Source organism: Hevea brasiliensis, chromosome 16 (genome assembly GCF_030052815.1).
Source record: "Hevea brasiliensis isolate MT/VB/25A 57/8 chromosome 16, ASM3005281v1, whole genome shotgun sequence".
In the NCBI taxonomy this organism is placed as follows: Eukaryota; Viridiplantae; Streptophyta; class Magnoliopsida; order Malpighiales; family Euphorbiaceae; genus Hevea; species Hevea brasiliensis.
The window spans coordinates 45,199,731-45,332,230 of NC_079508.1; the positions used below are offsets into that span (position 1 = coordinate 45,199,731).

General features: G+C 32.9%; 9 protein-coding genes, 1 long non-coding RNA gene, 1 other non-coding gene and 1 pseudogene across 12 annotated transcripts; 7 read left to right on the plus strand and 5 right to left on the minus strand.

Annotated features, from left to right (window-relative positions):
• The first annotated feature begins 3,365 nt into the window (after nt 1-3,365).
• On the plus strand, nt 3,366-4,743 carry LOC131174517 (uncharacterized). Its single transcript, XR_009144849.1, has 3 exons — nt 3,366-3,443; nt 3,893-3,950; nt 4,522-4,743. It is a non-coding gene; the product is annotated as an uncharacterized LOC131174517 (long non-coding RNA).
• Nucleotides 4,744-25,019: 20,276 nt separating this feature from the next.
• On the plus strand, nt 25,020-28,357 carry LOC131174631 (uncharacterized; annotated as a pseudogene).
• Nucleotides 28,358-30,173: 1,816 nt separating this feature from the next.
• LOC110635278 (ABC transporter G family member 25-like) lies at nt 30,174-37,802 on the plus strand. Its single transcript, XM_021784562.2, has 3 exons — nt 30,174-30,745; nt 30,888-31,737; nt 36,348-37,802. The coding sequence occupies exons 1-3, from the start codon at nt 30,608-30,610 to the stop codon at nt 37,367-37,369; spliced, it is 2,010 nt and encodes a 669-aa protein (XP_021640254.2). The 5' UTR covers nt 30,174-30,607; the 3' UTR covers nt 37,370-37,802.
• Nucleotides 37,803-40,425: 2,623 nt separating this feature from the next.
• Nucleotides 40,426-41,712, minus strand: LOC131174632 (protein FAR1-RELATED SEQUENCE 5-like). Its single transcript, XM_058138386.1, has 3 exons — nt 41,001-41,712; nt 40,728-40,880; nt 40,426-40,643 (listed from the first exon to the last, which is right to left on the minus strand). The coding sequence occupies exons 1-3, from the start codon at nt 41,710-41,712 to the stop codon at nt 40,426-40,428; spliced, it is 1,083 nt and encodes a 360-aa protein (XP_057994369.1).
• A 617-nt stretch (nt 41,713-42,329) lies between these two features.
• On the plus strand, nt 42,330-44,970 carry LOC110635286 (subtilisin-like protease SBT3.4). Its single transcript, XM_021784569.2, has 3 exons — nt 42,330-42,653; nt 43,308-43,405; nt 44,716-44,970. The coding sequence occupies exons 1-3, from the start codon at nt 42,358-42,360 to the stop codon at nt 44,787-44,789; spliced, it is 468 nt and encodes a 155-aa protein (XP_021640261.2). The 5' UTR covers nt 42,330-42,357; the 3' UTR covers nt 44,790-44,970.
• Nucleotides 44,971-48,365: 3,395 nt separating this feature from the next.
• On the plus strand, nt 48,366-53,258 carry LOC110635287 (calcium-dependent protein kinase 11). Its single transcript, XM_021784570.2, has 7 exons — nt 48,366-49,048; nt 50,124-50,267; nt 50,394-50,546; nt 50,675-50,790; nt 51,585-51,752; nt 51,878-52,102; nt 52,582-53,258. Exons 1-7 carry the CDS (start codon nt 48,493-48,495, stop codon nt 52,771-52,773), a joined length of 1,554 nt encoding a protein of 517 aa, XP_021640262.2. The 5' UTR covers nt 48,366-48,492; the 3' UTR covers nt 52,774-53,258.
• A 693-nt stretch (nt 53,259-53,951) lies between these two features.
• Nucleotides 53,952-59,324, plus strand: LOC110635289 (50S ribosomal protein L21, chloroplastic). The gene is made up of 5 exons (XM_021784572.2): nt 53,952-54,357; nt 54,838-54,918; nt 57,024-57,125; nt 57,223-57,297; nt 59,073-59,324. The coding sequence occupies exons 1-5, from the start codon at nt 54,025-54,027 to the stop codon at nt 59,142-59,144; spliced, it is 663 nt and encodes a 220-aa protein (XP_021640264.1). The 5' UTR covers nt 53,952-54,024; the 3' UTR covers nt 59,145-59,324.
• A 595-nt stretch (nt 59,325-59,919) lies between these two features.
• Nucleotides 59,920-63,892, minus strand: LOC110635288 (uncharacterized membrane protein At4g09580). Its single transcript, XM_021784571.2, has 4 exons — nt 63,333-63,892; nt 62,031-62,301; nt 61,742-61,912; nt 59,920-60,481 (listed from the first exon to the last, which is right to left on the minus strand). Exons 1-4 carry the CDS (start codon nt 63,596-63,598, stop codon nt 60,350-60,352), a joined length of 840 nt encoding a protein of 279 aa, XP_021640263.1. The 5' UTR covers nt 63,599-63,892; the 3' UTR covers nt 59,920-60,349.
• A 1,755-nt stretch (nt 63,893-65,647) lies between these two features.
• On the minus strand, nt 65,648-69,497 carry LOC110635279 (NAC domain-containing protein 30). 2 transcript variants are annotated; one of them, XM_021784563.2, is made up of 4 exons: nt 69,356-69,497; nt 68,231-68,416; nt 67,504-67,775; nt 65,648-66,614 (listed from the first exon to the last, which is right to left on the minus strand). In XM_021784563.2, the coding sequence occupies exons 2-4, from the start codon at nt 68,388-68,390 to the stop codon at nt 66,087-66,089; spliced, it is 960 nt and encodes a 319-aa protein (XP_021640255.2). In that variant the 5' UTR covers nt 68,391-68,416; nt 69,356-69,497; the 3' UTR covers nt 65,648-66,086. The 2 variants fall into 2 exon arrangements, with proteins under 2 accessions (XP_021640255.2, XP_057993855.1); XM_058137872.1 differs by having other exon boundaries at nt 68,231-68,561.
• A 19,135-nt stretch (nt 69,498-88,632) lies between these two features.
• On the minus strand, nt 88,633-98,015 carry LOC110635282 (uncharacterized). Its single transcript, XM_021784566.2, has 11 exons — nt 97,523-98,015; nt 97,114-97,430; nt 96,100-96,177; nt 95,802-95,904; nt 94,183-94,271; nt 93,604-93,715; nt 91,391-91,444; nt 91,250-91,298; nt 89,567-89,667; nt 89,261-89,373; nt 88,633-89,152 (listed from the first exon to the last, which is right to left on the minus strand). Exons 1-11 carry the CDS (start codon nt 97,925-97,927, stop codon nt 88,813-88,815), a joined length of 1,761 nt encoding a protein of 586 aa, XP_021640258.2. The 5' UTR covers nt 97,928-98,015; the 3' UTR covers nt 88,633-88,812.
• A 16,381-nt stretch (nt 98,016-114,396) lies between these two features.
• Nucleotides 114,397-114,503, plus strand: LOC131175152 (small nucleolar RNA R71). Its single transcript, XR_009145314.1, has one exon. It is a non-coding gene; the product is annotated as a small nucleolar RNA R71 (small nucleolar RNA).
• Nucleotides 114,504-125,115: 10,612 nt separating this feature from the next.
• LOC131174633 (uncharacterized) lies at nt 125,116-126,032 on the minus strand. The gene is made up of 2 exons (XM_058138387.1): nt 125,565-126,032; nt 125,116-125,409 (listed from the first exon to the last, which is right to left on the minus strand). Exons 1-2 carry the CDS (start codon nt 126,030-126,032, stop codon nt 125,116-125,118), a joined length of 762 nt encoding a protein of 253 aa, XP_057994370.1.
• Between the last annotated feature and the right edge of the window lie 6,468 nt (nt 126,033-132,500).

A 132,500-nucleotide genomic window follows, 5' to 3' on the forward strand; every position in this document is an offset into this window, starting at 1 on the left:
TTCACACATGAATCAGTAATTCAGTGATCAAATTTTGTTCATCAAAACACCTCTTGTAGTACAGAGAGCCAAATCAAATCCGAAGAGCCTTCCATTTCCTTTAAAAATTTTCAATATATAATCATTCACATATAAATAAAATAGGCTTATTGATATATTATTTAACTGAATAAAAATATAACTATATATTTATGCTTAATTTATTTAAGAATAGCTTATAAAAAATTGTAAAATATAAAAAAAATAAATATAAAGATATCGATAAAATTTATATTAATAAATTCTTATAAAATGAAGATTATCTTAATAATATATATACAAACTGTTCATATATATATATTTTTTCTAATTCCTTGGTTGCTAAAACATCATTTAATGGGTTTGACAAAAAATTTTAATCAGGTATTGTATGATTTGTATCTTTTATTTGCGTTATGAGGTAACTAATTTTATTGTTAATGTGTGATATTGGTTTATAAAGTTTATAACTATGACTTTTAATTTTTTAATATTAATTAAATTTGTAACTACTGTAATAATTTTTTTTATTATAAACAATTAAGTACATAATTTTATAATTACAGTGAAAAATGAAAAGATTGTTTTGATTTATATAATTTATAATTATAATCTTTAATTTTTTAATATTAATTAAATTGCAAATATTATAATAATTTTTTTTATTAAATATCTTATAGGTCTATCAATATTTACATTGTGATATATCATCAATTAATTGTTGTAAAATTATTAGATGAATAAGAGTAAAATAAAAAAATCTAATAAAGTGCCATTTATTATTTTTTGATGAAATTCGTTTTAGAACCGACTTTATTTTATTTATTTATACTTCAAAGCAAGGTTTTGGATATAGCAGTTCTTGCCAAATATGGGGAATTGCTATGGAGAGTAAGCGGAGCTTGTGAGTTTTTCCTTGGTTCGCCAGCAATTTGGGGCTCAACTGTAGAGAAGAATCTGTTTCCCCTGTGCAAGGATGGTGATCTTCTTGCCAAATTCAGTCTTTCTCCTCTTAGGACCAAATGGGTTTGGCCCAACAAATTGGCTTATCCCTTATGGTTCATCTTGGAAGACAGGTAATTATTACAAATAATCGCTCAACTTTATAAATAATTTTATAAAAATTATTAAAATTTAATTTTTTTATAAGATTTAGTAAATTTTTAATTAATTTTATAAAATTTATCACAACTAGAAATTAAAGATTTTAAATTGATACGTAGATCTATTAACTATTTTATAAATAAATTTATCTAATTAGTGATTATTAATAGAAAATAAATAAAAAAAAGAGAGAAGTTTGATGGCAAGCGTAATTAAATACGTTTTATATATTTTATTTTATTAATTTTTAAAAAATTAATAAAATAAAATAATTTTATTATAAAATAATTAATAAGTCAACTGATTAACTTAAAAATTTTAATTTCTAAATATGATAACTTTTATGAAATCAAATTAAAATATAAAAATATAATATATTTAAATATTATCTTTATTTCGTAATATTAGTATTGTTTTAAAAAATAATATTAATAATCTAAAAAGTATAAAGATAGTGTGGAAGAAGAAAAACAAAATTATATGTATATATTGTACAAAATTATGGGTTATGAAATAAAAATATATTAATATATTGTAACTTATCTACTAAAAATATTTACTTATTATATCATTAATTAAGAGAATAATCATTAAATAATTTATAACTTATATATAGTTGGGAATTAATAATTCAATTATAATTTAAAGTAATTAAGTAATTAATTAATAAAAAATAAAAAATATTAATGAAATTAAATAAGTTATATTTTATAAATAAATTGTCATTTAACATATATATGATGCAAACAAAATTTTAAATAACAATAAGAGCAATATAACAAGATTAATGTTAACCAAAATAATAATATTAATCATTTATTAATTATACTATAAAAATATTAAAAAATAAAGAAAATTAAATATTAATATAAATTTATATATATATATATATACATACTTCGTATGACTACTTTTTGTGACATAATTTTAAATTATTTTATCATTTTAAAATACACCAGCCTTAAATTTTTATAATGAAATGAAATGTTAAAAATTTAAGAAGTATTAAATAAGAAATTCATAAAAACATAATAATTAAATTAAATAAATATTAATGAAATATATTTAATATTTTTAATTATTTAGTCATAAAAATTAAATAATAATAATTAAAATAAAAAATATAAAATTAAATACTTAATATAATAATAATTATAATTATAAAAGTATGAAAATCTTTATATATTAAGAATCAAATGGCAACACAAAAGAGAGAGGTATAATAAAGGGAGTCGATTATAATAACTATGTGAATATTTAAAAAATTTGTTGACCTCTTGAGTGTAACACCCCAAAATTTTATTATTTATGAGTATTTTTGATATTTTAATTTTATTTGAATTTTAGGAATTTTTTTGAGATTTTTCGGATTTTAAAAAATCGGGTTCGATTTTCCGAAAATATAAACTTTGATGATTTTTAAAAATTAATTTAAAGACCACGTGACAAAACTAAAAATATATTTGGAATCTATGTATTTTTCTGAGTTTTATGGAATTTTTTTAGGAATTTTTGGACCTCGTTTTCGATCTCGAGGCAGAGTAAAAATTTAAAATTTTGTATTTCGAATCGAACCGGCCAAATCGAACCGTACCGGATCGGTCGAATCGGACCGGTCTCTTCTCTTTTTCTTCCTCCCGCGCGCGACGCTCCCTCCCCTCTTCTCTCTCTCGTTTCTCTCTCCTCTCCACCACGGCCACCACCCCGACCGGCCCGCGGCCACCATTGCGGTACTGGCCGTCGAACGGCAACGCTAAAACGCCCCTGCGCGCCACGCGCTGCCAGCCTTCTCGGCCAAATCCGGCCGATCCGGCCACCGATTGGACCGGGTCTTGTGTCCAAAATCATCTACTCGGCGAGAGCTTTCCATAGACACCAAGAACGCCGAAATCCATCGAGCGGATTGTCCGATTTTTGCTCGGGAAGATTTTAGCCCATTTCGACTTTTGGGCTAGATTTCTCGAAAATCGTGAATCCCACGAGAAAACCGAGGCCACCAACACGCTCCATTCGTCGAGAGCTTCGCAACGACATAAATTTCAAATTTTTTCGACACCGTTTTTCGGTGGGTCCCATGGAACTTCGCAGTGTATTTTCGAGCATTAAATGAGCTTAGAAAATTCTGAAAAATTTATGTACTAACCCCCGTGTTATGGGCTTCGTGTAGGTATCCTCGATTCGCAGAAATTCGACAGTTGACCGGGTTTGCAAATTTCGGTCCGCATGCACTCACGGAAAAGTCTCCGAATTGGACCGAGGTTTTGGCTAGCCCCCCATTGTCAGACGTCCCGAGCGCGTTCCCGAAGTCGGAATCGGCAAAGGTAAACCCGAACCTTACTTTTTCGTAATTTTCTAGTGCTTAAATAGGATTAAAAATCCATAAAATATTCGTGGTAGCTTAGAAAATTACGATTCTTTTTGCAATAGCTTAGTAATATTGCTAAGGACCGCGGGGCAAAGTTTTATAATTTTTAGAGCTTGTTTGGGCAGTTTTTGCAAAAATGATCAATAATAAGGACTAAATTGAAATTTTGCGTATTGTGATTGGTGATTGATTTGATGGGCCCAGGAGGGGCTGTGTGATATGATTGAACTGTTGATATATGGATTGTGAACATAGAAGTGCGTTTTTAGCCCTTTTGCAGGTTGGGTAGGTCCTAGGTATAGGGGAGACTCTGCCGGATTTTCGGCACGACTTATGACGTAATTGGTCTTTTTCTTTGTTCGTATTGAGTCAAATTGTATTAAATAAATGTAATATGATTGTCAGGTGATCCGGGACAACCTTCTTCCTCCGCCCAGCCGCCACAGTGATTGTCGTCAAGTCTGTGAGTAAAATATTAATTTTAATTGTAATTTCGATATTATTATATGTTCAGCATGCCCATGCATCACTTATATGCATATATTTATGTAGTTAAACTCTAGGCACGATTTATGTTGCATTGATAACTGTTGAAGTGCCATGAGTGTTGTTGTGGTAATTTGGAGCAGTGTGCGTGCGTTGGCGTGCGTGTGATGTGGTGTGGACTATGGATAGGACGGGGTAGTCACGGCTTGAGTTCTTCAGGGACCCGTTCTTCGAGGGGTAGTCACGCTTGAGTTCTTCACCGACCCTCGATTTGGTTTATTAAGCGAAAGTCCCGCTTGAGTTCTTCACGGCACCAGTTGGATTTAAGAGAGTCAGATAGGGGATCAGCTCCCAATATATTATGATTGATGCTACAGGGTGCGTGAGTGCTCCAAATTACCTTTTTGATGCTATGATGTGAATATGATGTTGATGTTGCATTTCACTCTACAGGGTGCATTAGTTATAGATAGTTATAGAGATTATGGTTAAAATTGATATTTTACTCTCTGAGTCGAACGCTCACTCCTGTTCAAAAATTTTTACAGGCCGCAGGAGGATATTTTATTCTGGGTTAACCTGCTTTTATACTTCGCAGGTTGTTTATCGATATTTGTGTAATTTTATTTACTCCTAGAATTTCCGCATGTGTTAGCAGTAATTATTTGAATTTGGTCTGTAATATTATTATCATGTTGGACCTGTAAACTTAATATTTTAAGTCTGTTTTGATGGATTGGATGAGGGAGCTGAGCTCCCATTTATTATTATGTTGATGAGTATGTGGAGGGTGAGCTGAGCTCCCCAATGGATTGTTTATTGTGTTTACAGGTCGGGTGAGTCAAAAACTCCCCGTTGGTAAGTCCATTTTATGGCCGGACTCTGTCCGTTTGTTTTCTTGAAATTGGGCCCAAATGGGCCTCAGCATTGGGTAAATGAACAGTTAGGCTTACTACGGGCCTCGGGGGCGTTAGGCTGGCCCAGGTCCTAGTGCCGGTCCGGCCCATAGGTTGGGTCGTGACATTGAGGGTGTTTTAATTCAATTTTTTATTACTAGACCAACATATTATTGCCATGTTGGGCATGCTACTGATTAATAAACAAAAATTGACAACTATAATTAACACTATATAATTTAATTACTTCCTTTTTAATCACACCTATATTATTGAGTTTATTTCACATAGTTGTATTGGTTCTGGAATGTTCTTATAATAAAAATATACATGCTTCCTTTTTTTAAATATATATATATATATATATATATATATATATATATATAATTTGAGATATTTGACTTTTAATTGTGAAAATTCTAAGTAATTGTTGGGTTTACTCTTTAATTGATTATTAGGGTATTGCATGCATGTAGTACATGGTTATTAATAATTTTAATTTATATATATATATTTTTTAATTTTAGTATATAAAAATAATATAATATCTTAATTTTTATTAATTATTATATAAGTATTTTATTTTTCAAAATTTTTAATAAAAATTTTATAATAAAAATAATATATATATATAATTAATATATATTAATATTATTTAGATTTAATTTAGGTAATTAATATTTAACAAATTATCTAAACAGTTTCCAAGTAAATATGAAATCATTTCTTGAGACTCATTATAGGGATGACTTTATCAATACTAGAGATTGGTGACCCAAAAAGAGCCCTCCAAATTGCCTTCACCTTCAAACATGGGGTGGATTATTTGGTCCAATGGGAATTGCACAAAATTACATCTCTAATACCTCTTTTCTAATTTTGTCTCCACATCCCACCAAATTTCAGCATTAGAAAGTTGTTTTTGAAATTTTAATTAAATTTTAAAAAATTCATTTTTTTTATTTTCTAATTAAAAAAATTAATACATGTAAACATGAGCTATAGTTTTTCATTTTAGAAAAATTTTCTAAAAAATTAATCAAATTTTTTATAAGTAAACATACCTAAGTATTTTATATGAATTATTAAATTAAAATTCTTATCACTAGTTGCTTAAATTTCTGAATTAATTTTAACAAATAATAAGAGAAATCCAATCCAAGATTATTTAATTAGTAGGAGCTTAACTTCATGGACTTGAAATTTATATTTCTCTATGATGAGTCAAGTCAAGTATATATATCATTATGAATTGAGTTTGAATTTTTTAATAATGGTTTAATCACTTTGACTTTATGCTAGAACTTTTCTTTTAAAAAAAAGTTTTATTATATTTATAAAGGAAAAAAAGGGTTTTATATGATATTCATTGATTTAAAAAAATAAATATGATAGAATATTGAGAGATTTTTTTTTTTATGGGTGCTACAAATAATGGGCAATTTTAAATATATAAATATTATAAAGTATAAGTATAAAAAGGTGATTACGAGTATAAAAATAGTGGAAAGGGATATGGATGAGTTCTCCATACATGTTTATCTTAGTTATAGATAAGTCAATTAGTTATATTTAAAATAATGACTCATGATGTGTGTTATTTATAGATAAATTTATTTTTAGAGGATAAAATTAGTGAACAAATTAATAAAAATTTGAATTTATAAAGTACTCATAATAAGGATTTTTGGCTAAGTAAAGATAATATATATATATATATATATATATATATATATATATATATATATATATATATATATATATATATATAATGCGATAATTGTGTTATGCGATTGGAGGATATTACGAAGTAAATTAATTCTACAAAATTATTATTAAGCCAATTATAGTTTGAATGAGTGAATGTTGAACATTTGGGATATAATATAATTAGAAAACTAATGTGATAAAAATATAAATATTAAGATAAATATTTAATATTATGATAATAGATATAATTAATAATGAATATATTCACTAAATAGTATATATTATACTTATAAAAAGATAAAATGAGAGGATCGGTTAAAATGATATAATCATTTAAATATAAAGTATGACAAGTTAGTGACGAAATAATGATTGAAAAAAATCAGAAATAAGACTTAAAAAATATAATTAATTTAAAATAATTATCATCATCATAAATAATAACTTAAAAAAGGAAAAAGAAAGCATAGAAAGGTATATAACTTAAAAAGGAAAAATAAAGCACAAGGAGCGGGGGGAGGTGGAGAAAATATACATATACATAGTTAGAAAAAGGAGAGTGGGAAGCACGTGCCACTGCACTGTTTGATCGACACGCGTTAGTACTTTAGAGAAGGTGGGACCCAAACCCATTAAGAAAGGAAAAGTCTAACGCGTGGGGACCACTGACCACTACTACTACCTTTGTCCGTGACAGCCCAATGCGAGAAGAGAGAAATGGGGAAACGTCACTGAATAAAAAAGATCGAAGCCGTGAAGTTGACCAATGTAAATCAAGTTAAATGGGACTGTCCTTACGTCACAGTCAATAAAGCGGGCTGTTATTTTAGCAAAAGATCGGGGATGAAGGAAAGTAAATAAAAGAGAAGAAAGTGACGTGTCGTTTCGGAACGTATCACCAAAAGGGCCGAAATTTCAGTTTTTTTTCCCCCCCTATTATTGATTAAAGAAGGGAGAAGTAAATTACTAATTAGTTTCTTCTATCTAGGACAATTATTAATATTTTATTTATTTATTTATTTTGAAAATAGATTAAAATATTATTAAGATTTAATTTTATCTACAAATTATTCATTGGTCCATTTTATTAGCATATTTTATTATATTTCACCGATTAAAGTTAAATGATAAATATTTTTTTTTTATTTGTATAATATCTTTACCCTTGTTACACACTCTCTCTCTCTTTTACTTGGGTGTATTATATAGTTATTTCATTTAAAATAAAATAAATATTATTTTATTATAAAAAATAAGGTAATTTAATAAAATTTTACGATTCACTTTATTTAATTTTTGTAAAATAATATTTTTTTTATAAAATAGTTAATTATAAAAAATTTATTAACTTGAGAGAAAAAAGAACATATATAATTTGTTTTAATAATATTAAAATTATTATAAATAAAATTTATAATAATATTAAAATTATTATAAATAAAATTAAGTAAAATATATTTATTTAGCATTTTCACATTTAACATGTATTATTTTAATTAAAATTTAAGATATTATGAAAAAAATGATAACTTAAGATATTGAAGAAATTTTATTTTTTTTATCAAATAAATTTTTTCACAATTGATTGCTTTTCAGAAAATAGTATCATTTTATAAAAATTTAATGGGATAAATTTTAAAATTTTATTAAATTACTTTATTTTTCGTAACAAAGTAGTTTGACTTTGTTTTAAATCAAGTAAATATAGAATACACTATTCTCTAGTTATACTTGCCTCTCTCTTTCCCTCTCACTCTCTCTCTAATTTTCTTCCCCCCGATCCTCTCTCTCCCATGTTTCTCTCCATATCTTTTCTCTATCTCTTCCTCTAGTTATACTCGCATCTCTCTCTCTCTCTCTCTCTCTCTCTCTCTCTATAGCTCAAATCTCAACACTTGAATAACATCCTCAAATTTTTTAAATTTCAATTGTCTATCTCATAAATGTACAAATAAAAATATAAGGGATACATATGCTTAGGTACCCTCTGATTCTTAAAATTATATTAATGAAAATTTTAAGGAAACAAATTGAGGGAGAATTATATTAATGAAAATGGAAAATATATGTTAAAAATTAAAAGGGAGAAGAAAAAAATAAAATTGAATAAAATAAGAGAAAAAAAATAAGGGAAATGGGAGAAAAGAGAACAAATGATGAGAGAAGAAAAGAAAATGAGAGAAAAAAAGAAGAAATTGATGAGAGAATAGGGAAGAAAATGAGAAAAAAGAGAAGAAAATGAAAGAAAAGGGAAGAAAATGGGAAAAAAAAGGGAGAAAAAAAGGAAATGAGAGAAAAGAATTAAAAAAAAATTGAAATTGGGGCGAAGAAAATTATTAAATAAATAAAATGATAAAAAAATGATATTTTTAGATATAAATATGTGATTTACCATTGAACTTGCAATCCATTACTAAATTAAAAAAAAAAAAAGAAGCTTTTTCTTTTTAAAAAATTACTAGCGAATTTTAAAATCTGTTGGTAATTAAAAAAAGGGAGGCTTTTAAAAAGAAAGGAGAGATTTTTTTTCTCAAAATTACCAATAAATTTCAAAATCTATTGGTAATTTGAACACTTAATTATTTTTTTTATGTCTCACAAATTACTAATGAATTTTGAAATCCATTGACAATTTGCACACTGAATTTTTTGTTTGAGAAATTTCCAACAGATTTCAAAATTCATTGGTAATTTGAGCACTAATTTTTTTTATATCTCACAAATTACTAATGGATTTTAAATCCGTTGATAATTTAGACATGTCTCTCAAATTATTAATGGATTTTAAAATTCATTGGTAAATTATCAATGGATTTTGAATCTATTAGTAATTTGCGCATTATTTTTTTTTTCCTTACAAATTACTAACGGATTTTGAAATCTTTTGATAATTTACCAACAGATTTCTTATGTCTCAATTTACCAATGGATTCAAATTCATTAGTAAAATATGTTGCTGTATCTGTAGATTTTTGTAGTATATAAAATGGTGCTGCAAAATTCTTTAAGCTTGCTTTGTTTCACATTTTTTTTTTTGTTTAGATGTTAAGAAAAAAGTAATAAAAAATGTTGAAGATCCCTTTTAATTAGAATTTTTAACAGATTAATTTGCAAAAGTAGAAATTACCAAAAGGGAATATGAAAAATTAAGAGCAAGTTAATTACATTTGTATTTATTAAGTTAATCAGGGCGAATTGATTGGGCCAGATTGAATTAATATTACACTGTTGGCATTTGATAAAACTGAAATTTTAGTAGTTTTGGGTTATGCTTTTTATTAACAACTGAAATTTTAGTAGTTAAACTTTATGTATTGGATAAAATAAATGTTATAAATTTTAAATTAAAAAATTGGGTAGTATGTACTAAAAATAAAATGACAAATTTAATAAATTAATTATAAATATTTTTAATTTATTTTAAATTAAAAATTTTAACTTACCATTTTATGAGAATTTTAAATTAATTAATAACTTTTAATTGATATCAAAATAAGTAGTCTTAAATAAAAAATATTTAAAATATTAACCTTAAGTACTTAACTATAGGGTAAATTTCACCCATCGAACTTAGGGTTCTATAATATATAGTATCATTCTTAAATTTTAACTTATAACTAAAATTCATTCAACTTTGATTTGATGGACATAAAACTCTCTTCTATCTACTTTTAAATGATTTTCAATTTATCATGTTGAGGTGGTATTTTAATTAATTTTTATAATTAAAAATAAATACGCATAATTTTTTCTTTCTCTTCCTGGTCTCCCTCTCCATGATCCTTCTCTTTTCCCTTGCTCTCCTCCTCTCCATTCGCCCTGTCTCTATCCTCTCCATCTTTTTCCTAATTTCCCATCTTTTCTCACTAAAAAAAAAAAAGAATTTTCAACGATAGATCAAAAATAACATTGATTAGTGATGGATTAGTGATGGATCTGTTGATGATATATTACGGATCATCATTGATACATTACTCATCCAGCGTTGATACTTAACAATGAGATTTTCAGTAATGGACAAAATCTATTGTTGAAACTAAATTTTTTTAATTAACTACAATTATTGACATATTATAGTAACCAAAAATCATGTCGCTAATAGATTTTAATAACGAATCCATCGCTAACCTATATTTTTAGTAATGCATTCATCAATCCGTATTGAAAGTCTTGCTCTTGGAACTCTGGCAAGCCCCAATTAGAATTTCATAGGCAGATTCTCAAATAAGAACATGAAGCTTTATCTATAATTTTAGTAGACCAGGAGGTGTTCATGAAGTAATTGATGTGCGTTACCTGTAAGTGTATAAGCCGTATCGACTAATAAAGTGATAAATAGAGTATTATTCCTATAAGGAATTGTGTTTAAGTACTAAACTATGGTCGTTTTAATTATTTAGACTAATGACAATTTATAAGAGAACTAAACTAATAAAATGCAACAAATTAATGAAATTAAAGGAAATAGGCAAGGGACAAAGTAAATAAAACTCAAACTAAGCAAACTTGACTAAAATAATAACTAGATTATGCTAGAACAAAGAATAATCAATGATAAAGATGATTTTAAGTTTGGCGTTTATGCTTTAAACTAATTGAGATTAGTTTGGTTCATCCATTTTTATAGGTTAGCTAATTCTAATCTCCTTTAATTCATTTCTCAATATAATCAAAGAGTGTTTTAGTTAAACAAACCCTACTCTCGTGGTATTTGAATTAACTATGACCTATTAAGCTCTCTAATTAGATATTTAATCCCTTTAAGCCCTAGTTTATATCTAAATATAGGTGATTAAGTCCAAATCTCTGATTATCTATTAATGATTTTTACCTCTCAATCCTTTAATCAAAGATTAAGAATAATACCCAATAGGATTCAATACTAGGCAAGTCAATAAAGCACACAAAGAAATGAATCTAAACTCATAAATATTATAAATCTAAATAAAATCAGTCCAAATTTATAAATTAATTTAAAACATTACAACCCTCTGAAATCTCAAGAAAACTACTCACTCATAGTCGTATTTGCTAGAAGAATTGACAAAATGAGTAAAAGAAACATTAAATGGAGTTAAGTGTGGAAAAAACTAAGTAAAGAAAGATCCAAAACTCAAAAAATCTGTAACTAAGACGTCATTTGTAGCAGAGAAATTTAGGTTTGGTTCCTTTCCTCTTTTTCCTGTTTCTATTCTATTTCTCATTTTCTCTTTCTTTCTCCTTATTCTTTTTATTCCTCTTTTCATCTTGTGGTTAAAATGAGAAAATGTATTTATATGTGTCCAAAAGTCTATCATATAATAGGCTAAAAAGAGATAAAGAAAAAAGGTATAAAAGTAATAAGGTATAAAAAATTTATCCAAGTTAGCTTGCTATCGCACCATTAAGCATGTCCAATGTTAAATTCAGTGTTTTCTAGCATGCCCCATGCCAATTTCAGTATACAAAAGTGATGAGGTGTAAAAAATTTATCCAAGTTAGTTTGTTATTGGCACCATTCAACATGCTCAATGTTGAATTCAGTATTTTCTAGCATGCCTAGCGCCAATTTCAGTGTATTTTGATATGCCCCGTGTTGGATTCAGAAGTCAGCGCCTGATGTTGCATGACTTGCAGCGTGCCTTATGTCATGTCTTATGCAAATTTCGGTGGGTTTTCTTTCTCAAGAAAAATTTCTTCAACTTTTTCACATCTTTAAGCTTCTAAACCACCTTAAATCATCTTTTATTGCACCCTTGACCTTCGAATCACCTTAAAACCTATTAAAAAAAAAGCAAAGTCCAAAATTCAAATATATAGTAATTAAAATAAACAATTTACTAAAATAACCGCTAAAAGCATAAAATTACTAAATTAAAAAGGTAAAATGAATATAAAAGTACATTAAAATACTTATATGAAATGAGCGTATCAGTAAGGAAGTACATAGTTGGAGCCATAGCAAGTGGAGAAGGTGGTAAGGTGCAAAATTCTCATTAGAATTTGAAAAGAGATAAACTTATTGGATTTCCTGCTTTGAGAATTTCTAGAGATTATGGAAGATTTGGTTGTAAATACATAGTAGGAGTTGAGATGCATTTTGTAATTGCTTATGGAATGTTTAATTTTATCACGACCCAACCTATGGGCCGGACTGACACTAGGACTTGGGCCGACATAAAGCCTCCGAGGCCCGTAGTAAGTTTTACTATTCCCAAACCCATGACCAAGCCCACAATTTAGGCCCAACATGCATATAAAATAATTTAAATTAACTATTATAATTTTATTTCAAGCCAACTTAACCCAATAATTATCAGAAATTAAAATTAGGGAAGCCCAGCTCAAACCTGTTCAATCATTCACAAACTATTTAAAAATCATAAAAACTTTTCATTTATTAATACAAAACTTAAATTCATACAGTTTCTGACAAGATCAATACTACTGCTAGTACATGCGAAGTTCTAAATTACAAATTTAGATAATAATAATATAATTAAGTAATTATCGATAACCTGCAAGAAAAGAAGCAGGTTATTCTGAAAAAGGTCTCCTCCTATAGCCTGGAAAAAAATAGAGTGAATAGGAGTTAGCATTCGACTCTGAGAGTAAAATATCAATTTTAAGTACAATTTCTATAGCTATCTAAAACTAATGCATCCTAAAGAGTGGAATGCAACACCTTCATAGTTTTCATACAAATCACATCATAACAGTAAAAGGGTAATTTGGAGCACTCACACACCTATATAATGTTCAAACAGTACATATACGGGAGCTGATCCCCTATACAGCTCTCTTAATCCAACCTCTGCCAGCGAGTGTCTCTCAAGCCGGACTTTCACTTAATGAACCAAATGCGGGGGCCAGTGAGAGTCTCTCAAGCCATGTCTACCCTGACTTATCTATAAGAGGACCGAGTCCCAGCGAGTATCTTTCAAGCAGCGTCTACCCGTCCTATCCATATCCAATACCACAAACCACACGCACGCCAACGCACGCACACTGCTCCAAATTACCATAAACAATATCCATGACACTTCATCAATTAATAATGCAATATAAAACATGCCTAGGGTTTAACTACATAGATACATATTTATAAGTGATGCATGGGCATACTTGAACATATAATAATATTGAAATTATAATTAAAATTAATATTTTACTTACAGTACACTAGAGATGACTGTAGAGGTTGGGTGAAGAAAGATGGTTGACTCTGATCACCTACATAATTTTATTGTGAATTTATTAGTGCTAATTCAAATAAAAATAAATCTAAAGAGGCAATCCTAATTTATGCTGAAATTTTGACAGAGTTTTCCCTATACCTAGAAAATTCGACAGAGTTTTCCCTATACCTAGGACCTACCTAACCTGCAAAAAGATTCAAATAACACTTCTAAATTCTCAATTTCTACAATCACATCTCATCAACATCATATGGCCCCTTCTGGGCTCTCCAAATCAGACAATAGTCATAAACTTGAAAATTTTTGTTTTAATCCCTATAATTGACATTTTGTAAAAATCCACTCAAACATGCTCTAAAAATTCTAAAATTTTTTTCCCGCGGTCCTTAATAAAATTATAAAGCTATCACAAAAGGAATTGTAATTTTCTAATCACCCATGAATATTTTATTCAAGAATATTACTCAATTCCATAAGTTTCTAACAACTAATATATTCTTAATTCAACCCAATTCAATATTCACATATTTAAATTTCCATCCTCAAGCTTTAACCAATCATATAAAATTTAAATACCATAAATCCAAATGATCATATATGCTCAGATGCTAAAAATCTAACTAAAACCCACATATATTTTTCAAAAATATTCCACAATCACTTAAAAATTCAACAAATACCATAAAACATCTCCAAATAATTTTACTTTCATCATATATTTTTCTTAGAAATTTTCTCCAATTTTTTCTGTTTAAGAAACACTGTATTTAAGCACCGCAGACTGAGAAATAATTAAAATAATCTTACCCAAAGCTTATTTGTGTCTCAAAAATTTCAAAAATTTATGAGGAAACTTCTGGAAGTTGAATCATCCCCAAAGCTCACTGGAGCCACCACCGGAACCACCGCGCACGGTGGCCGATCGCCAGCGACATATGCCAGAACTGGTCACACCAAAATGTTCCTCTCCTCCTCCTGAGTCCATAGATGGTATTGGATCGTCAATCCAATGGTCGGATTGTCAAAAATCTCATCGGAAAGTTAAAAAAAGCCGATTTTCTCTCTCATCACCGGTGCCGAAAACGGCCACCAAATCCGGTGAGGCTGGTCTCATATGAAAGAGCTCTCTCTTAGGAGTCCATAGCCGCTAGAATCACTCTAATAGGATGTCGGGATCGCCGGATACAAGCATTCAAAGTTTGGGATCCTTTTTTTTTTTATCTCTCTCTCTCTCTCCCCCTCTCCCTCCACTGTTGGCCGGATTCTTGGCTACTGCGGCCACTGGTGACATCGCCGGTGAGTGTGGAGCCGCTTGGGAGGTCGCTGGCCGGTCATTGGAGAAGGGAAGAAGAAGAAGAGAGGGGAGGAGAGGAGAGGAGAGAGAAATTTTGGGGGAGGGGGGGGTGGGCTCCTCCCAATTTTTGTTTTGAATTTTTTTTTTTTTTATATAGTGGAACTGAGTTCCACTACCACACGAAAAAGTCACCTCTTCTTTTTTTTTTTTAATATAATAATAATAATATATTTAAAAAAATAATACTTTTTGGGTATAATTTAATAGGTTCAAAATTCTTTTCAATTGGGTTCTAAATACAATTTTGTGTATAATTAGACAACAAAGAAAATAATGATAATAAATATAGTAATGATAATTATTATAATATTTATAAAATTAATAACAATTTAATCAAACTATATTATGATAATTGATTTAATATTAATGTATAAAACTAACTATTTCAATTAAAATTAGACTATTTAATAATTATAAATTAGGTAGATACTATTAACTTAATATTTTAATACCATATAAAAATATAAAATTTGTAATTTAAAATTCAGGTTATTACAATATTCCTCCTTAAGAAAAATTCATCCTTGAATTTTCGAATAAACCGAGGATAAAGAAAAGAAGATTTATTAGTACAAGTGTGAGCATTACTCCTCCATCTGAAACTAAGCCATTATATTTGAGTACTCGTTGATCTTTTCTTAATATCTCTAGTACCCACGATGCTCCCACTGCACTCAGATGTGGTATGTAGCAATACTAGTCTTGGTTCCTTTCTATTACCAATTCCTGGGGCAAATATGTGACTCTGCTTGCTTTACCAAGTCTCATGAAGTGCCCATCTGAAATAACTACTTTTTCACGTACCTTACTTGAGATCATTACTGATTTTGTTGGTCCTTGAAACTTTAGTTAGATCCCTTCAATATTCAAAACGTTTGCACCGTCTTAACTTCATGATGCGACAAGCTTCCAATTTACTTTGTGTCATTACTAAAGTCCTCAGATCAACTTCGATTCATCTTTTGTAACTAATTATGTAGAGCTCCATCCAAGTGTCAAGCGTACCCTACACCATTTATCAATATTGGAAAGTGAACTGGGTCTCTTCTCTTATATGACAAAAGTGTTTATATCACCTGACAACCTAGTCCATGTGATTTTATCATTTCCCACTCCTCCTCTGGAATGGGAATATCCTGACTTCTTCCTAAAGCTTCTTATTATGTGACGTACTTCCTGACACATTGACACTTAGGTTGAGGTTCCACTACTCCTTGAATCTATTATCTCACCATAACTTGTTTTAAACATCCCTTGGTGTGTCCCTAGCAGACTTATTCCTTCTTATTCTCATCATTGTAACTAAATCTATTGAGCTCTTCTCTTGTCCTTTGGATCTTGTCCACTTCCTTTTCCTGTTTCTGTTATAGTTAATATCCTTTCAACCTACTGTACTTATTCTTTAACCTTTATCCTCTCTCATTCTTTTACTTTTTCCTTTAAGGATGTCCATCCCATCATCAATTTTAATCTACTTTTTATTTCTTCGTCCTATCTTGATTACTAGTTCCATCACTTTTAGAATTCTAACCTTACGATTGGCTCTTACCAGCACATCTTTGACATTATGTAACACTTGTAATTGATCATAGAAAATTTTTCTTGTATCTCATTTCCCAACTTGATCATTAGAGCATTATTATCCCCTACTACCCTTTGTAGGAAATTGCTCATTATGGTTAGATAGGAGCCCCTTAAACTATAAGTTTCACCTAAACTAACGTGGTAGTGGAAATGCGTGTTCTGCCACAATTCCCAACTAGATACTTAGTTCATTCTCCTTGATATAGCCACATCTATTGCTTACAGCTTTTCAAACTTCAGCATCAAATTTATCCATCAACAACAATTTCATTTGCTAAAACTTATCCATAAATAGTAGTTCCTCTAGCTCATAGTTTAAAACGGTTGCAAGCCTTGGTAGCTAACTCAATTTAACTCCTGTCACTACTCTAATCATCCTTTCATATTTAACATTAGGTATGCAATCACTGTCATTCTCTTATCAGGAGATTGTGTATGAATTGGTGCCTACCAAACTCTCAAATAACTAGGTCTTCTTAACTCAGTTTCTGTTCCTTATATAACCCTCTAGGACCAAAAGCACGAGCTAAACTTGAAGAGAAAGAAAAATATCCTCTTATAGTCAACTATGCCTGATTGTCCATATAATAACATTTAAACTATGTTTCTTGGTTTTTCTCTTCAAATTTCATCATCTCTTAGCACAATTATGCTCTACCTATAAGGTATCATCTGCATGAACCCTTTACCGTACCATTGTTCTTCCTAACATAATATTTTATAATTTATTAACTTTACTTATACCCAATTTGTGATTCATACCTATCATCATTTATATAGTGCCCTTAACTTTTGTTGAATCCTAAAGATTTCTCTTAGTAATAGATTCTTCCAGCACTAATTCCACCCTTACCTGTGGTCATTAATTTGATCATTATACTTTCTAGTCTAGTAATTTATAACCACCTATACTTTTGCTTTTGGTTCTACCCCTACTGTTGTTCTGTCATTATTGCTTCACTGCGAAGTGATTCTGTTGATCATACTAAAAACGTTCACCTGACATTCATAACGAATCTCTAACTACCTTCTCAATATCTCAAAAGTCTAACCTAAAGCCTATGTGTCATTATCTATAATTCTTTCCTCTCATCATACCTATTTGATTCATTAGATTGACTTTTATTCAACTTACTACCTACTAACTTTTTTTTTTCTTTACCTGATTAGATAATTCATAATATCACTGCACACCTTCTAGCTTTTGCTCATTGTTATTGTATCCCTCACCTAATCTTCTAGATACTGTTAACAAGTTAAAGAAATCTTGCTCCATTGCTATCCATTCACTCTAAGAATAGGGAATAGATAGAGTATGATATAATCATGCAACTCCAAGCTCTATATTCTAGCCCCTGGCACTATCTCAACTACATCATGCTATTAGTATCACATTAGTAGATTCCATAACTCCATCCTTGTCATTCACCTTGCCAAGAAAATACTTAGCCTACCCTATATCTTAACTTTGTTCCTTTTATTTTGTGCCCTTCAGGTTGTCCTTTCATTTATTTCTTTTATCTTACCCAAAATAGAACTTGACTATTAGAACTTGACTATTCTATCTCTGGTTCCATTCTTCTTCTTAACATAACGGCTGTACTTGCTAACTGTATCTTTCAGAGTCTTTACCAGGTTTTCACATATCTGTGCTACTCAGATTTGATCCTTTGACCACTCTAGCTAGTACTGCCACTAGCATTTAGATTATGTTGCATCTGCAATCAATTGTCCCAATTTTCAATTTGCACTTTCTCTATCCACTAGCCTTCTGTGATTTATCTTCGCTAATTTATTACTCTTAACACTATTATAATTAGATCATACTATTATTTTGAACAATATGAAGTTAGAAAGGAACTCAGAAAATTGCAGTCATACATTTATTGTATGATCTCTATTCTTATCCTTTAGCCTCTATAATATCCTTACTACCTCGAGAACTGATTCTGCAGCAAATTTTATTTTAGTTTATTTTATTTATTTATTATTATTTTTTTATTTTTTCCATGTTTACTCAATTAGCCAAAACGTAAGATACTGGGCACCCAAATCGTCATTCAATTCAAAGGCTTCACATCATGACTGACTGCAAAAAAAAGGTACTATATCTACCGCCTTACCACAACCATATCAGGCTATCTGCTCTCTCATCATACTGCAACCCTTTAAAATGTTACTCCACTGGCTATAAATATCATTCATAGCATCTTGTCCCCTATTAGAAGCAAAGTCGTATTCTGCACCTTATTGCCATGCAAGGGAGATACTATTCTCACTACACTCTAGGTAGAACATCCATCGTACTACAAAAACTGTCCAAAATTCCTATACTAAAGACCAGATGGTCTCACTCTATAGGTGTCACCTTTACTTTGCAACTAATCCGAAACCTCTAGTTTGATGGCAAGTCCTGATGTAACTCTAGCTCATGTTAGGGTAACTGAGTTACTGACTTTAGTTACCACCCAACTGTGACCTTTCGATATTCTAGCTCTAGACCCCTAGCTAGGAGTTTCCAACTCCTCTGTAGATATAAAACTCTATTTTGGTGTAACTGTACCAAAATAGAGGCCATTCGCAAACACCCTCATTATGGAGCACCACGGGGATGCACGCATCTCTACACAATAATCTCATGTCGGTACTGTAATCTACAGCTTACAGAGCAGACATCGAGAACATTGTATAGTTACTACGATACGTCCTGACAGACTAGGTCTCCTAATCTCTTATCTCTCTTGAATCTACTATTATCATAAACTTACTCTGACTAGGTCATCCACTGACGACTGCCAGCAGTGGTATCCTCACCCTTATCTAGTGCAATTATACTATCAAAACTCACCTTTATGTACTCGTGCCTAGCACCAGATAGGCACAACACTTGGATCCATATTGACAGAAATATAGTGTCTCTTTGAGAACGTATTTCCATGGCAGACCTCAACATGTCTGCTAACTCTATTTCACATTTCTATGTACTCCACGAAAATCAAGACACTAACTGAGTCACTCTTATATTTCCCAAGATATAATGCAGAATCTAGAAATAAAGAATTACAGAAAAAGACGAAACAGAATCCTATACTCCGCATGTGACCTCCTCACAAGACTTCTTTTTACACTCCCAATTACATTATTTCCCATGAATCTAAAGCCTAAGCTCTGATACCACATTTGTCATGACCCAACCTATGGGTAGGACCGGCACTAAGACCTGGGTAGGTACAAAGCTCCTGAGGCCCGTAGTAAGTCTTACTATTTCCAAGCCCATAACCAAGCCCACAATTTAGGCCCAACATGTATATAAAATAATTTAAATTAACTATTATAATTTTATTTCGGGCCAACTTAACCCAATAATTATCAGTAATTAGAATTAGGGGAGCCCAGCTCAACTCTGTTACATCATTCATAAACTATTTAAAAATCATAAAAATTTTTCATTTATTAATACAAAACTTAAATTCATACAGTTCCTGACAAGATCAATACTACTGCTAGTACATGCGGAGTTCTAAATTACAAATTTAGAGAATAATAATATAATTAAATAATTATCGATAACCTACGAGAAAAGAAGCATATTATTCTGAAAAAGGTCTTCTCCTGTAGCCTGGAAAAAAATAGGGTGAACAGGAGTGAGCGTTCGACTCAGAGAGTAAAATAGTAATTTTAAATACAATTTCTATAGCTATCTAAAACTAATACATCCTAAAGAGTGGAATGCAACGCCTTCATAGTTTTCATACAAATCACATCATAACAGCAAAAAGGTAATTTGGAGCACTCACACACCCATATAATGTTCAAACAGTACATATACGGGAGCTGATCCCCTATACAGCTCTCTTAATCCAACCTCTACTAGCGAGTGTCTCTCAAGCCCGACTTTCGCTTAATGAACCAAATGCGGGGGCCAACGAGTGTCTCTCAAGCTGTGCCTACCCTGACTTATCCATAAGAGGACCGGGTCCCAGCAAGTGTCTCTCAAGCCGCGTCTACCCGTCCTATCCATATCCAATACCACACACCACACGTACGCCAACGCACGCTCACTGCTCCAAATTACCATAAACAACATCCATGGCATTTCATCAATTAAGAATGCAATATAAAATATGCCTAGGGTTTAACTACCTAGATACATATTTATAAGTAATGCATGGGCATGTTTGAACATATAATAATATTGAAATTATAATTAAAATTAATATTTTACTCACAGTACACCAGAGACGACTGTAGAGGTTGGGTGAAAGAAGATGGTTGACCCTGATCACCTACATAATTTTATTGTGAATTTATTAATGCTAATTCAAATAAAAATAAATCTAAAGAGGCAATCCTAATTTATGCCAAAAATTCAGTAGAGTTTTCTCTATACCTAGGACCTATCCAACCTGTAAAAAGATTCAAATAACACTTCTAAATTCTCAATTTCCACAATCACATCTCATCAACATCATATGGCCCCTCCTGGGCTCTCCAAATCAGACAATAGTCATAAACTTAAAAAATTACATTTTAATCCCTATAATTGACATTTTGTAAAAATCCACTCAAACAAGCTCTAAAAATTCTAAAATTTTACTCCGCGGTCCTTAATAAAATTATAAAGCTATCGCAAAAGGAATTGTAATTTTCTAATCACCCATGAATATTTTATTCAAGAATATTATTCAATTCCATAAGTTTCCAACAGCTAACATATTCATAATTCAATCTAATTCAATATTCACATATTTAAACCTCCATCCTCAAGCTTCAACCAATCATATAAAATTTAAATACCATAAATCCAAATGATCTTATATGCTCAGATGCTAAAAATCTAACTAAAACCCACATATATTTTTCAAAAATATTCCACAATCACTAAAAAAATCAACAAATACCATAAAACATCTCCAAATAATTTACTTTCATCATATATTTTTCTTAGAATTTTTTTTCCAATTTTTCTTGTTTAAGAAACACTGTATTTAAGCATTGTAGACTGAGAAATAATAAAAATAATCTTACCCAAAACTTATCTGTGTCACAAAAATTTCAAAAATTTATGAGGAAACCTTTGGAAGTTTAATCATCCCCAAAGCTCGCCGAAGCCACCGCCGGAACCACCGCGCACAGTGGCCTGCAGCCGATTGCCGGCTACATCTGCAGGAACTGGTCACATCAAAATGTTCCTCTCCTCCTCCTGAGTCCATAGGTAGTCTTGGATCGTCGATCCAATGGCTGAATTGTCGAAAATTTAGTAGAAAATTAAAAAAAAAAAGTCAATTTTCTCTCTCCTGGTCGGCACTAGAAATGGCCACCAAATCCGGTGAGGCTAGTCTTATCTGAAAAAGCTCTCTCTTAGGAGTCCATAGCCGCTGGAATCACTCCAATCGGACGTCGGGATTGCCGTATACGAGCATTCAAAGTTTGGGACCCATTTTTTTTCTCTCTCTCTCTCTCTCCTTCTCCCTCCACTGTTGGCCGGATTCTGGGCTGCTGCCGCCGCCACTGGTGACATCGCCGGTGAGTGTGGAGCCGCTTGGGAGCTCGCAGGCCGGTCACCGGAGAAGGGAAGAAGAAGAAGAGAGGGGAGGAGAGGACAGAGAAATTGGGGGGGGGGTGCTCCTCCCGATTTTTGTTTTGAAAAAATTATTTTTTTTTCTTCCACTGCCACACGAAAAGTCACCTCTTCTTTTTTTTTAATATAATAATAATAATATATTTAAAGAAATAATACTTTTTTGGCATAATTTAATGTTCAAAATTCTTTTCAATTGAGTTCTAAATACAATTTTGTGTATAATTAGACAACAAAGAAAATAATGATAATAAATATAGTAATGGTAATTATTATAATATTTATAAAATTAATAACAATTTAATCAAATAATATTATGATAATTGATTTAATATTAATGTATAAAACTAACCATTTCAATTAAAATTAGTCTATTTAATAATTATAAATTAGGTATATACTATTAAATTAATATTTTAATACCATATAAAAATATAAAATTTGTAATTTAAAATTCAGGTTATTACAAATTTTGTGGAAGAAGAAGTTATTAAAGGAGATGGCAATGTCTTGGTCATTAATCAGCTTACCCTAATTTCTTCCTTACACATCCACGCACTTTCATCCAACCACCCATGCTATTTCACCTTGCAAGTTTTATTCTTTGCAAATTAGTATAGAGCATACAATTGAGGTTTTTGATTTATGAATTTGCAATTTTTAAATCAATTGTTCAATTAATGATGCTAAAGATAATGTATTTAAGGTTTTGATTTGTGATTTTGCAATTTGAAAATTCAAGTAATTGAAGTTGACTATTGTGATTGTTATAGGACAATCCATGATGACAAATAGGGGCAAAAAAATAAAAAAAGGAGGTTGTTGGTTGGGTTCAGATTTGCCATTGGGAGGACAAAGAGAGACAGAGTGATCGAGAGAGAGAACAAATTGATTAAGAGATATGAGAGATAAAATAAGGATAAGAAATAAATAGAGACAAAATGAGCGATAAGAAGAAAGAGAACAAGTTTGAAAGGGAGAAGATGCAAAGGAAAGAGATAGAGAACTTTTTTTTTTTTTTTGACAAGTGTCGTCTCAACATAATAAATCTAGAAATCTTTGATAGCAGGGAAAAGAGAGTTTACATACATTAAATCAAAATTAGTTAAATTTTATATTACAAATTAAAGTTTAAATATAATATTATTATAGAACCCTAAATTCAGAAATCCGTTTGAAATTTACTCCATAATTGTATTATCAAATACCCTCTAGTTAAATTAATAATGATTTCTATTTTTATCTGTCAAATTTATTAAGGAAATGATTATTTTTATAAAAATATATTAGTTGTTAAGATATGTACCATAAATAGCTAGGATATGTGTATATGTAGTGATTGTGTGAATATATTTAGATGCTAGAATCGTGGCTATAATTACGTATTTAATTAGAATTGTATTTCCTATTTAGTTATCCTGTACACATTATAAATTGACACCATTGGCTTGAGGGAATAATCAAGCTCTTCAGTCATTCTCAATATTCTTCTTTTGTTCTATTTTCTCACATGGTATTAGAGCCCTCGGTGGGTCTGATTTGAAATCTGAAACAAAGTCCTCATAGGGAGGAACTTTCCCTCTTTTTCTGGTCACTTTCTGGGAGTCCGTGGCTGTCACAGCCTAGCCTAGTGGATTACTCAGTCCAAGATCAGCCTCTCTACTAACTGCCAGTGAAAGACTCCGGTGCACGCGCCTTCATGCTCTTCTACCCGTCGACTCGCCGGCCTCAGGCGACCTCAACCATGCTGGTCCCGTCACCTAGTTCTCACTTTTTTGTCACCACCTCTTCATACAGTAGGCTTTCTGACGTATTTCTGAGCAACATTTCAGTGTGCTTCTCTTGCCAATATGTCTGAGATTGAGGAGTCCTCCAATACAGCCTCCAACACAGGTTCTGAGATTCTCACACCCATATCCAACACAGGTTCTGAGATTCTCAAACTCATATTTTCTTCCATTGGTAATTCACCAGCTATTACTACTGTTAAATTAGTAGAAAGTCAAAATTATATGTCTTAGGCTGCATCAATGGAAATATGGTTTATGGGGCAGGGGTATGATGACAAAATTTGGTTAAAAATGCCATAGATATAGCTTTAACAAATAGAGCTAATTGGACTAAGATTGATGCCCAATTATGTAGTCTCTTATGGCATTCTCTAGACCCAAAATTACTTAATATTTTTCAGTCTTGTAAAATCTGTTGCAAAGTCTGGACTAAGGCGAAAACCTTATATATAAATGATGTGTAGTGCATTTACAAGGTAGTATCAAATATGATTCATTTGTAGCAAAATCAACAAGATATGTCTAGTTATTTGGGACAGGTAGAATTACTGAAAGATGAATTTAATTCTATCATGCCATGTACTAATAATATTTTTGAGCAACAACGGGATAGGTTTTTCATAGTTTTGGCATTGATTGGGCTAAGACCTGACCTTGATTCTGTTAGAGACTAGATATTAACTAGTCCGGTTATTCCCACTCTAGAAGATGTGTTTGCCAGGCTTCTACGCATTTCACTCAATAAGAATAATTTCTTCGGAATTGAATCTTTAGTTTTAGCTGCACAAAGTGGAAACCAATCGAGACAGGGTACTTATCAGAGAGGCAAGGGCAAAAGGCTCCATTGCACTAATTGTGATAAGAGTAATCACACTCGAGACACTTATTGGGCCCTTCATGGTCGACCACCATGCCCCATTTAGTCAAATAATGTGGGCCAATCAACAGCTTATATGGCTCAATCCGGTGAAAATGGTATCCTTCCATTACTTGATGGAAAGTATCAGGTGTCAAATTCTATTCTAGTAACTGGAGCTAATTACAAAGAGTATTCGCAATATCAAACAGCCAAACAGCAATCTTCTAGCAGTGCTTATTCTGGTAATTTCTTTACTTGTCTAACACAGTCTTCGCTCATTGGTCCATGGATCCTAGACTCTGGTGCTTCTAATCATATATCTAGTAACAAAAGTCTTTTCTCATCTCTAGTTTCTCCTCTGGTTTTGTCTAAAGTTACTTTGGCTAATGGTTCACAAACTTTAGGTAAGGGCATAGAAAAAGTAAAAATCTTTCCATCTATTCCTTTAACCACAGTTTTGTTCACTCCAGAATGCCCTTATAATTTAATCTCCATTAGTAAATTGATTAAAAGTATCAATTGTTCTGTCACCTTTATAGCTGACTCTGTTGTTGTGCAGGACCGGAGTACGGAGAAAATGATTAGAGTAGGATGTGAGTCACAAGGGTTGTACCATCTTTCTACTTTAAATTCTCCAATTGCTCTTGCCTCTACCACTTCCGCTGATCTTCTTCACTATCGTCTGGGTCATTCGAGTCTTGCCAAATTGCAAAAATTAGTTCATAGTATTTCTAGTTTATCTTCTTTTGAATGCTAGTCCTGTCAACTTGGAAAACAAAGTCGTGTTTCCTTTCCTGAGTGAGTCAATAATAGGGCTAAGTCCATGTTTGAAATTGTCCATTCAAACATTTAAGGTCCAAGTCGTGTCAGTACAACTTTGGGATTTCATTATTTTGTTACTTTTGTTGATGATTATTCTCGTTGCACTTGGTTATTTTTAATGAAGACTCGTTCTGAATTATTCTCTATATTTCAAAAATTCTCTACTGAAATACGAAATCAATTTGGTGTTTTTATTAAAATACTTAGTAATGACAATGCAAAAAAATATTTGTCTACTCCCTTTACTCATTTCTTATCTTCTCAGGGTATTACTCACCAAATTTCATGTGCTTATACCTCTCAACAAAATGGAGTTGTCAAATGAAAGAATCGTCATCTAGTTGAGACTGCCCGCATTTTACTCATTCACTGTAATGTTTCTCTTTGTTTTTGGGGAGATGCTATTCTTACTGCTTGTTACTTAATTAACCGAATGCCTTCTTCTGTTTTGCAGAATCAGAGTCCTCATTCCATTTTGTTTCCCGACCAAGATGTCCATCAGTTATCCCTGCGTGTATTTGGTTGTATTTGTTTTGTTCATTATCACACTCCTGGCAAAGACAAACTTCAGCCCAAATCAATAAAATGTGTCTTTTTGGGATATTCTAGACTTCAAAATGGTTACAAATGCTATAATCCACTTACAAATAAATACTTTGTGTCAGCTAATGTAACCTTCTTTGAAACATCTCCCTATTTTTCCTCCAACACCGCATTTAAGGTTTTTATTCCCACTGCCCTTACCAGTTCCTACTCTTCCTCCACCACCAATCAGTCCACCATTTCTAAACGTCTACTCACGTCGTCCTCATCCTCCCACTAACACCATTGATGCTACTTTACTTGACATAGGTACAACACTGGCTCCTGGTGACTCTTGCCCTCCTTCATCTTCACCTATCCTAGTCTTGCCTTCAACAGACGATGCTACTTCTCCCATTGCCATCCGAAATGGAATTTGTTCATCTCGAAATCCTCATCCTATTTATAATTTTGTGAGTTATCATCATCTATCTCCTTTCTATTATGCTTTTGTCACCACTTTGTCTAATGTATCTATACCTAAGACTATTAGAGAAGCTTTGGAACATCCAGGATGGTGTAATGCAATGGTTGAAGAGATGACTACTCTTCATAACAATGGCACTTGGGATTTAGTGCCACTACCGAAGGGCAAATCTACTATTGGCTGTCGATGGGTTTATACAGTCAAGGTACGGCCTGATGGCCAGATTAATAGACTTAAAGCTCGCTTTGTTGCAAAGGGCTATACTCAGATATTTGGCCTCGATTACAGTGATACCTTCTCTTCTGTGGCTAAGATTGCCTCAGTTCGCCTTCTTATTTCCTTAGCTGCCATCCATCACTGGCCACTTCATCAACTGAATATCAAAAATGCCCTTTTACATGGCAAGCTAGCTGAGGAAGTTTATATGGAGCAAGCACCAGGGTTTGTTATTCAGGGGGAGTCTGGTTTGGTGTGTCGCCTACGACGTTCTTTATATGGTTTGAAATAATCTCCGAGAGCATAGTTTGGACGGTTTAGTACTGTAGTCCAACAATTTAGAATGTCTTAGAGTGAAGCTAACCATTCAGTATTTTTCCATCATAATGGCCATGATAAATGCATTTATCTTGTTGTTTATATTGATGACATTGTTATTATAGGAAATGATCATGTTGGGATCTCAAAACTCAAACAACACTTGCCCGGTCATTTTCAGACTAAGGATCATGGTAAGCTAAAGTATTTCTTGGGGATTGAAGTGGCACAATTCAAGACAGGTATCGCCATTTCTCAAAGGAAATATGCTTTGGATATACTGACGGAGATGGGCATGTTAGACTGTAGACACGCAGATACTCCTATGGATTCAAATGTCAAACTTTTTCCTGAACAGGAGGAGCCATTGGAGGATCTTGCTAGATACCGGAGATTGGTTGGAAAACTCAATTATCTTACAATCACACGCCCAAATATCTCATTTGTTGTAAGTGTGGTTAGTCAGTTCCTTCAAGCACCATGTAGTAGTCATTGGGATGCAGTTATTTGGATACTCAGATATATTAAAGGGCCTCCAGGACAAGGCCTATTATATGAAGACAGGGGTAATTCATATGCAGATTGGGTAGGTTCTCCTTCAGACAGACGGTTTACTTCAAGATATTGCATTATGATTGGAGGTAATTTAATTTCTTGGAAAAGTAAGAAGCAAGATGTGGTTGCTAGGTCAAGTGCAGAAGCAGAATATCGAGCTATGGCTTTGGCAACTTGTGAACTTATATGGTTGAAACAACTTCTCCAAGAGTTGAAGTATGGGGAACTTAAACAAATGTAACTAATCTGTGACAATCAAGCTGCACTTCATATTGCCTTTAATCCAGTGTTTCATGAGAGAACGAAACATATAGAGGTGGATTATCATTTCATCAGACAAAAGATTGAATCTGAGTGTATTGCCACTAGCTTTGTTAGCTCAAATGACCAATTAGCAGATATCCTGACAAAATCTCTCAGAGGCTCTCGAATTGAATATATTTGTAACAAGCTTGGAGCATATAATTTGTATGCTCCAGCTTGAGGGGGAGTGTTAAGATATGTACCATAAATAGCTAGGATAGGTGTATCTGTAGTGATTGTGTGAATATATTTAGATGCTAAAATCGTGGCTATAATTACGTATCTAATTAAGATTGTATTTCCTATTTAGTTGTCCTGTACAGATTATAAATTGACACCATTGACTTGAGAAAATAATCAAGCTCTTCAATCATTCTCAATCTTCTTCTTCTGTTCTATTTTCTCACACTAGTAATTTATTAAATTAGTCTTTATTTTGATAAAAAGATAAAGCGTAAAATTAAGAAAAAAATAATTAATGCTTATTAATTTTTTAATATGATAAATAATTTTAAATAAAAGTAAAATTTTAATGTGATAAATAAAAATAAATAAATAAATTATTTTTTATAATAAAAAAATAAATTAATCACAATATATTTTGATGGACATGAGATAAAGTAGAGTATCAGGTAAAGTGAAACATTTTGTATCGTACGTTTCAAAGCATTAATTGTGTTGACTTCCTCAATTTCTTTACAGTTTGGCGGTTTTCAAACACATTTGAAAACTTTTCTAAAAGGTATGTTTTAAATAAAAAAGAAATTAAAATTATAGAGATGCTGAATTACTTAGTTAATTATTAACTTAATAAATATAAATTATAAACATAAAATATACACTGAAATCTAATCTAGCCAAGTTCAATTCCCTCTTTAAAATCTAATCTTTTAGGTTCAGTAAGAGAATATTAATTATTTTAAGTTATATTTAATTTAATTATTAAATACAATCATAACCGTTAACTGATAATTGTTATTATTAATCGATAGCTGATAATTAATAATAACTGATTTATATTAAATATTTTATAAAATTATATTTAACTATTACTGTTGATATATGAAATGACTAATAAGGATATATATCATATAATTTATTTTATTATTAAAATAAATATAAAATTATAAATTTATTATATTATATTATATTATTATTAAAATAAATAAATATTAAATTAATATATTATGTCATTTATTATATTATTAAAATAAATATATAATTATTAATTTATTATATTATATTATTTATTTTATTATTAAAATAAGAAAATAATTAAAATTTTTTAAAAAATAATTAAATAATTTTAAAAATATAGATAAAATAATAAAATAATTATTATTGTTGATAAAGAAAAAAATTTATAATTAATTTTAAATTTTTAGATATAAATAAATATTTTATATTTTATATTATTAATAATAAATATTTTAATAAAGTTAAAATGTGTTAATTAATATAATAAAATTATAAATAAAAAAGATAAAAGTATTAATAATATTAAATTTTGAGTTAACTAAAAAAGATAATATAGTTAAAATAAAAAATAAAATCAAATTAATTATCAGTTTTAATTTTTAAAATTTATCAAACATTTATTTATCAAACACTTTAATTCATCTATTTGGATATCTATCAACTCTCAACCGCATTCAATAGTAAACGAAATATTTTCTTAATAATTATTAATTATTTTAATAATTATTAATTATTTTATTAGTAATTAATTATTAAATAATAATAATAATTAATTATTTATATAATAATTTAAAATAAAATATTTAATAAAAATAATTATTAAATTAATAATTAATATAAAAATATTTTATTAATTTTAATTAAAATATTATTTAGATAAATAATTTTTATAAATTAATTTTTAATATTTCAATTAGAATAAAAATAACAATTAAAGAGAGTTAAAATATTTTAAAAAATAGCAAAAAAAAAAAAAAAAAAGCAACATGATATTTGGTCAAGACATATACATTACTGAATGTGAGGTCATCCACTGTAATAGTGGCTGTCTCCACTCTCTCCCATATCTACAGTTACTACCACTTTCTCTCTTTTCAACCTGCAAGAGAGGAGCAAAGACCAAGATCAACAACAGAATCAAATTATTATATATATTTTTTTTTCTTGTTGAATGAAAGTGAGCGGCGCTGGATTGAGATTTGGGAGAACCTTTCTTGCACCCACCTTGAAAAGTTGCCAACTGGCTCGTAAATCCGCCACGTTTCTCTTCTTCTTTAGGCGTTTTCCTTTGACGTGGCAACCATTGGCCACCTCTTCTCCTAAATAAGTACCCCCTTGTGTCTACTCTCTCTGCTCTCTATCTTCATTCGCATGTTCGCTCTTCTAATTCCCTCTTCTTTCAGACATAAAATCAAACACTTACAGCACCTCATTTCCCATCGCCCCCTTTTTGTCTCCGACCACAGGAAGCAAGTGAAATAATGCCAATGCTTGATGCTGTAGAATCCTCCACCAATGGAGACTCATTGGACGGCCCAGATCAATCCACTGATTCTCCTCCAGATGCGCGTGATCTCCCATCTTTAATGTTGTCTTCTTGTTATCCCATTACTCTGAGGGTACACCTTGATTGGACATAACCCCTTGTTTTTTTCTGTGTTTCACCTATGTTGGTCTGCCCGAGTCAAACGTTATTGACTCGGTCTTACTCAGTTTGACTAAGTTTTGACTCTATTTTTTTTATTTATTTTTTTCATGCAGTTCTTCGACGTGTGTTATAGGATGAAAATTGAGAAGAGGCACAAAGGAGGAGGCAGTAGCAATATCAGACGGATTTTAGGTCATGGACCCACTCAATCGAATCAAACACCAACGGCTATGGTTCAAGAACGTATGATTTTGAATGGGATCACTGGCATGGTTTCTCCTGGTGAAATCTTGGCCATTCTTGGTCCATCTGGGAGTGGCAAGTCAACGCTCCTCAATGCGCTTGCAGGTAGACTCCAAGGTCGCGGCTTCACTGGAACTGTAGTCGCCAACAACAAAAAGCTGAGCAAACAAACATCGAAACGCACCGGTTTTGTTACTCAGGACGATATCCTCTACCCTCACCTCACCGTCCGCGAAACCCTAATTTTCTGCTCTTTACTTCGCTTACCGAAATCTCTGTCCAAGAAAGAGAAGACTTCTGTGGTTGAGTCGGTGATATCCGAGCTGGGTTTAAAGAAATGCGAGAACACAATCATTGGCAACAGTTTTATACGTGGGGTCTCCGGTGGGGAAAGAAAGAGAGTGAATATAGCTCATGAGATGCTCATAAACCCTAGTTTGCTCATTCTTGATGAACCCACGTCCGGTTTGGACTCCACTGCAGCGCACAGGCTGGTCTTGACGTTGGGTTCGCTGGCGCAGAAGGGAAAGACCATTGTTACTTCCATGCATCAACCTTCTAGCCGAGTTTACCAGATGTTTAACTCAGTGTTGGTGTTGAGCGAGGGAAGGTGTTTGTATTTTGGCAAAGGAAGTGAGGCCATGGCTTATTTTGAGTCGGTTGGGTTCTCGCTGTCTTTCCCCATGAATCCCGCTGATTTTCTCCTTGATCTCGCTAATGGTACGTACGCTTTAATCGCTGTTTTTGTCTCTGCTATACTTGACTCGTACGACTAGGATTTAATTTTTTTTGTTGGATTTAACCTCTTGCATTATTAGGAGAATAGACGCCACATGTTTGCTTCAATCTCTTATTTTTGGAGATAGAATTTTCCTGATCTAAATTTCACTTAGTTATAGAATTTTCCTGATCTAAATTTCACTTAGTTCTCCATGAAATATAGAGGCTGATCTAAGAATTTCATATTTTGAAAGGTAAGGAAAAAAAAAATACAATTGAACAAGTAGTGGTGGGTAGAGTGTGACGTAGTCCGTGAAGAAGGATTTTATTTATTTATTTATTGCATTATAAAGACAAATTAGTATCAATGTGGGCATGTGGGCAGTATACTTACATGTACTACTTCTCCATACCTTTTCTTGCAAGAATTGAATATCAATATTATAAGCTACTTACCATCTTTAACTCCATGATCTGGTTCATATCCGAATTAAAAGCTTAAAAGTATCTCTGCATACAGTGTCCCATTGGGGATGCATTAAATATTTTCTGCCATACAGCATTAGCTCTAGCTGTAGAACTGGTGCATATGTCTTACTGATTGGGACTTGGCGTTCTTGTTAAGACTTTGGTTTAGAATTTCCTTAGCTCGATCAGGCAAGTGATGGTGGCTTTGGCAGCAGGAAGAGGAGGAAGGTGGTTGTGGTGATGGGTAGTGATTAATTAATTTTTTGGATGAGATGGAAAGTGATGGCACATGTTATTCTGATGGAACTTTAGTGGATAAAAAGTTAATAGAATGTTTATTTTTGCTCTGAGCACGTGTCATCTTTGCTTGGCCTTGACGGTCGTCTCTTTACTGCTTTTTTCTTAACTGGATCAGACTCCTTTTGCTCTGAATTTTCTCCCCATTTACTATTATTTATTTTTCTCTTTCATTAATTCATTTCGATTAATAATTGGGTAGTTGGATTCGAATTTTAGATGCATTATTTTAGAAGACTACTACCATAGTCCAAAAATGACCAGCAAGAAGTCTACTTTTTTCCATAAACTATCACCTTATAGGGACAACCTTTTTTTAGTTTAGACCAAGAAATGTAAGCTTTAGTGTTATTGCTTTTTTCTGTTCATGGGGTGTGACTTAGGGCAACTTAATTTTCTTAATTTAATTTTAAGAGCGAATTAATCTGCACTTAATTAAATTATTCACTGTCCTTTCAATGTTGAGTTTTAGATCTTTGGGTGTTAAAAATATAGAGATTTTACATATGCAATTGCTTTTCAAGTATTTTTCTTTGTTGCATTTTCAAGTATTTTTCCGCATGCTGGAGTGATGTGACCCAAGAAAGATAACCTCTTACTATAAGCAGAAGAGATGCTAAATAGCATGGAGGTTGTGTGGACCCTTCAATCACATTCTTTACACTATAGTAATTAATGAAGGTTTCATGGACTATATGAGATGGAGACAAAAGAAACACATCAAGTTACTTTTGTTGTGATGTTGAGTCCTTATCAACATTGAATTAGAGATGAAATTAATGTTACATTATTAGTTGACTAATGTGTATACTTCCGCCGGTAGTGTTGGTAACTTGGTATGGTCACTAGTCAAGGTGATAGGCTAGCAATGGAGAGTCATTCTTGAGAAGATTCTTACAATATAATAAATACTTCATTTATAGCTAGATAACCATTGAATTCTTAACTTCACCTTTAATTTTGATCTTGGACACCATGATGGCAAGGTGGAGAAAATATTAAATTCATGACGACATTGATCACGTTAGAGATCATGTTTTAGACGTTAATTAACATAAGCACTTGAAAGAAAATTGTCGGTAGACCAATTGGTGTGTCATAAGCCTTGTCTTCATGAGGTTTTTTGGTTTCTTTAATTATTTGTTTATGCCTATTAATAGATAGATACGCAGGTAAAGGAAATCTAGTAATCTACTTCTTTTTTCTTAATCTACATATATAAATAATGGAAGGGAGAGATGTGTTTTGTTTATTTTTGTCAGTATGAGGAAAATATTGGAGTGGAGAATATATATATATATATATATATATATATATATATATATATATATATATATATATATAATTTGTTTTTTAAAATTCAATACAGCTAACATGTATAGTTAAAAGCTATGCAAGTGTCATTAATAATATTCATTTGAATAATTAATTGCTTTTATTTTCTCTCATTTTTTAAAGACGAATATTCTTCCCATAGTTATCCAAACTTTTATTTCGTTGCTTTGTATTATTTTATTAGTCACAATCTGTACCTGTTCATAAATTTTTAGTGCTGAAGTAATGTGCATTTAAATCTGTGTGCTATCCTATGCAATACACGTTTTAAAATTTTGGTCAATTCTATTTAGTTGAATTTATCAATTTGAAAGAACACAATTTGATGATTAACTTCTTTATTCTTAGTTTTTGGTCCATTATTTATGTTAACCAAGTTGATTGGGATGGTTAAATTTGATCAAACTTCTTTTCTTTGTCCCCTAAAACTATTCCCCACTTAGATACAATTTCTTTACTTCTTTCATGGTCAAATTTATTATTCATTGGTCTTCTATCATGGTATCAAATATTGAGAGGACTTTGCTCTTAACATCAATGTGACTTTTGTGGTCATTGGTGACGATATATAGGGTAGATAGTGGCCAACCTCTTTGATCTTTCTGGTGGTGCTAATAGTGATTTTCCTATTCAATCTTTTCATGTGGGTAACACAGAAACTAGTCTGTACGTATCTCTTCTTTATTTGGTCACTTGTCCTTGTTCCATTGGCCAATACATATTTTTCTACTTCCCATTTTTATTCTATATTTTGAAAATTGATGCTGCTGTAACCTTTAAAGGTGTCTTCTTTACCCACTTTCTTCTCTTCAGCTCAGTATATCTTGGAAAGCGGCAAGTGTTGGGATTCTTTGCATTTTCTATAGGAATTCTTCTTACAAAAGTAGCAAAAATGAACTTTGTGGATTTTAATTGATTTTTTTTTTCAAATATCCTAAAAAAATGGAGGGGACAAAAACAAGAAGTGGTGGCCTAAACCTCAGTGGCAGCACCAACATTAGTGGACTTCCACCTTACCACCAAGATTGGTCAGCTTTTGTTAGCTATGTTGTGCTACTCATTACTTGTGCTCTATTTACATTATATCACTAAATCTTTGTCCATTAATCTAACCAACTATTATTTCTTAATCTATGGTGCGCTTCCTACTAAACATTTCTTCCATTTGAATTCTCATATATAATAATAATGACAAATATTTGTTTTTGTTTCATTGCCTTTATGGTCCAATGAAGTTCTCGACAAGTGACAGGTGTCCTTTCTTAGAATTTGATTGGCTGAACATTAGTTTAGTGTTGATATATTCTTAAGATATTTTATGAATAATCCCATACTAATATGACTTCCTTAGTAATAATGCAAGTCCACTCTACCAAGCATTGTCTAAACACTTAACCCTTAATTCACTGTTTTATAATTAAAGATTGCAAGAATGTTGTGTTTCATTCTTATATCCTTGCTGATAATTTAATAATGCAAATCAATTTTAATTAAAAAAGGGGTTGCTTTGCTTCTCCACCTTCCATGTGGTACTATCAGCTAAAAATTTCTTGTTTCGCTTTTGGGTCCCTAATAGTACACTTGAATTATATTGGGGTCCAGCAAAGATAAGGATTTTTCAAATCTTTCTTGCTTTCTTGCTAAATAATCTATGTTTAAATAGTGTTTAAGTAAACATTTACTTGCAAATGTGCACAAATTCTCAGGGAATCATATGTAATTCAAAATTAATTTATTAACACCCTGTTACTTTGATCTCCTAAAGAAGGCATCACATGTGCATGCATGTGTGGTTCCAAGAAGAAAGCCTGTTTATAATTTTACAGATGTACATGATTCTGTAATATTTTATGCCTTCACCACATGAAAATGCATTATATATGTGTGTGTGTATATAAAACTTTCCTTTGCTCTGTCCTCATTCCTGAAGAAATTTAATTCATTCTGGATTGGGGTGGGGGAGGGGGGGAAGGGGGGAGTAGCTTCACAGTACTATAGTTGTGTGTGCCCATTTGCTGTTATGAACTTGCCATTGCACGATTTCTAGGATTTTCATGTTCTTTAATTGTTGATATATAAAGAAAGAAAATTGTCACGAATGCAAATTTTGACCATGACTTGATCTGTATGATATGAATTTCATAGAATGATATTTCAGTTTTTAGGTAGGAACAGAGAGTTTTCTGCTGGGAAGGAGTGTTTTTAATCTCCCTATGGCCAAGAAATTGACGCAATATATACATTTTCTGCTGGGAAATGTTTCATTGCATAATTTAACAGAAATGTTTCACATATAATAGTATTTTAGGTTTGCCGAACTAGCAAATTTTGCGCTATATAGTTTGATTACCATGAGAAATTGAGTATTTGTTATTGTGCATTGAAGTTAAGATTCTCATCTGCAAATAAATTCCATTTTATTCGAGTTCTGTTATTATATGATCAATATTAAGCAAAATGATTCCTTAAAACAGATTTATAATAGCGTCTTGCTTAATTATCTTATGCAGGTGTTTGCCAAATTGATGGTGTAAGCGAAAGAGATAAGCTGAACATAAAGCAATCTCTAATTGCCTCTTACAACAGTGTGTTAGCCCCAAAGGTAAAAGCTGCCTGCATGGAGACCACCATTACTTCAACAAAAGGGACAAGCTTATTTGGAAGCCATTCTTCCAAAGGAAGTAGATGCTGCAACAGAATTGGCTTTGCCACATGGTTCAACCAATTCACCATTCTTCTTCAAAGAAGCCTCAAAGAAAGAAAGCATGAATCATTCAATACTCTTAGAGTCTTCCAAGTAATCACAGCTGCATTATTAGCTGGTCTAATGTGGTGGCACTCAGATTTTCGTGACATTCAGGATCGATTAGGTCTCCTCTTTTTCATGTCAATCTTCTGGGGAGTCTTCCCTTCTTTTAACTCTGTGTTCGCCTTCCCACAAGATAGAGCTATCTTCATGAAGGAAAGAGCCTCGGGTATGTACACTCTTTCTTCTTATTTCATGTCACGAATAGTCGGAGACTTGCCAATGGAGCTCATTCTCCCCACGATTTTTCTTGCCATGGCTTATTGGATGGCTGGATTAAAACCTGAATTGGTTGCTTTTCTCTTGACTCTACTGGTTCTGCTCGGCTACGTGCTCGTCTCTCAGGGGCTTGGCCTTGCCTTAGGAGCCGCTATAATGGATGCTAAGCAAGCTTCTACTATAGTAACAGTAACAATGCTAGCATTTGTTTTAACAGGAGGATTTTATGTGCATAAGGTACCATCTTGTATGGCTTGGATCAAGTACATTTCAACTACATATTACAGCTATAGGCTACTTATTAGTGTCCAGTATGGTGAAGGGAAGCAAATTTCATCAATTTTGGGTTGCTCCTACCATGGAATTAGTGACAAAGCAAGCTGCAAATTCCTGGAAGAAGATGTTAGAGGACAGATTAGTCCTGGAATTTCTGTTAGTGTCCTAATATTGATGTTTGTGGGGTATAGATTATTGGCTTACCTCGCATTGAGGAGGATCAAAGCTTGATCATTTGTGTTATTTAACCAAAAGGGGTTCTTGTTCTTCTGCAGATATATTATCACAGGACCTCTTCTAACTGTAATTCTTGAAAGGAAGAAACAAATGTAAGAAAGATGGAGCTTCTTCATGCTTGGTGTAGAAGCTAATGGTTCGAGTCTAGGAGCCGCTTTGTTTTTAGTTGGAGAAATGGATTCACACTAAATGTAAATTAAAAAAAAAAAAAAAATATATATATATATATATATATATATATATATATATATATATATTCAAGACCGGTTTGCGGCTAGCAAATGTAAAAGATCGAGCCAGCAAGCATAGTCCTTTGCAGTTGTACCATGTTATATCTAATTTTTACTTGCTAATATTGTTCAATGTTTTTCTGCATATTAATCAAAACGACCCTTTAGAGAAACCTCATAAGGGAATTTATGGCTGATGTCAATTCTGCATTTAGAGAAGTTTCTGATCTCACCAACATCATGTTAATTAACTGTAATTCGGGCCATGGCAGACGAGCATTGACTGAAGAGGTAAGTTCACAAAAGTCTCAAACTGCACTCAATCTTCCAAAACGCATGCAAACAGGCTCTGCAAACTACAAAACTGGAATAATGTGAATCACTTAAATTTGATGAATCCGAGTTTAAATTTTTAAGAATGATAGGTTGATTTTCTTTAGAATATATACGATGCTTATATGGTTTTATTTATTACAGACGTTAAAAAGGTGCTTATGCGACTTGCAATTGCAAGAATCACAAATTGCTTCTATTTAGTAAATATTCTAGTGACGAGTAGCTATTTTCCAGATGCTAGAATCAGCTCTATCTCGCATGCTTGAAGGACGCTATGTAGCTGAAACGATTTCAGATTCTTTTGGAACTGACTATCTTGAGGTACATGCCAAATTTTGGGGTCATATACAGATGCTTCTAAGGAAAATGCTCTCTGCAAATACAAATAGATCTTCAACTACTGTCCAACTGACCTCAGAATCTAACAGGCCTGATATTGGAAAGCTCAGGAAGCTCTACAACATGTCCTTGAAGTCTAGAGATTATATTTCAGTCGGTTACATACTATGAACCTTTTTGGTTGTGGACTTAATAATCTGACACTTGCATCTGCAATTTGTGGATTCCATCCTGTAATATTTTCATCGAATACAAAAGGTAATACAGCATTGTGTAATTGAAGACTGCTTGCTGCCTTTTGTTGTAGACTGAGATTATCAAGCTTCTACACCAACCAGTGGACATTGCAAGTTGTATTTTGCATTCATAGCCAGTGGACTGAGGTACTATGCCATCCGAGTTTGTTGTCCAATGTGGCAATTATACAGCAAGCGGTCTTCTGAAATATTGGACATTGCAAGGAGTATTTTGCATTTTGCATTAGTCTTCTATTATATAGCAAGCAGTCTTCAACCAGTGGACTGAGGTAATATTGCATTCTCAAGCTTTAAAACTCAGCCAGTGGACATTATCAAGTTTTTGTTGAGGGGATGGAAAATTGGAAAACTTTAACTGCATTGTTTTTTTACATTTGCTCCAATTGGGCTATTGAAGCTTACAATAGTTATTGAATGATGAAGAGATCTTGTAAAAACACCTTCAAATGGAGAAGCTACATCATCTAATAACATTGTGTCTACATCAAATTCAAAAGCTACATTGTAAGAGAATATATATATCTGATGCTTCAAATGTTAGTCGATTGTTGTTTGCTATGTTTGTTGGAATCTTTATTGGTATGTCTTTATCCAAGAACAATTGAATATTGAAATGAAATTATCAATGGCCACCTTTATTGTTTTTCAATTGTTTAAAAGTTGAGTTTAAATGATAACGAATGAAAACAAGTTTGGAAATAGAGTGTTGATAGAAAATGATAACATTACAATCTCAATTTAAACAAACAAAAAGGAAATTACAGTGATGTTATCTAAAACTTTAATCATAGATGATGTTCATCAACAAGCAAAAAGATCAACCAAACCAAAATACATCTTCCCCGAATTTCTTTATCATTCTCCTTGACAGATTCTTCATTTCTCCCCTAATATCAAGCTGCTGTTCTCTTGTTGTTTTGTACATTTTCTCTTATGATCCTTGTTTGAGTTTGTATATTTTCATCATCATTATCATCATCTTCATTCGATGCATCAATATTTATGTTGTGATTGGAATCATTGGCTCCATCATCCTAGTTAACAAAATCTAACTTTTAATTCTCAAGACACTTCCATATGCTCCAATCTTAAAACACTTTCCATTGCCATGTCTGCAGCTTCATTAAAGATCTTGTCAATTTCTTTAAACTTTTTATATTCTTTTGTCACATGAGGGTACCCTAAATAAAAGAAAATCTTGTCGTCTACGATATATGTCTTTCCTCCATCTTCTAATCAAGTACCTCTCATTAATTTGGCTTGTATCTTTTAGTGTAATTACCTTCAATATATGAGCACATAATATCCCTTTTAATTCAAATTTCCTGTAGTTGCATCTGAACACAAAGCTTTCTTCATTGTAAAGAATGGTATAAACATGTTCCTTCACATACCAATTATTCATCAAACTTCGTTCCAGAATTTTATACTTTTCAAACCCTGGCTCGATAACTTCTTCATCACCTTCATTACCATCTTTAGTTGTAGCAAGTTGATACACATGGCAATACCACATTCGCTTGATCTCCAACTAAACCTACTTAAAAATGCTTGTAGTGTAGGCCTCTTGAAACTGCCTCTCCATTGAAAATCTGAAATACACTTCACTACTATGTTTTTGAATCTGAAATTAGCAAAGAACTCTTTCTCAACTTTATCATACAATGCTATCTCATATTGCTCAACAAATTGTTTCAAAGCACTAATGAAGTTAACATATCCATCAAAATAGGTATGCATGCGTTCGCTCCTTTGAGTTGATAGCATTCCAGCCCAAAATATGTGGTTGACATAAACTAGAATCCAAAACTTTCTTTCCTTATATAACTTCACCAACCATTCATTATCTTCCAGTTTGTACTTCATTGCAAATACATTCCAATTTCCCTCAAACATTTGTTGGAGTTAGACTGTCATATATGACTGCTTTAAACTCTTCTTTTTCCTTGTTATATTCTTCAACACCCCTCAACTTCACAGGAACCTTACACAATATGTGCCATACACAAAACCTATGAATTGTATTAGGCATAACTTCTTTTATTGCACTTTTCATGCTCTCACATTGATCTGTCATTATTGTATGTGGAGGATGACCACCCATTGCTACAAGCCATGTACTAAAAAACCATTTAAAAGTTTTAACATTCTTATGAGAAATAAGTGCACTACCTAATAAAATTGATTGACCCTGATGATTAACTCCAACAATCCTTGCAAATGGCAATCTATAATGATTAACAAGGTATGTTGTATCAACACTTACAACATTACAGAACTCTTCATAAGTTGCTATGCTACGAGGATGTACCCAAAACACATTAGCAAGCCTTTGTTCCTCATCTATATCAATCAAATGAAAAAATTTCTATTTTGTTGTTGCATTCATAAAAACATCCTATTTATGCAATCAACATCTCCATTTGCAAACCTTAAACTTCTTGTTCTGTCAATAAAATCAACAATCCTTTGTTCGACAACTTAACTTCTCAAGCTCCCCAACTTGTACTTCTAAGAGTCTAACACATTTGTTTGGCCTTATGCCAATAATGTCATGGACTTCAAGCTTTCTTTTCATACTTGACATGAACCTAGCCATATTGAGGTCCAAATCATGATTATGTCGAGTTTCCAATTTTGTCACTTGCCAAAGACCAATACTTCTTAAAAATGCGCTTAAGCATGTAGGGCAATTTATTCTCTTTGATGCCCACTTTGCATATGATTTTCTCCCCTTATCACAACTAATAGTGTGATATTTGCCCACATTGCAATTGCCTTTCGAAGCAGACTTCTTAGCCATATTAAAGCCTTTCTTCTTAGCATAAGAAAGGTAAGACTCAAATAGAATGTCAATGCCAGCATAATACATACCAACTCTTGGTCCTCGATCACACCCTACTAGCTCATTCTGTTGATTGCCATCAATTATAATAATCGGATTGCCATTGCCATCACCATATTCCCCTACCTCAAATTCCTCTACTCCATTTTTATAATATTCCTCTTGCACATCCTTTGCTTTATCATTTTTTCGAAATGCTTCTTCTATTATCTCAATTGGATAGCCATTTTCATATTCAATAGAATGATTCCCTTCCACTTCATCAATGTGCTCAAATTCACCATAACTCATCTCAGTTTCATTGCCACCTTCATCTTCATCTTCGCTCATCTGTCCAAAAATCTGCCATCTTCAACTCTACTATTATCCCTTTGGTCAGTTTGATCTCCAGATCTTCTATTATTTCTTTGGCCAATTCGATCTTCAATTGATGGAGGATGAAGAAAACAAACTTGAGATATAGTTGAAGAAAATTAAATATTTTATTCAAAATGCAAAGAGAAAATAGAAGTGTATAGAAGAAATTTAATATTTTTTTTAATCTACAACAATTCATTTAATAGGTTAATTGGAAATGAAAACATAATGTATTGTCCTTTGCTCTAAAAATGAAAATCAATAAAGGTAATTAAAGGAAAAGTGTAACGGAAGAGGGAGAGAGTACAATAGAGGGGTAAAAAATTTTAACTTTACCTCTAAAAAGGATGAAGGGTGTTAAAAGTATTTAATATTATCAAGAACTCATTAACACACATTAATTATGAATAATTTAAGACTTATAGCATCACCCTTTTACTAATTCTAATTATTAATTCTTGTTTTTTAACAACATTGTAATTATCAATTGGAATACATCAAATGGAAGGAAGAAATGAGTAAAAGACAAAAAGAACCCTGCCAGTGGGAGAGCTAGTGCACTAGCGACAAGCAGAGCAGGCCAACCTCGGGGATCAAAACGCGGCGTTTCCAACAAAAATGGCTCCCCGTAAATGTAATATGCCACGGAGAACTATGTATTCATCACTACCCAAAAAACCCAAACACGATTCGATTCAATTCCATATGTGGAGAAACAGAAACTCTTCGTCTTCTTCTTCATCGTCGGTGCTCTTCCTGTTGCTCGCTATCCTTCTGATCAAAATGGCGGAATCTACTCCTCCTGCCGCTGTTGACTCGTCTAATGCAGCGGTTCATATTGTTTACACTGAGAGGCCCCAGGATGAGGAGCCTGAGGCCTACCATATCCGAACCCTATCCACCGTTCTCGGCAGGTAAATTCTTAATCTATTAATCAATCGGTTGATTTGGTAATTGAGGTATCAAATGTTCCATTAGCATGCTTTTTCTCCACTGCACCTCTCTTTTGTAACGATACTCAATTGAGGTTTCAATCAATTGCTCGTTTCCTCTTTTCTTCCTTTTGCTTTCAATCACAAATCAAAACCAATGTGCAGCTTTATATGCTTGGAATATCTTCGATGAAGTTTACATCCACGCCTAACTTAAACAGCAAAGTTTTCTTTTCTTCCCGTTCTTAATTATCTATGCGGCAATTTCTTCCCGTTCAGGAAATTCTTAGCTAAAATCACCTGGGTTACATCCTCGACGCATGCAGCTTTTTTTTTTTTTTTTTTTTTTTTTTTCTAACTCCATTGTTGTTAATTCGAACCAAATTCAATGCAGAGCTTAAAAATCAATGATCCATGTTTGCCAAGATAATTTCTCTTGCATGCATGCAACAAATACTTTAGTTAATTTTACTGCATTTTCAGAGGCAAAACCATTAATTTATAGATTATATGTTTCTAATCTGCCGTCTCGTTGAGTTTGGATCCATGCAAATTCCAAGCTTCAGATTTTAATAGACTATCGAATCAAATGTTCTATTATGTGTCCGTTTGATTTGTTTTTGAATTGAATTGAAGTGATGAGGCTGCAAGGGAGGCTTTGGTTTACAGCTACAAGACGGCTGCGAGTGGATTCTCAGCCAAGCTCACGCCTGAGCAGGTTGAGCAAATCTCAAGTAAGTCCCTTTATCTTTTTCACCCTTCAGTTTCCTCCTTTTTTCAGCTTCGTTTTGCCTGATTATTTCAGTGTATTTGATTGGCATTTTTGGTGAATTATAACTGACGATCGAGCCATGATTACGAAATTGTTATCATTTTAAGCGAATCCCTTATGATATGTATTATTTATTTGTTTGTTTGTTTATTTTTATAACCATGGTTTTTATCTTTACCCTTCTTTCCTTCCATATGTCCTCTCCCTCCCTCTGTTTCTTTCTCTTCCCCAAATCTCTTCTCTCTTTCTTTATCACTTTCAATTCCAACATATTCAAATATCCAAGCAAAACCGGTTTTCAGTAGACTTGCCATTTAATTAAACATGAGAAAATCCACACCTGAAAATTTCTCTCTCAATTTGTGTCTACCGGTCAACATCGCTTGGGTACCATTTGATGGGCAAATCATCAGCTTACTGGGTGTTTGCTTTATCAACATCACTTGTTTGATGAAAGTTCTCTGAGAGAGAGAAGCACTAGTAATATAATATAATGAATTGGTCAAGACCCACTACCATCATCTGTAGAAGATAGAAGGGTCTATGGGGGCTAAAACACACTTTTCAAGCGGTGATTAGCGCTCACATTCTTCGTTTTTATTGTGAGGGAACATGGGAAGATTCTTGATTGCTCAAATGGTTGCCGGTTCCGAGCCATATTCAACTTCAATGATTCCAATTCTGATACTGATGGCTACTCTTTCTTCAAGAAGCCATCTAGGTTTTACTGTGATTGGCGTGACATCATTTATTTCTTCGGTTAATAAATGACTTTGGATTTGATCTGGGATCTACCTTCTTCGAGTTTCAAGAGTAAAGTAATTCCGATCCTTATAACCCCAAATTCCTAGCAAGCTCTCCAATCCCTATTTGAGAGGGAATCTCCATTCTTGAACGTGAGTCTACTGCTGTAGCCAAAATCTAGGAGCAAATGGGGAATGCCTTGGCAAAGACTTCCCCTGTGATAATGCAGGCAGTGGCCCCTGTGAGGTTGATTTTGGATGCCATCGATGAGTTTGAGTAATAAAATTGAGAAGTTTGGGGTCACTGACAAGCGGGAACCCAAACTGCATAATCTGTGTCCAAATTCTGCCTAAATATTTTGATTATATTCAATTTTCTCTTTATACGTTCCTCTCTTGCAAACTGTACGTCTTATGTATTTGATTTTATTAAAAATTGGGAACATTTCATATTGAAAATTTTCCAACTTCCCTCTTTTACTGTGAAAAAAAATAACTGAATGGTATATCTTTGTGCTTTCAATTCTAGAGCAACCGGGCGTTCTTCATGTTGTCCCCAGCAAGACAGTTCAACTGCATTCAGGACCTGGGAAGCTGCACTGAATCACATGAAACCCTCTCTGTTCCCTTCTGTGAATGAATAAAATAGCCCTTCATAACAAGTTTGTTATGAGGCTTGTGTTCTTAAAAGCAGTGTATTGGGTGCTAAGAAAGCTTTGTATCTAAATTACAAATGTACTTATACATCTATATAATATAGCTGCATCTATGCGTTTGTGTGCTAGATTTTTGGTTTATGCATAATGCATTTGGATCTATATACTCATACTTCTGTATAAGGCCCCTAAATTAGGAAAGTTGAGCAATAATTCATGCCACTTCTATTTATCTTTGGCATCATTTTTATTTTATTTTTATTTTTATTTTCATTTTCTTTGCTTTGCGCTTATTTATTTTGAGGTTTTTTTTTCGCTGTCCCAAATTTTCTTTCCTAATTGATGGAAATTTTGGTTTTGAGAATGTTTTTTTATCCTTTGATTGGATTGAGGGTAATGGAGAGGAGAAAAGTTGATTTTGTTTAAATTCTCATGTTTAGACATCAAGTAGAAAAGAAAAGAAAAGAAAAGAAATATACCTTTTAATTAACTTAAAATATTTCAGAAATGAAAATTATTTAGATTAAGATTGTTAAATGTCCTCTGAGGTATAATAGTTACTCTTTTTTAAGAAAGAGATTATATTTCTTTTTTATTTTAACAATTTATTTAAATAATACAAAATAATTTTTTTTTCTTCTCCATTTCATTGTTTAATTTCTTTTTCATTTCCCCTGCACGAATTAAGAATGAGTTAAGGTATTTTTCAAAAGAGGCATGATTTAGTCAAATTTATAAGTGAAGATATTCTTATTGTAGATTATACTAATGCGTAATGCCTTTATTTATTGTTTGATGATTAAAAAAAATAGTAAATATTGATTTAGACCACACTAGGTTTAGATTAGGCAACTAAACTCGCTTAATATAAATATTTTAAAAAAAAAATTTGATAGAATAGAAAAAAATACAGATTCAATAATATTGACAATATATGTAAATTGATTAATAAGTAGATTGTGCATTTTATTTTTTTATTTAATTATTTTCTTACTATCTCATCAAATAACTTCTAAATTTTTATATCTTACTAAATGAATTGTAAAGCATTTTTCTTTAAATAATCAAAATAATTTATAAAAGAAAACACATAATAACATTATTAAAATAAAAAAAATTATACACTTAAAATTTATCAATGTAAAGATTTAAGATTTATTAATAATGATAGATTTAATAAGATAGGTTAAAAATCTGTTTCAAACATACACAATATGAAAATTATTAGAAAAAAATTAAATAAATATATTTTTAATATAAAATTATTAAATATGTAATATTCGGGTCGAACTGCACAAGACCCAAACTGCATAGTCTCTGTCCACATTCGGCTCAAATATGAACCAATGAACAAGTCTACTGTAGCTAACGTTTTAAAAGCCACCAAAAATAAAAAAAACGTTTTAAATAAAATTTTGGACAATTGAAATTAAATTATGGCTTCCTTGTTTCAAAAAAAAAAGATTGCAATAAAATATTCTCACTCAATTATATTATTTTTTACTTAATTTTTATTTTTCAAAAAATAATTTTTTAAATTAAAAAATAAATTATCTCACTTATTAAATTTTTGAACATTAAAATTGATAAAAGCATTCATTAAACTACAATTTTTAATATTTTTATATCCAAGCAAGGAGAATATATATATAATTTACATAATTATTTACATATTTATAATTTTATATATCTATGAAACTCTTCTTTTAAAATAAATAATTAGTAAGAAAAGAATTTAATTGAATTATATTTGATTTTTATTGTTTTGAAAATGAAAAATTTTTTAAATTAAAAATAGTTAAATTCCTTTATTTTAAATAAAAAAATTAAATGAGAAATTATTTGAATTGAATTTTTATAAAATTTAATTTTCAAAAATAAAGGATAATGGGTCCAATTTATCCTTAGAAATTTATAAAGATAAAACTCAATAAAAATCCATAAAACATGATCATGTGAGGTTTTGTCATTTCTTTGTTAATTTTCATACAAAATCAATTCATTTTGTATATGCTATAATTATTTGTTAGTGACATAAAATTGATATGCAAATTAATAAATTTAAATTATTATAAAGGATTATATTTTTAATTTAATATGTTAATATTAATTTATTATATAATATAATATTAATTTATTAATATTAAAAAATAAAATAAAATACTAATATCTATATATAAAAAATTATTATTAAACAAACTAAAACTATTTTTTTAAAAGAATTTAAATAAACAATGTCTAAAGTTTTAAATCATTAATTTTTAATTTTTTCAATTTTTAAATTAGGTCGAATTTTAAAAACTTGGTGAAGCTCATTTATAAATATTTAATTTTACATAATTTTATATATATATATATATATATATATAAAATCAGAGTGAATAAAATTTGAATAATCCAAATAATTTTAATTAGAGGCACAAATTTTAATTAGAGGGTACATTTTAAAAACTTATATTTTTTTTCCGTTAAAGGTAAAAACGAAAAGCCTTATTCTCCAAAAAAAAGAAAAATTAAAATTTTTTATTAAATTAAAAGCATTTTAACCTCTTACAAAAAATTAAGACAACATTCCTTTTAAAAAATTAATAAAAAAATTTATTTTTTATATTATTAAATTTGATATTGACACTAAATTTTGAGCATTATCTATTTTTTTTCAATTATCTCAACTTTTTGATATTTAAAAAGAAAAAATTAGAGAAAATTTTGCATAAAATTATGTATCTAAAATCTGTAAAATTTTTTATAAACTCATTAAATTAAATTATTAAAAAAATAATATATTTGCTAGAATAATAATTCTTAAAATAAGAAATTCTCAATCAATTTTATTGTAGATTTTTTTTTCAAATTTTCTACTTAAAATCATAAACACATCATTTCTCTAGAGAAATGAGTTAGGTTTTCTTTTATTGGGAGATTATTAAATTTATTAATAATTTGTGAAATTTGCATATATATATATATATATATTTTATTTTTAAAATTAAATTAAATTATTATTAAATTAAAAAAAATTATAAAATTTAGTCCTTCCATTACATTTTAACCTTACCATTTAAGCCAAATAACTTTTGATTGTCTTTTTTTAGATAAAATAATATTTTAATTTTATCATTTATTTTTTTAAATTAAAAATTAATTTTATTGAAAATTAGAGGATTAAAATGTTATTTAAATTAAAATCTTAGAAATTAAAGTATATAATATTTTAATTGTATAAGTAAGGTGTCATAAAATTAAGACTAATAATAATAATAATAATAATAAACTTAAATATAAATTTTATTAAAAATTATTTAAAAAAATAATTATTAATTTAATTATAAACACCTAAAATGAAATTATAACTAATTAAAAATTTCATCATTAATAAAATTTTATGCTATGTTTATACTTATATTTTTAAAACAAAATAATAAATAATTTAAATAATTAATTATTAAATTAAAATAAAAAACCTCTTATTGGGATAAAAATAAATCCAATAATAAAGAAATTATTTATTTCTACCAAAAAAAGAAGTTATTAACTAAAATAAGAAGAAAAAAAAAAGAAAAAGCTGAAAAAATGGCAGATCCTTGAGAAAGGGAGGAGAGAAAGAGTTAGATCAACTCCAGAAATCATCTGAGATAATTATTGCAGCGATGAAGAAGCAAACTGTATCGTCATCATCATCAACAAGAAAGCCTGCAAAAACAGTTCTTCCATATCAAACCTCAAGACTGAGGGACCACTACTTGATAGGTAAGAAAATAGGCCAAGGTCAATTTGGCACTACATATCTGTGTACCAACAAGGCCTCAAACAAACAATATGCCTGCAAATCAATCCCAAAGAGAAAGCTTCTCTGCAAAGAAGACTATGAGGATGTTTGGAGGGAGATCCAGATCATGCACCATCTCTCTGAGCACCCAAATGTGGTGCAAATCAAGGGAACCTATGAGGATTCCATGTTTGTGCACTTGGTCATGGAGCTGTGTGCAGGTGGGGAGCTTTTTGATAGGATTGTGGCAAAGGGTCATTACAGTGAGAAGGAGGCTGCTAAGTTGATCAAAACTATTGTTGGGGTGGTGGAGGCTTGCCATTCCTTGGGGGTTATGCATAGGGATCTTAAGCCTGAGAATTTCTTGTTTGATACCCATGGTGATGATGCCCAGCTTAAGGCTACAGATTTTGGGCTCTCTGTCTTCTATAAGCCAGGTTGGTGTTTGATTCTTCCTTTGCTTATTTATTTATATATTTGAAGATATGGTTGCTTTTGCTTCTCATTAAATTGGCTCTTGGATGGGATTTCTTGGATTTTTTGTTGATGACTGACTTTTTTATATATTCACAATTTGTTGGGATTTCAATTTTTATTGATTAGAATAATGGATGGCTTTTGGTATTCGTTGCTTTTCTTTTCTTTTCCTGGTCTTTATTGAGTATATATTTAGATTCATTATGTAGGCCATGAACCTTTTTTATATTCGGATCCAGTTGGCTATTTGATTATGTGGTGGGATCAAATTATTAACTTCTTTTGTTTCTGTTTGCTGAAAGCCTGGTTAATTGATGAATCATATTATTTTTATCAACTGTAGGATGCTGATTTGCTTTTTTTGATTTTTTTCCTCGTCCTGTTGATTCAGGAGCATGCTTGTCACGTTACAGTTTTTTGTGGAATTAGCAGTGTTTTTCTTGGAGTGGAAATGTTGATGTCAGTCTATTGTTCAGAATATAGGGTTTTAATTTATGCAAGATCGCCTTCACTGATTGCTTTTCTTTCATTGCTTTATTTTCCCTAGAACTTTAGTTAATTTTGATTCTTTTGTGGTTATATTTTTCTTTCTTTAATTCCTTGGAAAATGATTTTATTTAGCCAAATTCTCTTAAAATTGGTAGAATTTAAAAATGAATTCTAAACTGCATATGCAACTTATCTACTTCAAAATGAATTCTATTTATTAATAATATAAGATATTATTGGGAGTGAAATATGTAAGATATCAAATTTGAGAAATCATTTACTAATAAATTCTACTATGAAAATTTGCAAGTGAAATGATTTCTATATTCATCCGGTTCCAACATAATATAAGTATGGGATTTCTGAGCATGCTTAAGTGATAATTGCCTTGTAAAAATGATTAATTTTAATGGCTGTAAATATCTGAATTTCTAGGGCTGTGCCAGTGCAACTCTGTCATTTGCTGAACTTTTTGCTCACTGACTGGTGCTTTGCCAAGTAGTAACTGTTGGCTACTTTTGCCCCTATTCTCTTTTTCCCCTGCAGGTCAATATTTATCTGATGTAGTTGGGAGTCCATATTATGTTGCACCTGAGGTTTTGCTCAAGCATTATGGACCTGAAGTAGATGTTTGGAGTGCAGGTGTTATTCTTTACATCTTGTTAAGTGGGGTTCCACCTTTCTGGGCAGGTTATGATCTTTGTTATTTTCTATTATTCTCATCAGTTATTCTTAGAAATATGCAGCTATATTGTTGATCCTTTGTTCTCTTATGCTTTTTGTTCATATGTATTTTCTTGTCTCTCTTACTTGCAGAAACTGAACCAGGAATTTTCAAACAGATTTTACAAGGCAAAATAGATTTTCAATCTGAGCCATGGCCTAAGATCTCTGATAATGCTAAAGATTTGATACGAAAGATGCTTGAGAGGGACCCTAGGAGGAGGATTTCTGCTCATGAAGTCTTATGTTAGTTGTTTCATTCTTATTATAATGGGAACCTAGTCATGTAGTTGTTATCATAGGGACCATAGCAATTTGCTATCATTGTGAAAATTCTTGTAAATTCATAATAATGGAATTGGTTTATGCATCAGGTAATCCCTGGATCGTGGATGACAGAGTTGCCCCTGACAAACCTCTGGGTTCTGCAGTATTGTCACGCCTGAAGAAATTCTCAGCAATGAATAAACTTAAAAAGATGGCTTTGCATGTATGTTTTATGATCCATATTTCCTATTATTTTCTTCTTTGTTATGGAAAATTTTGTGACAGTAATATGATAGTCAACTTATTGGTCTAGTCACCGAGATAGTTGAATTATAAATTGCATAATCTTGCATGAGAATTTATGATGTTTAGCCAATAATGAGGTTTAGAAAGTGAACCATATCTGCTTCCTAAGTGAAGTTTCACTGGGAAAAGTACAGTACATATGACATTTGTTCGGTGATGTTTTTATTTTGATTCAAGGAATCAAATTCTGAATGGTTGTGATCTTAACTTGTGATCCTGAAATCATTAGCTTCCAAAGGCACGAGGCATCCAATTTTTTAAGCTTATTAACAGGTTATCCTTTCACGTGATTACGTGAATGACACAATCTTTATTTCAAAGAAATCAATCATTAAGTAGCTTTTCTGTGGCGTGAAGGGAATAAGTAGAGGAGGAAGGAGAAACTATTACTGCTATTTTTTTTTTCTGTAGCAATTTATTGTGTTTCATATGCATATGCTTCATTTGGAAACGAAGTGCACAATACCATCAACTTTACCTCAGTTTGGATGTACTCTTGGATTCAAGAAACCAGGTGAACTTGCATTTTATCATAAAATTTTACTCCAACTGCTCTGTTATTTCTGATACATGCCTGAAAGCCTGTTATAAATTATAATACTTGCTGCCTCGCTTTTTCGCATAGTGCTTTTTCTATGGTAGTAAATAATTTGGTTTCTGTTATTTATAATATTTTGCATCATTTCTTACAATTATAAAATCATTTTTCAGGTCATAGCAGAAAGACTTTCTGAAGAAGAAATTGGTGGCTTGAAAGAGTTGTTTAACATGCTTGATACGGATAATAGTGGGACAATAACATTCGAAGAACTTAAAGTGGGTTTGAAGAGAGTGGGTTCCGAACTGACGGAATCTGAAATCAAGGCTCTAATGGAAGCGGTAAATGATTTGTTAGAAACCATATATAGAAAATGGTTCTTTTCAATATGCCTAGTAAATAAGCGTGATTTTGATATTGTTACCTTGATTGATTTTGATGGTTCTCACATGGGGAATTTCTTCAGGCTGATATTGACAAGAATGGAACAATAGAATATGGAGAATTTCTTGCTGCGACTTTGCACTTAAATAAGATGGAGAGAGAGGAGAATTTAATTGCAGCCTTCACCTATTTTGACAAAGATGGTAGTGGCTACATCACAGTTGATGAGCTTCAGCAGGCTTGCAAAGACTTTGGTTTAGATGATGTTCAACTGGATGAAATGATCAAAGAAATTGATCAGGACAATGTAAGTCTTTATGTGGGTATATATCCGGTCACACAAAATGGTTTCTTTTACCCATTTATTTTTATATTTTCATTTTTCTCCTGAGGATGGTTTGTTGTCAATATTGCCTCATGGTGACTAAACTTGCTATTAAAGGTGGAGAAACACTAAGCCTCAAGTCAGTTTTGGTTTTCTATGTTTTGATTGATGAACATTTCTCCAGTTTTGGCCATTTTTTTTTATGATTCAGAATGCGGAGGGCATAATTTTTCCCTATTTTTAAAAAAAAAAAAAAAAAAAAAAAAGAGATTCATGTTTTACTAACCAAAGCATAAGGTTTTTGGACTGGCAATTTAGTGCTAATTTTGCAGGCAAGTGATTTGAATCACTCAATGTCTGCTTCAACATTTATGATTTCTATTAGAGATGAAATGTGTAAATAACATTAGATGATTTCAAATTGGTTTGAACTTCAATGCTGTGAAATGTTATTTTTCCAGGATGCACGAATAGATTATGCAGAGTTCACTGCAATGATGAGAAAGACAGATGACGAAATTGGAAGGATCGGAACTATGAGAAGCAATCTAAACTTCAATCTAGCTGATGCCTTGGGAGTCAATGAATCGGTCAATGAACCAACCACTGCTACCAACGAATTGGTCAATGAACCAACCGCTAGCACTAACTGAAGGTGTTCTTTTGTATATTTAAGCAACATGCAGCAATGAAGGAATGAAGGCTACAGCTAAGTTCTTAAAGCTATCTTTTGCTCAGTCTTGGAAGTATTCTGTTATTCTTAGTTTTGATGAAGAAGTTTTATAAAATCTCATTTATGCTCTGTAGAGCTGAAAAATAACATCTTAGTGGCCCCAGATGTTCGACAGTTAGAATTCGTCTATGCCGTGAGGTTTAACTGCATGATCACTATAACTACGACAGAAGCAGCAATTCATCAAAGTAAATTAAGTGTAGATGCTAACGTTGTTGATTTTCTAGCCATGGGGCCATTGTTGTAGGTTTAATGCTTTGATATGTACTGGCCATTGCCACATTTTGTTCATAATAAACATTTTCTGTTGTAAAGTTTCTAAAGTCTCCAGCAGAACAAATGAAGGCCAAGAAGCCTTGACCCAGTAATCTGGATTTGGAAAATGGAAACTGTACAATTTCTTCAGTCCTTATAGATGTCGTCACAAACCTTCATGGGTATCATTTCGCAGATGCCATGTTCATTATATGATTTTCCCTTCTTGCTGTATTGCCATTGAAAGAGAGGGACATAGAACCTGCATGCTGCCGTTGTTACATGGTGATTTTATTGTCACTGACTTTGAGCTAGTAGTCAATTTGTCAAGTTGTATCTAGGCCTGGCCAAAGGAGAATTTGGGTTCAAAATCAGACCGATCAAATTCAAGATCAGAATCTATCAATTGTTTTCGAGCTTGAACCAACTCCGATTCGGGAGGGAAGCCGATTGTTGGACGACCCTATTAAATCTGAATCGAATTAGAATATGAGTTGATTCAAACAGTAAATAATCGACTCAATTTCAATAGACTCAGAAATTAAAAAAATTGTTAATAATTAAAAAGTTTGATATTATTGTTAAACTTTTCTAGAAAAAATTATTTTATATTTATATAATTAATTAATTTAATATTATAATCAAACAATAAAAAATATTTTTTTTTTAAATAATTTTAATAAAAAAGTAAATTTTATATATAATTTATTTTTTTACAAAACAAGCCGTTGCGCTATCTTTAAGACTCGACGAGGTGAATAGAAAATCGGTGGAAAGAAAATAAGAGTTGAAAGGGTAGAATGGTAATTTAGGGGAAGACGGATAGGATAAGCCGATAAGCCCATGGTAGCATGGCCCAAGCGCTTGCTTCAAACACGGAGAGAGTGTGAGACGCAGAGCTCTCAATTTCTAAACAATGGCTTCTTCTTCTTCTTCAACTCTCTCCCTCTGCTCTTCTTTCACTTCTAAATGCAGAATATTCCATCACCAAAACACTTTCTTTCCTTGTAAAACCCTCTCTCTTTCTAAGGCCAACTTTGGCTCTCTCTCCAAAACCCCCACACTCGCCTCCACAAGACCCTCATTTTTGCCCATTCTCAAATCCTCTGAATCCCAAGCTCCGGTCCTTGAGGTCGAAGCTGATCAAACTCAGTCCCAACGTGATCCTGAACCTGAACCTGCTTCTGCTGCTGTTGTTGATGTTGCCAAGGAAGAGCCCAAGCGTGAGGAGGTTTTTGCTGTTGTTATGGTGAGTGATGAATGTCAACGATAGCATTTGTAGTTTGATCCAATTGGGTTTTGATTCTTTTTGCATTTTCAATTTCATGTATTTCTCAAGTGTAATTTGTGATTGCTCAGCTTGTTTCTTTTTTGTTCTTGAATTTAATCCTTTCTATACTAGTTTAATGGTTAACAAGTTTATTTTTGTGAACTGTAATTTGGGTTTCTGGTGTACCGTTGTGGTTGCCCAGAGTTTTATTTTTGTTATTTAATTACTACTTTTAGTTGGTTGACTAATGTTGTGTTTATCAAAATGATAGCTCTGAAATTTTCCACCTCCCCTTTCAGTTTTATATAAAGTAAAATGTGAGGTTTTCAGATTGTTTATAGTCGTTTTGTGAAGTTTAAATTTTGTGGGGTAGAACATTGTCTTAAATTTGTGTTTCAAATTCTGTGTTTCTGTGCTAGTAGAACACTCTCTAAATTTTGTGTTTCAAATTTGTTTCAGATTGGATCACGCCAGTATATTGTCATCCCTGGGCGATATATTTATGTTCAGAGGCTGAAAGGTGCTAATGTCAATGATAAGGTATGTGCTTCCTATGTTTTTTTGTGTGCATTTCGATTGCTTTAGAATTAAATCTTGCGTGCTTGTCGCAATTTTAATTTTAGTAATATTATTTATTGTTTGCTTATGCAGTAGAATTGTTATCTTGTGTGGTGTATTTGATTTTTGATTGGTAAGGTTGTGGTTATGATAAAAGTAGTAATGGTGTCTTCACTCTTATTTGGATGCTTGCTTCTGACTATTCAATGGGTTGCGAAATGGAACTGTATTCCTTGAAGCTTAACAGTCTGGTTTGGGTTATACCTTATACCTGGATGTCATGCTTGAATCGCAACTGAGAGAGAGATGGAGAGGAATTAAAATTACTGTTTGAGGGGATGCTGTGGCAGCCTAAACATATTATTTGGCCATTGTTAGTTTTGAAACAGGTTGCTTTGTTGGGAATTGGAAACCATTGAGTTTTGCCATCGTTTTTAGTGCTTAAAAATAAATGAGACAGGTCCTCACTGAGGTCAATAACTTTTGGGATAATCGTTCCGTCATTGTCGGTGTTGTGTTTCTAGGTCAGTTTGGGTCTTCAAGTTGGTTCCATAGTACCTATTCTGTTATCCGCCAGGAGGTCCATTCTTTGTGCTGTTGATAGCTTTGGAAAATGTCTCAGTCAACCATATAAAAAATTACCACAAATAAACCTCTGATTTTTTCTGTTATTTTGAAACTGATGGGTCACCTTTCTGTCATTTATGTGCACATACAAGTTGTGTTTCTACAGTTACAGAGGATGATTGTAAGATGAATGCTTTTCAGATTATCAAGAAATTGATGCACGTCAAATGTAAATGACCACTAGTAGTGGAGGGTATGCATTATTGGTTACAATTTACAAAGGCGTTGAATAACCTCTGTTCTCAATCATTCCTTGAGTAATCCACCAGGAGTAAAATTCTTATCTTTTTTTGGTGTCTATGGTGATGGACAATGGTGGCATTTCAATGGATGACATGAAGAGATTCAGTAATTGTTTGAACTTGCATTTTAAATGAGAACATATGGTTCTGGTGGACAATTTTTGTGTGTAGAAGTTTTGGACCAGCTACCACTAAAAGTATATTTGTGGATGCTATAACATATTTATCAATTTCTGGGCTATTGGCTTAAGGTGGTCTGTAAGGTTCTTTTCCCTTCACTTCTGCTTCTTCAGATAAGTGAACTTAACAGTCGGTAGATTTATAAGCGAAGTAATCCTGCTATCTGACTCTGTAAGATATTCAATGTACCAACGATAACATTTAACTGTTATCTCATTTTCTGGCTGGGACCAATGGCTGCACTTAAGGATATTTATACCAGCCAAGAACATGATTTGGATTTCATTGTCTGTTTAGTAGTTTTCTTCTACTTTTACTTCTATTCCCGCTACTTCTCTTTTCATCAGAAATTTTTTTTGTTCCTGTGCCTTTCATTTTGGATGGGAAAATTTTTCTTTCATCTACTTCCTTTTATTTGAAATTTCTTGTTATTAATTAAAGAAAGAAAAGGTAAAACCCAAAATCATTGATTCTATCTGTAGATAAATGTACTATCTTATGAACACTATCTTGATGATATAAAAGGTGTGACATAAGCATCCAGGTGTAGGGGCCATTGCCTGGTACAGCGGCACCACCACAAGTGTGAAGATTCGAGTCTTGAGGGCATTAACTTCATGTGAAATTATTAACTTCTCTCTTGTAGGGAATGGCTGTTGCAATTTTTCCCAATTTAGGATTTCTAATTCTTTTCGCAATAGTAATTGGTGAACAATTAAAAATGCAAATGCCAACAATAACAAATAGTAAACATATTGTACCATCTAGGTGACTTATAAAATAGTCAAAACTGCTGTGGGATTTTGATTTAAGATAATGGTTAATTTATTAGATTCTCTATCGTAATATGCTGCTGCTGTGTTTAACTTGCCCAAAAATCTGGAATGTTACACTCTATCTGCCTCCATTCCATGTTAAATACTTGATAATGTCCTGTTCTGATCAGAATTTAGTATCTATCAGATTTTTTTAGTTTCAGTTTTTTGGCTGCTTGCAGTTTCCTCAATTAAAATGTATAATTTTTGGATTCTTGTGCAGATCGCTTTGAACAAAGTGTTACTTGTTGGAACAAAAGCTAGCACCTATATTGGAAAGCCTATTGTGACTAATGCTGTTGTTCATGCTGTAGTTGAAGAGCAGGTAGTTTCACTGCTGTTGTGCTTTATTTCTTTCCAATTGCTTTCACTTTTATTTTTATCATCCATTTCTAATTGGCACTCGTGTATTCCTGATGCAGGGATTAAATCCCAAAGTTGTTGTCTTCAAGTATAAGAAGAAGAAAAACTATCGGAGAAATATTGGTCATCGGCAGGTATTATTATTATTATTGTTTTATTATTTTTCTCTTAAAGCATTTTAATGGTGTACTAGCCATAAACAAAATCCTTCGCATGAATGCAATTATAGTTGATGCATGTATTTCACATGCCTCTTATAATTGGACCACTCTTTTAATATGCGAGTTTGAGCAAGTCTTTCTGGTTGGCCCCTTACCTATACGTGTGTCATTTCGCTTGACAAGAAGAACACATTTAGTTTTTGGTTCTTTTATATTTTAAGTTAACATGGAGGAAAATAACATTATGCTTTTGAGACTCAGCCCAGGTGGCAAATGTGCATTTTAAGGTTTGCAGGTTTTAGTTTTGATTTTTGATTGTTTAACGAAAAGGAAATAAACAAAATTATAAATCAATGTATTCAAGTTAAATGGATACACATTTGTAATTATTATAGTGTTCAACTCTTATTCTTCCTTGTCATTGTCTCTCTTCCCTTTAATCCTTTTGAAGCCCATCAACCTCCAGCTAGAGCTTTCATCTGCTTGAGCTGCATTTGAATGCATCTATTACTCTTAACAAATCCATCAGCAATTTATACAAACCTGAAGCATGGCAAAGATGGAGTTGCTATCCCTTGCAAAAAGTTTACATGAACTAGAGTTGGCATAAAAAGCAATTTATAGAAAAGAAAAAAAAAAATCCTTATGTATGTTCCTGCATCTTTTCATAAAATGTATTTTCTTGATCCCCTGTTTTTGACAGATAAAATTTAACTACTATATAAGATGATGGCCCAATCATATTTAGGATGATGTACATGGTGCATGTTATTTGCAGATAATGTTGTCTTAATCATAAAACTAATGGAGTTAACTAAAAGTTGGAATTAAGGAGAATGACTCTTGAGAGTAAGGGTCTTAGGCTAAGTAGAAATAAGACTGAATATATTTATTGCGAATTTAATTCTAGTAGAAGGAATGGAGGTGCTATGCGATTGTGGGAATCCTGAAAAAGTAAAATGCACGTTCTATATAACTGTGGTCAGGTCAGCTATGTTATAGGAGAGTGAATGTTGGATATTTAAGGTACAACATACCAACAAGATGAATATGATGGAAATGCAAATGTAAAGAAATGTCTAGTTTTATGATAATAGATAAAATTACGAATAACTTCATTCGTTAAAGAGTGTGTGTAGCACACATTGAGAATAAAATAAGAGATGGCCGATTAAGATGGTTTGTTCATGTCCAATATAGAGTATCAGGTGTCCCAGTAGGAAAGTATGTGGAAGGAGTGAGAAGAGAAAGAGAGAGACCTAAAATGATATGAAAGGAAGCAATATAAAGGGATTTACAATTTTTAAATATTAATTCAGAATTGATTTCAAATAGAGCTAAATTAATTGGTGAAAAAGGATCAATATAATTGACCACTACTAGTTTGGGATTAAAGTTTAGTTGTTGATGTTGTATAAGATAATAGCCCTTGCATAATAAAATTTTAACTTGGCGAGAGCAAACCATGGTGCTCTATCGTGTCTAGAATCTCATGGGTTCAAGTCGTGGAAACAGCCAGAAAGGGAGAGGCTGCATACAATAGAGTATGATTCCCTTCCCCCACCACACACACACAGTGGGAATGAACTTTTATATCTGATAATGGCCCTATCATTTCAAGAAGAATGAAAGTGAAATAAAATGAAAGATCTGTCGTTATTTCTTTTGTCTAGTTCGATTGATGAATGCAACCTTCTGTTGACTCATTCTTTCTGTGATGTTTTGATATGGTTGACTTGATTATGCAGCCAAATACAAGAATAAGGATAACAGGCATCACGGGCTATCAAGAATATCCAGCAGTTACGCTGGACTCGTAGGATTCTTCAAAGATTTTGGAGTGTACTCAATGATAACATTCAATATTTTTGAGATTTCTTCTCATTCAATGTTGCATCATGTATGTAATTTCCTTTATAGGATAGTCTTTAGATTGAAATCTGAATTCTAATGATGAATTGTGAAAATCAATTGCAAATGAGCTACTTGTAGATTGTGCATCTGTAGAATCAATATCCACCCATTTTGCATACATATGAGCTACGCATGGAGGATTGCTTTGTAATTGTATTGCTGAAATTAATTTGGGTGACCACAAAACATGATCTTGCTATACATGCATCCTATTGAACGTAGCTTAATACTTGTGTCAACAGGATTTTCTTGTGGCCTCTCTAGATTTATAAACTTGTTTGATTGAGATAATTCAGCCCAGAAACTTAAAATTTTTAGTAGGTATGTTTGGTTGGTCATATGTCTTGACTTCGCGGCCAGTCAAGGTTTTCACTTCCTTGATGGTACACGTTAAATTACTTCGCAAGTAGGCCATTGAACCAAGCAAGAGCTTTTCTCATATTTACCCTTCTCCTTTTAGCTAGAGATCATTTATTTTAGGAAGGAGAGATGATAAATATATAAATAAACTCTCATTCTCACGTCATAAATTTGGTAAGCACCACTAAATAATTAAAGTAACAGTTCTTGGATGATTTGTTCTAATTCATCACATCAGCCTTTCCTGTTTGACACTGTCCAATTCACAGCAAAAGTTGATGTTTCTGCTTCCTCTTAAATCAAAGAAATGAATCAGCTGAATTCTAAAGGAAATAAAGGTACCAATCCTGTTATTTTTTAGTAATAAAACACTATACTTGTTACATGATTAACAGCAATGCAGTAATAGATATTCTGACCGTCTGTGAGGAGTACAAAGACATTTTTCCTAGAATATTTCTGGCTCCCAACTATCTAAATAATCTGTATTGAGAGATCATTGAATTAACATTATAATAAATATTATATATATAAAGAATATATGAAGAAAAAAAAAGATAATTTTTTTATATCTATTTTCATTTGTGCCATCACAAGGGAGAAGTAATCAACCCGTGGGTATCACAAGGGAAGGTGGGTATCACAAGGGAAGGTGGTGATCAGCCTCTTTCTCAAATCCTCCGATTAGCTCGAAGTTGAGATCTTTCTTAAGCTGGCTCAAAAAGATAGGCCTCACCAAAAGAACCTTCACTCACTCGTATATCCGCTTTCTTTTTAGAAGCGTAGGAAATATGATGATGGATCCGATGAGGAAGAGCATGGACAGAGTTTTAAAATCATAAAGATCCTTGACTGACTTGAGATCCCCAAGAGCAAGGCCAGCCTGATTATTATAATAAAGCATCAGCAGTGACAACATTGCAATTATTAGCACAATTACATAGAATGTACTAAGGAATTAATTAGGAAACTTAACAAACCATCCAAACTTTTCAATACATGGACATAGACACAAACACACGCACACACAGGGAGCTTCATCGAGCTATTAATTTCAAACATTCCAGGGACCTAGCAACAAGAAATTGAGCTTGACAGTGCACAAGACTATCAGAAACAAAGGGAGCACAATAATATTAAGCTGCAACTGATATAGCTGAGAATACCAATGCACGCAGTTCATTAGGTATTACTTGGGAGATTTTATTATTAGGATTTAACTTTTATTGATTGCCTACATTGTAGTTAGCTTGGTTCCTACAAAAGAAGTATTGAAATTGCATGTCCTACAATTTATTCTCCCTTTCCTCTTCTTCCTTTTCCTCTTTTCTTCTACTTTTTCTACATCACAACTCACAGTCAACCAATACTTATGAAGGACAACTTTTTAATTCTGCCAACTGCTATCATCTTTTCCTAGGCTGGTACAAGATCTGTTATAATTATCATTCACAGAAACCACATTTAAATGTTTTTTAGAATATTTTTGTATTATCATGCTAACATGGGCAGGAAGTCACCAATCCGTACCTAGCCAATACCTAACAGAGATCTACAAGGAACTTTCTCTTACTACAACTAACTAATTACTATATTAGGCCTATTCAATTTTCTCTACATGATCCCTGCTTCAATATTAGGCCACCCGCAAATGTATTTGCTTGTAAACTTCACACTCCGGATGTTTATGCTTAAGACATAAGGGGGTGTATTGTCTTATATTGGTTTGGGATAAGGACTTTGTATGATATATAAGACTTGGACAAGCCTCCTCCCTTTGAGCTAGTTTTTGGAGTAGAGTTAAGCCCAATCCATTTTCTCTATGCTATTAATCCACATCTCCAAAAACAAGTAATGTGAGAGTGAGATGCGCAAAAGATTGGTCAAACCAACCAACAAATGGAGTAGTAATTATTAATTATATTCTTAAGTTAGTACATGTCTGAATGATCAAGCACTCAAATAATAATTCAATGATAATATGAGAAAAAGGTGCAACAAATTTTTTAGAGAAACAAATGAAAATTCAAAGAAAGGACAGGTAACTAAAAAAAATAAGGATGAAAAGGAATGAGAACTTTCTAAAAGTAATCATAGAAAAAGCAAACTCAGTTTGATAAACATAGAGTTACGAGAAACTTACCCTGACAGTAATATAGGAGGCTGGTATAAGTCCAAGCAAAGTCGCCAAAAAGAAAACATGAAATGGTATGTCAACAATTGGAGATGCCAAATTGATGAAAAGGTTGGGCAACGTTGGAGTTACTCTCAAAAAGAGCATGTAATTAAGCAGCTTTTCCTTACGCTTAGCTATCTGGTGGGGAAAAAGGAGTGCAGCATTAAAAGAAAAATGGTATGGCAATATAAATAAGTAGAAGACAATTGATTTAGTAATGTTTGTTAATGTTGAAGACATGACAATGAAATAATACCTCAGCCTGAAAAACCCTTAACTTGTCAGGCCAGAACCAATTAACTATAGGCCTGCCAATCAATTTGGACAAGAAAAAGCAGGAAGAGGCCCCAGCAGTGGCATTGAAGACAACTAAGAAAAGCCCTCTAACAACACCAAAAAGAGCTCCAGCTAGCAGTGACATGAAAATTGTTCCAGGAATCATAAAAGTCTGCATGAAGATATATGTAGAGCAGTAACCCAGGATGAACTGTGCTGGGTAATCTTTTGCATATGTCGCAAGATGGTCTCTGAAACAAATAGGGATCAGTAGTCCAGGAAAGCACAACAGAATTGAAACAAGAATATAATATAAATAAACTAAAAGTCAATAATGATTTCCTCCTGCCACACAGATCAAGGATTTTATTAAAGAAAAAGATACAGAAGGCAAGAAGTTTCATAAGCAAGAAGTTTCATAAACACATGCCAAATAGAAGGTTAAAAACCAAAAACAGTAAATATACAGATATCACATTAGAGTTCTACATGATTTGCAAACAATAATCAGGTGAAATTTAGGAATTAATTTGGCTTCCAATTTTGAGGGAATCTAAAATAACTTATCAGGAAAAAAGGGATGACTAATCAAACTGACTTCTCTACAAAAATTAACCACTACTTCTCTGAATCAATGCATTGTGCAATCCATCATAAGCTAATCTTACTAGCAGAAATATAAATTTCTAAAGCTAGATGCTCTCCAGATCACCAATGAGATTATATCATAAAAAGTTGAACAATCCCTTCTATAAATAGCATAGCATATAGTTACCCTTTTTCCACTAAAATACAACAGTTAATGCTGGCAAACATAACCCAGAGACAGAATAAATAACCAATCCATTTATAAATTTCAGCACGTGAAACCAACTCCTTACCCATGTAATTATTAGCACAATCCTGACAAACAACATTGCAAATCTAATGCAATGTCTCTTCCATACTTGAATGACTTTCCTATTCTGCATAACACCTTATAGCCAACGGTCAACCCTGCATGAAAACTAGCATTTTTTCCACATAACCCAGAAAATAAATCCACGAAACTAAAGTTTGTTCACAAATTAATTATTTTACCATCAGTTTTTTTGTTGAAATTTCACACACAACAAAGATAACTACAAAACTTTACAATCAAAATCTTCAAGCAACCTAGCTAAAGCAATTCTACCCACATCTCAGGTTGGCAATTCACACAAACGTAAAAACCAAACAAGCCGAAAGGGAAAAAAAAAAAAAAAAAAAAAAAAAAAAAGAAGATGAGAGAAAAAAAACATACTTGAGCAAGCGAAGATCTGAAACGGTGCGAGGCAGCTTGAGGTTGACATAGACAGAAGTGGGCATTCCCAAGTAGATGCAAAACAAACCGGAGGAGAAGACGACGAGGACCCCAAGAGCAGCAGTGAATTCCCATCTGGTAAAAGGGAACCTCTCCAACTTGGGCTTCTTAGCGGAAGGCGAATCCTCCTGTTTGGCCTTCTCTTCGTCCCTCATTTTTGGCCTAATGCTTCTCGTATTTCTTATAAGATTCCTCGCCGCAGGCATCAAACTCTAAAGAAGGATTCAGTCATGGGAAGAAGCATTGTGTAGAATTGGACCCATTTCTCAATTATAATTTGTTGAAAAAAAAATCAATTTAAATCACAAAAGCTGTAAAGAATTCAGATTTAAGAAATTTGGGATTCAGAGATTTTTGGGTTTTTATTAAATTCTTGATTTTTTATAAAAAAATTCTGCGTGGCGAACAAACTAAACCCTGCACCAGAGAGAGGGAGGAAGAGAAAACAGAAGCTTTTGTCAAAGATACTTCTTTTCCTCCAGGTTAGGTTTGGTCAGACAAGCCTCTAATAACGTGGTTAATTACAGTTTTTGTAATATTTATTTATTTATTATTTATTTTCATTGTCTTTATCAAATTTTACCATGTGAAAATTAAATGATTGTCACATCAATCAATTAATTCATTTTGAAAAATTCTATTTTGCTTGTCTTAAATTTTTATTTAGAAAATTAAATAAATATTTATATACAGAAATTCAGTATGTAAAAGTCATTCAAAATCTCACATAAATTATAATTAATGCATAAAATTGATATAATTTTATTAAAAAATATATATTTATTTTCTAAATTTACATATGTATTCATTTATGATAAAAAAAAATATTCTACACAAAATATCAAGATTTAAATTAATTACTTAAATTTTCTTTTATTTGAATGTATACAAATTTTATGTTTTCTAAAATTAAACTATATTAATTAATTCAAGTTTTATAAAAATAACTTTATTCTTTCAGTAAAATCTTAAAATTTCAATCTAATTACTTAGATACAAATTATATGGTTTGTGTTTCTCGAAAAATTATTAAGTGAATTTAATATTTATATATCATTTTTTATAATTATATAAGATTCATTCTTTATATTATAAGGAGAATTTATTTTTTTTATAAAAAATAAAATAATATTTTTATATATAAAAAAAATATTTTATAACCTTCCATGTTTTTCTTGATAATCATAAGTAGTTCTCCCATTATTTATAAATAATAATAATTAAAAAAAAAAACAAAAATCATTGAAGGATATTCCTTTTTTGGTTCTTTGGCACCCCTCCTTAAATGATTTCAATCAATGAACGTGAACGTGATGATCAGTTGGTTGGACCATTTGAAAAGGTGATAGGGCTAGTGACCCAATTCTAAGAAGATCCAGTTAATTAATTTTCCAAGATGATCCAACAACTATTTTCATAATGAGATCCAACAAAATTTCATACAGAGCCCAATTTCTTCATGCCCTCTCCTACACCTAACAGGTTGTTTTCCTGGCTTTTCCTTCTCTCCACTTTCTTATATTTTCCCTCTCTAAATTTGGTACTTCCTTTCTTGTTTTCTCCTGTCCGCTCGATAATATTAATTATTCTGATAATAATAAGTTATTGTAATAGCTATTAGCTAGTAATTAATTATTTATATAAAAATTTAAAATATATATATATATATATATATATATATATATTAATTAAATTTACAAACAAACTTAATTGTTTTTTTTATTTGTTTTAATAATTATTTTGTTAATGATGTCTTTGATGAAGCCAAATAATGATGGGCATGAATCTTCTCATTTGAAGAGAAATTGAACTTTAACATCATTAATTTGGGGAGAAATATTGCCCAATTTGGTAATTTATGTCAAACTTTTAAAATTAATTAACTTCCACAACCCTAGTGTTTAAATTATGTTTTAAGCCTTATGAGCTCATAATTACATAGAGCAAAAGATAAAACAACATAATTGCAGATAATCCCAAGAGTGAAAAATGGCGGCTCTATAAATTAAAATAAATAAATAAAAATAAAATAAATAGTCTTTTATCTTTTTAAAGTTATTTTATTTATAATTATTTATATTTTAAAAAAATTAAATAATATTAATTATTTTTTTAATTTTATTGTCATATATATTAATTATAATAACTATTTGTATAATTTTTTAAAACCCATATTAACACCTAAGATAGTAGAGATTAGAACGTATTATATGACCAAATAAACGTCTTGCAAGAACTAAAAAAAAAAAAAGGGCTACAGAAACATTATGATTAATTATTACAAGATACAACATTAATTGTGACGAAAAACAAACATCTTAAGTACATATATATATGCATGCAAATACAATGATAAACAATTTACAAATTATGAAATAAAAACATATATAATTAGCCAAAAGTAATTAATAAAGGTGAACTAAAAGCTTCACCCTTTGATCATGACTCTATAACTTGTGGGGAAGATCAAACATAAAAAGTTCATATTTCTTTCCTCTTCTTCTTCTTCTTCTTCTTCTTCCCCCCTACATATATGATAATGATCAGCATGCAACTTCCATCTAAAATGGACTTTGAACTCAACTCCTATGCCAGAACTTATTATTATTATTATTATTATTATTATTCTACATGGGTATGCAACAACTAGTATAGGGTCTTTTCCCTTTTTGTTTTGTTGTTGTTTTCTTGTTGTTATGAGTCAGGAAAGCAACCAAGAAAATGGCTGAGCTCATAGCCCTGAGTAATGGAAGGCAATAAATTTGGGGTGGGAACATAAGAGGTTGAATCGTTCACTTGAGATCCAAGTAAACTATCCAAGTTTTTCAAGTCAATGAACTGGGTACTGCTATTGCTCCTTCCTTCATCAAAATCTTCATTACAAAAACCATTGTTGTTATTGTGGAAACCTTCTCTGGTTGCAAAGCTTGTTGAAAGTGTACTAGGGCTATCTAGTTGTGGGAGATCAATAAGCTGGTTATTGTTGTCCAAAAAAGTATAGCTAGAAACTAGCTCTGCTGCAGGGCCCGAGCCAAAGGGCTGCTGGTGATGAAAACTTGCACTTTGATTCGGATGAATAGCCATTTGTGAAGTGGTTACTGTATTTGAAAATGATGGTGGCCTAACGTTGGCACAATAAGCATGATTATTCCAAGCTTCATAACATGGCCTTTGGTTAGGGATTGGTTTCTTGAATGCTCGACAGACCACCCATCCTTCTTCCTGCAATTTTCATCCACACAATTGCTTAGTTTTATTTTTTTACATCAAGCAATCAACGAGTATAGTGTATGATTCACGTTTATTTGATAATTAAGTTCATGGAGATAAAAACAAGTTAAAAGTCCAAAATTCATGTGTCAAGTCTATTCTTAATGTGTAATTTAGTTTGATGTCCCAATTTAAAAAGATTTTTTTTAATCATGTAATTCTAATATTCAAACTCAAAACTTTACCATTCTGAAGGCAAATATAATGCTATATATTTTTTTTCTTTTTAATAATTGATTTCGATTAAGATTCAAACTTAATAACTTACAGTCTTAAAATACTGAACCAAAGTTCATACAAGTAAGTAGCTTTTTTTTTCTTTTTAAGTAGCTAATCATAGGTGGGTTCGATTCCTGAAGGGACGGGAGGATAATATAGTCTTGCCTAATAATTTCTGTTAATTTTTTTCTTCTTTCATGTTCCTTTTCCCTTGTTTGAAAGGAAGAAAGGCTTGTGTTGGCACAGGACACACTACTCCATTTTCAAATGCCTTTTCCTCCATTGAAGGTCTAAAAAGCCAATCAAATAATTCAAGGTGCATGAAAGGGGCTTTGGAAAACTGCACTCTAGTTGAATAATAGCAGCATGCAAATAACTATTAACTTCTGTATGTTCTATCTTCCAAGAAAAAAGAACTTTTTAGCATGCCACCTATCTTTTCTTGTCCTTTTCCTCTTTATTTTTTTTTTTTAATTAATTCTATCCATGTATTAATTTGCTACGGATGTATAAGATCAACAAACTGCTTGATCTGACGTTGGTTATCTATCTGAAATTGGTTATCTAACTTACTTGAAATTTAGAGAAAATAATAAAAAAATAAAGGTATATTTGAACTTGCCTGAGGGGGTCCGTGTTCAGATGTTTGGAGTCGATATTCATGCATGATCCAGTCAGTTTTCCTTCCATTGGGTGCACGCCCCTTGTAAAAAACCAGGGTCTTCCTCATCCCTATAATTTCGTCCTTTGAAAGCACGGCCTTGTCCCTCCCTGTTGCCTTCCAAAATCCGGCAGCAGTGGCTCTGTTAGTCCTTGTTCCGGTGGGATACTTCCTGTCCTTGTGGCTGAAGAAGTACCACTCATTTTGTTCATCATACCCTAGCTTGCATCTCTCTGTAAGAATCAAGGACATATTTATGCATATTTAGGTCAATTACACAAAACACACACACATACACAGTTCTTTATCAAATCAAACACTTACAGAAATCACTTTCTTTAGGTATATTTCCACTACTCTTGTTCCCTAGCTAGCTAATAATTACTATCAATTTCTTTTAGGTCAATTCCCACTACTCTTTATGTCAAATCTGGCAGCTTCATTAATTTCTTTTTAAAAACTTTTAATAAATAGAAAAAAAAAACTTGAAATCAATATTCCTTTATCTTTTCCTTGGTCCTAAGGTGGTGATGGGGGAATAGTGATAGAAGAAATTGGAACATTGACTTTGGTGAAATTTATAGTGCGTTCATCTTTTATTTGATTCCTTCTATGAAAGCTCCTTAGCCTAGGGACAACTAATCATATTATAGAAGATAAAAAAGGAAAACAAATTTAATTAAATTACCTTGTATATCCCATGGCTCCATTTTGTAGAGATCAATGTCAATAATAACATCTAAATCAATTTTCAGTGAGTTAATCTTTCTCTTGAGGTAGTAACCCACAAGTTCTTCCTCTGTTGGGTGAAATCTAAAGCCTGGTGGGACGCAAGATTCCATCTCCATTGACAATAATAATCTTGATCAGTCTCCTGAGTGATGAACAAAATGATAATGAATAAGAGAGAAAGAGAAAGTTCCCATTTGAAGATTAACTGAGATGGGATTGCTTTATTGTATGTAAGTGACACTTCTTGCTGCAAGTTGATGAAGAGTATATATATATGTAGCGTAGGCCTAAAATCAAAGGAAACAATTAATTGAAAGAAATATATATTTTTACAGATAGATATGACTCTTGAATGTGATGAAATGCCAGGGTTCTAAAGACATAATACAATTAAGTTTGCCCTAGGATATATATCCAGCATATTCATCAACTAGATGATAACTTAGGGCTATAGCTATGATGATGATGATGATTTATTTTGTGGGTCCTGGATTGAAAGTGGTCCTGCATGTTTTTCAGCTACAAATTGAGGCCGTTCTACTGATAAAAATGGCAGACCAATTGCGGAACCCCACCAAACAAAACATAGATTTTGAGCTAAGTAGCCATATATAATTTGTCCGTTAGTTGCATGAACTTGGGCAAAGTATATTGAACACAAAAGTTGGCCGAAAAGCTTGACTTTGCTGGCACAAGCATGTTCATGTTCCTTTGAGTGCAGTGCACTCTCTCTCTCTCTCTCTCTCTCTCTCTCTCTCTCTCTGCCCTCTTAATTTGGTGGTGGAAAAACGTTTTCACACACCCACCACCACCACCCCTTTTGCTACTCTACCCAAATCAAGTGTTTAATTACAATCACACTCTCCATAGCACAGCAGTAGAAGACAATCACTTGCATTGTATCTCATGTCAAAGAATGCTTTTGAAAGATCTAGCTCTATAACTTTCATCATTTTTGCGTGAGAGGAAAAAGTTCAAACATTGTAGAAGGAAATTAAAATCAAGAATGGATTTTCAAGAATTATGAGAAAAATACACACATATATATATAGAACATTGCATGCATGCGAATGATACTCACAGTCGATTTCTTGAACTGATCCAAAGATCAGAGAAAGAGCTATATACCCTAGAGAAGGAGAAAGAAAGAAAGAAGATGAAGAGGGAGAAAGAGAGATGTCTTGGAAATGGGTGAATGTTAGTGTAAAGAGAGAGAGTCTAGATGTCGATGATATATATTTTTGAGCAAGATGAGACATAAATGTATATATATATATATATATGTAGTATGGTAGATCTTAGAGACAAGTTATTGATTGCGCGTGGGGTGGCAGATGTATGAAAGGTTTGTTTGGACGGCGTGACACTATATTTTCACGCCACCCCCTCCCCACCGCTATTTTGTGGCCTAAGATTTATATTTCATTTCTCCCTTTTAACCGCTTATTTTGTTTGTTTTCATTTTATTAATTCAATATTACTATTATAAATCCAATTTTTTTTAAAAAAATAAAATTAATAATATTTCAATTAAATATTTATTTATTATTTTAAATATATTATATTAATGGATGTTCTATAAATTTTAATATAAATATTTAATTTAAGACTTATTAAACTCATATCATGATCTTGTATTGAATTCACTCTTATAAATTTTTAATATTTTTTACTTATTTGTACCTTCAATTTATATATTAATTGAAAGTAAAATGAATTTAAAGATATAATCATATGTTTGTAAAATACATTCATAAATTATCTCTTAAATTAATTAAAATTTAAATTTTTGATATAAAAATGAGTGTATAGCTAAACCAATACTTAATAGAAAATATTATTTATTTCTTACGTTTTTTACATATGCACACATCTGAAAACATTTTAATGGCACTCAAAGTTTGAGAGATTTCTATAAATAGAGTTAATTAAATATATATATATATCATTATATTAAGAAGTCAATAACGAGATTTGAACCTAAGACCTCTTATATTTAATAAATCTTTTTTATTACTTGAATTAATCTTTATATAAAGATATAATATTAGAATAATAAATATTTAAATCTAATATCTAATCCTTAATCACTGAATATGCTTCGAACACCGTATGATTAAAATTCATGAGTACATCTTTTCAATATCAAAGTGTGTAAATATATATTTACAAGAGAAGAGTAATTGAGTATATTGATGTCATTCTGAATAGCACGTCTCTCCCACAATCCAGCTTCCATTGTCTGGTTGGTGCGCCGACCGTGGCCATTTGTCACCTCTCTTTTTATGACACCTGTGTTCCATGTCAGAATCCCTACCTGTCCACATCAAATAGCTAATCATTTTGTGTTCTCCTTCAATTGTTCTCTACATTAATTGCATAAAATACAAGCCTTTTGGTCATTTTCACCTGGCTTTTTTTTTCTTCTTTAATCTTCTTATCCTTTCTTTTTTTCTAGCCTTGTTGAGCAATATATATATATATATAACACTAGCTGGAGACTTCATCTTAGATCTAACTAGATATAAATGTGTTTTTATTTATTAATTAATTAACCCTAACAATTATAAGAATAATTGTGTATCACATGCATATATTCATTAAATGGATGGCTGAGGAAGCGAGTTCTTTCAAATTGAACATTCATGGGGCAAAAGGTTCCTTTGGTTTTGTAATTTAATTAGTTCGGATTTTCACCCAATTTAAACATTAGAATTTTATAAAAATTTAATTTAATTTAATTTTTTATTAATTTTTATATTTAAAATAAAAAAATTTATTTTTTTAAATTAAAAAATATAAAAATATATATGAGAGATCAAATATTAAAGTTTTCTTGAACGTTTTGAGTTCGAGACAAATATTTAATTTAATTTTTATATTAAAAAGATTAATTTAATTTGAGAATTCATAAATCTAAAATGAGCAAAAAAAAATTTGAAATTTATTGTGATTATATATTATATAATTATTGTTGGTATGTCCTAGTGTAGGTCTGGAGAGTTTTCCTCATCCAAATATTTTATTATTAAAAAAAAATAATTATTAACAAAAATAACCACAAATTATAAAATAAAATATCGCCCCATATATTTAGGATAAATATCACATGCAGTTACTAAATTTTATAAGTATTTTTATAAAAATTAATAAATTTTAATTTTTTTCATAAAACTTATTGAAGTTCAATTTTATTTCATAAAAATTACTGTGAACAGAAATTAAAAGTTTTCATTTTAACTTGCTAACCTGTCAATTATTTTATAAATAAAATTAACTTATTTTATTATTATTTTTTTTTAAAATAGGATGCCTAAAATACATCCAACTATTTCTCTCGCTACTAAACCAATCTCTTTCCTTTCTCCATTTTTTCTTTATCAGCAATCATTAGTTAGATAATTTTATTTGTAAAATAGTTGACAAGTTAGTATATTAATTTGAAAACTTTAAATTTTTAGTCATTGTGAATTTTATTAAATTAAATTAAAAATTTAGTAAATTTTATGAAAAAAATTAAAATTCAGTGACTTTTATGCAAATATTCATAAAATTGAGCGACTGCATGTAATAATTATCCATATATTTCTCGTAGTATAAAATTAAAGTTAGAAAAAAATTAAATATAATTATCCCATTTTTCTAATATATATATATATATATGAAACCAAATAAATATGAGGCATGAATTTATTTGATGGTCTTGTTCTCATATATGAAGGCATTGCTCGAACATGGCAACAAGTAAATTAATTATGGAGGACAATATTTAGTCTCTCAAACAAGAACCACAAGAAATATTTCTCCACTTATATTATTGATGTGATAACGAATTTTGGAATCTTTTTCACAATGATATGTATGAGGGACTTCAAAAAAGTGTACGTGTATATATCCAAATAAAAATTTAGATTAATGATGTCAATCTCAGTACATTTAAATTCTGAAATTAAATTTATATGTAAAGTCAATAGTATAATATATATATATATATATATATATATATATATATATATATATATATATATATATTTGAAAGTTAATTTTATCAATTTACATTATAAATTATTAATTGTCTAATTTGTAAAATATGTAAATTATATTTTTTAAAAATATAAAAAATTTAAGATTTTTACATTTATTTTCAATTTAAGTTAAAAATTTTAACTTTTATCAATTTCATAAAGCTAGTTAAAATTCCTTTTGGTATTCTTACTTGTAAATTATGATAGTTTATTATTTTTCAATACAAATGAAATAAAAATTAATAACTTATAAATTAAAATAACTAAAAATTAAATCAAATAAATTTTATGGTATATTTACACCACAATTTAATTTTAATATTTTGGATCCTAATTAATTAATGAGTCTTTTATTTCCCACCAATCGTTCAGATTGGAAGTTAGAACGACACATTAACATTATATGTAACGACCCAAATCATGGGTCGTTATCGGCACTAGAGATCGGGTCAGTTTAAGGTTGTTGAAATTCATAGCAAGCTTAAAACCTGATAAACATACATACATTTCTGCATCTTACCATTTAAACATACTTCAAACTATTACATCTTAATCTTTTCATCCATACATAAAAATCCATAATATAATCATGGTTCATAATTTGAATCTTAACTTACATATGATCCAAAGTGTAATGGTTCAACATGCGTACCCTCAAAAGGGTTAACACAGCACATACAGCATCATACTTAAAAATATTACTTATTTTTAATTTTCTTTTAATCACCAGCATAGTACTATCCATTCATAAATTACATGTCTGTCTACCCATACATTATATATAAAGGAAGGGCTAAGGCTACCCTCGATGCTCTATCTTCAAAGAACTCTTCTATTCCTGTAACCCTGTACCTAGGGTTTAGGGGAAGGGGGCAAGCTTACGCAAGCTCAGTGAGTAAACTAACTATCATTAATTATATTATTCATTCACACATGCACAATGCATCATTCACGTGGGTTTTCACATCATAAATATTTTACGTAAGATAGACATTATCACCAGTAACTCTCCAAACTTTCCTTTTAAACATGAGCTGTGTCATGTACCCTAAGGCAACTTACAGATCTCTTTTGAAGGGCAACTTAAAGATCTCCCCATGAAATTTACTTATGCATCCATAACATACGTAATATTATATCGTCATAAACATGGGGAGAGTTTGTGAGTCATCCAACATCCATACATGCACTAATAACAAATTATGCAATTATGCTCATTAATTACCTATAAATAGTTTCTATTAAGATTAGAGTTACTCATCTCCTATAGCCTATCAACCACCTTACTCGAATGAGAGCTATCATCAAATCCTTACCGTTTCGAGTCCCTCAAGCCAGATCTTATAAAATTAGACTCTAGAGTGTTAGACAAGGTTTTAAAAATCTATACATCTCATAAATATTCTATTATAGGTCCTTGGAAACCATGAAACCATGTTTTGGAATCTTAGAAAAGAAGGGAGAAAAAGTTAGGCATAACCTACTTTGGATGCCGAAGTCTTAGGCTTTGGACAACACTTTTGTCTAATGCTAATTTTGGCTGCCAAAGTCCTAGACTTCGGCTGACGAACCTAAAAATTTTTTAGATTTTTCGAGAAACTACATGCTTCGACTGCCAAACCTCTGGCTTTCGGCAGGCCCTTCTCCGATTAACACTCAAACTCATTTCAAGGTTTTAAAATACAATCCCATCACATATACACATCTTTGGGGCCTAAAATAATTTTTTTTTAAAAACATACTTAAAACCCACATACATTCATCAAAAACTCAAATCATAGGTTTCTTCCAAACCCAATATAGCATATACATGGATTTCTTCAAATACATAAAGGGAAAATAGCCATTTAAGGCCTATAACACTTAAAGATAACTATTCTAACCATAAAACATGCAACTTCAATAGAAGATCACAAAACCCTAACCCTAACATATATAAATTTCCCAAAAAACTTAACTTAAAATAATTTTTTCATGAAATTAAAGTTATAGAAATCTAATTCCTCATCAACTTTCTTAGATCTACCCATTAGATAAAAAAGAAAATAAAGTCACCTCTTTTCTTGAAGTTTGGAAGTGAGAGAACCATAACTTCAAAGCTTGAATATTCTCTTCTACACTTCTAAATAGAAGAATTCACCTCCAAATCTTCAAAAACTCCAGGAAATCTCTTTAAAGAACTCATTGTATGCCCCAAAGTTGAGAGAGAGAAGGAAGAAGAAAACCCCAAGTATTTGGCAGCAAAATAAGCTTTGGACCATTTTTACACTCTCTCTGTCAAGGGATTTTTAGCTGCCGAAAGTCTAGCTTTCAGCTGCTGGAGTCTATTCTGTCCAAAAGAACTTTTGAGCAGGAAAATGGGTTTCGGCTATCAATAGTCCATACTTCAGCAGTCAAAACTTTTTTCTTAAACACATTTTGAACATTTCAAACCCACATACATGAATATATTTTCATTCCTTAACACCACTCCTTTGTCAGTGAAGTTTTACTTTTTACTAGAATATTCCATCAAGAATAGATATTTCAATATCAAAAAATGGCGGGTATTACATTATACACTTGAGATTTTGGCATTCTTGGCATGCTCACAATTCAACATACACAGGGAGAAAAAGGCGATGTCAATTTTTAACACACTCAAATTGAATAAAATCAATTTAGCACATAAATAAGTATTTATATTAAATCATCGTACAACATTTTATGAGGTATAAAAACATTTTTTTTTATTTTTCAACTAATTAATTTTAATTTAATAATATTAAAATTATTTATAAAGACGTGAAGTCTCGAATTTAAGCTCTAATAATTGGAGTCAAATTAAAAAAAAATTATATTAAAATTAGTGACCAAAAATGGTTTAAATATGGTAGGTATAATTCCATTTTCTAGAAGCAATTTACACAGTCATTAGTTTCTAGAGATTATATATAGTCTTGTTTCCACTTAAGTGCATATAATTAATTAGATTTAACTATAGGAAATAATTAACTACTTGTTGTCCCTTATAGCAACCGAAAAGGATGGGTGAATTGAGTGTTAATTAAAAAATTTGAAGGCCAAGAGAAATTTTGAGTGAAGAGCATAAAGAAAAAGAAGGAAAGAAATAACACAAGGAATTTTATAGAGGTTCGGCTATCCCAAGCCTACGTCCTCTCCTTAAGACCCTTCTTGAGAGTTAACTCTACTAAAATTCTTCTTTGGGTGAAGAATAAACCCCTTACAATCATCACAAGAGAAAACTCTTGCTCTTTTATAAATTTCTTTACACTCAAGAGCAATTTAATGCTCTATCACACTTAAATTACAATGAATGCTCATAACAACCATGAAATAATTCTCAGAACAAAGAAATTACAGCTCAAAATATCAAGCTCTCAATAATCAATTATGGTAGCTCAAGTTCTAGAGAGAGAGAAAAAGAAAAAATTTTTTAAACATAATAAATTCTCAAGAAATAGTTGTTGTTCTTTTTCTCCAGTCATAAATGGTATCTATTTATAGTTTTGACAAGAAAATGACCGTTGGAGTGCATTAAATGAAAATATAACCATTCAACCACCCAAAACTCTGTTTTATCGAGTTTCAAAACCCCAGGTTCAGTTGTAGAAGTTCTTTACTTCAGCTGCTAAAGGTTGGAGAGCCAAAAAATACCATTCAAAAAGTGAATATCTACTGCCGAAGTTCCCACTTTTAGCTGCCGAAGTGCTCTCTGGATAAAAAGAGTTTAAACACTAAAAAATCATCATTTAAGGAGTGAACTTCGGTTGTCAAAGTTTTCACTTGTGGCTGCCAAAGTGCTCTATAGACGAAAGGGCACTTAGACTTCAAAAACTCATAACTTTTTGACCCAAACTTGAAATTTTGATATGTTTGAACTATTGAAAAGTTAATTTGATAAATTTTTTAATGAAAAAACTTTCAAAAACAAATTTGAATTTTTCAAAAGTGAAAATTTCATTTTATTCCTCCTTGGTTAAGAAAAGTTAAAAATAGAGACATTCAGAAGTTTAGAGATTCATAAACTCATAACTTTTTGACTTGAACTCAGATTTTTTATCTATTTGAACCGTTAGAAAGCTAATTTGATAAATTTTTCAATGAAAATACTTTCAAAAATAAATTTGCATTTTTTAAAAGTGAAAATTTCATTTTACTTCCTCTTGTTCAAGAAAAAGTTACAAATAGAGACACCAAAAAGTTTAGAGATTAAAAACTCATAATCAATTCATTTGAACTTTTGGCAAGCTAATTTGATAAACTTTTCAATGAAAATACTTTAAAATTAATTTTACATTTTTGAAAAAAAAAACAAAAATTTATTTAATTCTCCCTTGGTAAAGAATTAGGTGAAAACTGAGTTAAACAAGATTTTTTTAGTATCACCTAGACGTGAGCCAACATAATTAATTAAATGAGATTCACAAGATATAAAAATAAATAAAAATTATATTGTAGGATCCCATAAATGTTTGCTTCCTTATTTGCTCTTCTTTAACCTTGATTTAAAATAATTTAGTAATTTTGAATTTTGGACCTGCAAACTCAATACAAACACTTTCAAGATAGATTAGTAGCATACTAATTATTTATTATCATCAAAACATGGATTAAGACCCTTAAGTCCAACACTACTTAATTAAGCTCCATTAATTACCATTATTTAATACTAATTGAGAAGATGACAAGGAGGTCCTTCCCTTTATTAGGGGAGAGCATTCGGTTAACCGAATCAAACTGAACCGAATTTTTAACTACCTGAATTATTAACTGACTCTAAAAATATTAACTGAACCGAACCGAAATTGAGAGAAAATCAAAATTAACCAAAAACTGAAAATATTCAATCAGTTATCGGTTATAACCGAACTAACAAAAAAATAAATATATATTTTATATTATTAATTATTTAATGAAATATTAATAAAAATATATTGATATTCTTTTTTATTTATAAAAAATAATAAAATATAATTTAATATTAATAAGATAAAATTATAAGTTAAATATTATTATAAAATCATAAAAATAATAATTATAAATAATAAAATATTAAGAAAATTATAATTAATATATTAATTAATTGAAATTCGATTATTTCGATAAGTTCAATTACCAAATCAAAGGTAACCAAACTGATAATCAAAAATAGAAAATTTTTATTATTACTAACTGAAAATTAAACTAAACTAAATTTACTTTTATCAAAATAACTGAATTTTATCGGTTTAGTTCGGTTATTCAATTATAACCGAATAATGCACACCCCTATCTTTTGTCTTTCGGTTCTCTTTCTATGGGCTTAACGTGTGCTTGTTGTATTAATTAACTTGGAAATAAAATATTAGGCTTTCTTTTGTATCAAAACAGTACAGATCATTAGTTGATATACCACTCGTTATACTTTATGTGCCCTAAATTCTCCTCGGGATGGAACAATATGTGCCTGTTTGACATTAAATTTAAAAGTTCAAAATTATTTTTCAAAATTTAAAATTTGATAATCTTAAAGATTATCATAATACTATTAAATTAAAGTTCATTCGTTACTAATACTTGAGTAGAGGCAGTAAACACCTTTAATTGAAAAAAGTAATCCACAGGCCTCAAAGGCTCACTAAAAGTCCTATGTTTCTGACAATATCTTCACGCCAAGAGAAGCAAGAAACAAAAGTAAACACTTGAGCAGCTGGGAAGCAAGTTGCTCTAGAATAGCACAAATGGGTATAAAACATATAAGTAAAGTTGCATATAGAGGACCAGAGCTTTTCTTTTCAAAGGCTCATGCATATGGTATCCCTTTATATAAAAATTTTTAAATCAAATTTCAATCATTATATTTCTAACCTTATTACGAAACTATAAATAACTTATTAAATACTTATTTAAAAAGGAGTTCAACTGACTTTTTTTTAAGTAAATTTATTACTAGATAACGTTGTGAATAGAAATTAAATAATCATCGTCCCTAAAAATAGGATGAATCTAGTTTTTTATGTTGGGTGATGATAATCGTCTCCATATTGGAGAATCACTATCATTCCTTATATGGAGACGACTCTCATCTCTATATTAAGAGATGATAATCGTCCCAAAAAATAGGATGATTCTCATCCCTGAAAATGGAAATAACTCTCTAAAGTCATTCCTTATAGATTTGGAAATGCTTGCTAAGGGATAAATGTTGAGAATGATTTTTATTGTTTCCTAAATTTTAGTGGATGATTTTTAAGATTCTAGGGTATGATTTTAATGATCTGCTAACTTTTTTTTTTTAGTGATTGATTGAACCACTAAATAATTTTGAGGAAGATTATTATTATTATTGTGGTATGATCATATAGTGATGAATAAGGAAGAGCACTAATTAACCAAAGTTAAATGGTGAATGATTTGATTTAATGTGTTGAAGATGATTATCAATTATTGATGTTAATGTTGAATGCACGTCAATATATCACTATCACCATTTCACCCTCATCAAATATTGTATTTTGACCTTATCTCTCAAAAGCCTAGCTAACGTATCACAAGCTTTTTGGGTTGACAAAAAGTTAACTCTCATGCGTTGACAAAATTTAACCCTCCACAGCCCCCTACTACCACATATTTGACAACTTTTAAACGAGAAATTTTATCAAAATTATTATTTTTTTAATTTTTTTCATATTGCATATGTTGTATCTTTATATTATCAATTCAATATCCATATGTTTTATTTGATGCAATAATGTGATTAAATAAATGATTTTGAACTTAATATATAAAATATAAGAAATTTATTACACTATGATTCTATTGGCCAATAGTTTTTTTTTATAACATTTAGTATTTTGACTAGAGTTAAAGTATTATCTCTATTGTTTCTATATTGTTCGGTGGTATGATGTTTATACTAGAACTTAGAGGTTGAGAGAATAATTCATAAAAAGTTATCATTCCTAACTTTTAAAGGTTGAGAGAGTATTTTAACCGGTATTAATAAGATTGATATAACTATTTTTATATTTAACAACTAATTTAATAGTTATTTTTACTGAACGCTTCCGTTTTAAATTGCTATATAAGTAGCTAACTATTAACAACTGACAGCTACTAAAACAACTAATAACTAATAGCTATTATAATTGCTAATATTGTCAAACAAAACCTATATATAGCACTTTTTGCAAATCAAAGAGTAACTTAATTGATTTTTCTTTATTTTTGAGGTACATAAAATAGAGAAGTCTCGAGTTTAAGTATCTCTATCTTCTTATTCTAAAATTATTCACATTTATAATTAAAAAGTAACGAGCTATCTCTCACTATATAGTTCATCAGTTATACTTAACTCGTTGTGCCTCTATTAAATCTAATATATATATAAAGATTTTTTATGATTTCAAAAAAATTATAACTAAACAAATTTTTTAAAAAAATTTTATAATTTTTTTAACTATAATTAAACTCAAATTCGAGACCTTACAATCTTAAGATGAATCTAATCAAACATAATTTTTTCAACTAAGCATAAAAACCCTTCAAATTTTTTTTAAATTAATTTTTTTTTATGACAAGCAACATTCAATTAGATGGGACCTCAAGGCATAAACCATACATATAATGAACCTGATCTGAAAAAATGATCACAATCTGATGCCATATCTACCGACCTTCTCTTGTTTATGATTCTTTATATGGTACAAGATTTTTCAATCTATGTAGACCACTTATCAAACATGGTACTAGCAACTGACCTTGTCCCATTGGTTGCATTTCTCTTTCAAACCTCTCTTTCATCCATTACCAAGTTAATTTCATCCATCATTTCTCTTTGAAAATCTTTTGAAAAATTAACGCAAGAAAAACAAAATTAAAGGTGTAATTAAGACAAATAATTAAGAGAAACACAACAAAATCTCATTATGATTTTTGTTTTTTTAATAAGAAAATTAACTTCACAAATCATGCTTGTATTTGGACTAATTAAGAGGATATATATAAAAGCAAGTCTTTATTGTAGGTGGCGTGTTAAAAGTGTTTCTACAGGATCCAGTGCTAGATTCTTCTTATTAACTAATCCTTGAAAGTGACTTTTTTAATATAAAAAAAAAAACTAGTATTACATCTTATTAAATTTATTTTTTTTTATTTTTATTAAAGTAAAATAGGAAAAAATACACTAATGATACCCTGTGATTTACGCATTTGTTAATAAGGATTTGGGTTTTCTTTTTACATTTAAGAGCTTATGTTATTACGATGTTAGCACTTAAAGATAAAATTGCTAAATAGCATCAATATATGTTGACATTATAAATCTCTCTATGCTCCTAAGCTGGCGTGACAAGTAGGTTTCACCTATTTGGCTATATATACGAGTATGCCTGTCAGTTTTCTGACAATAAAGAGATAAATATCAATATATTCTATTTTTTCTCATTTTTCTTAACATGGCCCTATATGGATGATACAATTATATACAACTAAATATGCAAGGGTTACTTGACATGCTAACTTAAGAATATAGGGAGACTTGTAATATTAGTACAAATTAATACTGTTTGATAATTTTATTTTTAAGTGCTAATGACGTAATAACACAAACTCTTAAATAAAAAAAAAAATAGATTCATATTAATAAAACGCGCAAACCAAATATACTAAAGTATATTTTTCCTAATAAAATAACATCACATACCAATTTTCACATCATTTTATATTTTAATAATAATTTACCATTTGCTCTCATAATAATAATAATAATAATAATAATAATAATAATAATAATAATAATAATAATTTACCTTTTTTTCTATGATAAATTAAAATATTTCTTCTAATTGTATATGATTTTACCTCTGAAATTCATATTTAATAAATTATAAGGTGGAAGCAAACCCATTAACTAAAAATTATTATTTTTCAAACACAATGAATTTCAATTTCCACCCCTTTTTATTTTTTTTCTTTGCTATTCAAATTTATTAAAAAAATAAAATAAAACCATGCTATTTGTAACCAATCAACCATGGTATAAGTGAGTGCATAAGTCTTCGTGCAAGCATTGGGTGTCAATTTAATTACACCATATGATGATCATCAGACTTGTCACCTTTTCTATTCTATCCATCCATCATTTTCTGCCAATGAATTATTAACTTCATTACTTATTTATTGATTTTTTTTTTTTATAAAATAGAACATTTGAAATAATAAAATTGAGTTTCCAATGAGATGAATGTTTTTGTTAATTAATTTGTCAATGGTTGCTTGTAGCAAAACTTGTTTAATAGAATTATTGTGCATTTTTATCGGTGAATTTTTTAAGTAAAATATTTAAATTTGAAAGTTATTTAATGGACTATAAAAAATTATGGAGTTAAAGAGTAAAAGACGTAACTCATTTATTGGTTAATTTACATGCTTCGTCAATACTATTGATTTTCTGAATTCTTTATATTATTTTTTATATAAATAATTAATTTGTTTATACAAAAATATATATTATACTGATTTTTACTTTATTTTTTACTTTATTTTTAATAAATAATTTTTTTTCTATCATAAAAAAAAAGTGCTCAAGGTTAAATTTATCTTAGGTACGTATATAGCAATTAATATGAACCATTAGTTAATTAGCAATCATGTTTAACAGAAGCAGTGTATTAAGAGGATATAAGATGCTCTTAAAATATCTTTTAAATTTAATTATTATATCTAAACATTGGCCTTTAAATTTGAATATAAAACACCATATATTTATCATCGACTTTCTAAATTTAAATGCTGCATCTGTCATTGGGTATGATAGGTGTGTGTTGTGTGTGAACAAGATGCGCAGTAAGGCAATGAAAGATATATATAGAGAAAGAGAGGTGCAAAATGCAGGCTTGTAATAATGATTCCTTGGTGATATCTTAAAATGGCTTTATTTATTTCCTTTTTAATATATGAATTCTCTCTCTATATGCAAACATTCAATTGTTCTTGAATTACATTATTAACTCTGAATTTCATAACGTACGTGTTCCTTTGTTGAATGGCATAATCATTCTTTGGATCAATTCTCATCCAATTGTTGTGGCCATTTCCTTTTTTTTTTTTTCTTAATTGATGCAATATTTATCACCTGCCACTTCCAATTTAGAAACAGACCATATGGGTTTGGGCCCATAATTATTATGATATTTATATGCAAGTTGATTAAAAAGAATTATAACAATGTTGAATAAATTAAGATAAGGTTATTGTAGAATTACCCCAATTAATTATTCCCTAGTGAATTGTGATTACATTTGAAAGCACCTTCATTTATATGAGTTTAAATTATGGGTCCAACACCATTTGCTGCTCTTAAAATAATATATAAATATAGTTTACAAACATTATAAAAATTTTCAAAGTCAGAAGTTAATATAAAGAAATGCGCTCTTAAAATTATTTAAAAAGAAATTAATTTTAATATAAAAAATTGATTTAAAAAAATTTCACTCAATTGAGGAATCGAGTGAATTCATTGTCAGAATTGATCGTATCAAAAAATATATATACCGATAAGCCTTAACTCAATGATACTTAAATAATCTATAGAACTGTGAAATTTGAGTTCGAGTTCTAGTTGTAAAAAAAAATAATGTAAGAATCCGAATTAATAAGGACTATTAGCCTAATAATTAAGGTGAAAATTGAGATGAAGAATGAAATTAAACTTGATTAAGGCAATAATGACAAATGGTTTTGGGCGGTTATTGATTTGGCATTATCATGGAGGGACGGTAGCACTAATGCTGCCAAATTGAAGTGCCCTCTACATAACACAACCTATTCTCTATCCTGTTCCCAACACTTTACCCAACATTCCTTTTGCTTGTGAATAGTGACATATTCAGCATTTAGACTTGAGGGGATAGTGACAGACACAACAACATTTATATATAGTTATTTTACATTTAAATTTAAGAGTCAGAGATGGATGTAACATATAGGTTTGAATGGCTTCTAATATGCTTCATCTATAATTTAAATCTTTATAAAATTATTTTTTATTACTTCAAAAAAAATTTAAAAAATATAAATCACTAATTAAGTTTTTAAAATATGAATTTGTTTAATTTTTTTTATTTATATCAAATATGAGAATTTATATACGTGCGCGCATGTGTATATATTTAATAAAAAATTAAAATTTTAAGGAGAGACTGATGTTTTTTTTCCTTAGACAATTGGATGGAGCCAATTTTCATTTCTTATGTATTATCTTCTTTCTTCTGTCTTGGTATCAAACCATATATTAGGAGAAATAGAACCCACTATTCTATGAGTGAAGAGTGAAGATGCACATTCTCGAATATATATAATAATTTTGACTATATCAGAATCCCCTGCCTACAGCCGCCCATTTCACAAAGCCACAAACTAGCTATATTTGTGAAAAAAAAAAAAAATAGTGGCAAAGCCAAATTGTGGTTGTTTTTGTAAGAAGTCATGCATGAGTTAAATGTTCGCCGACTCATTGATTCTTATTATCAAAAAAAATACATACAATATTTAATACTAAGGATATGTTTGGCAAAAAGTTAAAAAAAAATAAGAGTTAAATGTTACTTTTATAAGTTTTAATTCTTAAAGATGATAATTATTAATCTAGAAACTGATGATTAACATTTAACTATCTAAAAAGATAGAAATGTCACGATCCAAATTATAGGTCAGACTGGCACTAGGACCAGAGGCTGCATAAAGACCCCAAGGCCCGTAGTAAGCCTTATTGTTCCCAAATCCATAACTAGGGCCATAAACATGAGAATAAAATAAAATAGAATATTACATTTTTATTCGAGTCAACCCAACCCGATAATCATAAAAAACTAAAGTCAGGAGAGCTCAGTTCAACTCCAATACCACCATTTGTAAACATTTAAATATCATAAAAAATTTGCATTTATTAAACATTAAAAATTCAAATTAATACAATCTCTGACAAGATCAATGTTACCGGTAACACATGCAGAGTTTTAAATTTCAAATTTAGAAAATAATAATACTGATAAATAATTATTAATATTTGCGAGGAATGAAGCAGGTTATTCTGAAAAAAAAAAAAAAACTCCTCCTGTAGCCTGGAAAAGTAGGGTGAACAGGAGTGAGCATTTGACTCATAGAGTAAGATATTGATTTTAAATATAATTTCTATAGCTATCTAAAGTTAATGCAATCCCTAAGGATGAAATGCAGTATATATCATCACAATCAACTAAGTGCAAGCAATATTCGCACAAAGAATAATTTGGAGCACTCACACACTTATGTGTCACATCAATCATATATATATAGGAACTGATCCTTTACACAGCTTTTTTAATTTCAACTTCTGCCAGTGAGATCAATTTAAGCCAGACTTTCTCTTAATAATCCAAATGCGGGGGTCAGCGAGATCAACTCAAAGCCGTATTCATCCTAACTTTCACAAAAAGGACCGAGCCCCAAGTAAGACTAGCTCAAGCTAATTCTCTCGTCCTACTCGTATCCATTAACCCATACCACACGCACGCTGATACACGTACACAGCTCCAAATTACTCTAAGGTGACCTCCACATTAATTTTTTTGCAAATAAGAAAATGCAGTATAAAGTGTATCTAGTATTTAGCTACATACATATATTTATATGTGATACATGAGCATGCTTTGAATATATAATAATATTGAAATTATAAATAAAATTAATATCTACTTACTGGTTAACAGATGACTACTGTAGTGGTTGGGTGGAGGAAGACGATTGACCCTGATTACCTAAATAATTATATTATAAATTTATCAGTACTAATTCAAAATAAGACTCTAAAGAGATAAAATACAGCCTAATTTATGTCAGAAATAAGGTAGAATTTTTCCGATACTTAGGACCTACCCAACCTGTAAAATGATTCAAATAACACTTCTAAATCACAATTTCCACATCCATATCCCATTAACATCACATGGCCCCTCCTGGGCCCTCCAAACTAAGCAATTCTCTCAAAATTGAAAAATTATGTTTTAGTCCCTAAAACTAATGTCCCACAAAAATACTCAAACGAGCTCTAAAAGTTCTAAAACTTTGTTCCACAATCCTTAACAATGTTATAAATCTATTGCAACAAGAATCATAATTTTTCAATCACCCACGAATATTTTATGAATTTTATTCTAAATCAAGTATTAGGCAAAAATGAACAACTTAGAGTTTGGGTTTACCTATCCCAAATCTGACACCAGCAACGCATCCGGAATGTCTGAAAATGCTAGGATTGACTGTAAACATGATCCCTTTCTGAGACAGCCCGCTGGACACCCAAACTGAGTCAAAAACTCGGTTCCGGGGCCGATGAGCTATCATTAATCCGATCGCACCTAAATTAAGCTAAAAAATTATCAATAATTATCATAAAATTATTTTTAATTTTTGAGAATTGTAAAAGCCCAAAAATCTCACCAAGTGATCTAGGTCATCCATTGATCGCCTTTTTCAAACAGTGTTCGATCGGAGCGAGGCCAATTCCATCTTGAAGGTTTCGTTGCCCTGAGTCCATCGGTGGTCTCGAATTTCCGATCCAATGGTCAGATCGCCAGAAAAGTGGCCAGAAAGCTTGAAACCCATGTGTTTTTCTTTCAACTTTCCCTTGCCGGTTCTCCTTCCTCCGGCCACCAAACGGAGTGCCATTGGTCCCGTCTGAAAGCCTATCATCCCAGGAATTCGGGGCTCTTGGAATCACCGAAAATGGCCATCGAAATCAGTCGGAAAGACGTCGAAAAGTTGGGCCCCAGTTCACGCGACTTCTCTCTCTCTCTCTTCTTCTTCTCGCTGGTGCTGCTGCAGTCCACTGCTGTCTAGTCCCTTACCGTCGTCGTCCGTGCAAGGGGATGTGGGGGAGAGTCACGCCGGCGATGGGTGGTTGAGAGTTGCCGGAAAAATGGAGGGGAGGGTGAGGGAGAGAGTATACAGGAGAGAGATGGACGCCCGAGGAGGGGGGGAGGGGAGGAGGAGAGGGGAGAGGTCTTGCCCAAAAAAGAAGTCTGGGTTATTTTTTGTGTATAATAATAATAATAATAATAAAATTAAACCTTAAAAATCAAGATTGAAAATAATGAAATAATAATAAAAATATATATTTTGAAAGTTAATTTAACATTAGTTTATAAAACCAACCATTCAATTAAAATTGGCTATTTTGAAATGATATTAAAATACTTTATTAAAATATGAAATATATATATATATATATATATAATTTAAATTATTACAATAAATATTAATGAGGTAAAAAGTTAATTTAAAATTTTTTAATTATTTAAACAATATTAATTACTTTTTAGTAATCTCGCACCAAACGCCTTTTAAAGTATCTTGAACTAGTAGGTCCATCGAAGAGTAGTTTAGAGTAACATTTCAATTTTTTTAATTAAAATCATATGTTTAATGAATATCTTAATTTTTTTTAACAGAATGAAATAAAAAAAAATATAACAAATAGTTGAGAAAAAAATATTATTTTTATCCTTCACTATAGATAATTAATGAGCTTATAATTGAATAGAAACTCAATTTTAAGAAAAATATATAGAAAATAATAATAAAAACAAATTTGGGGCTAATTAAGGATGGTAGAGATGCTAGTTGAGACCCTCAAATTTGTAAATTAAGAGGTGGAGTTGCTTAAGCAAACAGAAAATTAGGTAAAATAAGCAAGTGGATATTTCTGGGGCGGTTTGTGGGACTAGGGGAGGTTGTGCTAAGTGCTTGTGCTTCCCTTAATAATACATTTAATGCATTCCTCTATATTTTTATATGCCAAAATTTTCAACCCCTCATAATAATATGCAATATACCTATGAGTGTCACCTTCAAGTCCTAGAGAGAGGAAAAAAGGGTTAACTAGGTTTGATAAAGACAATACAATTATAAGAAGTTAAAATTTTTATGAGAATGAATTTAATAATTATTAATTAAATATTTATAATTAAATTTATATATTTATTATATATATTTAAATTAATTTTATATAAATTTAATATATTATATTTAATTTAATAATTATTAAATTCATTTTCATGTGAAGCCCAACATTAAGTGCACCTTGATAAAGACTTAAACAAAGGATGAACCCTTCTAGAGAAAGAGAGATGAGGCTATGAGCTTTAACCAATGTTGATATGATAATGACTTGTCTTCTACCACAACCAATGTTGTCTCCTTTATTCCTTTTGTCCCTTCTTGTACTTTTAATATTATAGATTTACCCTTTTATTTTTTTGTCTTTATGTTATTAATTTTTAGTTCTAATGAATGTATATTTAATTTACTTGGGACAATATTCATCTTTTATAGTTGTATGAAGTAGCAAGAAAGATTCTAAGGATAAGCTTTGAGCAATTTCTTTTTATTAGTTTGCAAGTTTCCTTCCATTTTATTTATTTATTTACTTGTGTTTAAGAGGTAGACAACATTGGCCTTGGATTTTTTTTTTTTTTTGAAAAAAAGAAAAGTGCAATGAAGCAGTTCTTCTAGGTGCTATTTGTTTATATTAACAGTGTTGAGTAACATATCACAAAATAATATTGTAATTGTTAAGTTTTTTTTAGATCCAATTTTAAAAATGATTAAATCTATAATTTTTAGGGTTTTTAAATTAACGACTACAAAAGAATTCAATTTTGCATTTTCATATTTTAACAAGTTGTGAATCAAAAAATTATTAATTATCAAGAAAGGGGAAAAATATTAAAATGCAGGCAGATAACAAGTATGAGTTTACTTTGTTAAGAACCATTTAATTTAAAGGCTTAAATTTGTAAATAAATACTCGAAAAATAATTTTATATCTCTCTATTACACTACATCTCACCTCCATCCCAAATGCAGATTTTTTTCATTTTAATTTTTTATTAGATTTATTTCTTTTTAATTTATTATTTCATTATTGATTAGATGGGTATCGTTACGTGCATTTTGTTAAATGGATATTGTGATTTTGATATGATTTTCCTTAAATGAGTATTATAATATGACGTGCTTGAAAAAGAATTAATGTGTATTTATAAATAATTTTTTCATTTTAAAATGGATATTGTGACATATTTTGTAATATCTCTATTTTTATTTCTTTTGCTCCAAAGATTATAAATGTGCAATATTGAATATAAACACAATGGTGTACATCTTCATTTTTGGCATTACCAAATATTGTAAAAGTCGTGTAATTTTTTATTTATTTATTAAACTAGTGAAAAGTAAACATTTTTATGTTAAAAATATAAATGTAAATATATAATTTAAGCAATTTAAATTAGGATGCCTCGTCAAATTGTATTCCATAAAATTAATTTCTTTTATTTCCTAGTTTACCATCGTATATATACTTTAAGACGATACATAAGCCAAAATATGACGGCACATAAAACTTTTATGTCATTATCTCTCAAGCGATATGCATGTAATCTGAAAGAGACTCTTTAATGTCCTACATAAGCAGCTCATCCATGGACTAAAGGAAGTTCCTTTGAAAGTTTCCTGATGAGAACCTGGAAGACAAGCCCTGAGCCATGTTGTCTGAATCAAATTTTATACTCTGCCTTCCAGCTACGAGATCCTTCTCACGATCCCAAGGCTTCCACGGGTGTTGCCCCGCCCACTCTTCCTTCTCTGGTTGCTGCTTGGATTTTTTCTTCGAACGACTTGCAGCCTCTTCTTGGTGCTTTTGTACCAAAGATTTTGATCGTTTTGCTTTATTGTATTTGTCCACCAAATCTGCATCTGCACTTGTCCTTTTCTTTTCTTCTTCATTTGAAGCAAGTGCGGCAGCCTCATTATATGCTTCCAAGTAACTGTAACATGACACTAAACACATTAGCACATCACTTTAATAATAAATTAATAAACAAAACCAACTAACAATTTAAGGCCTAAGCATTTTGAACATGACGAGTTCCTACTTCATCTTGGCCTTTTGGGCTCTGTCTGAAGGGGTATCTGTCCAAACGCTAGTGTCACCACGTCCTTCTCTAGAACTCTTGCCGAATCTTGAAGATTGCATGGTCATGCCTGGCTGAGAACAATAAAAACAAGGAGTTGGGATTTAACTGTATTAGTCTCAAACTGTAGAAACACAATCATGATTATGTATTTATGCTGCAAGAGAATCATACTTTCTGAAACCTGCATGAAGTGCAGGATGATAGTTCCTAAGTAAAAATACATGTGCAAGAGAAGCAAGAAAAGGAGGCGTTGGAAGGCCTTACTTTCCTTTCAGGAGGCAATGTTGTCATCCATTCATCTCTTTTTGGGGCCACTTTAACTTCAATTTCTGCCAGGAGCTCATCATCACCCTCCATTGATATACCTGCCAGATCAACAATTTTTTTATGTTCAGATGAGAAGTGTTTTAGCATACTATGAAGCTTTGATATGAGTCAAGCCTGCACTGGGGAGAGAAGGAAGGGTTCTGAAAATGATTTTGAGATAAAAAGCATATGCAAATACTACTACTCAAGGATCTGAAGCTGGCTATGCAAGTGCATTTTGTTTCCAGTTTGCACTACCAACAAAACTGGCTATTCATACATGCCTAATGTGAATTCAAACCAACTTTTCATAGTCTGACCAATAGAGACTATTAACACTAAAATTATCAGGCTGCAACATGGAATCAAAGAAAATCTCCAAAATAGCACAGCTCCTGCTTGACATGATTTAGTGATGCAGTATTGAAATTTGGTTCAACTTAGGATACTTAGGAATTATATTCATTGTAAACTAAGAAAGTTTACATATTTAGGTTTAAAATTTATTATTCATAGAATTCCATTAGGTTTATTATTATTTTCCTAATTTAAGTTTGTCTAGAATTCCTTTTTTTTTTTTTTTTTGAAGTTTGTTTAGAATTCTTGGTTAGTATTGATTTGCTTGTTCTTCGAATCTGGTTTCTGATTCTTCTGCACTACAAGACTCGAGGTCAAGTTTTTTCCAACCAGAGGAGAATAATGCAGTATTGGAATTTGATTCAACTTAGGATACCTGGGGATTATATTCATTGTAAAATTAGGAAGTTTGTATTTTTCAGGTTTAGAATTATAGTAGGTTTAGAATTTATCATTTATAAAATTCTATTAGGTTTATTATTATTTTCCTAGTTTAAGTTTGTTTAGAATTCTTAAATAGCATTGGTTTAATATATTAATGTAATTATGATTCTTCATTTTAATGTAATTAGGGTTACAAAACTCCATAAATAGAGCCAGGATCTCTACATATTTACATATTTTATTATGATTATTGACTATTGACTTTGAACAAATAAATTGAGAATTAGTTTCTCTTCAATTTGAGGATTTGTTTCTCACCCTAAATTCCCGATACCTATTGGTTCGACATCCCAGAGACATCCTATGGGTTTTATGACTACCTTCTCCACGACCCATCCTGCAATATTGGAATTGGACTAAGACAAGATTGCTATGTGCTGGCCCTCCAAACCAAACATAGGCTCACTAATAATGCTAGTGATTTGTATGCTTCACATAATTATCAATGAGAATTCAATTTCAACAATGTGTACTAATATTTCACTCAAAATGACAACTATAAATATTATTATGTCTGGCCTAAATTATTATGGTCTAGGGAGTTTCTTTCATAACTTGGTTTTTATAAATTAAAATTTACTTTTTCAATAACTTGTATTGGATATATTGGTAAGGTCTAACCTAATGGTGAATAAAACAACTTAAAAACAAGGTAACCAAAGAAGACATTATGGTCTAGTTCAGCAAACAAATTGGATGACAATATTTTTCAAGGGAAGAAAAATAAAGTGAATCTACTTCAGCCACAATATCAAATCTAACCAACTTCCCAGCCTATGCACAAGGAAGTGGAGTATGGCCTTCTAAAATAGAAAACTATTTACACAAGTAATTAAGTACCTTGTGATCTTCTCCACTGTGCAGCTTCACGCATGGCTTTCAACTCAACCTGCAGAAGTAGAAATCACTTACATAATACATTGGCCTTTAAATAACTTCAAGAATCCATAAGGAGACCAATTGTTTGTTAGAAGCACAAACCTTAAACTGTTCCTCTTCCTCCTTGAGTTTAATTTTCTCATCCAGCAATTTTCGCTGCAACAAGCAGACAAGAATGTGAAGAAAGATAAAACACCTAAGACAGACAAGATATTTATTCACAGCGCAGGATCCATAAATGCAACCATATGAAAAATACTGAGCACCAACTAGATGCCACAAGCAAGTTAAAAACCATAGAAGACAGAAAGCGAAGTCACCAATTACATAATGCCACTGACGAGTTTCTTTCATATATCTATTATCAACCACAAACTTCAACAATTTAAATTAAGTAAATCTTCGAAATAAAAATTTAAGTAAATTAAATATGCTAACCCTTAATTTTAATTAAGTAAATTAAGTAATCCCACCAGCATTTCACTAGGAGAAAGGCATATAAAATTTTTTAAAGATGCTTAATCCAACAGTCCCAGTCATGTTCCAGGTAACTTCATGTTAATGTCTTTTGGTCACAAAGACCTTAATGGAGATAAGTCCTTATAATGCACAGATAGATTATTATGTTTTTTCTCATGTATGCTAACCCTTTCAATTTTATAGTTAACAGGTAATTAACATAATATTGGCACTTTTGTCTTCATATGGCCTCAACTTCATCAACATTGTTTCAAAAGCTTCCATCATGCCAAACATGTCCATGGCTATGGTTCAAACTTATATTGCCAATCCTTTTCTTTTTCCTTCTCTTCAGCAGTCTTTCTCATTTTCCTCTTTTTTTTTTTAACAATCCATTCACACCATCCTTCCAGGTGTGAGCAGGTTGGTAAAAGCAAGGGGCATGTAGAGTGGAAAACAAAACCATTTCATCTTTAAAGTTTCTTTTATAATTTGTTTGCTTCAGCATTTATTTTGTTTTGTTTTGCCTTATTTTATTTGTGCTTCCCCTCATAAACACGATTATACAAAATGTACATAGAGATGCAAATCAGCTAAGCCTTCTTTGGCTCAAGCCAACGCTGGGTAGCACTGCAAATTGTTTGTTTTCAAGTCAAGCTCCAAAAAGAAACAAAATTATACGCAACCAGTATACTATAACCAGTTCAGTGCATGTTTTAATAAAAGTGGGTAAACAGAATATGCCAAGCTCATTAACAACTCTCCAAAGCATGATAAATTGATTGAATTTTTGGTCATTCTTACAACTTTCGTGTTGTCATTTGTCTTTTTTCAATTCATATGCCGTAATCCCTACTCCATTTCTTTCTCTGTTTTCTTGTTTTTCTTAATCAACAGGAACAAAATAAATTCAAATTTCTAGTCTTCTACTTACTCTTTATCTCCTTTTCCTCCGTTTCAATCTGTCCCTCAAGCTATCATCTTGCTAATCCAACAATCAGTTACCATAATCAATCCCCAATAACTTTTTTTTAACAAAATCGGCTAACCAAACCCATTCACTACATTCTTCAAGAACTCATCTCATCCTTTCACCCTCTTCTCTTTTACCCATTCACCAATATCATTCAACCATGTGAATCATCAATCACAACCACATAATCCTCCATCATGTTAGCGATTCTCCATAGCTCCTATTGGCATTCGCTTATCCGATCATTCATGAAAATCTAGAACTAAAACATTTGACTCCATAATCAGTATGGAGCCAAAGACAATGATACTAGAGACTTCATTACAAGATTTCTCACAAAATATGCCAAGAACGAATCCTAGTTATCCCAGAAAATCTAATTCAATTCACTCAATCGTTTCTTTGAGGAGTATAATTGGCAATTATGTCAATCTGAATCTTGAAAATGGTTGTTGCTGTGGTTTTAACAACTGCTCTGGCAATATCATTACCACACACACACACACACACACACACACACACACACACACACACACACACACAAAAACAAAAATTGAGATTGATTTGAGAATAATTTGCTCTATCTGAATACCCCAAGGCCATGGCATAGCACAAGTAACACTTCAGGTATAACAAGATTATAAGACAGATTATTTCCGAACAATGTGCATCATATCACAGTAATTCAACTCAAGCAACAAAGAAGCATCATTCACTTCACGCCACCACTCAAGCATTTAGCTCAACCAGTAGACTTGAAGATCAAGTGTGAATAGGTCCTAGGTTTGGTCTCTACCATGCAACGAGACCGAGAAAGCACAACATTAAATACACAAATAACCATATATATCACACAGATACCGTGTGAATAGAAGAAACTCACCTTATCTGGATCTTGTAACTCTTTAAATGCTTTATTCAATTTGATAAATGCTTGGTGGGCTTGAGGATGAGAACACTTATCTGGATGCACCAAAAGAGACAGCTTCCAGTACCTAGGGAGATAACAATGCGGTTCATAAACAATAAACATTTTACAGCAATTTCCTAAGGGCTTTCGATTGAAGTAAAAGAATCACATATATTAATCAAATCTGCTAGAAGGGTTTCCAGTTACTATTCATACCAAATGACCCCTATGTCCATGAGTAACAAAAACAGCGATAGACCAAAAGTCAGCATATGTACATATAAGTAAAAAAATCATCACTTAGAAAAATCCTATTAGTTAAAACTTCTTTGCAACATATCCCTCTTTCTCTTTAAAAAACCATTTCAAGAACATATTGTGGGTTTTGACAATGTTCTTTTTATAACTTAAGGCCGAGTCAAGATTGATAACTATCATACTCCTAGCTTATTAAATTACCAATAGCAAATCAGTTGCTAAGAAAAAATGAAGCTCCCACAAGAACTTTAGGAATTCTCATTTTGATAAAATCATGATAAAAAAAAAAAATACCTCTTCTTTATATTTTCAGCAGAGGTATTATGATTCGCTCCTACAACATCATATGAAGAATCACCTTCAACACCCATTATTCTCGTCACCTGTTCAATAAGTTATATGCAATTACAAACCAACATTACCTCAAGAATAATAATGGCAAAAATAAATTGAGAGAGAGCTAGAAAGAAAGCAAATCTCCTTCTAAATGTTTATCAAAAATTTGACCAACAGCATTAGAACATAATAATTGTTGAAATTTAGAATGAGAGAAAAGGTAGGAGAAAATAACAAAATTATTTACGTGGTTTGGCTACTGAGAGACTATGTCCACTCAGTCACTTGTGTGCAACATAAAACATAAAGTCCATTTTTATAATGGATGATACAAAATATATACGGCATCATATCAACAAACCATAAATCACTATTTTATGTAACCATTAATCAAACCAACGATTTTACTAATCAATCACATGATTTTCTCATAATCATGAGATTCTTCAATACTCCCTCTCAAGTTGTTCACAACTTGTAAATGGTGAAGATAGATAATTGAATACAACTAGAATGCTCATTAGTGCTGAAATTGGACAGCAATGAAGAAATAGATGAAACGGGAAGAGAAGAGAGGTTTCTCAACAATTGTAGTTGAAGTGACTCCTTTTTCAGACATGATTGAAGAGTAAGAGTGAAATTAGAACCTTTTTTAACTGAAGTGTGGTGAGGTATTTTTCGGGGAGGAGAAACAAAAGGGAGAGGAGAAGAAAAAGAAGAGTTGGGACTCAAACCTTAGGCACTAATACCATGTTGAAATTTAGTACAATAGAAAAGATAAGAAAAAATAACAAGAAAAAGATTTATGTAATTCGGCTACCGAAAGCCTACGGCCACAGACACAAAATCTTGAAGGATTACATTTCATTCACTTGTGTGTTTAACATAATACACAAAAGTCCATATTTATAATGGATGATACAAGATATATATGCCATCCTATCAATAAGCCATAAATCACTCCTTTATATAAGCATTCATCAAGCCAATGACTTAGCTAATCAATCACGTGATTTTTTCATTATCTCGAGATTCTTCAATAATAATATGATAAAATAAAACTTTAGCTAGGTTCAATTCTTGAATCCATATTGAAATTTAATTAGGGAAATATTACCTAATTTTGTAAAACAATGCCATCAAACAACAGGTCAATAACAAGATTAGGACCACAAAGCGGGCATATGAAGAGAGAGAAACAAGAGCATCTTGTATTAATATTCAAAGCTTCTTTCCACTCCCTGTACTTATGGCATATGGACAAGGACAAAAAAAAAAAAAAAAAAGAAAAATAATGCCCAACAAGAAGGGGGCAAAAAGTACTAATCCAAAAATTATGCTATATATGGCTGATGGCTCAAAGAAATATCTCAATACTACCCACACAAAAGAAAAAAAAATACCTTCAGAACTGCAACCATTATGTTGCACAATTGAGAATCTCCAAGAAACAAAAACAAAGGTGTAATTTTACTAGCCTAAATATAAATAGTTTGAACATATTTGGTATTATGTACTTTACGAGAGGAAAGACAGCCAAAATATGATCAACATTCAAAAGAAGCAAAATCAGGAACCTCTTCAAAACGCTCTGCCTCATTTGCAGATTCAGCTTCAGCAACCATAGCAGGTGGGGCAGGTCCTATAAAAAGTTCAGTATCTTCTTCCAACTCAGCTTCTCTGGAATTTTACATCAGAAAACACCATATAGGCACCATATAAACAAGCAATTACATCTTGACAGAAATGCAATATAAATAGAGCATGTCTTGATACTGTATGTTACACCAAAGTCATATTGTGAAAGTGAAACCAACATAGCATTCAAACAAATGAAGCTAAAGCATCTATTGAAGTAAATATTTCACAAAATACCTCAGGTTAGCTTGTGCTTCTGTTAATTTTGCTGCAGCAGCAAGTAACTCAGCTGAGGGCATTTCAGGGCCAATCATCCTTCAACCAAATGTAAGCAGAACAATATAACAGTCACTTTTTTTATGCAAAAGAAATAACATAACTAAAAAGTCAGCATATGGTTTGGCAATTTAATCAATTATCATATTAATCATTAATATTATATTAAAAATCCAGATCTCATAAGAGGGATACAACAACAAAGCATAATATATGACTTGAGCAGCCCTTGACAGAGGCTTGTGGATCACAAATCCAGCTTAAACACTTGAATATCGATTTTTAAGTAGCATTAAACGTTTATCAATTTGATGTTGAATATCAAGATTAGTCACCATGGAAGTCTCAAGAGGTGGCATCATATCGTGTGTATTCTAGCTTAAGAAGGTTCCAATAAGCTCGTGAAGAGTAGAGTTCACATAATTCATCATCATCATTTTAGATGATCAGAATCAGAAAAAAAAAACCAGCAGTAAAACTATATACCCCAGTCCACCATACCAAAAATCCAATAACTCATCTCACAAAGGGCAAGAAAAATGTTTTAGAAAAACATGTTCCTTTTAGCATGACAAAATCCCAAATATTTAGATTGGCAACAAAGGCAAGTTTCTTAGTTGTCACGTTCACAGCTCAATAACTCAAAATCCTTTTAGTCGTGTTAAATGCAACAATAAAGCATCCATCCAGTAAACCAGACTAAAGGAGATCTATTCCAATAGAATTGGATAGCAATTTTTAACCGTTATAAATAGACAAGGATGCCAACCAGAAGTTTTTTTTTTTTTTTTGGGAGAAAAAAATTCTTGTCTCAGAAACATCCAACTAAACAAGCAAATGATAAACTGTCAAATAGCCATACTAGTTGGTTAGTTCTCAAATATTATGCACATATTATACTTCAGTAGTTTATCCAATGAAATGTAGATGCCAAACTTGTGAACCGAAAGAACAGGGAAAAAGAAATCTTTTCACCTTCTTCTTGGACCAGAAGCATCATCTCCTGGAGATGGCATTACCGAGTTGTTGTCATCTGAAAGCTGTTTACTTTCTGCAGCAGGCGGTACAGAATGCACATCATCAAGCCGTTGCTTTTTAGATTCTATATGGGCCTCGATGAGGGGTCCAACAAGCTCCAAGGTAGGACAAGTATTTGAAGGCAGCAAAAATAATCTATCTCCATTTTCTTTGAGGTTCAAGGAAACAAAAAGCTTCTTCAGATGCTTGATTAAAGACCTCTCAGAGATACCCTTTATGTCAACAGCTTGGCCAGCGTCGATCATTTGGAGAAGCTATAACATACAATAAAAACAGAAGGAAATTAACTTCAGAAGAAATAATAATCTAATTTGCTTTGACACCCAGAAGAGAAAATCACATTTACCTGCTTCAGGTCACCTGCAACATCAGGAAACTCCATCAACATCTCTTTCACTACATCTTCCGGCTTGACTCGTTGTCTCTGCTGCTCCTCCGTATCAGAACCAGAATCGGACTCCGACCCAAACGCAGATTCAGATTCTGAGTCATAATTCCTCTTCTTCCTTGATTTCCTTCTCTTCCTATCCCTATCTCTTTCCCTTTCCCTTCTTTCTCTTCTCTTTCTTCTCTTCTCATCTCTCTTTTCTCTCTTCCTGTCCTTCTCTCTCCTCGAACTCCCATCGCTGCTTCGCCGGTCCTTCCGACGGCGCCCCCGTCTATCGTCCGAGGTTTCCGAGTCATCATCGTCGGAGTTTGAGGGTGATGTGGGCGTGTCCTCTTTGTGCTTCTTCCTGCTCTTGCTGCCCATTTTTGCGATAAAATTAAATAATTGTTGCAGGAATGAACAGAAATTCTATACAAATCGAAGAAATTATTTAGTGTAGTCGGTGTTTCAGAATGGCTAAGCTACGATAAAAACATTTTTTTAAATATATTAATTTTTAAATAAATTAGTTAAAAATACTAAAACATAATATAAAATTAAATTTGTAAATTTTAATTATTAAAATATTAAAAAAAAGGTTTTTTAATATAATTTTGACTCTCAACTTCAATACAAAATAGGTACTAAATATTTAATCTTTTATTAAATAATTTATTTTATTTTATTTTTAATTTTTTTTAAATTAATTTAAATTTTTTTTAAGTTATAATCTTAATTTTTAACTTAAATTTAATTTAAATTAAAATTTTCAGATTAATTTAAACAAAAATAATAAAAAAACACTAAATTAAATATTCTAATAAGCATAAAAGTAAAATTAAGCCGTTTCAAAATGCTATATTAATTTTTTTTTTTTTACTGAGATTAAACTCATATATGTTAAGATGGCAAAAATTCATACGTTAACCCTTTTAACTTTAATTTAATAGTTAAATAGGTCTTGAATTTGTTTTTCATTCTTAACTAAGCTATTAACTATCTAACTTATTTAATTTAGACATAAATATAATTGATAGACGATAATGGTTGATAGTAATAGTGTGCATAATAATTATGAGAGCTTTTGAGCTAAATTAAAAAATTGTACAAATCAAAGTTCTTTTACTTATTATATTTGACTTTAATTCTTCATTAAGAATCATATAAGACTCATACTGAATTAAAATAATATTAAAATTGTGTTAAACTCATGTGAAACTAGAAGTAAATCAATAATTAATTTTATGCATTTGGTTTAATATGATTTTCATAAATGGGTGATATATTTTTAATATAATTATATATTTATATGTCATTAACAATATATATATATATATATATATGAAAAATTATAAAAAGTCCTTTGTTAAGTATTGAATTTAAGTTTTTTATAAATAAATACATGTTTCATACCATGAGATTTTTTTTTAATTATTATCGTTAAATTTTGATGATGTGACATTAAATAAACAATTCAAAATATTTTTTAGTTATCATGATAGATCCAATTAAAAATAAATTTGGAAAAAAATGTGTGTTAAAGAAAAAAGGAGGAACCGACAAACCACCCCCAACTAACTTTTTTCCTCTTTCCCCTTTCCTTTCCGTTCCCTCAAGCAGCACTTCCTTTAGTAGCATCAATTACTCCTCAATAACAAGGCAAGAACAACAAGCAATGATTGTGGATCAAAGGGAAAATGAGAAAGAGAGGGAGAGACAAAAAATTAAACTCATAGAGAAGAGACACCACCAGCCTTCAAAAGCCTCGGGACTCATACTTTACCTTTGGACAAGCTCATCGGCTCTAATAGCCCACAAATCGAAGTTGGTTTTGTTGTATGATAATAGGAAAATATGAAGAAAATAAAAGAAATGATGAAATAATAATAAATGGAGAATTGAACTTAGACAAAACGTTTTCAAGAAACTATCTTTAGGATAGTAATTTCCTCTCTAAGTGCAAAGGTTGAATGGAAAATCTATTCTCATGATATAATGCCTAATAAGAAATCAAAATTGCACTCTTTTATTTCTCCTGCCAACAAGAACTCAAGCCAATATATATTGAAAGAAAAATGAAAAAACACTGAGATGCATTAATTGCATAAATCTAATTTTCAATTGGGATTGTACTTCCTATTTATAAAGAAAAATAATTGTAAAATAGCATTCACTAAATAGAACGTTTGAGACAATGGTTGTAATTGTTGAATTGTTTAATTCAATCGATGTGAACAAAGATGGACGTGTTGGTCCAAAGAGAAGGGACGCATCCTTTTAAAAGCAAACGATAGAATTTAAAATTGTTTTTGTTGCCATCTTATATGCCCATTACATGGATAAAAGTCCATTATCATACGACATTATGTCCTTATCATGCAATATATAATTTATTTTATTAAATAATATTATAATTATTATATATATATAACAATCCCCCACTTAATATTATTTAATAATAAATAACATAAGAAAGAAAAATTTATAGATATTGGGTTTTTTGTATAATACATAACCAAAGGTAACCAAGGCTTGAACCTCTAGAATGAATATGAATATAAATATAAAATTCTTATTCGCATTATACATGAGTTCTTGATTCTGCAATGGCGGCATGTTTAACATGGGCCATACGCTCTATCCTGCATTAGTAAGTACACTAAGATTTCACCATTAATCCATAGAAAGCGACCTCTCACTTTCATATTTGCAAAGACAGTATTCATCAGAAGTGCCCACAACCGCTTTAACACTCCACTATAAGCTATGAGAACTGCTAAGAACAAAAGTTCAACATTCTCATTGTGGAAAAACAGTGCATATAGTCAAACATGAGACTTTAGAAAGGAACAGGAATAAATATTTAAATATTTATTATTACCCCCACTATTCCTTAAATATATTTATGTACTAGAAATATAACCTCCAAGTTAACATCTCTAGGATAATTATTGATTGAATTTCTTTGAACTCTTAAAATATGAATTTTCAAATAAAATGACATTCACATGAAAAAGTAGAGCTCAACCAAGATTATCTCTTTTAAACTGGTGATAGTCCCATGTTTCCCATGACTTTCTTAATCTTCTCACCTGATAAGGGTTTTGTGAGAGGATCTGCCACCATTTGATCTGTAAGAAGATACTCAATAGAAACTTTACCTTTTTTCACAAGACTTCTCACATGATTATATCTCATCACAATATGCTTACTATTGCCAGACATCTTTTTATTTTTAGTATTGTGAATTGCAGCTTGGTTATCACAATGTAAAGTAACAGGTCCTTTAGGAACACTAATAAAAGGCATGCACCTCATAAATCTCTTAATCCATAAAATATCTCTACTAGCAAGAGACATAGCAATAAACTCAGATTCCATGGATGGTAATGCAACACATGATTGTTTTTTAGAGGACCATGAAACTATAGCTCCACCAATAGTAAATAACCAGCCACTAGTAGACTTAGAACTTCTTCTATCAGAAGCCCAATTAGCATCACTATAGCATTCCAAAACAGAAGATGTACATTTATAATGCAAACCATAATTCAAAGTATGCTTTAAATACCTGTAACACCCTAGGCAAATCCCACATCGACAAAACACGGGAGAGATGCTGGGTTTATAAGTTGATGGTTCGTAACCCCTAGTGACGCGTTTTAAAACCGTGAGGGCTTCGGCCCAGAGCGGACAATATCACTAGTGGGCCGGGCTATTAGATTTGTGGTATCAGAGCTGCTCCGCATGCAACCTTGAACGATGGTGGGGCAAACCTCAGCGAGGACGCTGAGTCCCATCAGGGGGGTGGATTGTAACACCCTAGGCAAATCCCACATCGACAAAACATGGGAGAGATGCTGGGTTTATAAGTTGGTGGTTCCTAACCCCTATTGACGCGTTTTAAAACCGTGAGGGCTTCGGCCCAGAGCGGACAATATCACTAGTGGGCTGGGCCGTTACATTTGTGGTATCAGAGCAGAGGTTTAGGCGATCCTAGACCTAGATAGATAGAAAGAAATAGTTGCATCACATGCATGGGCCTTTAGATAGAGTCGAGGTGACACTATTGCAGATCTGTTCTTTGTCTGTTTTATAGGATCGATGACATCTGATCCTTCAGAGCACGAACCTCCAAGACCGATAGAGGAGGAAGTAGAGAGTCATGCACCTGCACCTATGTTTAATCAGGGGCGCAGTAGCAGTAGAGCAGAACCATCGTTGAGTACTTTAGTAAGGACAAAACAGGCCTTCCTAGAGCAAATGACTCAATTGCTCCGTCAAGTCACTGGAGCTATGCCACCACCTCCCCAGTTAGTATATAGGACCCCAGTAGAGAGAGTTAGAAATGATGAGCAGTTTAGGAGAGACAGGCAGTGCAAGAGAGGGTCTGGACCTGGCCAGTCCAGCGTAGCTGCTACAGAGAGCAAGAGACCCAGGGTGTCTCAGGGTTAGATTCAGAGTAGAGAACAGAGGCAGAGGTTCCGATTTGCCCCGAGGAGAGGAGGTCAGATGAGTGTATCAATTAACAATTATGTGGGTCATATAGCACGGAGATCAATCCTGATGCTAGTTTGTACACATTATAGGAAGAACCATAGAGGAAAGTGTAGATTACTAACGGGTGGATGTTTCAGATGTGGGTCCATAGAGTATTTTTTTTTGAGAGATTGCCCATGGAGGAGTGCTCCCACAGCTTGATGCGTCCCAACCGCAAGTGCACGGGTCGTACAAGTAGTATAGAAAAATATCGATCCCACGAGGAGTTGTGTTAATGATTGAATTTTCGATATAAAAGTTGACTAAATTGAAGTATTTATGAGATTAAAACGATGAATTAATGGGTAATGGAATGTGAAATCTAATTGTGCAAAATTAATATTCTATTCAACAATGTATTAATTAAACTAAAATTGCATCAAATAGAAATAAGCAAGTTCAAATATGGCAATATTTAAATTGGCAAATGATTAAATTCGATTAGAAATTAACAATGGTAAAAAGATGATTCCGGAGTTCGGGATTTCATATTCGAGCTATTTTGGGATTTTAAATTGGTTATCCAATCTTGTGAAACTAATGGGTTTTAAGGAGATTAATTCTTAAATCCTTTGAATTCCCTTTCGAGTGAGACAAAGAGTGCCTTAATCAAACTAATCCTACTTTCGTGGAGTTAGAATTAATTAAGACCCATTAAGTTCCTTAATTAATCTGTGAATCCTCTTAATCCTTAGCCTATTTCTAGGTCTAAGTTAATTAAGTCCAATTTCCTGATTATCTATCACAAGACCTTCTCCTTTCGGTGCTTCAACCATGGATTAAGAACATTACTCAATGGGATCCTACATTAAGCATGTCATTAAGCTTACAAGAAATGAATAAAACTCATTAAGACCACAAAATATGGATTACCCAATCAAAATCCACAAATATCTCAAATATTACAACCCTTACTCCAGAATCAAAAGTAAACTACTCACTATCCATAATGCTTACAAGATATGATGAGTTTAAATGGAAATAAAGCTTTAATCTAAGCTAAGAAGTAAGTAATTAAACACTAGAAATGTAGAAAAATGTAAAGGAAGAAAGAAATCTGCAAATCTTAGTTGAAAATGGTGTGGAAGGTGAAATGACTCCTCAAATTCTGCTTAGCCTCCTCCTTTCTTCCTTTGCTTCTTGCCTCCTCTCTAAAGAGAGAAAATGGGACTATATATAGCATTTTTCTGACATGGAGCCCTAAAATAGTATGTTCTAGGAGGAATACATTAAGGGAATCTTCTGCCAGCTCATTAATGAGCTCTTTGGGATCAGATAAGTGGACTGCATAAGTTATGCAGTCCCTTATGCACATTTCGGCTGATTCTGGGTTACTTATGCGAAGCTGCATGACTTGGTGCATAGGTTATGCACAATTTCGTGAATCTGCATAAGGGAGGTGAGAATGTGCATAAGCTGTGCAGTCTCCTTATGCACATTTCGGCTGGTTCTGGAACAGTGTTCTTCCTCCTTATGCAGAACTGCATAGCTTATGCGCAAGTTATGCACGCTTGGTCAATGCATATTTCAGCTTGAAAACTTGTTTTTGGCATCTTTTGTAGAAGACACTCCTCAATGGCAAAATTCTCTTTAGTCCTTCAAAACACCATTTTTCCTACAAAACAAAGTAAAATTACAAATTAGTGCAAAATTGACAACTATGGAAAACTAACTAATTAACTAATGAAATTAGCTAAAAATGACTAATAACCAAATAAAATGATTATGAAATTAGACCTAAATGACTATGCAAAATGTGTGCATCAAATACCCCCAAACTCAAGCTTTTGCTTGTCCTCAAGCAAACTTTAAAATGTGATGCAAAGTTTTTAGGGGTGCCTTATCCAAAGAGTTATGAAAATCACTCATTAAGGTAACTTAACACACCTTTAGCCATACCAACAATCCATATACCCATCCTTCAAAATGCAAAGAATTTAATGCTTATCCAAGCTTTCACCGCTTAGCCATCAAGTCAATTATCATTCAAATCCCCAAACCAACTAATCAAAAGAGAGAGTCATGCTCAAAAGGAATTCTAGGACAATTGATAACCAAAGTATCTCAACATGGAATGATAGAATTGAATGAATAGATGAATAGTTTTCCAATCCCATAGGCAAATTCCCTACTCTTATCTCCACTAATGTAGCAAGTACTATCAAGAGATCAAAGGTCTTTTTAGGGATGTAATGAGGCCATGGGGTTTAAAATGAGGCTAAGAAGAAAGATAGGTAAAAAGGATTCAAAGCATGAGAATATTTTCAATTTTGAAACATAAGGTACACTTTATTATATATATATATATTTTTATATGGGAGAGAAGAATACACAATGAGGATTGTCAAGTGCTAGCATAGTTTACAAAACACATAAAATGGAGGGACATTTTGATACTTTAACTTGTATTTTGTATTTTCTTTTGATGATTGTCCCTAAAATTGCCACCCCCAAACTCATTTCTTTTGATACTTTGGGTGGATTTCTTTCATTTTGAATGGCAATAGTGAAAAGCACATATACTAGCACTTTTACAAGGTGACAAGTATTTCTTCTCCCTTTTATTGTATTTTTTTTCTTTTCTTTTTCTCTCTCTTTTTTTTTTTTTTTTTTTTTATTTTTTTATTTTTATGTACCTAATATTGTAAATAATTATTCTCATGAAAAGGGTTGGAGTGTTTGGTTCATTGGCTAGGTAACAATAAGGATTTCAAGAAAAATTAGAGGTAAAAAGGCTCAAAGGGGTTTGCAAGGGTCAATTTTAATTAGGAAAAGGGCCAAAGGTTTAAAATGAGAAGGTTTAAATCAAAGAATGCCTAATCATCTCTCTTTTCAAGTACAAGCTGGTATTTCGCCTTGAAAGGTTTAGAAAATTTGTTCTAGGATTGGTGAGACATCATTTGACTACCTTATATCCAATAATTCCCTCTAAACACTTCCACCTCCAAATGACTAATTGGGTGGCTTTTTGGCTAAGAAGATATAGGCAAGAGATAGACACTTCAAAACCTTGCACCTTTTAGGAAACTTTCAATCCACAAACCCAACTAAAAGGTGAGTCAAATCACTTTCATAGGCACATTTTCAATACTCAAGGGATTTGGCAAAAGATTTTAATGCATGGTGTATGATTCCTAAAATGAGTAATGCATGAACTAAATGGAGGAAATCTATTTGTATGCAATTTGTACAATTTCTAAGTGATGTATAATGTGTGTGTAAATGTGTAATGAATATGTATGTATGGATGTATATGTAAAATATTTACAATATATCTAAATGAAATGGGATGAGATGCTCTTATACTCAAAATGTGAAAAATAAAGCTAAAAATCAAAATGTGCACCCCCAAACTCAAAATTGGACATTGTCCTCAATGTCTCAAACAGTAGATATCCAAAACTCAAAGCAAATAATATTGACCAGGAATTGTAAAAAATGAAGAGCAAAAAGAAAGAGTTACCTGGTATGAGAATTCAAGTTACAGGTATGCATAAGAAGCTGCACAGGTTATGCAGAGTTAAGTGCTGTCCAGAACATGTGCATAGGTAAGGTGCATAAGCCATGCAGTGCTGCATAAGAGGCAATAGATGTTGCATAGACTATGCAGATGCTTGCATAAGGGAAATACAACTGTGCGATTCTGTAAGTAGCGTAAAGGTTGCACAGGCTATGCAAAGGTTATGCATGAGGAAATTCATAGTATGCAGTGGTATACAAAACCGCTAGGGAATTGGCAAGGGAAATGTACAACCAGCAGAAAAGTATGGAAATATAGACAGTATGGGCAAATATGTACAAAAAGGCAATAAGTGCAATAAAAATCAAAGAAGACAAATGTAATAGCTATTCAATAAAACTTCAAAGGAAACAGAATTTAAAAGAAACTAATTCAGAACAAATCAACAAAATCCAAAACAAAGTATAAATGTTTGAACATATTTACAAAGAAAAAGTCCTACAAGATTGAACAAAAGTAAACTAAACACTAATCTATGTCTATTGTTTTTCCTTTGTCCAAGGATGTTGCTATAAATGGTATCACTACTGTCGAAATGATGGTGCAGGAGGAGGATGGAGGTGGGGTGGCATGCCCAGAAGATCATGAGTTGCTTCACCATTTCCTTCAGATTCTTTCTGTTTGTCCTCGGTTTCCATGACAAGGTCAAACAGCTTGCTCATGACGATCCTTTAGTGTATCAAGACCATCACAAGCTTCCTATCCACAAAGTAGATATCATCACTAAGCTGTCGAGGTAGGTGAATAAGGCTTTAGTGTTGAATGGAGGAGGTCTTGTGGATGAGGTAGGTTCACCAGAGGAGGAATGGGCCGAGCAGAGGTAGCTGGAGTGTCTGAGTAGGCCGAGGGGTGGGGTAGGGGTAGTAGGGTGCTGTGGGACTGGTGTGAAAGGTTGGGTTTCTGGTTGTGCAATAGGCTCGGTTCACTGCAGGTGGCGGTGTCATCAAAATATGATAAATGGAACCCTGCTTTGGTTAAGTGTGCATATCAAAATAGGAAGTGTCCTCAAGTCTTTGGGATTGAGTGCTCTGCAGATTAAAGCCAAAATGCTTGGCTATGACAAGAATGAGCCCACCCAAAACAATGTCACCAATGGATTTGGTGGCAATATGCAAGACATGTTCGCAAAAGAAGTAACCTGAGACACCTTAACTTTGTGAAATGCACACCATAACATAAAAGTTCAGATTTGCCCACAAAGACTGTAACTAGTCCTCCGCCCAATATGGTGCTAGCCATCAACCTATGAATAAACCTAAGTGCAGGGTCAAGGATTTGGGATGTTTTGGACCTACCAGCAGAGAAGGTTTGGGGTTGGTTTGTTATGATTCTCCAAAATTGGGCAGGATTCCAGATGCCCTTATTGGCTACCTCTACTCCAGTATGTGGTACTCTAAAGAACCCATCAATTGCAAAACCAAAGATGCTATGAAATTGATCCAATGACAGCTCTCTATTTTGCCCCAAGCATCTAAATGTCATAATTGGCTTATGGTCTACATCATGCAAGTTGAGGGTAGCAGAGAATGAAGAAATAAACTCCAAAACTAGAATTGGATAAACTACCTCTTGCTTATGCACAAATTACATCCAACCCATACCACAAGAAATGCAACTACATTATCAAATAAACCCAGAGATTGTAGAGCATCAGCAGATATATACCTAGTAGGTTGTACCCTTCTATCTTTGAGTCTTTTGAAAGCAGCTTTTTGAATTGTATCAGGGAGAGGCCAGGGCAGTTTGGATACAAATGGGGTTGCTGAAACTGTCCTTTTGCTGGAAGAAGGTGTAGAGGCTGGGGTTTTTGGCTTTTTAGGAGGTGGTTCCGAAAATGGGGTGGGTGGGTCTTTGCGTTTGGACAGAGGAGGAGCAGAGGGCATGGGTCGCACGGATTTGGATCGGATTTTGCGTTTGTATGTGGTTGATGGAGGTGGTGGTGGTGTCGTTTGTGGTGGAGGATTGGAAGGGGGATGTATCGAAGACAATGGAGTGACTTTAAGAGGAGAGGCGGGGCGGGAATGTGGAGGGGAATCCATGGTCGATTGGAATAGAGATGGAAATGTAGGGGGATTTAGGGTTTCGTGATGAGAGCGCTGATGGAGAAGATGGGAGAGAGATGGCGAGAATGCCGGAAAGAAATGGAGGATGAAGGGCGGTCGTGGGGTTCAAGAGTCGGGAAGTGGAGGAGGTGGGAATGGCCTTTGCTGAAAATGAATTTGAATCGGGTTGTAGGAGATTGCATAAGGAAAAAATGATTTATGCATAACTTGTGCGTGTTTCAAAAAGGATTTATATTTCAGAAAAGTGCTTATGCACAAGTGCATAGGTTATGCACTGTCCTTATGCATGTTTCGGTGACCCTGAAATGGTGAGGAGCGAAGTCATGCGGGAGTGCATAAGTTATGCACTCCCCTTATGCATCTCTCGGCAAGAATTGTTTTTCAGAAACTTGGGTCATGCAGATGTGCATAGGCTATGCACTCTGCTTATGCACTCTGCGGCAATTTTTGGGATTTTGGAATTTTGGTTATGCAGAAGTGCATAGGCTATGCACATTGCTTATGCAGGTCTCGGTAACTTTTGGGGTTTTCTGTTTTCTGGTTATGCAGGAGTGCATAGGCTATGCACTCTGCTTATGCACTCTTCGGCTGAATTGATTTTTTTTGGAGATCTTGGTTATGCAGAGGTGCATAGGCTATGCACCTTCCTTATGCACCCCTCGGCAAGAATGATTTTTCTGGGTTTTTGGTCATGCAGAAGTGCATAGGTTATGCACTCTGCTTATGCAACCTTCGGCAGAATTGGAGCTGTGGAATTTTGGTTATGCAGAAGTGCATAGCTTATGCACCTTCCTTATGCAAACTTCGGCAGAGAGAGAAAATGAAGGATTTGAAGTTATGCAATTGTGCATAGGTCATGCACTCACCTTATGCAAGTTTTGACAGATATGAATTTTGACAAAATGAGGTTATGCAGGGTTGCATAAGCTATGCACTCTCCTTATGCACTTGCAATAAAGGTGAAAAATGGCAAGAATTTTGGTCATGCAGGATTGCATAAGCTATGCAGTTGCTTATGCACAAATTCAACAAAATTAAGATTGCAATATAACATGGATTGCAAGTGTGAAAGATACCCTGGAATGAAGAAATATAATTCCATGAAGCACAAACCATGAGAAATTTTCACCAAAAACACATCAATATATTCAAAGTTCATCAAAAGTGCATCACACAAGCATGTAAAAATGGATCCTACATAAAAGACCTTTGAGAGCCATGCCATTTTGACTCAAATTCTGCAAATCAACATTTGGCACATAAAACTCCATAAAATTTGCATGAAGTTGCATCTAACCACAAATGAGAAATGAACTCTCCAAGATTTGCCAAGAAAATGCAGCATTTCTACCTTGAATCCTACAACCCAAAGAAGCTCAAAACTGCAAAAATGACTCACTTACCACCATAATATCATTATAAGCACAAATATTAGAAAATTACCCACCCAACCTCACCAAAAACACATGTAATCTGCTGCAGATTCTATTGTTCTGTTCTGCATAAACCAGATAGCAATTTCAGCAGTTCACCAACCTTTCTCCATTGATATACATCCAACCTCATCAGAAATACAAGTCATTGGCTGCAGACACCCCTTTTTACTGCAGATTTTATTCTTCCTCTGCATGAACTAGATTGCAGCTCCTGCACAGATTATGCAGCCAAAGCTTATCAGTTCTTTTGAAGGACTAAATTTGTCAAGTTAAGAATTACTTCCCCAATAGTTCACCAGCCCTTCTTCATTGAATTACATCTACAAGAGACAAAATTTAACAATGTCAAAAATTGAATTTGGGGAGATTTAAGATAAAAACAAAATTAATGAAAATGAAAGTAAATCAACAAAAGCAAAATAAAAGGACTTGGGATGCCTCCCAAGAGGGCTAATTTATAGTCCTTAGCTGGACTTTTCATGAATTTCAATTTAAAGTGGTGAGGGATTGTAGAGATTGTAATGACTTGCTCCTAGTATTGGGTCTCCGTTATGTAATGCTTCAATCTATGCCCATTGACCTTAAAATTCCCAGATTTTTCACTCCAAATTTCTATTGCTCCATAAGGGAAAACCTTAGAAACTCTATATGGGCCAGTCCACCTTGACTTGAGTTTTCCAGGGAATAATTTCAATCTCGAGTTGAACAACAAAACTGAATCACCTTCTTTGAATTCCTTTTTCCTCAGATGCTTATCATGCCAAACCTTAGTTCTTTCTTTGTAAATACGGGCACTTTCATAAGCATCCATCCTCAATTCCTCAAGCTCATTAAGTTGTAACAACCTTTTCTCACCAGCTTGCTTAAGATCAAAATTCAAGGTTTGAATGGCCCAATATGCTCTATGTTCTAGCTCCACAGGTAAATGACAAGACTTACCATACACCAACCTAAAGGGAGTAGTTCCTATAGGGGTTTTGTAGGCAGTCCTATATGCCCATAAAGCATCATCTAGTTTGATAGACCAATCTTTCCTAGAATTGTTCACTGTTTTCTCCAAAATATGCTTGAGCTCTCTGTTAGAAATTTCAACTTGTCCTGAAGTTTGAGGATGATATGGGGTAGCTATCTTGTGCACTACACCATACTTCCTCATTAAGCTCTCAAATTGCTTATTACAAAAATGGGAACCCCCATCACTAATTATAGCCCTAGGAGCTCCAAATCTGCTCAAGACAAATTTTTTCAAAAATTTTACTACCACTCTAGCATCATTAGTTGGAGTTGCAATAGCTTCCACCCACTTTGACACATAGTCAACCCCAACTAAGATGTATCTATTACCATATGAAGGAGGGAATGGCCCCATAAAATCTATTCCCCAAACATCAAATAATTCCACTTCAAGAATATTATTTAGGGGCATTTGATCTCTTTTTGACAAATTTCCACTCCTTTGACATTTATCACAATCCAACACAAATTTCCTCACATCCTTAAAAAGATTTGGCCAAAAGAAACCAGCTTGCAAAATTTTACTAGCTGTCTTAGAGATGCCAAAATGACCTCCATAATCAGAAGCATGGCAATGATGCAAAATACTTTGTACCTCCTCTTCAGGAATACATCTTCTAATTAAACCATCACAACATCTCCTAAAGAGCAAAGGATCATCCCATCTATAAAACTTCACTTCATGCAAGAACTTTTTCTTTTGTTGCCATGTCATACCTAGAGGTAATATTCCACAAGATAGATAATTCACAAAGTCTGCATACCAAGGTAGTTTAGCAACAAGAGAGAAAAGTTGTTCATCCAAGAAAAACTCATCAATAGGGATTTCATCCAATTCTTCACCATCCAATTTCAACCTACTAAGATTATCAAGAACTACATTTTCAGCTCCTTCTTATCTCTAATCTCCAAATCAAACTCTTGTAGCATCGTAATCCACCTAATGAGCCTTGGTTTGGCCTCTTTTTACTGAGCAAATACACCGATGGTCGCATGATCCAAAATATAACCACCTTTGAGTCAATAATGTAAGGTCTGAACTTTTCCAATGCAAAGACAATTGCCAAAAATTCCTTTTCAGTTGTTGCATAATTTGTTTGAGCCTCATCCAGTGTTCTACTAGCATAATAGATAGCATAAGCCTTTTTGTCCTTTCTTTGACCAAGAACAGCCCCAATTGCATAGTTGCTAGCATCACACATAATTTCAAAAGGTAGGCTCCAATCAGGTGGTTGCATGATTGGTGCAGTGATGAGAGCTTGCTTCAACCTGCAAAAGGCATCCAAACACTCTTGGTCAAATTCAAATGGTGTGTCATTACTTAACAAATTAGACAAAGGTTTAGCTATTTTAGAAAAATCCTTAATAAAGCGTCTGTAGAACCCGGCATGTCCTAGGAAACTTCGAATTCCCTTGACATTGGTAGGAGGAGCCATCTTCTCTATCACTTCAACTTTGGCTTTATCAACCTCTATTCCTCTGTTAGACACCAAATGTCCAAGCACTATCCCTTCCTGAACCATGAAATGACACTTTTCCCAGTTTAACACAAGGTCAGTATCTGCACATCGCTGCAAAATTTTAGAAAGGTTAGCTAAGCATATATCAAAAGAAGATCCATAAACAGAAAAATCGTCCATAAAAACCTCCATTATGTCTTCAATGAAATCTGAGAAGATTGCCATCATGCACCTCTGAAAAGTGGTGGTGCATTACACAACCCAAATGGCATCCTTCTATAAGCAAAGGTTCCATATGGACAAGTAAAAGTGGTTTTCTCTTGATCATTTGGATGGATAGGGATTTGAAAAAAACCTGAATATCCATCTAAATAGCAAAAGTAAGAATGCCTAGCTAGTCTTTCCAACATTTGATCAATGAAGGGAAGTGGAAAGTGATCTTTTCTAGTGGCAACATTTAATTTTCTGTAATCTATGCACATTCGCCAACTAGTCACCGTTCTAGTGGGAATTAATTCATTATTTTCATTTTTGACCACTGTCATTCCACCCTTTTTTGGGACAACATGTACTGGGCTCACCCAAGGCATCGCGAGATGGGATATATGATCCTGCATCAAGCAACTTCAAAATTTCCTTTTTAACAACTTCTTTCATATTTGGGTTCAACCTCCTTTGATGTTCAATAGATGGTTTACAATTTTCTTCCAAACTGATTCTATGCATGCAAAAGTGTGGGCTTATTCCCTTAATGTCATCTATGGTGTATCCCAAAACTTTCCTAAATTTTCTCAACACTCTTAACAGCTTATCAGCTTCTAAAGTACTCAAGTTTGCATTTACAATTACTGGATAAGTGTTATTAGTGCCAAGAAATTCATACCTGAGCTGAGAAGGAAGTTGCTTAAGTTCTACCTTAGGTGCATCTTCTTCCTTGAATGATGATTGCTTAAATTCAGCTTTTTCCTTTTGTGTGAGTTGAAAAACTGGAGCAGAAATGAATGATGGACTTCCCTCTAAGTGTTGAGTATATGCAGCTACATGAGGGTTGTCGTAGTTTATGCCTCCTCCATGAACCAAACAATTTTCAAGTGGATCTTCTGGATATTTTTTTCTGAAGTGTTCTTCAACCAGCTCATCAATAATATCAACTCTCAAGCAAGTATCACTGAATGATGCTTTTTCATAGTGTTATTGATATTGAAAATTAACTGCTCTTCACCAACTCTAAGAGTAAGCTTTTCTCCTTTCACATCAATCAATGCTCCTGCTGTAGCTAGAAAGGGTCTCCCCAAGATAATTGGAATATTAGAATCTTCCTCCATGTCCAAGATGACAAAGTCAACAGGTATATAGAACTTTCCAACCTTCAGGGGCACATTCTCCAAAATCCCTTCAGGATACTTGATTGTTCTCACAACCTAATCAAGAGAAATGTGGGTTGGCTTTAGATCTCCCATGTTGAGCTTCTCATAGATAGAAAGGGGCATAAGGCTAACGCTGGCCCCTAAATCACATAGAGCTTTTGTAGAACAAGACTCTCCAATGTGGCATGGGATTGAAAAACTCCCTGGATCCTTAAGCTTTGGAGGAAGTTTCCTTTGGAGGATAGCACTACATTCTTCTGTCAAAGCTACAGTTTCATCATCTTCAAGTTTTCTCTTGTTTGAGAGAATTTCTTTCAAGAATTTTGCATAAGAGGGCATTTGTGAAAGAGCATCAACAAAAGGCACATTTATGTAAAGTTTCTTCAAAACCTCTAAGAACTTCCCAAATTGCCTATCAAGCTTGGCTTTGTGAAATCTTTGTGGAAAGGGAAGTTGTGGCTTGTAGGGCTCAGGAGGTATATACTTCTCTTCTTTTTCTTCAAGTTTCTCCTTACATTTTTCTGCACTCTCTTGTTTTTCACTCTCATCAGTTCCTTTCTCATTTTCTCTTTTCTCACTGTTTTCACTCTTCTCATCATTTATAACTTTACCACTTCTTAAAGTAATAGCTTGACAATGCTCTCTTGGATTTTCTGGTTGACTTGGAAGCTTTCCAAAAGATTTGGCACTTGAGGAAGATGCTTGTTGTGCAATCTGATTTTCCAAAGATCTGTTGTGTGTTTGCATTTGTTCCACCTTGCTTTCACCTCTCTCATCTCTTCATCATGCTTATTTTGGTTGGCAAGAATCTGTTGCAATAAAGCTTGATGGTGGAATTTCGTTCTTCTTTGTTTTGGTGGAGGTTCATATTTTTCTGTGAAAATTAGGCAATGGTTGCCTATTTTCTTGATATGGAACTTGACTTTCTTTGTTGTGGTTGAAAATTCTGATTTTGAACTTGATTTTGCTGATTTCCCCATGAAAAGTTGGGATGATTCCTCCAATTTGGATTGTAAGTTTGAGAATAAGGATTCCCCATTTGCTTGTTTCCATAATTACCAACATATGCCGCTTGTTCTCCATAATCTACTCCACAGCTGGTAGTTTCCTCTGCATAAGCCACTTGTTGTGAACTTCCAGCTGATGATGTTGAACTAACCAACATACTCAAATCTTCCATCTTCTTAGCAAGGACATTTGTAAGTGCATCAAACTTTGCATTAATCATGTTGAATGGATCAAGATCATACATTCCAAAGACTTGCCTTTTACGAGTTGGAGCTGGTCCTCTTGGACTACTCCAAAGATGAGTATTCTTTGCAATTTTCTCTAATAACTCATAAGCTTCATCTTCATGCTTTATAATAAATTCTCCTCCTGTTTGAGCATCAATAATTCCTCTGATTGCAGGAGTGACATTTGTGTAGAAATTCTGATTTATCATCCATTTTGGAATGGCATGATGTGGGCATAATCTTTCCAATTCCTTCCATCTCATCCATGACTCATAAAGAGTTTCATCTTCTCTTGGTCTGAAAGCTGTCATTTGATTCCTCAGCTCTTGAGTTTTTCCAGGTGGAAAATATTGTGCAAGAAATGCATCAGTTAGTTGCTCCCAATTTGTAATGGAGTTGTGAGGTAAAGAATCAAGCCAATCCAATGCTCTATCTTTCAAAGAGAATGGAAATAGCTTCAATCTTGCTGCATCATCAGACACTCCAGGTTGTTTTTGCATGTCGCAAATCATAGCAAACTTCTTCAGGTGAGTGTGTGGATTTTCAGAAGGATGTCCTCCAAATTGAGAGTTTTGGATCATTTGAAGAACTCCAAAATCCATTTTGTAACTATTTGCATCAATCCTTGGTCTTGCTATGCTCTCTCTCAAGTCATCAAAACGTGGAAAAGCATGATCCATCATACTTCCCCTAGGCACATTTGCATTAACAACTTCTTCACCATGGGCTGCATTTTCATTATTTTGATCATTTCCAGCATTACCAACACCAATTCTAATTCTTTCATCAGCCATGTTTGCTTCTAATTCAGTTTCTCTCGAAGCTTCCTTCCTTCTTCTGGTTTCTTTCTTGTTGGCCTTACAAAATTTCTCAATTTCAGGATTGAAAAGTAAGGTTGTGTCACTTGAGCTTCTAGCTCTTCTCATAAAAGATTAAAGTACCTGAAAAAGAACAAACAAACACAAAATGAAAAGATAACAAAGATAAAACTAAAAACAACTAAAATAATCAAAAACTCAATCTTAAACAAACAACTCCCCGGCAACGGCGCCAAAAACTTGATGCGTCCCAACCGCAAGTGCACGGGTCGTACAAGTAGTATAGAAAAATATCGATCCCACGAGGAGTTGTGTTAATGATTGAATTTTCGATATAAAAGTTGACTAAATTGAAGTATTTATGAGATTAAAACGATGAATTAATGGGTAATGGAATGTGAAATCTAATTGTGCAAAATTAATATTCTATTCAACAATGTATTAATTAAACTAAAATTGCATCAAATAGAAATAAGCAAGTTCAAATATGGCAATATTTAAATTGGCAAATGATTAAATTCGATTAGAAATTAACAATGGTAAAAAGATGATTCCGGAGTTCGGGATTTCATATTCGAGCTATTTTGGGATTTTAAATTGGTTATCCAATCTTGTGAAACTAATGGGTTTTAAGGAGATTAATTCTTAAATCCTTTGAATTCCCTTTCGAGTGAGACAAAGAGTGCCTTAATCAAACTAATCCTACTTTCGTGGAGTTAGAATTAATTAAGACCCATTAAGTTCCTTAATTAATCTGTGAATCCTCTTAATCCTTAGCCTATTTCTAGGTCTAAGTTAATTAAGTCCAATTTCCTGATTATCTATCACAAGACCTTCTCCTTTCGGTGCTTCAACCATGGATTAAGAACATTACTCAATGGGATCCTACATTAAGCATGTCATTAAGCTTACAAGAAATGAATAAAACTCATTAAGACCACAAAATATGGATTACCCAATCAAAATCCACAAATATCTCAAATATTACAACCCTTACTCCAGAATCAAAAGTAAACTACTCACTATCCATAATGCTTACAAGATATGATGAGTTTAAATGGAAATAAAGCTTTAATCTAAGCTAAGAAGTAAGTAATTAAACACTAGAAATGTAGAAAAATGTAAAGGAAGAAAGAAATCTGCAAATCTTAGTTGAAAATGGTGTGGAAGGTGAAATGACTCCTCAAATTCTGCTTAGCCTCCTCCTTTCTTCCTTTGCTTCTTGCCTCCTCTCTAAAGAGAGAAAATGGGACTATATATAGCATTTTTCTGACATGGAGCCCTAAAATAGTATGTTCTAGGAGGAATACATTAAGGGAATCTTCTGCCAGCTCATTAATGAGCTCTTTTTGGGACTGCATAAGTGGACTGCATAAGTTATGCAGTCCCTTATGCACATTTCGGCTGATTCTGGGTTACTTATGCGAAGCTGCATGACTTGGTGCATAGGTTATGCACAATTTCGTGAATCTGCATAAGGGAGGTGAGAATGTGCATAAGCTGTGCAGTCTCCTTATGCACATTTCGGCTGGTTCTGGAACAGTGTTCTTCCTCCTTATGCAGAACTGCATAGCTTATGCGGCAAGTTATGCACAGTTTGGTCAATGCATATTTCAGCTTGAAAACTTGTTTTTGGCATCTTTTTGCTGTAGAAGACACTCCTCAATGGCAAAATTCTCTTTAGTCCTTCAAAAACACCATTTTTCCTACAAAACAAAGTAAAAATTACAAATTAGTGCAAAATTGACAACTATGGAAAACTAACTAATTAACTAATGAAATTAGCTAAAAAATGACTAATAACCAAATAAAATGATTATGAAATTAGACCTAAATGACTATGCAAAATGTGTGCATCACAGCTCCACCACAGACTCAGAAGTTTGCCCCGACAGTACATAGGGGTAGAAGACCGATGAGACCAGAGATAGCTGGTACATCACAGAGAGCTTCTAAGACTATAGAACACCCTGAGGCTAAAGTAGCATCCTGCGTGTACGCTATGGCTCAAGAGGAGCCAAATCCGGTAGACATTATCAGAGGTATATTTCCTAATTATAATACCTTTAAGTATGTATTGATAGACCCTAACTATGTTCACCCCTATATATGCATTGTACCTCCTGTTGAAAGAGGATACCGATAGATGGGTCAGAAGATGACATACTTGTCACCAACCCTTTAGGTCACCAGGTGATTGTAGATTATCAACCGAAAAGGATCGTGTTAAAGATAATAGATGGAAATGAGAAGGAGGCTGTATATGAGATGAAAGAAGATGAGTACAGAACTGGTTAGAAAAAAAAAAGAGTTAGTTTATTGGAATATACCGCAGTAACTATGCAATGCTCTTGATGTTTGTCTTTGTAGGCTGCGATTCTGATCTGACATGGGACTATTGTGTAGAGCTACGTATTTTCAATAGTAAATCGAGATAAGGATAAGATTGTAGAATAAGGATTAATAAGACAGACTAAAAAAAAAGTAAAGTATTATAACACAAAAAGGTGAAAAGACAAGGAGATACCGGTCCCTCGATTAATTACAGTGTGTAAATTTCGAGGACGAAATTTTTTTTAGAGGGGAAGAATTGTAACGCCCTCACCGTAGGTAGTCAGACATTTCTTGTTCGATGACTAATGTCTGTTCGGACAGTCAGGATGTTTGGAACTACACTTAAACTATAGTGAGGAGGCATAAATTAATGAAATAAATATTAAAAAAATATAGGAAAAATTTTAAGAAATAAAATAAAATTTAGAAAATTTATTAATTGGTATAAAAAAATAAAAATAATCCGATGGGCACCATGAAAGGCATTTTGGTCATTTCACCCCTAGAGGTGAATTTTGACTTAAATGTCAAATTAAAATTAGGAAATAAAATAATTAACATAAATTAAATGTATGAATTTGAATTTGGAAAATGAGAAGAGAAAGAAGAAGAAAAGAAAAGAAAAGAAAAAGAAAGAAAAGGAAAGAAAGGAAATAGATTTATGAAATTTAAAAACAATAAAGTACACATAAATGTATATATATAAATACCCACAAGAGACAAAACCCCACCAACCATCTTCTTCTTCCTCTTCTCTCTCCCTCCTTGCCGTCTCCCTTAGTCTCTACCTCCCCACCATTGTTATCAAGCTTAAAGCTTGATTTCCCAAGCTTTCACTCACCAAAACCCATAGACCCCTTCACAAAAAATTTAGCCCACACCATAAGGAAGCTTTAGATACCCATAAGAAGAAGAAAGATTAAAGTTTGAAGTGGGTCACAAGAGGTTAGTGCACTAATCCCTCTTCTTCTCTTTATTAAACATGAAAAGCATGTTTAGCTAAGCATAAATACCATTAAAACAAAATGAAAATCTAGAGGAAAGAACGCTTGAATTTTTGGCAGCCATAGAACTTGAAGTTTATTGCTTTTAAGTGATGAAAAATGGTTCCATGAGAATGTGTAATTAGTTGAAATGTTTGGGCGTTTGATTGTGTAGTGTTTGTGTAAATTTGAAACTTTGAAAACTAGGGTTTGTGTAAATGTTGAGGACTTTGTGTAAAATGTTGAAATTGACCTATTGGGATGAGATTGTTGCTTATAGAAGTGTATTGCATGCAAATTGAAGTAAGGAAGTTGGAGGAGATTGAGTTTTAGAAGTGTTAATTTTCTGCAGGTTGTGTTTATTGAGGGCAGTGTACATTTTAGGCCATAAATAAAATTGTGTGACCCCAATTGGTATGAGGCCAATTGGAGGTGAAACTAGACCCAAAATAGCCCATTTTCCATGAAGAAACCATGCCCAAATTCTGTCCAAAACTTGAGCTAAATACTGCCCAAATTCGGATTTCCCTGCACTCAACCCAGAAAATGACCAAATGAATAGTACGTGTTCATTTGGTCATAACTCTCTCTATACTGGTACAAATGACCTAAAATTTTACCCATGGAAATTTTAGACATAGGGCTACACTTTTCATGAAGACCACTTAACCCAGTTTTGCCTTTAACAAATTCAAATTATTAGCACAAGTTGAGTCACTGAAACTGCCAACCCAGAAAATGACCAAATGAACAGTACGTTCATTTGGTCATAACTCTCTCTATACTAGTCCAAATGACCTAAAATTTTACCCATGGAAAGTTTATACATAGGGCTACACCTTTCATGAAGACTACTTAACCCAGTTTTGCCTTTAACCAATTCAAATTGTTAGCACAAATTGGGTTACTGAAACTGTCAACCCAGAAAATGTCCGAAAATACTGTTCCTTTGGTATGCTTGACCAGTTTTGGCAAAAATGCCATAACTTGGTCTCCAAAGTCGCAAATCGAGTGAAACTAGTGCCAAAAGTTTTATAAGGCATAGCACAAAAATTTTTATGTTTTGTCCAAGCTCTAGAAACCATTGCATCCTAGGGAAAATATTAGCCAAAGTTAGGAATTGAAATCTAGAAAATGTTAAGTTGAACCCAGAATGCCATTTGATACCTGTGTGTTCATTTGGTCATAACTCTCACTAGGAAATTCCATTTGAGATTTGCCAATATGATCTAGAAACATGATACTTAGGGTTACAACATTGATTTAGACAGCTTTGCCAAATTCTAAGTGTAAAGATTCTAAAAAGAGGGTCAAACATAATGCCCTGAAGTTGATTTTTGCCCTTATAGGATTGAGAGTCTAGGTTAATACATTGACCATAACTCACTATACCAAGCTTGAAAAATTATGAAATTGTACCTGGGACTCCCTAAGACATAGAGGAACATATCTTGTGAAGGAACCTAAGTCAAAAAATGACCATAAAATGATCAAATGACTGGTCAAAGTTTATTGACCTGGAATTGTAAATTCTGGACAGCTTAGAGGCAAAGGGACCAGTTATGGTATTTTGACCATAACTTGAGTTCTATAACTCCAAATTCAGTGATTCAAAAATTGAAATTCAAGTTTAAACATAGAGGAGCAATTGTTATGAAGGAAGTGTGACTAAATAGACATCTTAACCTAGTCAAATTCCTAGATAAAGATAACACATCAACATGAACCTAAAGAAAGGTTCATGGGAAAATGCTATATATAAAAATTAAAATACTCATAAGGATAATTAAATATTAAAAATGATATGAATATGTAAATTGGAACTAATGTCCTATTAATATGAAATTAATAGTACCAATGAACAGTACTAAAAAAATAGTAACAGTAAATAGTGCTAAATTAATTAAAAATATTTAATTGTCCATAGTATACCTAGATTTATTTATTTAGTTGGATAAATTGGTATACCAATTAGGGACTATAGATATCAGTACTGCCTACCTAGAAAATCATGAACTGACAATATATGTCTGGTATGATTGTTCTACAGGCTATATGCCTACTTACTGGCCATTATGCCTACTTTATTTCTGGCTTTACAAGCCCGACAATGGTCTCGTGCTGATACCGGTGGCCTCGTGTCTGACAGATGTATACTGGGTAGACATATGGCTGTCTAACCTGTATACTCCCGTATATCCAGCTTTTATAATTTGTTATAGGTTTCTTGGGCATTGATAATAATTAATTAATACTGAATATACAATAAGTAAACAGGAAAGATCCCAATAATGTTAATTGTTTCCAAAGAGCAATAAAAATGTAAAAGACCCAGAAATTATGATTTGCAGATATAAATTCAATTGTTTAATTATTGTTATTATAAATTATGCACCACTAAGCGTTATGCTTAGCGCGTTGGTTTTTCATCGCGTAGGTACTGAAGATCAGCAGTCGCCACAGTAGTATTTGGACAGAGTTCCGACTAGATCTGCCACCGATCAGAATCACCTCACCAGTCTTTTGTATTTTGGTAGGGCCCATGTGTAGACTAGTATTTTGGTTCATTATGTCTAGTCATGATGTAATTACTAGTTTATGATGTATTTCATTTTGGACCTGTAATTAAACTTTGAGATTGAAATGAAAACTTGTAATTTATTATCTATGAATTTCTATATGAATGCAATAGATGATACCTCATTTTTAGATCTCATAAATAATTGTAAATGACATGATACAAGAGAATATGATATGGAAATGTGTGAAATGAATATGAATATGTTAACACGTGATAGTGGAACCCGCCAGATGCTAATAAAATAGAGGAGGATCTGTCCGGGTCTCCACAGAAATAAGGTATATAAAAAAAAAATTCTACACATAAATTACCTGATTTAAATGACATTAAAATTTACAATAGACATGATAAGACAAGATAGGGTGCTCCGGCACCGAATGTGGCACTTCTTGCTCGACTATACAATAGACGGGTAAGGGGCGTCACATTAGTGCTCTGATACCACAAATGTAATGGCCCGGCCCACTAGTGATATTGTCCGCTCTGGGCCGAAGCCCTCACGGTTTTAAAACGCGTCAATAGGGGTTAAGAACCACCAACTTATAAACCCAGCATCTCTCCCGTGTTTTGTCGATGTGGGATTTGCCTAGGGTGTTACAATCCGGGTTGATACCAGCATCCTCGCTGAGGTTTGCCCCACCATCGTTCAAGGTTGCACGCGGAGCGGCTCTGATACCACAAATGTAATGGCCCGGCCCACTAGTGATATTGTCCGCTCTGGGCCGAAGCCCTCACGGTTTTAAAACGCGTCACTAGGGGTTACAAACCATCAACTTATAAACCCAACATCTCTCCCGTGTTTTGTCGATGTGGGATTTGCCTAGGGTGTTACAATCCACCCCCCTTATGGGACTCAGCGTCCTCGCTGAGGTTTGCCCCACCATCGCTCAAGGTTACACCCGGAGCGGCTCTGATACCACAAATGTAACGGCTCGGCCCACTAGTGATATTGTCCACTCTAGGCCGAAGCCCTCACGGTTTTAAAATGCGTCACTAGGGGTTACGAATCATCAACTTATAAACTCAGCATCTCTCCCGTGTTTTGCCGATGTGGGATTTGCCTAGGGTGTTACAATCCACCCCCTTTATGGGACTCAGCGTCCTCGCTGAGGTTTGCCCCACCATCGCTCAAGGTTTACCTCTGGGTCGAAGCCCTCACGGTTTTAAAATGCGTCAATAGGGGTTAGGAACCACCAACTTATAAACCCAGCATCTCTCCCGTGTTTTGTCAATGTGGGATTTGCCTAGGGTATTACAATCCACCCCCCTTATGGGACTCAGCGTCCTCGCTGAGGTTTGCCCCACCATCGTTCAAGGTTGCACGCGGAGCGGCTCTGATACCACAAATGTAATGGCCCGGCCCACTAGTGATATTGTCCGCTCTGGGCCGAAGCCCTCACGGTTTTAAAACGCGTCACTAGGGGTTACGAACCATCAACTTATAAACCCAGCATCTCTCCCGTGTTTTGTCGATGTGGGATTTGCCTAGGGTGTTACAATTCACCCCCCTTATAGGACTCAGCGTCCTCGCTAAGGTTTGCCCCACCATCGTTCAAGGTTGCACGCAGAGCGGCTCTGATACCACAAATGTAATGGCCCGGCCCACTAGTGATATTGTCCGCTTTGGGCTGAAGCCCTCACGGTTTTAAAACTCGTCACTAGGGGTTACGAACCATCAACTTATAATCCCAGCATCTCTCCCGTATTTTGTCGATGTGGGATTTGCCTAGGGTGTTACAATACCTCATTAATTTGCCAATAAATTTCCAATGTTCGTGACTAGGATTGTTAGTAAATCTACTAAGCATACCAACAGTACATGCAATATTAGGCCTAATATAATTCATGGCATACATTAAACTACCAATTATTTTATCATACTCCTTTTGATTAATAGGATCACCAACATTAGGCATTAAACTACTATGAGGATCAATAGGAGTTTTACTAGGCTTGCAACCAAAATAATTAAATTTCCTAAGCATCTTCTCAATATAATGTGATTGTGTAAGAATATACTCATCTTCTTTTCTAATTACTTTAATACCTAGTATCACATCAACAAGACCCAAATCCTTAATATCAAAAATTTGCATGAGAAATTGCTTAGTCTCATTAATACAAGTCATATTAGAACCAAAGATAAGCAAATCATCAACATGCAAAGTAATAAGTATTTTATAATCATCAGTGCATTTAAAGAAAACACAACTTTCTACTTTACTACATTTAAAACTAATAGATCTAATTTCTTTTTTAAATTTTTGATACCATTGCCTAGGTACTTGTTTAAGACCATATAAAGATTTGTTCAGTTTATATACCTTGTGTTCTTCTCCTTTCACCACATAGCCTTCAGGTTGTTCAATGTATATTTCTTCATCTAACTCACCATTGAAAAATGTCATTTTGACATCCATTTGATGAACTTCCAAATTATAAATAGAAGCAATAGTTAACATAATTCTAATGGTAGTGATTTTAGTAACAGGAGAATATGTTTCAAAATAATCAAATCCTTCTTTTTTACTACAGCCTTTTGCTACTAATCTTGCTTTATATTAATCTAAAGTACCATCAACTTTAAGTTTCTTTTTAAGAACCCACTTATAACCAATAGTCTTAGTATTAGGAGGAAGTTTTGTCAAAGTCCATGCATTATTGTCATGAATGGACTTAATTTCATCATCTAAAGCCTTTTTCCAATGATCAGCATAAGGTAGAGACATAGCTTCTTGATGGTTTTTGGGATGCTCTTCTAATGAAAAGTATACATTCTAGGACCTAAATCCTTCTCTATCTTATGTCTTTTACTTTGCCTTAATTCAGCAATCTCAGAAGTAAATGTTTTTACTATTGTTCTTGAAGAAGGATCAATCATAGGTTTGGACAAAGAATTAGAACCAACATCTCTAATTTGTATACTTGACTCTAATTCATTTGACAAATCTTTCTCTAATTCTAATACATCAGCATCTTTAATAGTCAAATGTTTATAGCAAATAGCATGCACAGATTCAAACACACTATTAGTTTGCAAATTCAAAAATATAGATGCTTTACTATGCATGGAGTAACCTAAGAAAATAGATTTAATTGTTTTATTACCTAACTTGGGCCTTTTTTTTGTTGCTTCTAACACATAAGCAATACAACCCCAAACTTTAAAATAACTAATATTAGGTTTCCTATTATTTAATAGTTCATAAGGTGATTTATCTTTATTTTTATGCAAAATTCTATTGCTAATATAACATGCAGTGTGCAATGCTTCACCCCAAAAACTATAAGGCAATTTAGAATGCAAAATCATAACATTTACCATTTTAGGTAGAGTTCTATTTTTCCTTTCTGCTACTCCATTTTGTGGAGGAGAATTAGAAGCAGAAAATTCTCTCACTCTTCCATGTTAGTTCACAAAGAGATATAAATTCAGAAGATAAAAACTCACCACCTCTATCAGATCTAATTCTTTTAATTTTCTTGTTAGTCTTATTCTCAATTTCTTCTTTGAAAATTTTAAATTTTTCAAAAGTGTCATTTTTTGTTCTAAGCAAATAAACATAAGTATATTTTGAAAAATCATCAATAAAAGTCACAAAATATCTTTTACCACCTTTAGTTAAATAATCTTTATTATCACATAAATCAGTATGAATAAGTTCTAACAGAGATGTTTTAGAAATAGATTTAAAAGGTGACTTAGTGATTTTTGCTTGTGCACAACATTCACAATTATTTGTAGTATAAACATGTGAAGACTTAGGAATATAATTATGAGATATCATGCAATGCATTGCATTACTACCAATATGACCTAACCTATAATGCCAAAATTATTCACATCATCAATAATATAAGCAGAAGCACTTGAAACTTTATTCATACTTAAAACATACATATTATTTGTAGCATATCCTTTCCCAACAAATGATCCTTTCGTAGAGATGATCACTTTTTGGGAATCAAATACAATTTTAATTCCATGATCATCAAGTTTTTTAATGGAAACAAGACTCTTCCTAAGTCCAGGAATATGGTACATATCCTTCAAAGTTAACATCTTTCCAGAAGAGAGAGGAAGTTGCACAGTTCCAATTCCCATAACAGCAGAAGTAGAGGAATTACCCATATAAACAGTCTTTTCTCTAGTCATCTCTTCATATGTTTTGAAAACATTTTTGAATGGAGTGACATGACAAGTTGATCTAGAATCTAGCCACTAATCATTATCCTTGTCCACTATAAGAATTTTAGTAAGAACAGCAACCATTTCATCTTCCTCCAAGACATTGACTTCTTCTTTTTTACCTTTGTGGAATTTACAAACTCTAGCCAAATGTCCCATCTTACCACATACATAGCAAGGTCCTCTCTTTTTCTTATTACTAGCATCCTTAGACTCAAATCTCTTCCTCTTTTCATTGGAAAAACCCTTATTTCCATTATTAAACTTTTTGACCTTAGATTTAGAAATTTTGGAGGATGAGGAATTTTCAACATTATGCATATTATCCTTTTCAACATTAATAAGTATATCGTGATTCCTAGCCTCATGTTCAATTTGAATGCGTTGAAGTAATTGATCTAAATTTAGAGACTTAGTCTTGTGCTTTAATTTCTTTTGCTAATCTCCCCATGAAGGTGGAAGTTACCAATAATGGTAGATACTTGAAAAGTCTCAAAAATTGGTTCATCCACATCAGCACATTGAGAAGCAATTTCATTAAGTTCATTAACTTGATCAACAATAGACTTGGAATCAACCATTTTAAAATCAATATACTTGTTAATTAAAAAAGATTTATTTCTAGCATCCTTATTGGCATACCTTCGTTCAATAGTAGCCCATAACTCATATTCAGGATAACTTTTGTGGAAGACATTGAAGAGCGCATTGCTTATTGCATTCAAGATCATTGAATGGCACACAAAATAATCTTCCACCCATTTTTGTTGTGCTTCAGAAAGTTGTCCTTCACTTGTTCCATCTTGTGGATATGGTGTGTTGAGCACATAGAGAAATTTGGTAGCTGTAAGTTGATACATAATCTTCATGCTCCAACATTTATAATTCATCCCATTGAACTTCTCTAATCTCTTCAGATCTTGTTGTGGCTTGCACAATAAAGACTCCATTGATTTGCTATCCTAAACTTGTTGTATGATGATAGGAAAATGTGAAGAAAATAAAAGAAAGGATGAAAGAATAATAAATGTGAAGAAAATTCTCCATTTATTATTCTATCTTTAAGATAGTAATTTCCCCTCTAGGTGCAAGGGTTGAATAGAAAATTTATTTCTAGGATACAATACCTAATAAGAAATCAAAATTGCACTCTTTTATTTCTCCTACCAACAAGAACTCAACCTACTATATATTGAAAGAAAAAAGAAAAAAACACTAAGATGCATTGATTGCATAAATCTATTTTTTAATTAGAATTAAGCCGGGAGCCCTTACCACACATATAATGAACTCATGCTATGCCTCTTCCCTCTCCATAGGTACTCTCTGGCTGTGCCCTTTTGTTCATTACACATGTGATAATGGGACCGTCGCACCTTAATGTCAAAACAAAGATATTTCTGATACACAGGATCCTCTTAAAGAGGCAAGTGTAGAGCATACGTATCTCTGATTATAAGAGTATGATACACATTCAAAGGTTTTCGGAGAGAAGGAGAAGAGTTTAGAAAGCCATAGAAGAGAACTTCAGAGGATATTATTAAAAGGGAACTAAGTCTGATTACAACTGAAGAGAGCAACTCCTTATATAGGCGAGGAGGCTCTTGACATTACAGGCAACCGGTTAGAAACTGGCTACCGACACTCTTAAAGCAACATAAATAAAGACAAACACACATTATTACATTATTGACAAACTTTTGCTTTTATCAAGGAGTGGTGGACAGATTGAGGGTGTCAAAGTCAGAGTCATCAGAGTCGATTCCAAAAAAGTCCTTTGGCCACTGTTGGTGAACAGGAGATGGTGGGTCCGCACTCTGAATGGCATCTCGTGACTCTGTGTCCATTGGATCCTGAGAATCTTGCCACATGGGATGGGTCCAGTCAATAGGCTCATCAGTGAGGGATCGGATGGGACCGAGTGATGTACAACTCACATGGGGAGGCACTAGACAAAAGTAACTATTGATTTCACAAAGGTACTCAGCTAGTTGTCTTCTCAAGGGTCCCATGGCATCTTTGTCAATAATTGATCCTTCGTAGGTCCTCCATTCGTATTCAGTATTCTGGGTCCAGAGGAGTCCATCGGGCCTTCTAGAGAAAGGCCTGTGAAAAATGAACAAGGTCCTGATGTTGGGCTGAGTAGCGATGGGCCTGTCTTCTATTCCATGGGTGTCTATGATGCGCTTCAGGCTGTAGCGCCATGCTGAAATGGGCTTGAACCATTCTAGAAATCTGGACAGGAGAGTCCTGTTAGTATTGTTCATAACATACTGATACAGGGCCATGAGGGGGAATTCCAGTCCTGTGGAATAGAGTGTAACCATGCACCAGAGGAGCCATAGTTCTTCTAGGATGAGTTCTCTGCCAGGTTGGATACTGAAACAGGTGAGGAAAGGGTTATCAGGGATAAAGACAGTCGAGGAGGGGAGTAATCCCCTTAGGGTGTTTCTTGCACTCAGGTAGTGAAACAGATGATCCCTTGCGAACTTAGCCATTTTTGAGATAGGCTGGTTTGGTGAACATCCAGGGGGAAAACTGTCTGGAGTAGGAACCAGGAAACTGTGCATTGGAGCTGGAGTATGTGGAGAGGATGAGGATGATGCCATGAGGATCAAGGGGAGTGAAGAGGAAGCTTGGATTAGGTGAAGGATTTTTGGCCTGGATAGGAGGTCAGGAACCAAGTTGTGCTTCCCTTTGATATGCTGGACTGTGAATTTATACTTGGCGAACCAGTCCTTAAGCCTCAGTAATTGTGGTTCAGGAAGAGACTTGTTTTTGAAGTCTAGAACCTTTGGGAAGGATGAGCTGTCCATGACCACAGTGAAGTGGTGGCCAATCAGATGAAATTCGAATCTCTTTATCCCATTTTTGACAGCCAATATCTCTTTATAGACTGAATGATAATGTTTTTGAGGTTCTGGGAACTCTCCACTAGCATGTCCGCAGATATGCTTTTCTCCTTGAATTTCTTCGATGAGGACTGCACCCCAGTGGGTGTCACTAGCATCAGTCTGAAGGATGCGGCATCCAATGCTGGGAATCTTTAGTGGTGGCGGGTTTAAGGCCACTTCTTTTAATTTTTTGACTGCACATGTCTGTTCTTCCCTCATTTGTGGGTGATCCTTTTTAAGCATCTTTGACAGCTGGCAAGTGTGGGCGGCCACATGCGGGATAAACTTCCTGATGTAATTGATAATACCAAGGAACTGTTGTATTTGTTTTACTGTCAAGTCCTTATCAGGAAACTTCAGTAATTCTTCTGCAATGTGAGGTCCCGGTTGGTATTTTCCATCCTTGAATTTCATTCCAAGGAAGTCGATGTCAGTTTGGGCCAGTGAGCTCTTCTTTTCTGATAGCATAATTCCATAGGAATCCACCAGTTGTTGGAATGTGGAGAGGAGTGTCCTATGGGCCGTAACATCTTTGGAGAAGAGAAGGATATCGTCTATGTAGATAAGAGCACTGTGTAGTATGGGCTCAAATATCCTTGTCATGGCTTTTTGGAAAAGCGATGGGGCCGTCTTAAGGCCGAATGGAAGGATCTCCATTGGGATTGGGCCGTAGGAATGCGTATGCGCCTTGGGCCTATCAGAGGGGTTAATACCCAATTGCCAAAAACCAGCTTTGAGATCAAACTTTGAGAAGATATGGGCTTCATGCAGTTGAGTGAACAAGGCCTCAGGCTTTGGTAACGGGAATTTGTCATCTTGAAGGAAGTGGTTGAGGGGCTTGTAGTCAATGACAAGCCGTTTCTTTCCTCTCAATCGCTCAGATCTTTTTTCAACATAAAAGGCCTGGCAGGCCCACTGAGAAGAAGTGGGTTCTATGAGACCTTCTTTGGCCGAAGTGTTTGCATTCTTCTTGGGCTAGAGCCAAGTCTGTAGGGTTCATCCCCGGGTGTGATGCCTTTGTCGGATTGATATCTTCATTAAGCTTGAACGGAAGACTGACAAAGAAATCCGGATTCTGCCACAGGGGGTGGCGATGATGAAAATGTGCATGGGAATCAGCACAGGACCGTAAGAGCAGCTCCTTGTGTTCTTGGAACTCAGCTGAGGCATTAGCCAGAGAATATAACCTTGGGACAGAAGTAAATGGCTGAAAGCTCCTCTTATACTTCAATCCTGTAGGGAGGATCTTTAAATGCTTCGCCTGTTGGTACAAGTCAAAGCCTATCAATAGATCCTTGTCAGGAAGATCCGACCCGATGACCCTAGTCCAAAGGATACAAGTGGGGAAGAACTGGATTCCAATTGGGTGCTTAGTGATAAGGCTAGTTTTGAAAACGTTTCCATCTGCAGCCTTAAAGTATTCTTCATGAGGGACCCAGTATTCTGAGGGTAAGATGGCTGGGTTCATCATGCTTTTGTGAGCCCCGGTATCCAGGAAGCCAATGACACTAATGGGCCGTTCATACTTATTGGGAAGAATATGGATCGGGACTAAAGGAATTGGAATAGTGTCGGGCCATAGGTGGATTGGGAGGATTGGATATGTTGGGCCAGGTAAGACGGGTAATGGGCTTCAGTGTCTGAACTGGATTCTTCTGAAGTGAATGAGTAATCTTCTTCTGATCCAGTGTCTACTCCAAGGGCAAAGACTGTATCCTCATCGGGCTCATCCTGTTCAGAGAACAGGGATTCAACATCATCATGTTCCAGGGAGATGTGAGAAGCCTGCTGTATGTGTTGTAATAGCTTAACTGCCTTATTAGGGTTTCTTGGGCAGTTCTTGGCATAATGACCTTGATTGCCACAGATATAACACCTTTCAGACTTCTTTGTACCCGTTCTTTTCTTTCGAAAGTATCTGACTGACCTTCTTCCTTTCTTTTGCTTGAAAGGGGGTTTGAATCCAGAAGGATGCTTCTTGTAATGTGCTTTCTTCTTTGTCTTGCATTCACAATTCTTCTCCTTGCATTTAATGGCAAGGTGAGACTTCTGGCATACATTCTTCAAAGCTTTACTGTTGTCAATGATATCTTTGAACGACACATTTGTTCGCACATTTTATCGGACAAGCTGAGTCATTTGATGGATTTCTCCTATGGTGATAGCATTCATCGCTCTTCTGGTAGCAGCAATACTTCTATGGAGTTCTGGTTGTAATGCTTCTGGCAGGGAGGCAATATAGGTATGCCGGAGGTTGACATCATTGTAACCATTAAGCAGATAATAACGTTGAGTCATGCGATAGTGTTTCTCAATGTCCGATCTTTTCAAAGAACAAAGCATATCAAAGAACTCTTGTCTTAACTGCTTGCTGTATAAGGATGCATCTCCCAGAAACTCAGCAAAGAGAGCGTTGATTGCTTGTAAGGGAGTCAGGTGGCAAAATTGAGCTTTTTGATATTCTCCAATGGAGGAAAACCAGTCTTGTAGTGTGCCAACTGTTCTAGAGATGAATTCTCTGAGTATAGCATGGGAGTCAGCACCTTCCCGGAGCATTTGGACATCAAGCCAAGCTTTAAATTCTGCAAGACGGTCTCTCCATCTTGATGGGGGAACATCATCCAAGGTGAACCATGGGCCTGAACTGGGCCTGGCTTTGTGGAGCGCCTGGTAGCCCAAAGTCTAGAATTGGTTCATCATCAGGAATTTCAACATGGGGGTCTTGAGGAGGCCCTGTAGGGCCTGTAGTGCCACTGGTAGAATCTGTGGTTGGTGAAGGACCTGTTTGGGAGGCTGTTGGCTGAGGATCAGCCATGAGCAGTGTCGTGATATCCATTCGTCCGTCCTCACTATCATCAGACGAGTCTTCAGAAGAATCTTCTTCTGGTTCTGGCTCAGAGGGTATAGACACCATATGCTGTGGAGGAGGATCATGATACATTTTGTCCTTCCCTTTATCAATCTTCCTTTTTGAAGGATGGGATTCTTCTGAGGAAGATGGACTCTTTTGCTCATATCTGGCAGGTGTTGGAGTAGGTCTGAACAAAGGAGATGGGTGATATGTTGGAGGTGGTTCATATGAATAGTTAAAAGGTCCAAAAGGAGAGTAAGCAGGTTCAGGTGTAGGAAGGAAAGGGTTAGAAGTTGTTTGGGCAGAGAAAGGGCTGAATGGGCTGAAAGAGACTGGGGCTTCTGTGGGCTTGTGCAAGTCTGCTTCAACTTGGGCTAATTGTTTCTTCAGCCTTCTTATTTCCTGTTCCTTTTGATTGAATTCTACACCAAATCTCCGTTGCTGGATCAAAGCCTTCAAATCTCTATCAAGCTGGGTAATTCTGCTTTGGAGATCCTTATACATGTTTTGGGCAAAAGCAGTGAAGGAGTCAATCTTTTGATCAACATCTTTGAGTCTGGTGAGGACTGGTCAATCTTGGAATCAATACGTCAGAGCGTCTTATTCGACAGCGAGATTCTTGGTTTGCCGCTTTAAAACTTCTTGACTTGAGTGATCGGGGTTGTCGACCTTCACTATCAACCTTAGTTGAGTGAATGAAAGGTCCGTGGAGATCTTGGTCTGCTGGTCGATTCATTGTGCTAATGGAGGAAAATGCAGCTTCATAGGAGGCGGTGAAAACATCATACAAGGTTGTACTAGGGAAGTGCGGGAGGAGGAGAAGAAAGCGGTTTAAGAGGGGGTAGTTTCTTTCCTTCTTTTCTGATGATCTCAAGGGCAAGCTCATAGATAGGAAGAGGCTTCTTCTGTTTGGTTTCCTCATGGATACCAATCCATGGGCTACTATCTGGATAGTCTCTGCTGAGAACTTGTTGTGGCTTGCAAGAGGCTCTTCTTGTTTGTTTGGTGAGCTTCCTCCAATTTTTATCAGACAGGGGATGGTCATATTCATTTTCCCAGTAATTGTCTTGACAATCACAATCTTCATCACATGCTCCAGAACCTGGGAGATCCCAGGGGCAGTGACCATCTATTTTCTGAGGATAGATGTAATGATTGTCTGGTGTTACTGCTCCAATGGGATAGTAGTCTTGCTCCTTTTCTAATGGCTGGACCATCATGGTCTGGAATACAGGCAAAGAGCCTGTAGAGTGCCGAGGAGGTTGAAACGTGGTCTGCACCGTTCCATCAGGGTTTCTTCTGAAAGAAGACTCAGTAATCTGGATTGGCTGAGAGGTTGAATGAAGCCTTTCGTAATTGGTTAACCAATCCTTTGGAATGAGCTGTTCAAGCTCATTTCTAGGCAATTGCCTAGGTATCTGAACAATTGTTGGGGTGGTTTCAGTATCAGCCAATACAAGCAGAGCATCATTGGAGACAGATGGCTGTGAAAGATCTACAGCATGATCTTGCAATCTGTAGATGATTTGAAAAATAATTGTAAAATAACGTTCACTAAATAGAACGTTTGAGACAATAGTTACAATTATTGAATTTTTTAATTCAATTGATGTGAACAAAGATGGACGTGTTGATCCAAAGCGAAAGGACACGTCCTTTTAAAAGCAAATGAT

What these genes read in the sequence shown, in the direction of transcription:
- LOC131174633 (XM_058138387.1), bottom strand. Translation starts at nt 126,032, where the DNA reads ATGGAGTCTTTATTGTGCAAGCCACAACAAGATCTGAAGAGATTAGAG. An exon ending in CAATTTTTGAGACTTTTCAA is followed by an intron (nt 125,410 to 125,564) that starts GTATCTACCATT and finishes AATGTTGAAAAG; the next exon opens with GATAATATGCATAATGTTGA.
- LOC110635278 (XM_021784562.2), top strand. Translation starts at nt 30,608, where the DNA reads ATGCCAATGCTTGATGCTGTAGAATCCTCCACCAATGGAGACTCATTG. An exon ending in GTTATCCCATTACTCTGAGG is followed by an intron (nt 30,746 to 30,887) that starts GTACACCTTGAT and finishes TTTTTCATGCAG; the next exon opens with TTCTTCGACGTGTGTTATAG. An exon ending in TCTCCTTGATCTCGCTAATG is followed by an intron (nt 31,738 to 36,347) that starts GTACGTACGCTT and finishes TATCTTATGCAG; the next exon opens with GTGTTTGCCAAATTGATGGT.
- LOC110635279 (XM_021784563.2), bottom strand. Translation starts at nt 68,390, where the DNA reads ATGGAGATGGAATCTTGCGTCCCACCAGGCTTTAGATTTCACCCAACA. An exon ending in GGAGCCATGGGATATACAAG is followed by an intron (nt 67,776 to 68,230) that starts GTAATTTAATTA and finishes TGATTCTTACAG; the next exon opens with AGAGATGCAAGCTAGGGTAT. An exon ending in CTGAACACGGACCCCCTCAG is followed by an intron (nt 66,615 to 67,503) that starts GCAAGTTCAAAT and finishes TGAAAATTGCAG; the next exon opens with GAAGAAGGATGGGTGGTCTG.
- LOC110635286 (XM_021784569.2), top strand. Translation starts at nt 42,358, where the DNA reads ATGGCTCCCCGTAAATGTAATATGCCACGGAGAACTATGTATTCATCA. An exon ending in CTATCCACCGTTCTCGGCAG is followed by an intron (nt 42,654 to 43,307) that starts GTAAATTCTTAA and finishes ATTGAATTGAAG; the next exon opens with TGATGAGGCTGCAAGGGAGG. An exon ending in GCAGGTTGAGCAAATCTCAA is followed by an intron (nt 43,406 to 44,715) that starts GTAAGTCCCTTT and finishes TTTCAATTCTAG; the next exon opens with AGCAACCGGGCGTTCTTCAT.
- LOC131174632 (XM_058138386.1), bottom strand. Translation starts at nt 41,712, where the DNA reads ATGAGCGAAGATGAAGATGAAGGTGGCAATGAAACTGAGATGAGTTAT. An exon ending in AAGTTGTCGAACAAAGGATT is followed by an intron (nt 40,881 to 41,000) that starts GTTGATTTTATT and finishes TGATTGATATAG; the next exon opens with ATGAGGAACAAAGGCTTGCT. An exon ending in TGTTGGAGTTAATCATCAGG is followed by an intron (nt 40,644 to 40,727) that starts GTCAATCAATTT and finishes CATGGCTTGTAG; the next exon opens with CAATGGGTGGTCATCCTCCA.
- LOC110635282 (XM_021784566.2), bottom strand. Translation starts at nt 97,927, where the DNA reads ATGGGCAGCAAGAGCAGGAAGAAGCACAAAGAGGACACGCCCACATCA. An exon ending in GCTTCTGGTCCAAGAAGAAG is followed by an intron (nt 96,178 to 97,113) that starts GTGAAAAGATTT and finishes ATTTGGTTGAAG; the next exon opens with GATGATTGGCCCTGAAATGC. An exon ending in AGGAAGAGGAACAGTTTAAG is followed by an intron (nt 91,299 to 91,390) that starts GTTTGTGCTTCT and finishes CTACTTCTGCAG; the next exon opens with GTTGAGTTGAAAGCCATGCG.
- LOC110635289 (XM_021784572.2), top strand. Translation starts at nt 54,025, where the DNA reads ATGGCTTCTTCTTCTTCTTCAACTCTCTCCCTCTGCTCTTCTTTCACT. An exon ending in AGGTTTTTGCTGTTGTTATG is followed by an intron (nt 54,358 to 54,837) that starts GTGAGTGATGAA and finishes AATTTGTTTCAG; the next exon opens with ATTGGATCACGCCAGTATAT. An exon ending in GAAATATTGGTCATCGGCAG is followed by an intron (nt 57,298 to 59,072) that starts GTATTATTATTA and finishes TTGATTATGCAG; the next exon opens with CCAAATACAAGAATAAGGAT.
- LOC110635287 (XM_021784570.2), top strand. Translation starts at nt 48,493, where the DNA reads ATGAAGAAGCAAACTGTATCGTCATCATCATCAACAAGAAAGCCTGCA. An exon ending in TTAAAAAGATGGCTTTGCAT is followed by an intron (nt 50,791 to 51,584) that starts GTATGTTTTATG and finishes ATCATTTTTCAG; the next exon opens with GTCATAGCAGAAAGACTTTC. An exon ending in TCAAGGCTCTAATGGAAGCG is followed by an intron (nt 51,753 to 51,877) that starts GTAAATGATTTG and finishes GAATTTCTTCAG; the next exon opens with GCTGATATTGACAAGAATGG.
- LOC110635288 (XM_021784571.2), bottom strand. Translation starts at nt 63,598, where the DNA reads ATGCCTGCGGCGAGGAATCTTATAAGAAATACGAGAAGCATTAGGCCA. An exon ending in TCAGATCTTCGCTTGCTCAA is followed by an intron (nt 62,302 to 63,332) that starts GTATGTTTTTTT and finishes TATTTGTTTCAG; the next exon opens with AGACCATCTTGCGACATATG. An exon ending in CCTCCTATATTACTGTCAGG is followed by an intron (nt 60,482 to 61,741) that starts GTAAGTTTCTCG and finishes TATAATAATCAG; the next exon opens with GCTGGCCTTGCTCTTGGGGA.